At 39.6% G+C, this 144,179-nt stretch overlaps 1 protein-coding gene across 4 annotated transcripts; it reads right to left on the reverse strand.

Moving 5' to 3' along the window:
• Positions 1 to 20,191: 20,191 nt before the first annotated feature.
• PIK3R1 (phosphoinositide-3-kinase regulatory subunit 1) lies at positions 20,192 to 80,792 on the reverse strand. Of its 4 annotated transcripts, XM_042028206.1 has the most exons (16): positions 80,621 to 80,792; positions 75,340 to 76,094; positions 47,071 to 47,163; positions 45,641 to 45,715; positions 42,644 to 42,775; positions 41,568 to 41,769; positions 41,302 to 41,381; positions 31,182 to 31,284; positions 30,395 to 30,493; positions 30,088 to 30,268; positions 29,505 to 29,630; positions 28,365 to 28,507; positions 27,915 to 28,091; positions 27,748 to 27,816; positions 25,255 to 25,425; positions 20,192 to 24,818 (listed from the first exon to the last, which is right to left on the reverse strand). In XM_042028206.1, exons 2-16 carry the CDS (start codon positions 75,671 to 75,673, stop codon positions 24,629 to 24,631), a joined length of 2,175 nt encoding a protein of 724 aa, XP_041884140.1. In that variant the 5' UTR covers positions 75,674 to 76,094; positions 80,621 to 80,792; the 3' UTR covers positions 20,192 to 24,628. The 4 variants fall into 4 exon arrangements, with proteins under 4 accessions (XP_041884140.1, XP_041884142.1, XP_041884141.1 ...); XM_042028208.1 differs by lacking the exons at positions 41,302 to 41,381; positions 41,568 to 41,769; positions 42,644 to 42,775; ... (2 more) ...; positions 75,340 to 76,094; positions 80,621 to 80,792 and adding an exon at positions 34,866 to 35,175; XM_042028207.1 differs by lacking the exons at positions 41,302 to 41,381; positions 41,568 to 41,769; positions 42,644 to 42,775; ... (2 more) ...; positions 75,340 to 76,094; positions 80,621 to 80,792 and adding an exon at positions 32,684 to 33,017.
• Between the last annotated feature and the right edge of the window lie 63,387 nt (positions 80,793 to 144,179).

Here is a 144,179-nt window from a genome sequence, read left to right on the forward strand (position 1 = left end):
GGCGGTACATGGGCAGAGTTGGGGTACAGGAACCAACAGGGAGAACCTGAGGGAGTGGCCAGGACTAGGGGCAGGGGAAAAGGCGGGGAACAATGTGAAATAAGAAAAGCAGTGGGTAAATAGACCACCACGTTCTGTGAGTTAATGGAAGAATAATCTATGAATATCATTACCTAAGGAGCATGCAGCTAAATCTCCTTCTCTGGTTCTTCCCTTAACCTTGTATTTCCTAAAATGGTATGCTTGACCTTTTAGATCTTTTAAATTTGATAGCAGCATCTTTTAAAAACAGACAGGCAATTGTGACCTTGTCAATGTCAAATAATTTTATCTACCGTTAGATGCCAGTTCTTCTCATTTAACTGATTTACATTTGGGACTGCAGCTCTCCCTGAGCTAGGTGGCTGTTAATGGGGCCTATTGCAGTTGTTGGTGATGCAATGAGCTATAAATGCAACCTTTTATTTTAGCTTCTACTATCCAAGTGAAACCAGTTACTGGAAAAGCTGTTTGGTCAAATGGGTGACAAAGCCCTTCAACTGAGCAACGTATCCCACTCTATGTTTGAAACTTTGCTACAGGCATTGCAGTCAGAGAATGAAGGTGGGGACTAAAAAGCCACAAGTTCAAGACTTTGGAGATGGATAGCTGCTACTTTAATGGAGCAGCGGAACAAGAAGCAAAGTTTTTGTTCTGGGGCAAGTTTCCTAGATGTACTGAATCAAAGCATTTGGCTAAGAAGGAGAGGTACATGAGAAGGAGACATTTAATTTCTTGGAGTTCATGAAATTCCCCAGTATCACAATTTTGTGGCTGGTCTAGGTTCTATCTCACAGTTGCTACCCACATGACAGGACAAATGCATGTTTCTCTGAGTTATTGCTCTTTTACATCTCTGTGTGTAACACCTACCAGGTTGCATGGGACTTCTTCAAACTCTGCTCTACAGCTCTAACTAATGGTTGTGAAATCAGTATTTGAAGTGGTGCTGTGATGTAGGAATGAGCCATAACAGATCCCCTGACAATGATGAAACTCATGGACCTGGGCAGTTACAGTGTTCAGGGATGTGCCAGATAATGACCTAAACCTCAACTGAGGGCAAAACTAGCTTCTTTCTGAGCAGCATTTTATCTTCAGCAGAGCAAGCAAAGGCTAATGAAACACCTGTATGCTGCAAACAGGATTGGAAGACTGAAATCCCTGATAAGTTTTGGGAGAACATTTGAACTCTGAACATCTAACTCTTGACACAGTATCTCTGCTCTCAAAGGAGGGTTATCTTATCTAAAAGAAGTGCTAATTTGCACTGAGTTGTATTTCTAAGCAATCTAAACAGGAAGAGGGTATTTCAGAACTGGGATGTCTGGTGTGTGTGGACTCCCTGTACTTACGAATGCTTACTGTTTCGCTTAATGTTTGACCTTCCAGTTCTGACTGTCTGCTGCTGGAAATCTGAGCAGTTTGATCTGTGAACGCTCATCTTTCCCCTAAACTGCAAATTAAGACATTGATAACATCACAGCAAAGGAGAAAAGGTGAGCAGGATCACCTGCATGCAGAGTATCCTATATGGCATAGACAGGTCTTCTGGCAACTAACTCCATCTCAGAGATTTCTAACTCTTTTGGTTCTTTTTAGAAGCAGCCCAGATTCTGTCACATTGCAGTCTGGTGAAACTACATAAAGGAGATTTGCTGAATTAGTGACAGTGTTTATACTACAGTAGATAAATTAGATCATAATCTTACAAATCTACATCTGATTTTTACAAATATGTACATGTATTCAAAAGAGAGTTCATTGCACTTAGTTAACCATATGCATAAACTAAGACCTGAATATTAACTGGTGAATGTATTTCATCCTGTTCTACATTCCCGCACATTTATACCATCAAGAAAGCAAAAAACTCGCTGTCATGGGATACTCCTGAAGATTATTGAAAACAAATTAGTATAGAAAGACTTAGCTTTAAAGTATATATGTCTTTCTAAGTAAATCAAACATGATCTTTCTGACTTTGGATTAGTTCAATCTTAGCAGATTTCATCTTCCTCATTTACAAGTTTCACACTCCAGAAGACTCAAAATCATTCTGTTGCTTCAAACAGCTTTGGGGGTGTCCCAGTTCTGCTGGGCCCAGTACAATTTAGAAGTTATGCCATAAGGCATCCCTTCCCTTCAGTCCTATGCCTAGTGCAGGGTAAGAGGCTTCTTAGGAATATCAGGTATCCTCTGAAGGAGCACTTAAGAGGCATGAAGTCTTGAGGAACTTGAAATAAAAGAGTACAGATCAGAAATGGCACTGAGCTACCCAATGATTATTCCTGTCTACAGGAACTAGGCCTTTCAGATCTGCTACAGCTACAAAATAAAGCAATCCAGCCTACAAGTTGGCAGGGTGTGTTAAAGAGAAAATTGGAAAGTGGGCAAAAAGCTAAGTATAGTCATGCAAAAATGTACATAGAAAAACCTTCAACATTTCTGGAGGCTTTGCTGCTCCTAATCTGCAAACCTAAATCACGTCCTCAGTGAGCTTGTTCTCTCAATAGCCATCTCAGTCCTTTGGATTATTTCTTCACTGGATGAGGACCAGAGAGGAAAAGCAATAGGTGGAGGCAGGCTGGTGATATAGGAGAGAACAATACTTACACTATTGGCTTTATTGAGAGGATAATTTAAGGATTAATGCTTACTGCTTATTGCTTTTGAGGCCATTTCTGAAGCTGAAGAAGAAGGGAAGAGTTATTATTTTAATTATTATTCTGCTAAACATTGTAGGGGAGCATTTAACAATCTCCAAACTGCCCATGAGGTGTTGGTTCTCTTCAGATTTTCAGGAGATTAGGCAGGCTATCTGGTGTCTGTCTGTTGTTTTAGAGTTCCAAGGGATAGGGAAATTGAACAGTAATGAACAGTACTATCACAGTTCTTTTCCATAAAAAAATAAAGAAGATCTTGCATTAAAAAGTTGTTAAAAGTGTCTCTGAGTCCTTAATTTCTGCGTAGAAATGTGCTGTCATTCCCGCGGGGTCAAAGTGGAGTCTGGATGGGGGAAGAGAAAGCCAAGAATACAAAACAATCTTGTCTGCACTGTTGTAGAGTAATGGTCTACAGTTAGAAATTATTTTAAGCATTTCAGCTTGATGTTTTAGTGAGGATCAGTATACCCAAGGCCTAATGAGGCCTGTAGAACAGATTGGTCATAATAGAGAAGAAGCTTTCATCATCTCTTTTTTTAATCCACATTATTCTAGATATAATGGGAAACAACCTCAAGGAGTTACAGCTTTGAAGTGTCTAATAAAGACAAGTTTTTCTTTCTTTGAGACAAAATGTCAAGTGGAAGCATCTGTATTGTGGATGATAATTTCTGAGTGCAGTGAGTGAGCACAGAGCTGACGAATATGTAGCAGAGGGTTTCTGAAAACTAGCTGTGGTTTTGAGTCACCAATTGTACATTAAACCTGTATGTGGCCTGACATTATTTGCAGCTCTTAGCAGAGATGTAACAGAGAAATATATTGCAGTTAGTGTTTCCTCTTTTAGGGCTTGCCAACTGCTTTGTAATTCCCACTGGTGACAAAAGTCTTTGAATCCCAAGAAGTTAAAAGGATCAGTAGGTGCTCAGCATCTCTTCTCTGAGAGGACTGAGTCAACAGACTCACTGCAAATCAGACCCCAGGGCCGTGCTGGTAGGGAAGTGTGAACCTGCTGGTGGGCAGAATATGAAAGGTCTATAATCTCCCTGATCAACATCACTTCAGGTAGGCTCAGATGCAGCCCTGAGACAATGCAGCAGTTTGGCTCTGTGTAATAGAGAGCTGGACTTGGCTGGACAGGGAGTGTCTGACTGAAGTCCCATCTGCCCATGGTGATCCTATGCATGCCAGCTACAAAACAACAGTTTTCCACAGTTTTCTGCGCTGCAGCATTAAAAAGTGTGTCACACTTCATTGGTTGTCCAAGGACATGATTTCAGTTCAGGACTAGAAATCGCACTGGGTAGAGCAAAGAGCAAGTAGCTTTTGCACCACACCTATATGACAGCTATGATAACATTCACAAACCTTCAGGATTTGGCCTGATTATTTTATTGGGCAGAAAAATCAGTCTGCAACATAAGGGTATCCTTTAATTTTGAACTCTGTTCCTGCTTCCTCCAAGATCTTGTTTCAGCATGCTAAAAAGCATAATTTTTCATTCATATTAGCTCAAGCAATGCAACTCATGCAGTTCAAAGACTGTGTTATGTTAAGCTACAGGCTAATATGGTCAAAAACTTGTTAGCTGCTCATATTTGGCTGGGGGGGGGTAGTGTAGGCTACTATGCATTGTACACCTTCAAACTTTGCTTTGCTCTTAATGTAGTATAAATAAAGCCAAGAAACCATAGGGGTATAAATGCATTCCAGGAGACTTAAGCCTCACTGATATGCATGCATGCAGATAGATATAGTTTCACTGTATAATTTCTCTAGCAGCTTTTCCAGTGGCATTCAAAACAGTGATATGAGAACTGACACAAAAGCTACAGGATATAAGAGAGGTACTAAAATATTTGCACGTTACATCTGTATACTGTACTGGGCTTTTCAATCACCCTAAGTTAACATAGCTGCACCTTTTCTACTCCTAAAGAAAGACCCATGATCAAAGATACCTTTTCCTTATTGCAGACTTGTGATGAATGACATTCATCTGACTGAATAGTCAAGTTAAATCAGATAGTTGTGTTTTCCTTGAATAAGTTTATACAAGATACACATTTTCCTATTGGTCCTAAACATGGCAGGTTGACGGAAGTAAATTTGTGCAGGGGTTTGCTTCCTGCTTTCTGATTTCAAAGCCAGACTGAGAATCAAGCCTCAGTTTTCAAAGGACTTAGGATCATAAAGACACAGAATTGTTGGGGTTGGAAGGGATCCTAAAAATTATCCTGTTGCAGTTCCCCTGCCATGGTCAGAGATAGTTTTCAGTAGATCAGGTTGCTCAAAGCCCCATCCAGACTGGCTTTGAACACCTGTGGGAACGGGGTAATATACATAAAGTTCACTAGTTATCCATTAAACTGAAGCTGTCGTTTGTGAGGCCGAAGAGAAAACCGAGCTCTCTGGCCCCACTCTGCAGCTCCTGCAGCTGCACAGACTGGCTGTGCTGCTCCGGCACTCCCGCCGCTCCCTGCCGTGTCTCCGGCTGCGTCCTTCTCCGGCTCTCCACTCCGTGTCTGGTTTAACTGGGGCTTCCTCCGCACTTGCATGATGTGTTGGGCAATTCAATCCTGTTCGGTGCCCCTGTTTGGGTGCTCACGGAGCATCTGTGCCTGCAATGTGCTACAGCCAAAAGGACAGGCTGTCCTTGCTCTCAGCTGGCCAGCCCTCGTGCCCGGGGAGAGCGCGTTCCCTCAGCCTCCCTGCTGCAAGGAGGCTCGGGAGGGAGGGCGCAGCGCTGCTGGTGAGAAGCTCCCGCTTGCCGCTTACACCGTACGCGGTGCTCCTGCTGACATGCCGCCTCGGTTTACGGACGCGGGATCGCTGACACGGGGCTTCAAAAAGCCAGGCCCAGCCAGTGCTGGCCCTGCTTGCAAGAACCTGAGTTGCTTGGGTGGTTTCCGGACTCCCCCTGTGAGTGACCATTTGCTGCAAATTCGGTCCCAGCATCGCCTCGTCCCCACCGCAGCCGGGGCCTGGAGCAGCCAGGGAGGGTTTCCTGCTGCGCTGGGGACGTGGCATTGCTTGCCACCCCTGCAGCAAATGGTCACTCTCAAGCACGGAAAGCTGCCACGTCCTCAGTCTCCTTCCCACCCAGTCTCCTTCTCCCCAGCTCAATTTACGCAGTTTATGGGTTAGAGCTGCTCCAAACCGCAGGGGGCTGCGGCCATGGGGCAGGACACGGTGCTCGGCTGCTCTGCACCGGCATCCAGGGCAGGGGCCTGGGAAGGGACAAATAGAAAGGGAAGTTGGGCTGCTCCCCAAATGCAGGGCAGAAACAGCAACACAATTACCATCCATGCGACAGTCATTTCATGGCCCCAAAGCTGTAACCACACTGCTGTTTAGAAAAAGAAAACATAATGGAAGATCAATTCCTGATTTATCACAGAAGGGAGTTAGGTCTACTCCTTAGTTAGAACGGCTTATGTGTGTTTTCCTGACAGAGATATAAAATTAACCTTTATTCCCTTAGTCCTTCCAGCGTAGTGTTCCTGGTGCACCTTCCTCCCTGTCTACCCCCTCCCTCCAGCCAGCCTCCAATAGACTTTTAAAAAACTGCAGGAGGGGCTTTTTACTGCTCTAAGCACCCCTCATTTGTGCTGCAAGTAGCTCCTGGTCAGGGCTGCTTTACATCAGGCCAAGCCGAGATCAGGCTCCTCAGAAGATCAAGCAAAAGCATGGTTTACATTTCCTTGGTGCTGTTAGCTTTCTGAGTACTCTGAGCTGGATCACCTGCCCACTGCAACTATCCTGTTTTTTAAAAATTTGGAGTTGCTAATGCTTTTATTTTCAAAAGGAGAGGACTGCTACAAACCTTAGCCTCACCTGCAGCATAGCCTGACTTTGGCATAAAATACAAGGTGTGGTGTAACCAACAGCTGAACACCAACTGGGACTGGTCCAACGATGAGCGTGGTGATGGTGCCCATCACGTGCACACGGACACCTTGCTCTTGCCCTCTGAAGTCACTGATTCCATGCACAAATCAGGAGAACAATTGCTACGGAGAATTTCATCATCAGAGAAACAAAACAGTGCTGGGGAGAGCCGGGGGCCCATGGGTCAGGGCACAGAGAAGGCTGGAATCTCAACACCTTGTGCATTGTCCCAGTTCCATCCCTGTAAAAGTGGGAAGCAGAGCTGGAAAACTGAGGGCCTGGCAGTGCCCTCCAGTTTTGGACACCTGACCTGCATGGTGTGGCAGGACTGCTCTGGGAAAAGGTTCTCCACTTCTCAAAGGAGTTTTTCTCAAAACTTAACTTACTCCTAGCCTCATTACAGTAATACTTAAATACTTCTGAGGGGGTTTCTGAGGCCCGGGGCACAGTAACCACAGTAATCACTCTCTGATTTCTGATCACATTTCGGGGCACAGTAACCACAGTAATCACTCTCTGATTTCTGATCACATTTTGGGACCATTTGACTGCCATTTTTGCTGGCTCTTTTTTTGTGCTGATCTTTTTACAAAAATATTATTATTTTTTAATTTCTGTGCAGATAAGTAAAAATAATGGTGGCAGAATGCCTAGTGAGGGATGAATTGGAGTATTGGTACTGCTGCAAGCCCATGCCAAGCATAAAACGTGATACTGATTTTTTGCTTCCCAGAGGTTTTTTGACAGCTAATAGTGTTTCTGCAGCAGTGTTTCAGTTTCTGTTTGAGGTAAACTGCAACCATAATACACTATTAAAACTAAGAAAAAGACTTCCTAGTTCAAACTGGAATAACAACCCATGTGTACAGGGCAGTTCCTAAACTATACCCTGCCGTGCACCCTTGCCATGAGAGACTCCTGCAGCAGCCCTTTGTGGTTGGTACCCCTGCACAGTGCCTTGTGCTCATACTCACATGACTTTCTCCTCAACACAGCCTTCGCCACCAGCAAATCTTCTTGGGTGCTTTCTTCGAAAATCAAACACAAAAAATATCCAGAGCATTCCTCCAGTCTCTCCTATTAGTCATAGCTCTAAAATATCTAAGCAGTTTATTTTAAGCCACTCCTTCACCTAATTCCATGTCTCTAATCAAATTATCCTGCTGTTAGCTGTTCTCTCAGTAATCCTCAAAAAACTGTTTTCCAGCTAAGCTGATTTGTAACTAAGTCTATTCCACAAGCCTTAGCACTGGGGCCAGAGCTCTTGGCCCCTCCACCCTGACCCACAGCTTGTAATATTTTGAATGTTTCCTCTTGGAGTTGTTTTCCCTGAATGAGTCAAGGTGATGCCACACTGGTGAACTGCTCTACAAGCAAAGCCCATTTCAGAGGACTTCAAAATCCATTTACAACAGTTCTTGGCTTCCTTCTATACTCCAGAAAAAAGGTGTCAAATGAGATGAGGAAACCCACCGGCTGGGATGCTTTTTTCTTGCCACAGGAATGGCATTGTTGTTTGGTGGAGGAAAACAGAAGTGAAGGAAGATCAGTCTTCTGCTCATTAAAATGGCTAATTGCTAATGGGCTTCTGTCTCTTAGTCAGTTTAAGAAATCAAAAAGCAGCTTGTCCACAATGTAGTGGAGTACTCTCACTGTGATGTTGTTACATACTTGAAATAAGACTTTTCCAATTGAAAACTCGTGTTAGTATCATTAAAGTAGATAAATAGTATCTACTAGGGCTTACAAATAGTTAAGTAGATGTTAGAGTAGGATCTTGAACCGTGGTCTCTTACATCCCCCAGTGAGAGATCTAGCCATTGTGCTATCATATCCTTCCTAATTGACTGCCATTGCTCTGGGCCAGTGAATGTTTAATTATTTCCACAGAGAAGAAAAACTCTCACGAAAGAGATTGGTATTCGTGGAGCCTGGTAATGACGTTGCTTTGCTGAACGTGGTGTGTGGTTGTAACATCACAACGCTCTTCCAGAAGCACCGTGTCCTTGGTCATTTCTCCCAGACACTGAAAGTGGAAGCTCAGCAGTCACAGAGCCTGGCCAAAGTGCTTCTTTTAAGAGGTTTTTTTTCCTTTTTCATGTACGTGTCTAATTTTTCACTTTTCATTGTGTATGGATTGAGTGTTCTTTCATGCCTTTCCTCCCCACCTCAAAGAAGCTGGTGGCAGAAAGCTAAGAGATAAGGCTCTGCTGCAACAGAGAAAAGAAGAAATGTGACTAATTGCAATGACAAGCTTGCACTGGATAATTTAATACACACTCACATGAATTCTGCTTGCCTAATATGCTATGTTAGTCAGTGCAATAGTCAGAGGGCCACAAGAAAAGACAGAACAGAAGGAAAAAGAAAGAATGTGAGGAGGGAAGGATCCGCCCATATTCCAAGGGACGGATGAGTGAATTTTTGGTACACGAATATTTTAGATTAATTATGTCTCCTTCTTCCCAGAGTCATCTAGATGAAAGGAGACAAGCTGCTGAGAGTCATCAAACTTCCCACCAGCAGCCTGGTCTGACAGACAAAGTGTCCTCCCATTTAACTTTTATTAACATAGGGCCAAAAATGAAGTACAATGGCTCTAATGCTACTGGGTAAGACTGAGGAATCAAGGGATAGACAGAATTTAACAGGCCCATATAGCATAGTGGGTCCTCTGACAGAGCTTCATCTAGTGCTTGGAATGAATTCCAGACGTATCTGCATTCCACTGAATGGGAAGAACTGCAATATCTGCCTTGAAAATTATTCAGGATGATACAACTTTGTACTAGCATGACTCTTTATCTAAAAAGCTGGAGGGAAAAATTGGCTTGTCACCATGTTAATCTGAAAGTTGTTACTTTTTTTTCAGTTTTGTCTAAACTAGGAGTTTTTCAGTTTTGTCTCTTTGTTGTTGTGTTTTTGTTTCATTTGGTTTTTTGGTTTTTTTAGGTTTTTTGTACCTGCAGTGTATGGAAATAAAAGGAGATTCTATTTTACTCATACTTGTTCAAGTAATGGAGAATGACAAAAGAGACAAATGGCAGGAGGGAATAAAAATTTAGAAATTCATCAGATGGAAATGCAGTGACTAATCTATGATAATTCAGGGATTAATGGGCTGAATCCAGCATGATCCTAGGGCTTTTGTTTTCTCTCCTTCCACTCCAAGACAAAACCTCCCATTATGGCTAAACATAGGGTAATAATGAAAAAAAATCCTCATATTTATCCTATTTGGTGAGAGTTCTCCAGAATGGAAAGGAGGAGGAAGCCCTGTTTGAAGACTGAAAATTTAAAGGACTAAATTATCAGGAAAATGTTTCTAACCAAGTAAGTGTTATTTTCATGCAATATGAGTTCTGAATGTATGGGCAGGCAAATAGTAAATCTATTATAGTCCACTCCATATTGGATGGCAGCTAATGAACTCTTGGTTTCAACATGTTCGGATAGAGTAGTACCTTAATTCTTCTTCCCCTTTCTGTTAATGGGAAGAACAGCAGCTGGGAGGAACATTTGCTGTGGGCAGAGTGTAGACTGCATTAAGGATCAAACATTTAAGCAGAACATTTCAACAGGGATGCAGAACCCTTTTAGATTTCAGCTGTGAACATGTTCCATCTTGTTTAAAACTGAGACTCTTAGAATGCCTCTGCAAAAGCTGAGAAATATTAGAAATTAAGATTGCATTTACCCTTGAAGCAAAAGGTCATAAGAATGAAATAAGAATATCGCCTTATTTATGTTAACAAATACATGGTGTAATTTTAGTACGTGTAACTATGGTACTGCACACTCCAGAGTTTGAAAGTGAGTCTCACAGACTCTTGTAGAGATGGCATTCTGACAGATTTTTCCAGAACTTTTATTAAATCAGTCATGAGCTCTGGGAGACCTAGGGAGAAAAAAAAAAAAAAAAAGAAAAAAAGGTAGTATTCTAAGTGTGAACCAAAATTCTGGAAAAAAGCCAAAGCATAACCACACCTGACATTTCTGGGTGTAAAACTTTAAATAACTATGTGGAGTTTATCATCACAGGTGGCTCTATAACGGGTCTAAATCCCAAAACCTTAAAAAATTTGGCATCCAGGTCTGAATTATTTCAATATATTTTTATTATATACTTGATTAGTCCCTGTATAATAGCTTCTGTGGTTTATCATTCCTTCAGTTCTACCTGCAGTCTAAAGGTTTTGCTGCCTGGTTGTTGTAGCAGCAGTTCTTCATTCAGTTGTCCTGCTGTATTTGACTGCCACGAATTTGTCTAATCACCCCTCAGTATTCACAGTTTCCCAGACCATAGAATTTCATATATTATTTATATACATATATTTTAAATTAACCACCTGTTAAGTTTGTTTGATGCTCTTGGACCTTGTGTTCTAAGAAGCAGTAACCAAATTTTCTCTGTTTGCTTTCTCTCTGTCTTTCAGAAGTGGTTGTACCTATCACACCTTCTCATCAGTCTCTTTTCTGATCTGAAGCACCCTAGTCTAGCTTGTGTCCTCTTTCAGTGAAGCTATTCCCCACCTTCAACCACATTTGTCATGGTACCTGTACTTTCGTTAGCTTTTTCATCTGCTTTTCTAGATAAACCAGACAACAGCCATATTAGCCAAAGATTTCTGCTGTCTTTGAAACAGCTGTTTACAAACTGAGCCTCTTTGGGATGGGTACTATATAAGGCCTTTCTCACAGGTTCAGGTCTGATGAGGCAACACTGAAGTGTGAAGTTCCACTGCCAGCCTGAGAAAAAAAAGCCAGGTGGGTCTGTACGGGTCTTCAGGCTGATTGTCCTCATGATGCCAGGGTGGCTCTAGCAGTGACATTTACTTATTCACTTGTCCCATGTGCCTGAATAAACACTTACCAAAAAAACCAATGAAAAAGAACGGAACAAAAAGGCCCACCAAAAAACAGAAACAAACAACACCCCTCAAACCCCCAAACAAACAAACAAACCCAAAAAACTCAGCAGCTTTTAGAAGCATCGCAATTTGCAATTTTAGAAGAGGAAATGTACACCTCCCTTTGCCTTTATTACTAACGAAAAAACCACTTCCTCCCCACACCCCACCCCAGCTATCACCACAAAGAAACAGAGACAGGAAATTCTGAACCTTCCTAAATAAGGTGACCGCCAAGAGAGTATCTTCTCACCACCCCCTGAAATTTGCTCTCATATCTGTTTGCCCCATCCTGAAAGGGTGGGACTCCCGATGACCAGGTGAGACAAGCATCTGATCAGACTGTCAATTTTCCCTCTCTCCCTCACTCCACTGGTTTATTTTTCAGACAGGGAGATGAACATGCAGAATAAATTAAAAAGACAAAATCCACCTTGTGTGAAAAATGCATAAACAAAATTTATGGTTCAGATTCAAAGGACAAAGAGACCAAGAAACTTGGTCATCTGTAAGAACAGCAAAGCTCTCTAATTGGGAAAGACAAGTTCTATTTTCCATTGCAAATATTATTCAGGTGCAGTGGGTGCAATCAGTCAGGCACAGAAGGGGAAAAGGTTTCTATGACACTAGTACAAAAGCAGTCCACAGGAACTTGTGGCACCAAAATTAAGTGAGACTGGTAATTTACGTTTTCTCACTTACAAAAGCAGTATCATCAGAGCTAGGTAAATTATTGAAAAAGTTGTCAAATAAATATCCTAATGGATATGATCACCATTTTGCTGGTTGAACAGCATTTGAACAAGTGCTCCTCCAACAATCTGCAAAAAGGATTGTCTGAGTGAAGTTTTAATGTGACTTTTCTTCTACTGAACTTGTTAAAATGAATACTCTTGATGCAATTTTATCACTCACTCATAGTTTTTGCACTTTGATACTGCTCTGTTGTAAATGGTAGAAGACTTTCTCCTTTGCCAGACCATGCATGTCTTCAAGGCTAGGAGGCCTGACCAGTGATTTTGGTTCAGCCACATTTAGAAATTTTGGTAAAAAAACCAGAAAACATTTAAAAATATTTTAGTGTAGCAGGTAGGCAGGGCTAATCACTTTAATTTAACAGCAAAAATAGTGATCTGAATGGCAGCCAGATCTGCCTATAGGGTAGATAATTCTGGGGAGACATTTTGTCTGGGATTAGATGGAATCAGTGAACCTAAAGAGACTTTTTGGCACACACAGCCCCATCATGTAAATTGGTCCATTTCTAGTTCACACCAATTTCTGTTGTGATTGGAGTAGCCTGGAGGGAAGGGGTCTGAAACAAACAGCCAAGGGTCTTTTCTAACTTGGAGTTTCCAATCAGTGTAATAATTTGTTATGCTTTATGGTTAGTCTTTCATGGAGCCATAAAAGATTCTAACACATTCACTGGCCTTTTTTTTTTTTGCTCTGTTCAAATGTTCATGTTTCTGGTCTAAAAGACTAGGCAGTATTAAGCTTTTTCAGTATGAAGGAGCCAAACCAAAACACCTTTGATTTCTGAATGGATAAGGTGCAGTTAAGAAAACACCAGTCCAGTCTGGTTTCTGTGTCATACTCAGATCTGGCTGGGTTTGGCTTCCTGTTCTGTTTTTAAGTTATATATGTACAAAGCAGAAGGTTTGTCATTTCTAAAATTGCATGTGATGGTTTTTCATGGTGGAAAAATCTCCCAGACTTGGATCTTTTGGCCTCCAAAGCCAGACTCACATTGCAGACCAATTAAGCCTTAAAATGTGAATATTGATCTAAAAATACCTCTGACCCAGATATCACTTCTTGAACTGTAATAATCAGTAAAAACCAAAGAACTCAAACTGCCATCATCACCACCTTTATAACTGTACAATTACCCATATCAGCCAAAGCCTGCCTTGTTTTCCTGCAGTAATCATTAAAGCAGGGATGTGAATTAAATCTTCCTTTTTTTTCTGGTGAATGGCAAAATGACCAGGAATTATAATCAGTTTTCTTTATCGAAATTAGTATTTTTATTTATATGGAGTAAAACCACCAATGAATTGAAACTAACTCTATAGCGGGGTGGAAATAGCATAAAGCATTATGAACATCTTCTGTCTGACTTCACCCTTTGCCCACTGAAGACTCTCCTAGATCTCACATGTGTTAAGTGACTACTAGGATGGTCACTGTTGGCTAACAGCCTACATCAGATGGAAAATAAAGTTCTGCTTTTAATTTTGAAACCCTATATAGGCCATTCAGTTAAGAGTTGGACTTGATCCTTGTCGATCCCTTTCAACTCAGAATATTCTGTGATTCTGTAATCAGTGAAAGAGTTCGGCTGAATTCATAACCCTTGTGAGGATTTCATATGAAATAAGTGAGCATTTTTTAATAAGAATTTCCCTTGAAGAATGATTCTTGATTCTAATGATACTAATATGTGCATACTGAGCCTTTCCTTCCTGTCTCTTTCAAGGTCTATGACTAAATTAGTTTCTAGGAAAGGACAGAGAATGACAAAATCCTGTTGCTGAGTGTGTGATTTATATGACACAGGAATATAACCTTGGATTATCAAATGCATCAACACTAACAAATACACCAATAACTTTGAATTGATAAGGGTGTTGGGCTGGACAACTTTATCCTCAATTATCTGCAGAGCAAAATTAAAAAGATAAGTAAATCCAAGGTTTTAGAAGACTATGGGAACGCCTGGTCATATTCTTCTGCCTTCACCCTTCCGCTTGCATTCAAGAAGATCTACCAGGAATTTAATCCACTGAAAATGGGTAGCTCAGGAAAATAATGGAAGATGTCAGCTCAAAGAAGAAAACATACATGTTGAATTGGGCATGGACATGCACCAGTCAAGGGCTACATGTGTGTTACCAGATGGGAGAGCACTTTCTTTGAGTATCTGGGATCAGGCATGTTTCTCACGTGCATCCTGATTTCATATTAGGGCATAAGTCAGCCACCACCTTCCCTCACAGATCTGTTGCCACAGAAAACAACCCAGGTGCATGGGTGGGAGCAGCTTTGGCTGCTGCAGCTGGTTTCCAGGTCAGTGGCCAGAATACTAAAATTTGAGGGCAGTCAAAAAGACCACAGCCCTTGTTTTTTGACTGGAGATACATATGTCAGATCTGATGTAGAAATCATAAATATGTACAGTAGGGATGGGATCGCTTAAGCTCTACAAGTGTCTGTTCTGGAAAACCCCTACAGCAATGTGTTTCACTTGGGCAGCCTAGTTACTTCTTTACTGAGGCATTGATGTGGATTTCTTTGGCTTCTCCAAAGGCTTTTCATCAATTTTATACCAATTTCAAAGGATGCTTGAATTTCAGAAATTTGGGGAGTGTGGCATTTTGAAAGGAAGACTATTCATTGGCACAGCATGGCGAAGAAGCTGAACACATTTTCCATTTGTTAGCTTGTCTTCAGGCCTGAGGTCACATTACTGGGTGTATTCCACTGAGAAGTGTCAGGGAGCCTTAGGTCATGGATCATCCAACAGAGACCTGCTGAAGGGAGCATGTGCATACACATAGGTATAGTGAAAGTGAGGCAGTAAAACTTGTTCATTTAATTGCCAGAGCTAACCACCTTCCCCAGTAAAAGGAGCTCTCTTCAAACATCTTAATAGTGGATGTACTTTTCGGTATGTGACACCTAAAGGATGATTCTTTCCCTTTCCCTTTCCCTTTCCCTTTCCCTTTCCCTTTCCCTTTCCCTTTCCTCTCCCATACTCTGGAAATAGCTGTTTGGAGTCAGGATTACTCAGGAGCTGTCTCACAGCTGTCAGAATGGTACACAGGCAGACTGGGTCCAGACTCTGGCCACGCCCTGCTGGAAGTCCATGTGGCCCAGACAGATAAGAGGCATTTTCTCCACTGGAGGACCATGGACAAGACCTGGCTCATCCGTGCCTGCCAAAATTACAGTGCAAAATTGACAGACCATGACAAGATTTCAGTTTTAGTAACACTGTTATTGGTAATGAAGATCAAGACATTTTGAAATATCAACATCATTTAATTGTGTGTATTTGTACAGGGGTGGCCTTATTTTTTTTTTCCCCCTATAAATCAGTTTGTCCTCTCATTCTGTCTGGAATACTCACAGCCCTGCAAGAGAGTGGTTGCACACATTTATTCACCAACTAGGTCAGTCTGTTTTCACCTAAGAGCAGTATGCTTTTGTCCAGAAACCTAGAGTGCCTACCATGAAGGGATGCAATTCTGTGAACCCACTCTGAGGATTTCACTCACATATCCTGAGGAATCCTTGTGCTCAAGGGTTGTTTGTCAAATCCCTGGCTTCCTTGTTTACATTGCCTGTTATCAGTAGAGCAACAGGCTGTTTGCATAGCAGCTTCTCTTCTTTCATCTCAAGACTTCTGAAGCTTCTCCCCAAAATGTTCCTGCCTTTGACCTGACACTAGATCTGCTCTAGCCATTGAGGCTATTCAAGGCCTGATCTTCCATTTCAGTGGATGGGGAAATTTGCCAGGCAGTCCACAGACTCTTCCCAGTAGAACACTCTGCACTGAGAGGTTTAGTTTAACTGGTGTAGGTATGCATATACTCTTGTACCCAAAAACCACCACAGGACCTGCCACCTTCTTGAATTTTTCATGTAGTAGATGTCTGGGGGATTTCACACAGCTCTGCTGCCCTGAGGTAGAACTCATTCTGACTGGAAGGTAATTTGACTGAAGTACTTCCTATCTTAGTTTTACTGTCACAAAGTAAAGTGGTCTTGGCTATGGACCAGCTGGAAGGAAAGAAAGTAAAATTCCTTAAATTTCCCCCGGATAAGAAAGGAAATATAGATGTGGTGACTAACAAACTGATCTTACTTGGAAAAAACAGCAGCATCTTCTTCACCCATGTCTTTTCAGTTACTGCATGGCTGGAAAGAGACCAAATTATTCCTCAAAAGACAGGTCTGTAGCCTTCACACAGACAGGCTGTTGGAAGGCACTGATAAGCCAGGTCTGAGGCAGTGCCAGGTTTTTCCCTGGAACAGTCAGAGAAGGCAGCAGTATCATGGCATTACTGCTTATCTGGATTCCTCTGTGTGGAGTCCAGCATTACATCTCCAAGGAAGATATGGGCCAGCATCTTTTTGAACCTGTCTGTTACCCTTGCAGTAATTATGAAAAACCCACTTTCTATAAACCAATTGAAATTCCAGACCCAAATTAATTGTCCTTTATCATTATGCTTATGAGCAGGAGACATTGCAGCTGGTACAGGAAAGATTAAAACTGAACTGCCTATCAGCAGGGAAGAGACTGAGTTCATCTAACCTTAGCCACATTAAAGGTGCACATCTAGCATAAGCCATTTGCCTGGGCTCTCCCTCCAGTCAATGGAATGATTCCATAGAGTGATTCACTGCATCCTAAGAATAGTGCCTGAGGTAGGTGGGGTGAATCACTCTGGGGAATTGCCTGGCTCTCTCTGAAGAGAGTTTTGCCAGACACCTTTGATGACAAACCTTTCTTTACGTGCTTAAAATTAGATGAGATTAATCCCTCCTCTAAATGTTCAAACTCACTGTCTTTCTGAAGCAAGGAAGAGCTGCAAATTGCATGAGCATGCAAACAGCTGATGTTAAGTGGCAGCCTTTACCCAAAGCCACTCCATCATGGGGTTTCACAGGAAAGGTGGAAGGCAACTGGATGGTGCAGTCTGGATCCTTGCTCAGAGTCTGCAGTGAGAGTGCAAAGCTGTTCCTCTCGCTTCTGCTCCCTGGTTTGGCTCCAGTCCTGACACCTGCTGATTTGCATTCCTCTCATTTCCACGTCATGCTCTTTGAGGTCTCCACTCCCATTCAGCCTTGTGACAAACAAGCTACTAAGAGTTGCTATACCTTTTAGATAGGTAAAGATTACTCCTCATTACCCTGAGTGCAGTGACAGGCATGAGGGCCCATGAAACCCATCACCTGTATGAACCACTGCCATGGGTACTGGGAAGGCAAGACACACGGTTGGTTCCCTATGGAATTGACTCTAGGCATTGGCTGTCAGTGTGTCTGTTTCACCTAACACCCCAAGGATGACTCTGCTAAAGGACTTCTGCCAGTTACAATTTAAAAAAAATATGATAAAGATGAATCCAGCAATATTTGTTTTATACCAAGCACAAGATTTGTGGGGAAAAAGAGTAAACCATGTAGAAAACAAACATTTATAGAGGATGAAATGCTCTCAGGTATGAATTCATTATCTTTCTTCTCAGGCTACAGTCTTCTAATGTGTTAGGAATACCAGACACACTACAGTGAAATCATCATCTGAATTAACTATATTCATGTCTGGTTTCGTCAATATTTTTTGTTCAAAGATCTAAGAATGGCAGGTTTTAGATCCTTGTGTGTGCTCCCTGTTAAATTTTACTCCTGTCAATATTTGCACATTTAAATCAGTAGCCCTAAATGCCTCCATTTTTAGTATGCAAAGGTAATTTCTTCATAGAGGACAGAATGGCACGAGTGATGTCCTTGCAATGCTGTTCTGGCAGACAACTAGCCCTGGAATACCCATGGATAAAACCCTGCTTTTTCAAAAAAGGGCATTTCTGGTTATCTGATTGCTTGATCAGAGGTCAAAAAGTTCGTCCCTGCAAAGATTATCCAAAGTTTAAATAGTGGCTGATCAATTAATATCTGTTTATCTAGAAGGTCCCAACAGAATTTCTCTTTATCGAGGTCTGTGTATTTGAGGACATAGGTCCTCAAAGGGATTAAAAAATAGAAACACCAGAACCACGCAGTGCTCCCACTGTTCCTGCTTTTTGTTGTACTAGAGGCAATAGGAAAGGCCTGGTGCCTCTTGCACAGCCCACGTCTGTCTGGAAGCATGTCTGACCTTGCTCCCACGCAAGCTGTCCTGCAGGGAAAGAAAAACCACTTATTTTTAGCCTTCCTTCCAGTCAGGGATGCTGGCAAGTCCCTGCTGTCTGCCATTTCCTCAGTTTGCACCCTCTAAATGAGGGAATGGGGCCCCTGTGGTAAATGTTAGGTGTATCCTAATGGCAATCATCTCAAAAGAGTCCCCGTAAGAACAAGAGGGGCTCTTCCCCATGACGGCTGGGAGGGCCATTATGGGCAGTGATAGGTGTCCCAGGGCTTCAGAAGAGTTGCTCTCCTTGCCCCTTCCTGCCCTTCTGTGCCTGGCTGTCCCCACCTGCAGCCCTGGGAGTACCTGTTAGTCTGTGCAGAGCCACGGAAATGGCGACAGAGAGTTTCAAAACTTTCCCTTCCCTTTTTGGCTTCACAGCTCAGTAAAGGGATCTGTGTGAAGTTACTCGCACACAACTTTGCACGAGTCAAGCAACTTCAGGAGAAAAAAACCCCAGCCCACAAGCATTCCCAAGCCTTTGAAAATATCACACCCACTTGCATCTGCACAAAGATAGATTTAAGCAGTTTTTCATATTCCCTATGATTCTATGACCATCAAAGCTTAGCAAGAAAGCAGAGAGGGAAAGTGGGGGAGTATTTGTCTGCAGACAGCAAAAATAGAATGGCATTTTTGCAAACTACTTTTCTAGCCTGCCAAGAGTGATTTGCATACAATGTATGATACTGGCAAGAAATCTGCCGGTCCATAGATTTCTGCAGATTATGATCCATCTTTCTTAATTTCTCTCCAACAGATGATGGTAGATGAGGCATGATTCATCACCTAGCTCACCTTATTTTTCAATGATGACTCTGTGGCTAAGGAAGACTTTGTGGTCCTCAACATCGATTCAGGGGACAGGAGCAAGGTAAACTCGGTGTCAGCATAAAAGAATCAGCCTTCTGAGAAAAACTGCAACAGATGCAAGCGCTGGAGATCTAGCCCCACTTGCTACTAAGCAGGCTAAAAATACAGTAATAGCTCTTAGTCTAAGTTTCTTGTAAGAATCTCTAAGGGCCAGTAACAATGTTGTGGTTGTTAAAATTGTTCAAGTCTGTGCTGAGTACCTCAGTCGAGGGTATTTGTATTTCCACATTAGTGTGAGTAGTATGTAAGCAAATTTTAGAATGCAAACCTTGGACAGAATGGGAAAAGGAATCTCTTCCTTCTTCTAGAGTAGCTGAGTGACTTCCCCAGAGGACTTCTCTTGGGGCAAGATATGAATGGGCTGGAAGAAGTCAGATACCATATACCAATGATGAGGAGAAGCAAACAATGTTCACAATTGGTCTTACTCAATCCCCCCCCATACTTCCTCTCTCTTCGTCAGTCCCATGCTGGCTTTTACAATGAGATGCAGACATGAAGCTGGTAAATGACTTTCAGTTGCAAAGGCTGACAGGCTGGCTTCATGGAAATCAGTGAAAAAACTCACACTCTTTTCAGAAGAACCATAACTTTATCTGCACTGCAAGAGGCAGATCACAGACCATGAGTATTGCACTCCTTTTGCAATAGTATGAGATGAGAAAAACTGTCATTTTAGCACTGTTTGACACGAGATTATTCTGGAGCTACTCAACTACCTCATTCGGTTCAAGACACAAAATGGCTGAAAACTATTTGCTTTCTAGTTCCTCTAATAATAAGAGCATTTGGGTATCATTTTCAAAGAAGGCCACATATAGACAGGAAGAGTTAGCCAAGGATGCTGGTAAATCGACATCGCAGTCCTTATTGCAGCCTCAACAACTGAATTGCAGTTTCAAAACAACCTTTATTCTGCTTGAAGACTTATTACAATTTTTAAAGCAACTCAAAAACAAGACACAGCTCCATCAACTCTACAGCTTAAACAAAATTTTAAGGAGGCATGTTTTCACTGTTGCCTTGTAAAGGCAATTTACAATCTGCTTTACCCTCCACCTCCTCAACAACAATTTTAAAACAGAGTAATCTTAATGTTTTAAAGACATGTAACAGAACAGAGCTTTATTTTCAAAAACAAGAATTAAAAAAAAAAAAATAGCAGCATCTTGGGCAGCTAATGCAGTCTCATCAGGACAAGTGCAATGTAACCTTACCAACTCCTACAGTTTAGTCCCAACTGCAATAACCAGAACATGATTCTGCATAAAATGTTGCACTTTGTAACCTTGTCCCATGGGAGGCATTATGCTTTGAGCTGCCCATTTCTAAAGTGACCCTGAAAAAAACAGTATCAGGATTCACTTTCCCAACTTAATACCATGCATAGCAAAAGCACTGTGTGAAAATCGGCAGAAGTTTTCCCCATTAGAAGCATCTGAATGTTTTCCCAAGCATTATTATTTCATTGCCAATTACAAGACAAAGCCATTTTTTCACTACAGAACAGTTGACACCAAATAGAAAATCTGAAGATTTGGTTTTATAGATTGCTTGACAAGATAACGGAACCATACAGACAAGCTCTTTTTTTTTTTTTTTTTTTTTTTTTTTTTTTAAAAGAAACTATCCAACAACACAGAAACTCAGTTTTCTAACTGTATCTGGAAACATGCTGCACCCACAGAGGTCTAGTGTGCATGTGTGCGTCTTCAAACAAAGTTAATGATATCACTTACTAAATTCAGCAAAATGATCATGTTCTGTGAAAATGCACCAATACTGGGAACTGTTCATACATAAACACAGCAAGTATGCACATGTATGCACAGATACACATCCCCAACCATTCAAATTCATATTTCAACTTAAGTAAATCAGAAGCTCTTAATTTTGCTTGTGAGTTTTGGTTCTCTTTGCTATGTCTCATGCCTTTCAAAGGCCTTGTGAAAGAGATGCTGCAGTGCAGCATAACTCAGGGATTTAAAATAAAACAAAACGTTCCCCAAACCAGAAAAACAAAAGAAAGAAAAAAAAGAAAAGAAAAAGTAACAGAACAAAGCCCATCCATGAATTATATTAGATGAAAAAACTATGCATCAATAGAAATACAGAAAAACACTGTGTTTCTTCATTTATATCCCCATGCTTTTTTTCTGTATATAGTAGTCTGAGATCAAATCAAAAGTGGAGTGAACAATATGGTACATTAAAGACAAACAACTCTGCAGTGAATAGGGCCTTTGGCAGGACTTAGCTCTGTGCATTAGAGAGGGAGAGAAATGCAGAGGCCACACAATATGTAAGTACCAAAGAAAACCCACTCATGCCAATTTGAGGGCATAAATGATCCCTGCAAATTGCACAGACCCTGTGTAGGCAGAACATCCCCTTAAGAAGCCCTAAGCACTCATCCTTACAACATAGTGCTTATTTCTCATTGTTGCTTGTGCAAGAAAAGCAAGTGTCAAATCTGCACACACGCTATTTTTTTTTCTGCCACAGCCACACACAAAGAGAAGTTGCACAGCACACAGGAACGAATTATAGTCCCTACTGGGCTGGGCGTGCTAAGGATATGGCCCACTGACATAGCAGGGGTTTTCTTAATATAAGGAAAATCAGATCCAAGTGCTTTAACTATGACAAAATTTCTTGACAAATGCTACGTGAAACATCAATTCAGGTTACATATATTTTGCCTACAGAGAAAAAAATACGATTTTACTCTTAAAATATTTAACATTCAGAAATTAATATATGTCCGAAGAATATCTTGGATTGCTACAAGTGTTAAACTGCTGTATATTGAACTAATCTGTAACTTCAAGCCCAGTAGTATAACTGGCGTGCTAGAGTAATTGTTGGTGTTTTTCATAGTATAAACCAGTTATTAGTATAACAGATTTACATGGTCCTACAGGCCTGAAGAAAGTGTGGAATGAGGAAGGGAAGGCATGAAGACTAAACTTCTATGCAGGAAAAATATTCAGAATAATTTCTAAGTGATGACTATCATGAAACAATATTTGTTGAATCTTGTTTCCTGATACAAATTCTAGTAAGAAAATACACCTATAGGAAAGTAATGACTACCCACCAAAAAAACAAAAATAAAAACAAACAAACAAACAAACAAAAAAATCACAAAATCAAAATAAAATCAAAAGCCTTACAGCCTCAGAACTGAAATAACAATGTAAAAATGAAAAGATAATATAAAGATTATTGGAGACTGACAAATTTCTTCTTATTATTTCCAATAGTTTGTAAAGCATTGCATACTTTGAAATAAAACACAAGGATCTCTAACCAGAGCTATTATGAGAGAACTCCATGGGTCTCACTCTTTTGACTGTGTGTGCAACTCTCTTTAATAGTAATGGATCTTGTCTTTTGCATCTTGGGGGAAGAATAATTTCATATGTTGACTTAGTCAATCTTTTCCAGTCAAGATTTCTCTGAACTTCATTACTTTATTGATTTGCAATGTGTCAATTTCCTCAGTGGTCAGGACAATAAATAACCATTGAAAATCATTGACAGTGAACTATCCCAGAATTATTAGTAACTCCATTTTAGTGGGATTTACATATTTGGTTCCTTTAACTGAACCATTATTTTGTAAGTCTCTGGTGCCCTGAAATTATGGAAATGTCCACTTTGATACTGCCTCAGCCTACGTATCATAGCCTAATCATTTTCAAAAAAGACATTTTCCAGTCTTAATTAGTACTATATTATATCCAAATATTCTCAGTGGAGGTGGTAGCTTTTTTTTTTCCACAATACTAATAAAAAAACAAACCTAGGCAACAGATTAGAGAAACTCCTTCATGTGAAATGAAAATACCTTTACAGGCTGACAAAAATTCTGTCACAGGAGGTCAAGAAGTCATTTATTTACTGTGAAGGTGGATTCATTCTGAGATCCAAACTATCTACACTCTACACTGCAGTAGCAAAATATCCCCATTTTTTTCTGCAGTCACTATCAAAGAAGGATACACTATTTTTCTTGTCTTCCAAATACAAAGACAATCATGACAGAAGCTCAAAATGCTTCAAGAAGCAAATGTAGCATGGTACCGTATTCTAAAGATATCTCTGAAACAGTATTGTTGGACTCAGTGATATTTTGTAATGTTCATATATTTTTTATTGAATAAAGCAGCTTTGAAGCTTATCAGGCACTGCCCAACAAAATATTTAGTCAAAAAAAAATTATGAAATTTTTAAACTTTGAGCTAGTAGCTCAATATTCTATACAAAGAAAATTGTAAAGTATTTCATAGTTTTAATTCTCAAGCCAACTGTTGCTGGCTCTCTGTACATTAAAACAAAACAAAACAAAACAAAAAAAACCCCAAAAAACAAACCAAACAAGAAAATTATTAACAAAAAATAATCACCAGGAAAAATATCCTTAGGCAAAAGAAATTTTAAAAAAAGAAGACAAAAAACCCAAGAAAAACAAGCTTAATCTGTATATATGCTTGAGAGAAGACTACAGCCTAAAGAAAATTCAGTATTGCATAGCATAGTCTAAGAATTCAGCTTTTAGCAAACAGAAAAGGAAAAAAACGAAGCAGTTTGGTATTGACAGTTTCCATCAATGATAGTTAGTCATCCAGTACTATGTACATTATTATACACTGTATGCCATTGAAAATCCTGTTTTCTTCAGTCTTAAATATATTCTTAAAACAGGATTTTTAATCATCCAAGCAAAACACTTCCTGGCACTTTGCTATTACAATTACTCTGAACAACATACTGTAACTGAAGTCCTTTTAAAGTGTCCCTTAGAAATGAAAGTGCCACTCTGCTACATATCATTCACCAGAAACCAAAATAGAACCACAATGCTGTATGTCTGGATCCACTGAGTACAGCAACACCATTCCAAGTCAGATCGTGACCACAAAATGCCAATAACTGAATGACACAGACCTCTTATACCTTGTGTCTGGATAATCCAATGTTCTAGCTGGTAAAGCTTCAGAAGTGGTCGTAAACAAGCACCATGCTTAAAGGCCTCTATGTCCCTGCAGGGAGATCAGGTTTGGATTTTTCTCTTGTGTTTTTTCTTTTATAATTAAAAAAAAAAAAAAGCACTTCAGATTACAAACATACATTCACAGCATAACACTGTGATCTCTCCCTCTGCAGTTGTGAAGGAAATCTCTAGTCCCATTTGAAGACTGATAGCTTTCATACTGCAAATTCTTGAGTAAAGCTGAAAGGAGCCTTTTCTCTCCAGAGGCCTCAATGTTGCCAAATCATTTATTTTAAAAAACCCCAAACAACCCAGAGTATTAAGATCTTCATCGCCTCTGCTGTGCATATACTGGGTAGGCGAGTGTGACATTGAGAGAGTCATTGTGCTGCACAAGTGACGTGTGTTGGTAATGTAGCACCAGTTCTTTGAGCGAGTTGTACAAGTTATATGGCTCTGCAAATCCATACCCAGTAGGTGTCTTGTTTATCACACAGTGCTTTACTTCGCCATCCACCCTAAAAAAAAACCGAACAACCAGTTTTTAGTTTGTGAGTACAGTAAAATTAAGACAGAAAATAAGGTATTAGCAATAAATCTTAAGATGCTAGTCAGTACATAGAATTCTTCTCTTCTGTGGTGGGATAATGGTAAAAACCTAGGTTTAGTCCAAATTCATGATGTCATGCTATCTTAGGGAGACAGGAGATAGGCAGGACTTAGCAACTGCACAGAAAGGAGTGCACACATTTTGGTTTCTCTTCTGAGTGAGGCTCCTCTGTGGGAGTGGCACAGGTTGGAGCTGTGTAGGAAATGGAGCAGCAACAACAATGGCCTCAGGACTCTGTGACCTGCTTCTAAGCCCAAAGGTCAAAGAGGAATGGTGCATATGCAAGTGTCTATCTGCCCCAAGCTCACATGTTGGTTATATCATTCACAAATTAGGGTACATACACAACAGAGCAGGCGTAGCAGCCTTGTTTGCTGCTCTCTCGAACAAGGAATGTTCCATCTCGTTTTCCCCGCAGCAGGTTTTCAGCTTGGCTTCTATTGATATTTCCCACATTCCATGTTCTCTCATCATGATGGGGCAAGTCCTCATCATCTTCTACCATAGAGTATTGGCTGTTGAAAAGAAAAAATGTGTTTATGAAGCACAGAACAAAATCCACCAATTAAGTAGTCTTTATTCCATATTACATATTTCCCTGGTAAAATTAGGGATTTAAACCAAGTAATACTGCACCATTTAAATGACTGGATAAAAGTAAAATATAAGCCCTGTTTCTTGTTTCTTTGAAGAACACTCACGTAAATTTTAGGAAGAATATAAAAAGATGATGTGTTATTTTTCAGAATATGCTCTGAGCACTTCAGTACTTCTGCCATTGCTCACTGTTTTGGTAAACAGCAAGTCCAACAAAATCAGTACCCTCTGAGTCAGCTTCATTTCCAAAGATCAGAACACTTGGTCAGCAGTGAAAAATCATGCAATGTATCAAGTACAGCTGCTGCTTGGAGAACCTCCCAGCAGTTGCACAGGGAGATATTAATTATTTATAGGGGAGATGGCTTTGTGAAAAGGTGCAGTAGTACAATAGTGCAGTAGTGCTTTCTCTCTCTGTCTGTCTCTCTCTCTCCCCTTATAAGCAGATTATGAGAATAGCATGCAATATATGCTTCTCTGTTAAATCAGCCACCAACTATAAAGCTGATTCAGAATTACAAAGAACCATCTGAGCTAAAGCCCATCATGAAAAAAGAAGGATCTAGTTCAGCTGTGTGGACATCACTTCGGAATTCTGCAGCTCCAGAGCTCCCCACTCCCACAACAGCCTCCACTGGTTGGCCCTGCCTGTCCTGCTCAGCTTGCAATCAGTCTGTGTTACGCTAATGCACTTATTCTCTCTGCAACAGGCTTTTAATTAGTTTTCCTTGGTATAAGAAAAGATGACTTCTCACTCATCCATGGTTCTGTCTGAATATTCTCAAAGAAGTCTACAGAAATCAGCAATCTCATACAGAATTCAATTTTTCATAAAGAAAAAGGGTTCTTTTGTTTCAGATAACACTCTCTCTGGGTCCCTTATCCCATCACTCTTTTGACCTGCATGACATTCACATACATTCAGTAGTGGCTCTGTTTTCAACCAGCATCTAGAGAAAGCAATTCTTGTTTTTCATCCTGCTTATTATATTGGGGGATTTTTTTCTGCAATACAACTTCAGAAAAAAAACCATATTCTAAAAGTTTAATTTTTCAGCAGTTACTAGACTTGCTGGCAAAGAGTGTCAGAGTGAGAGAAAATGAAGATTTTCTTTAAACAGTTTCACTTACTATTTTGATGCTACACTAAACCCACAGAGTGGCATTGTTCTTTGTCTACTGTTCAAGCGATAGAAACACTAGTGGGGACAGATGCCTATGTATTTTACAACGTATCATCTTTGAGTTGTGCTAAGACTGAGAGAATAACATGGCTTTAAAAAGTGTATGTCATTTTTATCTTCAGCTTCTACCACAGCGATAAGCACAATTTCCAGGATAACAGTAGGAGACTCAATAAACCAAGCCAAATTAAAATAAATGGGGACAAGGCCAGAACGCAAATCCACTAGAGTCATTGTCTATTCCGCTTTCACTGTATATTCAACCAGGCAGCATAAAAGGCATGCACAAGAAACTACCAGGCAGAAAATGTTGATACAAATACTACTGAGACAATTTTGATTTTTCTATTTGTTCATTTTTCACTGTTACTAAGCTTCAGATACTATTTTGTGTCTTGCTTTTGTTTAAATTTGGTCTATGTTTGCACAACCCAAGCACTTTTTGCCTTTTTTCCCAGGAATGAAATGAAATGTATTCATCAGCCTAGCCCCTGTCAGAACCTGCAGTAAACTGTTTGAAATGACAGAATACTATCCATTTTCCAGAAAAATAAAATAGACTACAAAACCAGAGAAGGATATTCCTCAACATATACAGATTTATAATCTCCAACAGCAATATGACACAATGATGTGGGCACCACTATACTGGATAACATCATGGTACCCACAATTGAGATTTGGAAAACGCCTGCTCATGCCTAGAGATTTTCTGAACAATTTATCCATCCATATGACATCTCTCCAAGATACTAACACCTTATGAACTTAATTTGGCTGGTAAGAAAAAAGACACAGGTTACATTTCAGTGCTTTGCTACAGTAACTTGATTAGGCACTTCCCTAAAAAAAGGAAGAAAGTAGAGGGTGAGAGAACATCCTTTCTAATACTTGTATTATGTAGGCTGTCATGTCTTAACAGTGTGCATTGTTACTGCAGATCTACTGCAGGCTTGAGATTTCCTTTGTGTGGTCCAAGACTTAAATATGCTTTATCTCACTTTTGTATTTAGATGATTTGAAACAGCAGAAATACCTAAATCTTCCAGTACTTACTCTTCTGCATTTTCATTTCCAAGCCATTCATTTAGCTTCTTTTGCCGAACACCTTTTTGAGTCAGCCACCTGGACAATAATTGCAAATAAAATTAATTTTTTGTCATGAAAGTTGGATACCATTAAAAAACCAAACAGCTTAAAATTTGTCAATTCATGATACTCACATCAAGTACTGATCTCTTGTCTTCCTCAGCTGTATGAGGTCTGGCTTAATGCTGTTCATACGCTTGTCTATCTCTCTATATTCAGCTGCTTGTTTCTTTAAGTCTTCTTCTAATCTACGCCTGCTGTCCACAATTTCACTTATCCGAGACTTCAGTTTTTCATAGTTGTGCATGATTCTAGATGGAACAATGTGGTAGGTTACACTCTGATCTCTTATTCATAATTTTATAATCTGTTATTCAGAGGTGGAGATACTTAAGAGAACAGATTATTTCCCTAGATGTAATTATACATTTTTCCAGTTCACATCTACCCTGTTTGAGGCTTCTCTGCTTACAACTGAACAACTTCAAACTTGTCATCTTTCTTCAGTTTTAGGCAGACCTATAGTTGGCATTGTTTGTTTTTTCAAAAATCATACAATTTGATATGCAAAATAAAATACTGACCTTTGTATTTCTTTTTCATTTCCTTCCCGTTTAAATTTTTCAATGTATTCCTTACTGTATCTTTCTTGTGTTTGGCACTGCTCTTCAAATATTTTTATCGTTTCATTAAATGCCTCAATGGCTGTTCTTTTCATTTGAATTTCCTGAAAATAAAATAATCATTATTACAGTTGTTATCAGACAAAGGGGAAGATTTATTGGCTTGTATCACAGAAACACTTCAGTATATTGTAGAATATCCTTTCAATATCCCTTTACCAAAACATATTCTGTCTGCGGAGCCGTATGGCATAGAGACAACAGGCCTGTGCAAAAGGCTACCTGGTAAGATTTCCATGATGAGGTTTATCAAGAAGTAGAACTGCTAAAAATGAACCAGTTACAATCTTTACTTTGTATAAATAAATTGATTATTAGAATCTTACAGCAGTGCACTCTGCCCTTTGTACCAACTTAGGTCCTTAGAGGCACACCTGGCTTTCTGAAATAAAGGTGTCCTGGACAGGTCTCAGGAGGTTATCTAGTTTATCCTCCTGCCTCTACATACCTAGTTGATAGCCAAGTCTTAAGTCATTAGTTCAAGTTGCCAGCAATTCTCCAATTTTCTTCAATTATTTTTAGGCATATTTCCTGCACACTTTAAGAAGCAGTCTTGATTCTGGGTCTGTAAAACTGCACTAATTTACTGGCACTTTAAGGCGTGGCTAATAACTGATTAGGCTGAAAGAAGGACAGAGGCAGCTTTTCATTCCTGCATTGTATCTACACACATCATCTCTTTGTCCTGCATAGGTAAACCAGACCCTTGAAAAACTCACAATAAAATGCAATGCTTCCCTGAAAATATGCCTTGAAAACCATAACTCAGCTTGATGAGGTCAGTATGCAGAAGTGGTGGTAAATCAAGATAGTTATGTACTTGCTTTGGATGGAGCTCTCAGACTTGGGCACAGGGTGGCTTAGTTTACAGGTGGTGGCTGTTCAAACATGAGTAAGCAATTGCACTGTTCTGAGCGAGCACATCAGGGAAATGCAGTGGTGGTGGACGAGAGGAGTAGGAAAATAACAGTATGAATTCACAATAATATTTTCAATATCTACAAAGTCTTCCACTCTCCCTTTAGTTCAAATCCAGCTCACCTGAGATGTTCTTGTGTAGTCTTCATAGAGTCTGTCATATTCTCTGCTTTTTTCTTGGAACTGGGTATTATATTCATGTAATTTCTTTCCCACTGCTTCAATGCTGTCCTCTTTTACAACTTGATCCTGGAATGATGAGCAGAAAGAAAGACATTCTGTAAGGAGACAATTCCATTGCACAGATTTTCCGGATAAAACTGCTTAAAAATGCTTAGATAATTACATGGAAATGTGAATCCTCTTTCACCAATATGGAGATATGCTAAATGCATAATATGCAAATGAGAAATTAATGACAAAAAGGAATTTTGCATTGCAAGTGTTTAGCTTTATACTGAAAATTACATATCTCACCATTGAGTGGGCTACTTACAAAGATGTTTATTTCTTAACAGTGTATCTGCAGTATTTAAAGTTCTAAATATTTACATGCATAGTGTGGAGTTGGCTTTACACAAAAATATCAGGTTTTGTACCCACTTGCTTTTTCAAACATTAACAGAGCTGAAGTTCTTCATGTTCGGAAGTGCTGCAATAATTTCTCTGTATTTAAGTGAAATGCAAAGAAAATAAACTAAATTACCTGCTGGTACTTAGAAACTGGGTAGAGTAATTTTACATCCAGTTTAGGATTATACTGGGCCAGAGATTCATTCCGGTAGTGGTTTATTAGCTCGACCACAGAGTTGAAAGTTAATGGGTCAGAAAAACCGTATTTTCCATCCCGATGAAAAATTTTGATTAATTTGTTATTTCCTCCTTTCCTGCAAATAAAGTATATTGAAAAGTTAGGCATGCTTCAAGTACTATTTCCTAAAGAATACTCTACATTAAGTGCAGGTATTGCATTTTACTATCGAGTATTACAGACCCAACGTAAGTAGTTTTACCTCAGTGTAAGTGTGTAGTCCCCATGCATTTTGGTTGAAGCATCTCGTACCAAAAAGGTACCATCTGCTGTGTCTCGAAGCTTCTCATTTACTTCTTCCCTAAAATGAAAGCAAAAGTAACCAATAATTTCAATTAGTTCTCACACATTTATTCTGCCACGGTAATCTAAATTCAAATTCAAATGTTTTTAATTAAGTGAGTTTTAGAAGCCTACTATGTCTCCATATTAATACAACTATTTAATAGCTTATTTTAAATTGTTAGAGAACAAGTGGGATAAAAAATGGCATACTCTGCACTCTCACTGCTGGACAAAATTATTATTCATGCAAAGGTCTTTCTGCTTGTTCGTACAAGCCTGTACAATTGGAGCAGCCAGTGCTGGTCTAATATACCTATATATAGTGCAGATAAAAATGTTGCTAATACATGGCACTTGTTAGTCTCACTTGCTAACTATTGTGCCTACAGTTGAGGTTCTGAATGAAAGACAAGAAGAAAATGATTTCTTTCTTAGTGCTATCTTTTCATGCTAGCATTTCATATAACTGTGTTAAAGTAACAGAACAATCATTTTGCATACTACATTCTAACTGACTGCCAGTAACTTTTTAGTCATGTTTGGAATTAAACCAACTGTAATATGTTTGTAGTGGAAACTATCCTAAAAACGGCTCTTACAACAGCGAATTTTCTACACTCAAAGCATAATACATATACACAGAATAGCACAGCAAGAATAACATAAAGCCAAACATAGGAAATACATGTCCTGAGGTGATTTACCTTGAGATATCCCCCCAGTACCATTCAGCGTCTTGTAATGACATGTTGTTATTCATGCTATTGTTAGTTACGGTATTAGGTTTCGGTGGCTTAGGAGGCAGTGCTGCAAATGAAAGGAGGGAAGAAAAGTTGTAACTCACTGAAAACATGACCATATATTCCTTGAAATTACACATTATTAAACAATTTTATAAATCTATGAGTGTATTAAAAAAAAGAACTGGTTGCCAAACAGAGTTGTCTACCATTAACAGTCTTTAAAAGACATTACAGGAATCAAGATACTTGAAAATGAAATAGTTCAAAATAAAGTTGTACTGTTTGAAAAAATGATGTTATTTTGCAATAATATATTTTAATTTTAAGCAGAGTATAACACCATACTCAACTCCTGCCCCTGTGAAGAAAGCATTTGAGAAAAAAGAAATCTGAAGTTTGCTTTTACCTCCTTTCACCATCTTCAGGTGAACACAAGTAATAAAACATGCCACTTTTTTTTTAATCCTTCTACGTAATGGTCTTAGAGGAATTTTGCTGTTTTCTTACCTAGAAGCTGAGTAATAAAAGATGCAAGCCCATAGCAGTACAGTATATTTGAAGAAGAATCAGGGTTTTGTAATCCTCAGCATTCTGTGCAATGATTTGCAAAAAAACCACCAAAAAACTAAACCCAACAGTTTAAGAAACCCATCTGTGACCCAAATATCCCTTGTGTTAATCTTAGTATTCTGCAGAATAAATTGTGTTCCAAATGCCAGGACTGATTAAAAACACCCCCCCCTGCTCCCCCCCCCAGCTTTTTCAATGTCAAAGCTGCATATGTATACCAGTGGGTGCCAGAGAAGATACTGCAGCACTGACTTAGTAACGAGGGGGACTACACTGGAATCAGGATTAAAAATCAACTCAGCTCTTTCACTTCTCCAGTAAGTACATCATTCCTGTCCTGTATATTATGACCAGGCTCAAAAGACAATGTTTTAAAGTTGCAAGGAATATCAGGATAGCATAATACTTTCATATGACATGAACAAAATGATGCTATAACAGGCATTCAATTAGTATTGCTAGATTTTAAAAATGTTTTTTCCTAAAACAATCCAAGCAAATGGTTTGTAATCACTGTTTCAGGAAATATGAGTGTTACTACAGCATCTCCTTTTAGGCACAGTGTGGAACAGAGAGAGCAAAAATAGAAATACAAATTTTTAATGATATAATAGCAGGACTAGAACTACATCTGACATAATAAAATAAAAACAGAAACCGGTCAATTCAGTAAAAATTCAATTAAGTAACCAGACAGGTATTTTAATATTTCAAGATTCTAATTACTACAACCATGCACTAATCCAAAATTTTATTCTAATTTATGAAAAAAGGAAAATTATTTGTATCAATAACAAAGTAAAGAAATCCCACATATCCAGTAAGATTTTTTTTAACAGCTAATGTAAAGACCAAAATTAATTAAGTCTTCTATAATAAGACTGCAGTTTTACCTGGTGGATCCATTTCTATGTAAAACATCAAGTCTGTGCCACAATTTATATCTGTCTTAGGATATTCTATATCCAGTTCTTCCATATTCCAAACAGTATTGTACATTTGTATGAGTTTCACTGAGTAAGCTCAGATACAAGAAAGGAGTCAGGCTGTCTTTGTAATGGTGTCTTGGAATTCATTTTAAAACCTATAAGGGGCTGCACTGTAACCTATTACATCATAATCCTCAGCCAATCATGTCAAAATAATGTCACCAAACCACTCCTGCTTCCTCATTTTGTTCTACATTAATCTTAAAACAATTTCAGTTTTGGGAAGAATCTACATTTAGCAGAATTGCAATATAAAGCTGGTATTACACACAAAAGGAGCAACTCTGCTCTCCTTGCCCATGTTCCTGGCTCATTTTCCTGACTTTGCAGCATGGTACAGTCCAATCCTGGCAGGATGACAAAAGGCTGATATGCTGCAGCACGTAGCTCTTACACACACGCGCACAAAACACACGTTCACACACAGGGCAGCTCCCTTCAGAAGCAGGTCGGTCACATCTCAGGTGCATTCTCTGGCTTAAATGCCTCAAGTTTGCCATTCAAAAAAATTTAAAAGGATTCTACCTACTACACATATTAGAGATGCCATTAGAGAAGAGCATGACTCTGTGTGTATATCCATTACACACTCATCTTACACAAACACACAGAGAGACGTATATATACACATAATGAAATATGGATTATGTTTTTAAACTCTACATATTTCTACTATTTTTATGGGCACACAGGTCTGATAGAGTTGAGATTATTATTTAAAACATGCTTACTGCAGAGAGGTCTTCCTCTCATACCATTATGTAATAATACACAATTCAAATCAATCTAGATTAATTAATTTTGAAATTGAAACCCCAAATATTGTAATCTCACATTCAGCAGATTCATTAAAACCATGGAAGAAAGTAAAAACTGAGCAAGATCTTGAACAGTGGTTTTGCTGAACATAAAAAAGGCTCTGAGGATACAATAAGATTCAACCTGCCTTTTCACATAGTTTCTCTACCCTATTCTCATTGATATATTTATCAAGTTAATTGTTTTTAAAAACAAGAGTCCTTCGTCAGTGTCTCTTTTGCCCCTTGACTTTATATCATCAGCAACCTCCAACCATTTAGAAATATTCCATCTTAACTCCCTCCATCACTGACTGTAACTCTCTCTAACCTCTTGGAAGAAACATGGACAGAACAGGCTATTAACTTCAGAGCAGAATGCTCTGTAAAGCAATATGAACACTTTATACTCACTGTAATCTATGGGGAGGAGAAAACCAGAGACCAGAAATATCTACAGCAAAGACTAGCTGTAGCAACTATCTGGGCCTTATAGCATAAGAAATCCTGGAGCAGCTGAAATGTGCTCTACCTCACAAATACTCATTAAAAAAAATTAACACAATTTATATGCTCTCTAAATATTTCACCCCTGCCCTCCACCCTCACCCTGCACTGTCTGTGCCCCTGAGCAGGTTACCTCTTTTAGACAAGCATCGACATACAAGAGCATGTCTGGAGTACCAACATATACAAAAAGATGCATGCTAGTTTGCTTTGTACATTTAGAAACTTCATTTTGAAGTAGACTCTCCCCTTCCTGTTGAGATAGACATGCTCCAAAGATTCTTTCCATTTCCAAAATGAAATAGGATACTTAAAATCACTCCAGACACAAGTCTAACTACTGAACTTAGAGGTTTTGCACACCTGCTACCCAAACAGTTAAGTTGCCAAGGTAATTATTTAAATTAAGTTACAAAGATTTCCTACAAAAACTGCATTGCTGCTTTTAGGTCTCATGTGGGATCAGTAAGTTTTTTTTATTCCATTGAATAAAGACTTTCAGGAAAAATTACTTCCCTAGGGTTTCACTGGTGGCCAAATTTAGGACTGAACAAACTTGTATAATCAGGTTAGTACTCAGCTCAGACTAGCCTAGCCTGCAGGCAAGAAAAGAAAGGAGGCAGATAGGCTATTCCCCATTCTGTATATAACCTAGAGAGGTACTGAAGTACTTGACTTAAATTCATATATCTTAGGACATTTAAAGCTCTACCTGGTAATCAGTTACAGTACAATACTTCCATGAGATGATGAAAAAAACACAGAAACTCAAAATCACTTACTTTGTAAATTACGCATCGCAGATGATCACCCTTTTAATACAGTCGAAAATACGATCCAACATTGGTTTCCTCTTATAAAAATCTTGCTTAAAAATAAACCCTAAAACCTCCATTTACTAGGAGGCTTCTCTGAAGCAATGAAGAAAAAGAGATTGCTCTGCTTTCCAACCAGTGTTCCATAAAAACTCCTAAAAGAGCTGTAACTTGCAGTGAGAAAATCCAAGCCTTCTCTCTCAACTGCTTAAACCTCTGTGCTGTGCAGAAGGTATCCACTTACTCTGGTTCATCATTAAAAAGTGAACCTGACTTCAGTACGGTGAAAAAAAAAAAAAAAGAAACCACCACCCTCAGTAGCTTGCACGTCTCTCTCAGATAAGGATCTCAGTTTCATGATTAACTTGGGTAGGTTCAAATATTTGCTGAGCCAGGGATTTCAGTTGGGGGATGGGAGCAAGATTCAAAGTAAAAGTTGTCATCAGCTAACAAGTGGCCAGTGCGGGACTAACTTTCTCATTTTAGCTAAGTAAACGAGAAGACCATTGTAAGAGGCCTTAAAATAGTCCCTATCACTGGCTGCTGCATGCAGAAGATGAGAAAAGCACCATGAACAACCAAATACGGGAAGTGGCTAACTGCAGAAAGAACAGAGAATAAAAATTTTCCTTGAAAAGAGCTGCATCTCTAGAAGCAGCCCTGTGCAAGAAAAATAGCCTGCTTGCAAGCACAGCATCACCTCCTATATGCTCACGCTGGATCACAAATAAAGGTGCTTTTCAAGACCCTTAGTCTGAGGCTGTAGAGGCTTTTTATCAATTCCCTATAGAACTAAAAATATTAGACAAAACACTGCCTGTATCCAAGGTGGTTTCCAATATATCAGGATTGTTCATTTCTTGGGCAGGCAGGTGGGTAAATGAACACAGAGAGGTAAAATTGTACAGAGAGGTAAAGTTTATTTTCTTTGCCTTAGTGTTTGGTGGAGATCAAACTTGCTAAAGGAACAGAGCAGCGACTGAAGAGTTTGCTTCCCTCTGCCTACAGAAGTTACATTCTTTGCCAGCTAAACTTCTACAAGGAAATAAATTCAAAGTAAAAGGAGAAGCAAACACATTAAGAGAAAGAGAGAAGGGGATTAGTATTTTCCTCCCACTTCTTGCCAACAGTGAGAATTTCTAATAAAAACACTGAGAATTTCTTTGAGATCTGCTTGTTGCTCCTTAAGGCAGTAAAATAGTATTGAAAAGTTTTTTCTTCCTTAATACTTCACATACCAAAATCCTCCTATGCTATGAAACACCACTTGCACCTAATAATGAAATCCCAAATATCTGCAGTACATTTTTGATGTTTTGCAGTTGGTTGATTAGCTTCACCTAGAACAATCCCTTTCTTCCCTAGTTTTAGCCTCTGACTACTTGAACAATGGTCAGTTCTAAATGTAATTTAAAGCAGCAGTCATAAAGGTACAGACTACTTCAAGTGGAGATGGAAACCTGTGTTTCTGAACTAATTCAGCTTCAGTCTGTAGTTGATATACTTCTTAACTGTTAAAATTGCAGAAGGGCTTGAGAACATTTCTTGGTTTATAGGGCCACAATACAGATGTATATAGTCAAAGGAAGAACAACAACCCAAACTTGGTTCACTGAACTTTTTTATCAGTTAAAAAAGCATAGATACCCACACAGAGATAATGAATTCCTCATTATCCTGCAGGAGAGAATCAATTATCTTGTCAAAAAAAGATACTGGCATGCACACGTATTTTCAAATATTGCCCTGTCTTATCTTTTTATTTAAATTTCAAAATCTTGAGTGGTGTCCATTTAATCTGCAGACTACTATTCCTTTCAGTCATATTCACAGTGTTCTTCTATTAACACAACACATTTTTTTCTAAAAAATGATGTCTGAAGCAGGAAGGGAACCGATCAGATTTGACATGCTTGCATGTGTTATACATACAAATACTTGCATATGGACATAACAATCCATAAAAAATGCTCACAACGTCATTTGCATTGTTTCACTTTTACCAAACACTTGCAATAAGGTATTGAGAAACATAAAGCACAGGCTTGTGTCAAAACTTAGACCAGGGATACAGCATTCCAAAGTACGGTGGTTAGCCAAGCGTTGTGCTTTCCGTTAGGTCACGGATAAAGCCTGGCTTGTATTAGCTTAGAAGGGCCGCCCTCTGCTGGGTGAGACACGGATGCACAGGATCTGCTGTGGGCACGGGATCTGCTGTCCATGGACTCGCAGCTTTCTGCACGCTCCAAACCACGCTCGGCGCTGCTGGCAGTCCAGCCAAGACTCTGACATGCTGCAGACAAGTTCTGATAACGGAGAGCGTTCCTACACATTTGTTTATGGCCCCAGGACACTACCGACAGGACTGTAGTCTCAGGCTGCTGCCTACAGCAATCCAAGGTACCTTTGAGTCAAATTCCAGGAGGAACTGGATCAGCCTTCACATTGCCCTGGCTCTAGCTGTTACGCTACCATTCGTGCAAATGTTTTATGTAACTAAAAGCAAAGTGTCTTCACCTTGGTGATGCTGCCAAGACTTTCACCTCATCTCCAACAAGCGAGCAGCTACATACAAGGCAGTCTTATTACCTCACTCATTCTTACCTATGATCCTCTCAGTAATAAAACCTACTTTTTCAGCCTGCAGTATTTCAGAGTCTGAGCCATTATGTTACAAGCCTAGGAAACAGGGATAAACTGGGATGGACAGCCCAGACAAAGCAGCTCAGCTCTAGTTAGTGCACAGGCCATTAGAAGCTTTGATTCATTGATACAAGGCAGCTCTTTCCTTTCCTGTAGCTCTTTTTCTGCTCTTCACCAGCAATGCTACCAGCTCCCCACATCCCCTTGCTCTCTCTCCACATCCCACTTCCTCTTTGCCTTCCTAAGACACACCTTAGTCTCACACACCCAAAGCCCCTTCCCACTCCTCAACACCACCCCAACTCCAGAAAGGACCCCTATCTCCCTAAATTCCCCACCCAAAATCACCTCCCAATTTTCTCTGTGTGGCCTGCCTTTGCAGCTGTGAGTGCTAACTGACCCTGTTGCCCCAAGCACCTACTGCCCCATGGGCAGCTTTGGGATCTGCATCCAGGGCAGACCACCTCCAGGAGACTTTAAGATCCTTGACAACTAACTGAAAAAACTACCCCAGTGCTATAAAACTACCCTATGCCTATAAACACAGCCTAATATAGCCTATTTTCCACTATTTACCTTCACAAGTCTGTATGATGTGTGATATTCTGTGAGACATGAGCAGCACTACTTGCTAAAATCTGTTACAATTAAGATATTTTCTTCTAATAGTACTGTTTTGAATAGCACGTTTAGAGACCTGTACTTTGTTTCTGACTGTACTCTTTAATTTAAAGTCTGTGCAGCTGTACATCAAGCTGGGGTGTTCAGACGGGATGCAAAAAATCACCTACCTTGCCCACCACCACCATCTTTTGTCTCTCATACTGACAAAGCTGACAAATGAGACAAGAATCAGAAAATTGATCTCATTTTTTCCAGCCTTATTTCTCCTGCAACATTACTTTGTCTTCATCTGCTACACAAGAACCTACGATTCTATGAATAGGTATTGTTAACTTCAGTACTTTTGTGTAGGACTAAGCACTGTTCTAATCCACAAACTAGAATCTATAGCTTGCTGATGAACACCATTACAGACAAAAAAACCCAATCCAACCGTTTTGTGGTAAATCAAGTAATGGTCTAGGAGTAACTCTTCTGTTTGTGTTATGGCATCCAAAAATCATCACTCTAGCTAAAAGATGTCCAACTGAAGATGCCTAATTTAAGATACTAATTTAAAATACAATAAGATGTAAGGTCCAGTTCCTTACTTCCTATTGTTTTCAGGTAAGAAGGATAATTAGTGGGTGATGTGGTAAGGAAAAAAACCCGACAGCTGTGCAAAGATCTACTTGCTATTCAGATCAGTTACCTCTAACACTGCATTTACTGTATTTATATACTGCGTAAAATACCACCAGAACTTCATGCACAGCTTGTTTTAGACAGAATGTTCTCATCTTAATAAAAAGAATTAAGAAGGGAGGAAGCCATCACTCCAGCCTGTGAAAAAGAGAAGAAACCTGGCAGCACTGGCTTCCCTGTTGTCACTTAGTCATGACGTTATTTTCAGTAAGTAAAATTCTTTCTGCTTAAAACCTCTCGAATTCTCCACTTGTAAAATTCTGTTAAAGATTGTAATTCTCAAAATGCTTACATAACAAATAAGGTCTATTTATTGGAATCTTCTTTTTATTACAATGTATCTAAACAGTCTTTATGGAAAATCAAGCCACTACAAGCAATAATCTTAAAGATGACAATGCTGAAGAACACAGAGTGTTTTTAATAGTTCTATGAGAACTATAAAAACAGCCCTCTTCAGATGTTCCAGTCACTGAATGATAGTGGTGTGGAAAATGGACTCGTGGCCTAATCCTGCAAACTTACAGAACATTCTATACAGATTCAACTTTTGAAAATGATTCAAACTTTTTACAGGCCTGAGGGCAGACAGACTAGCTAGCCAGAGAGTACAAAGCCTGAAAATTTGTATCTGAGGTTTTTTTCCAGCATATTAGTACATGTGCTACTAAAGTGTTCTACTAAAAAACATTCCACTAGACATGATGGACTTCGAAATGCACAGGGAAGGAGTTCTGTTTTTGTAACAGATCACATGAAAAATCCTAGTAGGACTGTCAAAGTAAACTATTGCATCATGCTATATTAATTAATGCAGAAGTAATATTAAAAACAAACAGATGTTCAATTATAATTATTAATGTAGTGTCAAATCGTATAAATCTGATGGATACAATGGCATTTCTTCAAGCACCCTAATGACATTCTCAAAATGACTAGATTCCTTGTCCTCATTAGTAGTTCTAACACCTTTCACTTTTATACTTTCCTCACATGAAGCAACTCAGGCAGATATGCAACCAAGTGATCTCTTAAATGCAATTTATAAAATACTCGCATTGAAACTGAAGAAACCATTGACTCCACCTTTGTAACCTCCCAACCAGTGCCTCTAGGCATACATATTTACATACTCCAAAGTGTTTGCAAACATTCAACCATAAAAAATGCTATTAGCATTAGACTATTAGAATCTGTTTTGCTTTTTAAGGCTTGTAACATGTGACAAAGAAAATAATTCTTCTACAATTAGCAGCTATTTGCTGATTCTTAGTAAAATAGGACAAATACTGTAAGTTTGCACTCTCCTAGTTGTTACAAAGCACTAGGCAGAAAAATATACAGTGGTTCTGGAAATCCCTGCTTAATACTTTACCAAAATTGAACAAAACTAAATAGCAAGCTGAAAAATGGATGTACACGAAATGTTAGGGAAAGTTTCCTAACTAACAGAGCTGGCAAGATTAGAAAAGCCTTTCAAACAGAGCATTAGGAACAAAAATTTTAGCCATTTTAAATTAATCTTCATTAGCTGATGAAGAGGATTATACAATGTGCCTACCTGAAATACAGAAAATAAAGCACTTTTCTGCTGTGTTCTAGCTCTTCAGATCTTAAGCAACTCTGCAAATCCTACTGCCATGAACTTTATTTTGTGCTTTGACTACAGAGGTGGGAAAGGTACAGGCTGTCCAATGCTCTGTTCACCCTTTCCTTTGTTAGGATAGTCTCTGTTAATAAGCTGTGAAAGGAATTGCTTTCAGCTAACATGTAAAGTTCCCTGCATTAGTAATGTTCTTTCCACATAGTTAGCAAGCCTTGCTTCTACCAAATACCTGATTCAGACCCAGAGATTTTGCATAAATTAGAGGTGGGCTTTACTATTTGTTGACTTAATTAGATGTTAACTTACAGAAGCAATACACGTGGGATCTAACTTTCCTGCATGGGCTCTTAATATTTTTCACATTATTTATTGATATTGGTAAATAAATCTTTTTAGTATCTGGATTAAAAAATACATGTATGTAAATAATGTCTCCATAGGGTATAGCAAATCTAAGAAAATTTACCTGGGAGTAAATCGAGAGTTCAATAAAACCTGGAGAATTAAGCCCCCTACCACTGTATGATATGCATTCTATTGGTTTACAGGTCTCAAAAAACTCACAAATTCCTATTTGCTGTTTACTGAAAGAGAACAAAAATCCTAAGGGCTGTACAAACTATTGGCACTAAAATGACCTCAATGAAAAAAGACTATTGCTCATAAAACAAATACTGCACACCACTATAAAACATACGAGGAACTTCTACTTAGCTCTGTAATTGTACACTTTTGCCTTGCATTAAGTTTGATTCAAATAGAAAAAACAAAAGCATTTACCGTCCTTAAGTTGAATTTTAATATTTAAGAGAACAGATAACTTTTTAGATTAAAAATATTTTTTACCTGGTATGGGCTGTCTCTCATTCCATTCACTTGTGATTAAAACCTCTAGGACTTTTATGTGGTGTTCTGTATTATCAGAGCTGCAAGAAATGGATTAAGCAGTAAGAACTAGGAGAAATACAAAAGTTTACTTTAAAATTAAAAAAAAAAAGGAAAAAAATTACCTCGCATCAGAAATAAGGTCAGAAAATTACTTAATTTATCTTATTTTGTATATAACTAATTCATATTTACAGTAAAAAATATGGTAAAGATGACCCACATACCTTGCTATCTGGAATTTGAAGAGCAGAGGGCTGAAAATTTCAGCCAGAGACCTTGCATTCAAGAGATTTTTGCTGGAGGCTTGACAAACTCTGAGGAAATGTTTGAGCAAATACTGAAGTGTGAGCCAATACTGGGGAGGTATATTTGGAGATCTGATCAGTTTCTTGAGCAACTGAGCATATTCCTCTGAGCTCTGCACTTCTGCAAGCAAACAGATAAACAATTCTTGAAACCAGCACAGGAACATTCAAGTAAAATGAAACTATATGTGACTCCTTCAGAAGCACCAATTTTACAGAAAAAAATAATTCTGTCTTTCATTAGAGCCATACGATTTCTTTCTTCTTTTAAAAGAAATGAAATGCTCAGGGAAGAGTAAAGAGCAAGTATTTAAAAGTCAAATGGAAACAGATATGCATTTTGGTAAAAACCACAATGTGTTCAGAGTGTACTGGTAGAAGTCTGTCTTGTGTTTAGCGTCACACATGATTGGGTAATTCTGAGATGCACTAGATAAGTCTCACAGGTGCTGTTCTAACTTTGAAGGTTACCAGTAACAATATCCTGTCCTGAGATATATAACAGAATACTTGGCCCACGTGCTGAAAGCCTGTAAGCTGTACTTGTTTTAAATGACCACTGTAGATGATGAATCTCACATGCATGTATTTCTCACTTCACAATCTGCAGCCCCAATGTAATACAGCACTCCATGACCTCTAATACATTTACTTTGTCAGCACTGATAAAAAGTTAAAAATTAGCTTTCTGTATACAGGCAAGTCCTTGATTTTTTCCCCCAGTTCTTCTATAGTATTTCTAGTTACTAAAGTGAAGAGAACTGTGTTATCCCTTGTATTTTCCATTATGTTTACCTAAATAAGTAACCAAATAATGCAGAATAATGTCTAGATCTGAATTGAAACAGCTTTCATCGAAAGTGGTGAAGGCTTCTGTGAGGCTGCCAGGTTGTGTAGAATCTTTGCTGTTCTGTGGGTGATAGCTGAACCACCAGATATTCAGAATTCTAACAAAAGCTTTTTCTTTGACATTTGAAATAATGTGATAATCATACCTTGAGCTACAGAAATCATGTCACTGTAAACAGCTGCTGGAATGATGGGATTTGGCAGGTCCAGGATATACCTCTTGAGAGCATCTGATAAAGTATGGACATCAAATGTCTCTAAATCTAATGAAGAGGCATCTAAAGGGAAAGAGAAACATGCTTTTCAGACTTCAGAAACTGGAAAAAATATACAAGCTCATAATAAGCCAAAATTGCTAACTTTCACCTGGTTTATAGGGAACAATTCATAAGAATGTAAGACACCAAGAAACACCTTTGAGATGAAGAACACACAGAGTTCAACACCCTGCTCAGTCCTTTGGCATCTGATGAACCAAATGGTTTCCATAGCTGTGTGTGGCCTTCCATCACATACAGCTCAGGATTGAACTCAGAGTAATGGTAGTGACTTGCTGCATCTTGGCAATGTTATGAGACATCAGAATATTTTTTACAGGTCTCTGTTTTATATGTAAATATTTTGTGTAAGAAGTAAGTACTAATCAAAGGTTTGGTCAAATGCAGCTTCTCTACAAGGAGCTATTTCTATTATGACTGAAAGTTTGATTAACATCTTGGGGATCCAAGTCTGCAAATATTTATGTAACTAAGTCGAAACAAATATACACGTGCAGAACTGTGTGTTTGGTGGTTTATGCAGCTGTTGGGATTTGTCTTGTAAAACTTGATACCCCCTTCCAGGATAGCTATGACTTGGGATAAGGTTTGGGAGTGTCACATAAAGGACTACTTGTTAGTGTCGGAGCAAGGAATATCGGCAGCAAAAATAAAAATGGGAAAATACAGAAATCCTTAGTTAGTAAAAGCAAGATTAGGGTTCATCCTATAACATGAAACTCTGGCACAGTAAAGTCCGAAGTGTATACAAAAAGATCCATATTTTGTACAAGCATTTAGAGGCATTAATGCTGATCAGCCTTCTATCTAGCAAGGTCCCTGGTAAAATAACTACTGAATCTGTTTGTCCAGTTTAAACAAAGGCAACGGGGAAGTAGAGCAATCAGATATATGGTGTGTCTACAAACACCGTGAAATAAAGCAGCCAAGAGGGGGTAGTGAGAAACTTTGTTGCTTCTTCACCTCCTTTGTCTTCCCCAACGAAAAGCTTGCAATATGAGCTCAAATCTTATCGGACACCAAAGAATTTGCATGAGAAAGAAGACATAATGAATGTCTTTGATGATACAAAACTTGCAGTGTGGGAATGAATTCTACAGCAGCAATGGTGTGTCAGAGAATCCAACCATAAATTCTTAAAAAACCAGTTTTTATTAGTTTTGTTGCTCACTGGCTGTTTTTTATTTCATAAACTAAGTTAAATCATGCTTCTTCAGTGTTGACCATTTCTCTAAAGTATGTCCCAAATTACGATAATGAATACATGAGTAATAGTACACTTTGCAACTTTCTGGGTGTAGTATCGTAGACAGACCCGAACTCTTCCATCTGCTGAGCTGGCCAGATGTAAGTCAGCTTTGATTTTGGAGCTAGATAGTATTGTGTTGATGCTAACAGACAGTAACCCAATTAAAAAATGGAGAGCATTCTAACCACTAGCAGAACAGCACACTAATGCAAGTTCACAACTTTGTGACCAAAGCTGACTTTGCCCTCTGCATTAGAATCCTGCTAATTCAAAGAGAGCAGGCAGAGGAAATGAGATCTGTCTGTATCCCTGCACCTGCATACTCCCTGCACCAGCTCTGTCCTGGAAGATCCCAATCCTATCTTAAAGAGACCTCAGAAAGAGACACTTCTACTAAAGAGTAAGGTTCTGTTTCTGTTACTCAAACATAACTACATTTTAAGTAAGAATACATGTAAACCATGAGTTTTTCATCTCAAGAGATAGATGAACCCTTCATAAAAGTATATCTCAGTTTAAAGACTTAAGAAAGGATTCAGATAAATTAAGAGATACAAACATATTGGTGCCACAGAAAATCTGGATTTATCTGGACTGAAAAACATAAATACGATACTAAAAATGTGACTGCTATCATGAGGCTGCTAGCACATGCCTATCTCCTCTCCCTGCTTGTACACATACACTTCACTGCTACCACAATCAGCGCAGGGGAGGATGCTCTTTTGTTTTGAAAAAACAAGGGTTTTTCTGAATATCACCTCAGAGTATCATCTCTTATTCACTTTGTTAATGTTTGCAATTATTAAAAATGAGGAGACTAATTCACTGTGTGAGTTTGCTTTCTTTGTCCCTCTGGCAACAAGGCACGTAACCATTTTCATTTTCTACCCCTTCTATTTTGTGCTCTTTTAAGCAAGTGAAAGCTCACACCACACATTGCACACCAGCTTGCCAAGTCGTGGCCAAACTCTCCTCCTACTCTCATACTGAAACTGTGCTGCCATGGCAATATATTCTGGCGCGAAGTAGAAATTAGGCATACCAAGAAAGAAGAGGAAATATATTTCAGGAAACTTGAAGGGGTACGTGATGTTACTGGTGTAGTTGCATTTTACTGTCTGAGAACTCAGCCTACAATATTGAATCAATTGTCTCTTTCACTTCAGTATCACTCTGCAGCAGGTAGATAATCAGCTGCTATTGCCACCTCACCCACTGGACCAAAAAAATGCACACACAGAACTGTATATAAACAACTGGCCATTTGTTTACAAAATAATAACCTGCAGCCTTTCAGGAATAATTATCTTTACATTGATTCTGAACAAAACACCTTGTTTTTCTCTGTACAGCTAGATTGTCAGTCTTTGAACAAGCAAGAGGACAAGAAGAGATTTAAAAAATTATTCTTAGAAGAAAAACATGCAGTGGAGACATGAAAAAAGACAACTTTAAAAGTGAAAAATACTTTAAGTATGAAGTGTAAAAGTTAGAGAACTTTTTTACTTATATATATCGTTTTAATAGTATATTATTGAGAACCAGCATACATGAGTGGGAGTGGTCTGACCACAAAATCTGTCTAGTGCTTTAAGGAAGAGAACTGTACTTACCACATTCAAAAATTTGTCTTAATTCCACTGTGCTGTTTGAGCCTTGTGCTCCATACAAAGTTGAGCACTCCAGACCTTCAAAACAAAATCAATGGGACGTATTAATATTTTGGTGACTGTTGCTCTGACGCAACATATTTCTGTTTTCTTCAGTAAGTACTGACAGTATAAATTAGCAACATTCTTTTCACACTAAAAATGTGATTGCTTTTTAAGCCTGTAAGACACCCCTTTGTGCATTTAAACTGCTGTGTCTACAGAAAGAGCTGGGCAAGGAAGATCAGAGATGCCAGTAGTCCCACATATTCTGTACTGGCCAACTGTAGAAGGCCAGGACTAGGAAACAGACTCACACTGGTGTCAGAGAAAATATCTGTATATCTTACATAATATGTCTAATAATTCGCCTGAATTATTACAAAAGACATCACTAAATGTTTTCACATGAAAGATACTGTTTACAAGTTTCCTACATCAGTGAAAATAGAGAAGACACAAGGAAAGAGACCATGTGCAGGGATGCAGAGCAGTGACAATTTAACACTATCACTGGTGTCACCCGAAAGCAGCAGTTTGTTATGCAAACTGGTGCTAAATACTGGCCCTTCACGTTGATATCAGCAAGCTCCTACTCTTTCAGAAAAGGCTTACATTCTTCTAAAGTGTCAGAGGACTATATTAGAACCTATGTCCCCAAGGACAGCAGCCTAATTCTGATCAGAATACCACTTTTGCTCTTGTCCCCCAGCTTAAGGCTCCTGAATGAGTAGGACTCATTGAGCTGCTCCTTACCTCACCAGGTCTGTGAAGGCAACATCATAGTAGGTGCCAGGAAGACAGAAATAGGGCAAAAGAAATACGACATTGTAAAAGAAAGAGGAAAGCCTCAATAGGATGGGGAGACATCAGCACAGGAAAGCAGGTGAGGAAAAAAACCACAGAAGAAACTCTGTCTGGCTCACTTTAGAGCAGCAGTAAAGAATTGACTCCTGAAGAATAAAACCAGTTCTTGTAACCTCTTCATATTTCATTCTTTTCTTTTTTCCCCTGCTTTGGGACAAAACATTACTTTTTTCCCTGTGTGCTGTGTATCCAACTCAATGTCATGCTGGCATTTCCATAACCAACTTAAGCTGCTTACTGGTTAGAAAAAACCAAAACAATACCAATACTTCTACCTTACCTTTCAAGAATACTTATATTAGTTACTAAATGCCATTTGAGGTAAGCTTTGGCTTTGCTCCTACAGTCCCAATAGCCTCTAATAAGCAGAAACCAGTGCAACAAACCTTAAAGAAGATTATTTTGGATGTTAAGTAATGTGATGCATTATCAGCTCTAGAAAGAGAACATGCCAGCTCTGGATCTGATTCTGCAGTCTTGATTGACATAAGCAACAAAAAACTTAGGTAGCTCATTCTTCAGCTTACCTTTCTTTTCAATTGTCTCTATGATCTTGACAAGAATCGGTGGAGCAACATCAGGAGGTGCAAACTGCTCTGTAAGGTCTGGAAGTGAAAAAGCTGTAAAAAAAAGAAGAAAACTAAGCCAAGCTGGAGGTGAATCCAATTACTTTTATGAAAATGATGACATGTAATGCATCCAGTTAATTTTTAATTACAGAACAAGCATCCCACTTGTCAGGGCTATATGAGAAAATTCCATACTTAATCAAAAATTTGAATAAAATTTATGACAGCTGCATTTTTCATAGCATTTTCTTTTAGGGACCTCAGTCCTAGATTCACTCTCTATATTGTCTAGGAAAAGAAAACACAATAAAAGTTTGCAGTCCATGGATGTGCAGAAATACAACGCAAGGAAGGAAAGAAAACATCTTTTGGTCAGAGACATTTACATACACTGTGCACCAAGTGAAGGTGCTAAACACATAACCGTCTGTGAGTGCCTGATCCCCCGGGTAAAACAGACTTACAAAGGCCTGAAACAGCAGTAGAAACAAGTATTTCACACTCAAGCTCAGTAACTTCTGTGCATTTCGATTTTCAAGCATCGTACTATTAACAGTATAGTTTACTTGAAGCAAGAATTTTCTTATCTACGTGGACTGGTTAGGAATAAACAGCAGTATAATTGGAAAGGGACACTTTGCAGATTCAAACAAAACTGCACACGAGTTTTATACAAAGTCAGTTTTCATGCAATCTTGTTTCCTTGTGAAGAGAACATACTCTGTAAAGGAATATTCTGGCTCTGTGAGGAAAGATTTATCTCTAAATACACAATTTTTGTCAAAAGAATAATTCAGAAGTTTTAGAGTGGTCCTGTTTAACACTTGGAAACAAGAATGTTTACATACAGATATTAAACCACTGCCAGAAACATCTGGCATAACTTGATGGATTATGATTGATAAACAAAGATTAACCACTGAAGTAAAAATTGCCAGTTGCCTAAGCAATGATGATGTTTGCTCAGTTAAACTCACCATGGTCAAACAGAAAGCAATTCTTAAACACACATACACATAGGTGCCTGCATGGTATATGAATCCATATATGCACATGCACACCCCTTGTTTTCAGAAGACTGAAACAAAATGATGAGGATAACTAAGTAGAAGGAGAAAAAAACACAACAGAAAATTATGAACAGAGAGTTTTTAAAGAAAAACTTTGACATAGCCAAAAAAAATTTAAATATATCAACTGAGAAAGAGAAAGCAGACAATTTTGGCTGGTAATTCACCCTATTTTGGATTACATAACTTCATAAAAATGCAAACCATTTTGCTGCAGTTTAACCCCAGCCAGCAACTAAGTCCCACACAACTGTTCATGCACTCTCCTCTGGTGAGATAGGGTGAGAGTGAGAAGGATAAAAGTGAGAAAATTCGTGGATTGAGGTTTAGATAGTTTAATAGGGAAAGCAAAAGCCATGCACAAAAGCAAAGCAGATCAAGGAATTCATTCACTGCTTCCCATGGGCAGCCAGATGTTCAGCCATCTCCAGGAGAGCAGGGCTTTATCACTGGGTAAGGGTAACTTGGGAAGGCAAACGCCATCACTCTGTACATCTTCCACTTTCTTCTTCTTCCCCCAGCTTTACTGCTGAGCACAGTGCTCTGTGGTACGAAATGTCCCTGTGTCAGTTGTGGTCAGCTGTCCTGGCTGTGTCCCCTCCCAACTTCTTCTGCACCCCCAGTCTCCTCACTGGTAAAGTGGGGTCTGAAGGAGAAAAGGCCTTTACACTGTATAAACCCTTCTCAGCAGTAATTAAAACATCCCTGTGCTATCAGCACTATTTCCACCATAAATCTGAAATGCAGCCCCATGATAGCTACTATGAAGAAAATTACTTCTGCCCTAGCCAAAACCAGCACAAATTTGAAAAACAGTAAAAGAGCAAGGAAGGGACAGAAGTTTGGAAGTGTAGAGAGATGAGAAGCAAAATGAAAGACAATAGTAGTAATGGAAGTGAAGCATACTTGCAAAAAGAAGGAAAATGATGGTACCATAATGATGGAATACTTTCTAATCCATTCATAACTGAGGATATTAGAAAAATATCTGTTAGTCATAACGGTTTAACTTAGGAGGCCCAGAAAATAACCATTCAGGAGTTTCAAAAGAGTTGTCTACGCAGATCTCTGGCCTCCTGATGCTTTTTAATGACTTGAGGAAATTAAGAGCAATTCCCACAGATCCGAAGAGTTCTAATACCCAATCCAGACTCTGAAAGGACAAGTAACATGCCTACATGCTAGTTTCATTTTAAGTCCTGGGCAAAATAAAGAAAAACCTAAAACTAGGCTCATAAAGACAGCAGATAGCACTGTAACTAAGGATTATCTGCATAGCTTTTCAGAGGATAGGTTCTTTCCTTAGTGGCACCTTTGTGAGCTGAAAAATGCAAATGAGTAGACATAATAAACTCCAAAATTCTGCCAGATATTTGACTTAGTATGACACTCCTATTCAAGGCTAAATTCAAAGAAAGCATGCTATATAGATGTATTAATGCAGAACAAGCTACTCAGGGAGCAAATGGACTTTTCAACTCTTTCCATCTTGAAATCACTTTCAGATTCCATTTGGAACATCTCTTTTACATCTGCTTCATCAAACACATGATGGGCTCAAATGGAAAATGCTGCACTCCAAGCAGCCTCTGCTGAGGCATACTGAAATACAGACCAACAGATTTGTGATGTTCAGATCAAATAGTTCTTTTCAACCCCAAACTATGAAACTATCTTATGATGTAGACAAATCTATTGAAAGAATAAATGAAAGATCAGAGTCATATCAAAGGGTATGCCACGAAAATACTCAGATTGTGAGATCCTAATAGACTCAAGAGAATGCAAAGGGTTTAAAATGGGTCCGTTATATGGTAGCAGAGGAAGAACAGGTTTTAACAACAGCGTTTACATATTTTTACCTATGAAAGTAACTTTCTGATCCCTTAGGTAGCTAGTTACACTAAATTTTTCCCTCTTTCATAACAGCAACAGAATTGCATCATCTCTGAACAAAGATGCTCATCTCCTAATTCCAGCTGGAGGCAGCATGCAGCCATAGTCAGCAGTCTAAACTGAAATAGAGGAAAGAGACAAGGATAAATAGAGACAGAGAAGTCAAAACTGACAGACATTTGAACCTTATCAAGTGACAGCTTGGCAGTTCAGGGATGGCCCATCCAGGCTACTGAGCCTGGAAAAGCTACATGTGCTTTTACATATGAAAGCTACACTGCTTTGTTCCATTAACCAAATTGTGCCTTGAAATGATGGCAAGACATACAAATATCTATCAACAAGGTGTATTTAGAAAAATAATTTCAATTTCCAGTGATGTAGACTTTCTACATGATGGATGGAGTCCAAGGAAAGCAAAGAGGAGAACCCAGCATCAGGGGAAGCTGTCAGCTCAGGAAGAAGCCCCTTGCAAGGTGAAGACAAGACAACACAGAAGACAATTTGTCTCCATGGGACATTGGGATTGGGGTGGTGTAGACTTTACCTAAATTACCTAAGCAGAGAGAGCCTCTTCCTGCAACCTTTTTGATGCTCCATGCTTTTCATCTAAACTTTAAGCAGAATTTTAGCTTATAAACTAGGTTTGTATCATAATCTGTTACTTAATATCTTTGTTGTAGAGTATTCATCAATCAATAATATTCTTACTTAAAGTGAAAGGCTTTTGGAAGCTATGCATTTCCCTTTATATTTACACAAAATCTGTAATATATCTACAAAATGTGTATGCAAAGAAAACATCACATTGCTTAAAAGGAAAAGTTTCTAAAACTTCTCTGCTACCCTAAAATATACATTTTAGGAGTTCAGAGGATTTCTGATGTCTCTTCCTCCCTTAATCCCATTCTTTTCCGAAACTGGAAACTTACATAGCCAAAGACATTGCTGAACTTTTAGATGACATGAGACTTCAAATGAACGACAATCTATTCCATAAATATGTAGTCTGTAAAATACTTGTGTATTTGACTGAAAAATCAGGTGTAAGAGTTCACCTCTCTTTTAATACTATGCACACTGGTCAGTACAAGCTCTACAGCATAGACAGCTTTACAGACATAAACAACAGAGAGACACACTGGCAGGTACAAAACCTGCAGTTATCAGCGACACAGCAGTTACAGAAGAAAACATCTAAGCCACACAGTTACAATGCTCAGCAACACAGAAAAACATTCATTCCATCAGCATGTTGAAGATAACATGAACAAATTAAAATCACTTAACCTCCCACCTGTTCTAGGATTTCCTACTCATTGAGTCACCTCCAATATAATTAACGCGTAATATCATAATGACTTCTGCTTCAAATTTCCCAACTTTTGCACAAAATAGAAAATTATGTTCATTTAAAGGTGAAAGGCGTCACAAGACATACATAGTCAGAAAAAAGCCCCAAAAAACTTAACAGTACTCAGAGAACTGAAGCCACTTTATTACATTTATACAGAGGACAGCTCAATTTGGCAACAGTGCACTTCAGTTTTAAAATGCTCAGAGGAAATCTCAGAAGCTAAACTGAAGAAAATTACACCTAATTTCTGGGGGGAAAGAAGAATTTAAAAATGAAAAAAAAACCCAATTACTTCAAGAACCAGAATACAAATTATAATTAAAGAAGCTCCAGTTCTAGATTAGGTGTTCCAGGAGAAAACCCAGCATGCATATTAAGATTTACAGAGAGAAAGGAAAACTTTTTAGATAGGTCAGTTTTAGTAAAAGACAACTTAGAAGAAACACTCACATGCAACCTGCATTTAGTACCTGATTTCAAAAGAATCTTTTTCTTCGAAGAATGCTGTAGGACAGCAAAGATGTTTGGAGAACCAAATCCACTTTAAAGGATCTGAGCAACTTTGTATATCCCTTTGCTAAAATTCCGCATGAGTTTTTCATTTAAAGCAATATTTTCCCCCAAATTCCTCTGTTTTGTTCTCTCTTTTTTTTTTTTTTTTCCAATTCCAGGGTCTCCAAAATATAATGGTTCTCAAAATGGTCCTCTATTTAGGTCTAGCAGTGGGTCTCCAGATAGTGAGGAAGCTTCTGATGACACTTGATAAAAGTTGGATTTTCCACTAGCTCTACTTTTACCTTGTCACAGTGAGAACCAATGAGATGAACCACAAATCAAGGGTTCTCTCCAATCTGCAAACTCTTCCTTCTCCCTGTTACAGGCAGAACTGAACATCTCTAAGACAATGGCAATGTGTGGGAGATGAGAGCATACCTTACATTCAAGGGTTGCCAGCACAGCTACAAAGTGGAAGATGAAACCCGCACATAGCTGCACCTTTTGGAAGGGTTCTCAGTAAAAATACATAGAGTTAGTACCTGGCAATGACAAGTGGAAATTTAAAGCAGCAATTTGGCTTCAGATGCTTCTGAGACATATCTTTCATTACTGCTAGAAGAAGAATGAAATTGAAAAACATATATAATGCAGCCCCTTAGAAGGTACAGTACATACCATGAAAGGGAATTTAATTTTTAAACATTTACAGGAACTATATACTAAGTCTACTTGAATTTAACTTTGAGTTAAGATTACTCCATGAATGTTCTTATTTTTCCAGGAACGGCATTAAAGTTTGTGCACACATTTTTCTTTTGATGAAAACAAATTCTACTATTTGAGAGCTCAGGTCTTAAGATGATCATAATACTTACGGTACATGCAGATATACTCTTTATGCATGCAGTTCTATCTACTAACATAATGATTTTCTATAGATTTACAGGCATCTTTGTTTGAAAGTCATACAACAACTCCAGACATGAAAGGTTTTACCAGTACTTAAGTCAGCTACATTAAACATAAGCATATTAATTAATGCAAAAGAAGAAATGCAAAGGTAAGGATCATGGTCAAGCAACTTGACAGAACTTGTGATAATGGTCCAACAAGATTAGCCAACAAACTGTGAAGAAATGATGGCTGCTCAAGCACCTAAAATACTTCCACCAGTGGCACCTTCAGTATAATGCATTACCAGCTGTGGACAGCGGACGGTTTCCTACAAAGTTCAATACCCATGCTTGCTATTGAAAATTCTGGGAAACACAGGAGCTTACTTTCTTGATTGAAATACTATTATTTCAGCAGTTATGCACTCTACTAGGTACAGGAAATGGAATTCAAACAATGTTCCACTATTATCACCTATCTTCCTTGAAACAGAATCCAAATTTAAATAAGGATCCATAATGGCTGAATTTAACCGCTTAACAGCATACAATGTTGAATTCCAGTGAAGATGCATTGGAAATGAGGGCAACTTGGCAGTTCTGCAGGTCCTTTCAGGCAGTGGTATGTATTGAGCAGTCCCATGTACTCCTCCAGGGTGCTGGCTGCTAGTGACCCCCATATCAGAGACAGCAGAGCTTGGGGAGATTGTGCTGGGAACACACCAAAAGCCATCCCTGAGGAAACACAGGTCAAGAACCTGGAAAAGTGGAAAGCAGTAGGAGGTACTGCCACACAGATGATGGCAAAACCTGAAGCTTCTCATGGCCTTGTGGTGCCAGATGGTACAGATGCTGAGCCTTAGCCACTGCAGCCCTCTCAGCACCTGCTGTTATCAGCAGGGAAAGAAAAGGCCACATGAGCCTCACAACACATCAGAGTGAAAGGAGCCTTACTGACACAAAACTCTTAGTGAGAGGGAATTCTGTGATCCACGGTATGTTTCTCAACAGTCTTAAAAAGTAGCGAGCTTCTGCAAAAAGTTTTAGTACAACAGTATGAAAGATTAAAAAAACCCTGAACTCTAAACTCTGTGGAGAAATTTTCCATAGAAATCTGTGCTTTGGTTTCAGTATCAGACCAACACAGAAGATAAGTCTGGTCTTACAATTAAATACCAAAGAACAACTCACTCTGAGATTTGAAGACCGCAACCTTGCCTTGACATTTGCATTTTCAGATAACCTAATGGTATTTACCACAAGAACAATGTTCATAACTGCCCAACTGCCATTAGCAAAAGGTTTTCACTGGGCAAAGATGAAAGACAAAAAGGTGAGAGTGAAGACAAAGTCAATGTCACTGTGTGTCTCAGATAAATCAAGGATAGCAATAGGTAGTAAATTCAGCTGCAACTGTTGATAGAGAATACCTCTCTTTAGCCCCTACTGAGATGATTTGGTTTGGCTACAGTTAAATGCTACTGGAGGCTGAAAGCACCATTTAAAGTCAGGAGGAAGACCTGTTCAGGGCTCAACCACCTTCTCCAGTACTGGTTTAATTAGAAAGATTTTAAAGCACAACACCGTTCATGGAAAAATATGAAAGAGATTTAAGCTTCTGTGAATTTGACTTACTATTACAAGTGGCTTGATAAGTCTGTCAACTATTACTTGTCTCTTACTTTTGTGAGATGTCATCAGTCAGGCAAATTGCAGACTCAGAATACCACAGAAGCCTTGGCAGTAGAGAAGACTACATTAAGGACAACTGAAGACAGGTGAAAAGTATTGCAGCACTAGAAAAAGAAATGGTCATGCCCACCAACACTATGAGCCTTTGGGTTCAGAAGAAGTTCATTTAAGTGAAGGCAGAAAAATGTCTGAGACACAGGATTTATTGTGATATGAATGGCCCCAGAGTTATGAAAAAGAATACAGAAACTATGTCTGCCAGTGACTTTAAACGACTGGGGTACAACTGGAAAGTTGAATGAAAATACCACCATTTTATAATCCTTGAATATTATGTACCCATCACAGTCTGCTTCTTCCACTGGTCAGAAGGTGCTGGGCATGAACAGGAGGACAAAGTGGTAACTGGATTTAGATGTTCTCTGTTAAGAGAACATTGAAGATCTTAGCCAGGAAATACATATCTGTACTGAGAAAATGATTTATTTCATCTGCTGTCATTCCTCTTTTTACTTTGTCTTCAATGGAGAAACATCTGAATAAAGCAGAACAGAATAAAGCCTTCCTAGGGCATCTCAATGACAACATTTAACCCTCACCGCTAAACAGTATTCTGACAATACACTTTCAGACTTCAAATATCTTTGTAAAGCATTCATACTTCTACTGTGATCCTACATCAGTAAAACTGAGTGACAACAACTTATCCGAGGGGCTTATTCCAAAAGGATGACAACAGCAGTTCTCATGAGCGTGATCTTCTGACTCATCAGTCCCAGTTTACTGCTCAAAACAAAGCCAACACCTACAGATTCCTCTGTGTAAGGTAGGTACTAACAACATAGCCTATACTGTTGAAAAAGGGCAACTCAAACCAACTTTTACAGAAAAATGTACAAAACGTGTCATAATATTGTGGCACTTAACAGAATAAGGCAATCATTTTTTCAGAAGGACGAACACATGTATATTAAAATTGGGCCATTTATAGTCCATCCCACTAAATCTAAGAGGGTCAGAATAAAAACTGAATGTTACTTCATTTTATCCTAGCTACGTATAGTGTGCCAAAAAGACATAGTTACCTGCATAAATCAATGCTGTAACTGAGATCAATAAAATACTTTGCCTAGATACTTCCCAGGGTTATCAGCTCACATGAAAGCAATGCTCTGGCTGATAAAGTATCATGTGCACGGTGACTATGCAGGGCATTTTGGGGGGCCAGGAGAACTAATTCCTCTCTTCATCCAACTTCATGAAGTTGTGCCAGCTGCATTCTCAGGGCTAAAAAGAACAAGGGGCAACTATGTGAAAAGGGGTGAAACAAGCCCTGGTAAATACAGATTAGTACAAGAAAATAATCCACGAGGAATAGATGGCAGGACTAGGCAGAAAAAAGCTCTGATTTGATCTAGAAAGTCTTACTTCATAAGATATCCATTCTCTGAAAGACATACAGGATCTTTGTAACCTTCTCTGTCACAAAAATGAATACTTGTCCTAGAGCTGCTGCACTAATCAACTAAGAATTCCTGTAACACAAAGCAAAATGAAAGCAGGGAGAGAAAGAACAAAGAGATTGTGTCTGGCTTGAGGAAAGTTTAGTTGCAGAGATAAGCAGAAAAACAAAACCACAAAGCAACATAGTATGGAGAACTGTATTCCTTTATAACAGTTTAATACTTTTAATAGTCTCTGATAATAATGTTTCACACTTATTAATTAATAATATTTCATAAAGCCCTATTTCTATCATCAATTGAAAGAGAAGTGATAATGTCTGTACGGGGAAGGAATTCTGTACATAATATTCTATCAGATTAAACCTCAGTAACTTTATGAATTATGAGCTGTCAGACATTTTTCTCATCTGCTATAGAACATACTTCTTAGAAATAGAAGCCATAATTAAGATAACAGATGTTCTTTGTTGGCTTCATCTGAAGCATGGATAATTTTTAAAAAGCAGCCTGTAGTTAAGACAGTATTCTGCTTCCCTCTATGGGTGAGCTTTTGCAATACTCCTTCTCCAAACAGAATTGAATTTAAAGTTTGAAATGGCTGCAACTATTTACAACTATCATTAACACAATTAGAAAACATGAGCAGTACTGTTCTGAGGAAAAAAATATTAACTAAGTAAAATATTCTGGCATGCAATACACTGCATTATAATGCCATAAATAATGCATAAATAGTTTTGCAAAAGAAACTCCCACCCACAAAAATCAAGGAAGAGATGGGAAAACCACCTGCTCATTCAACTCTTCTTTCAAGGATCTGTGAGATAAACAGAAAATAATAAAATAAGAAATAAGCAAGAATGTAGTAAAAGATATCGTTCTGCTTCTAAGTAGAAGGGGCACTCGAGAAGCTGAGGAGAACAGAGTGTGGGTCAGGATAGACATTGCTGGAGCTGAAACCCAAGCAGGCTGGCACTGGGACTTTGACACTGCTGGCTTCCACGAGAGGCGCATCTCACCTCCCTCACGTGGTCTGGAGCATTGGCACAGCTTGAGGCTTCCCATGCTTTTCTCAGGCGTGGCAGACTGGCAAGTAATTCTTTCTCACCCTTCACTCTCAGGGATCACCCCAAGCCCCGTGTGACATGCAGAACTACAGCAGTAATAGTGTTCTCACATTCCCTACAAGCATCACTTTAAATGGAAGGACAGGTTAATATCTCTAAATAGAACAAGCCAGCATGGGCTTCAGAGCATGATTCCAAGGACAGAGAAAAAAATATTTTAATAAGCCAACACCTGTTTTTCATGTCTTGTTGACATCTGCAGCTTCCCTGCCAGCAGTTTACAGTCAGAGAGGTATCAGCAGATGAGAGGTAAATTGTGATGCAGGTACCAAATTACTGCATCACCACATGCAAGGAGATGATGACAGAGATGACAGAAAGGAAGGAACGGGACAGGGTCAACCAAGCAGCTGGACCAATAAAGTGCAAAACTGCCTTTTTCATGAAGTGAGGCTTGTTGCATTTCCTCCTCCTCCTTCAAGATTGCTGTTCCAGGACTAGAAACGAGCTGAGATCTGCAAGAATTTGAGTAACTTGGCCTGCTCAGTTGTCCTCAGAGACACTAACTGACAATTTCAGCTTCTGGCAGTGGTTTGACATGAAACCATACATGCTATCAAGAAGGGAAATATGTAACACTGAATGTTCAAGTGTAGTGTGGATAGTGCTGGCGTGAGGACAAACAGTGCATTCCACTGGCAGCTGCTTCTTGTGGCTTACTTATTGAGTTCCTGGTGCTTCAGTGTTATTATTGCCGTTAAACATCCAAATTTTGTAGTGGTACATAGAAGTCCTTGTTAGACAAAATTTTGATGGTTCTCTAAACAAAACCTCCCTTACTGGTACTATGATTAACTAAGCACTCCCTTAGAACTATTGCCAGCTGCCTTTCCACAAACTACCTCATCTTTCCCAAGGATATTTATGCCATGATTTCTATTAACTTCTGCACTCTAGACTTTTTTTTAATAAAGCGACAGTGAAACTTTAGTAAAAATAAAATTTATTCTAAAGTCACTAGAGGTAAATTAATGCAATTACATGGTACTTTTGCTACAGTCACTCTATAAGGAATCAGCAGCAAAGATCCCTCTGTTGCCTGCTATACTACTACAGAGACACATTAACAAAACTGCATTGTAAGAGCATCAAGACCACCCCCAAGGTCAAGCACTCAAGACCACAAAGAACTAAGGCTGCATGTGCAATTTCAGTTCATGCTTTGGTCTCTTTTCATAGAATGATACAGAATTTTTCCCAAGAAATTACACTGCCCATTTCAGTGCACAAAGACCAGAGCTCTCAAAGGATAAAACTCATCTGAAGAACTGAGTAATTTAGTATCTGGAATATTATCTAGATTTTACAAGGACACATGGTCATGCAGTAGGCTTATATTCTCCTGTTTATTTTCCTCTTCAAACCTGAATTTTCTATCATCTCATCTCAACATGGCTTCCCATGTAGAAGTATTTTGGTCCACAATATGTTCTTGAGTTCCTCCAAGCAAGTGGGAGAGGAAATACATATCTGGTTTTTCCTGGAAATGTTTGACACATAGGACAGAGGCAGTTGCCTATCTTTCAAGGGAAAAATGCTGAGGTCCATCTCAGGAGGCACTTCAAAATTTTGGCTCTGGGCAGCCAGTGGAAAGTCATTGCGAGATGATTTCAATGACCTCTATCAGATAAAACTTCACAGATCGAGCAAGTTCATGTGCTGGCACCATTTTTATTTGAAAAGTAGTAACATGTATTTTCTTCTGAGTAGTCTGGTGCTATCCTACGAAGACTACTAACCTCAATTCCCTTTGCACCACGGATGGTGAGAAATGGTGCACCAGCAGCATCTGCTCTTTGTAACCAAGACAGGACTGTGGATGAACCATCACTATGAGATACCAGGGTTGCTGGAATACTGTTGAGAATGACTTGTCCCATCTCTAAAGGATCTTTGTTCCTTATTGCTATTTCCTTTTTTTTTGGTAACATAAAGTTTCTTACGCAAGGCCATCACTGGTTTGTGATAGTATCTCTGCTTGAGGAGCACATTTAAAGCATTCTCTTTTTATTCAATAATCGTAATACATAAAAATTCAGGGCAGTATGTTGTTTTGCTCTGAAAGAATGCTTTATTTTGCTACCTTTTTGCTGTAGAGAAACTAATGGGGGAAGAAAGCCAACAAATCCCTGTCAAACTATTCACAGGCAAGAAATCTAGAAGAAAAGAATAGGCTCTTTACAACTGCAAGAAAAAGATAATGTGTATTACTATGCTTGAGAAGTCAAGTTGTTTAGATCTGGAAGATTTACATAAAAAGAACTGGCAGAAGCTGCTGACAGATAAAAGTCAACACTGCTCCTTCATCTTTTGGGAATTATGGGAAACATTTGTAAGTACACAGAAAGTTAAAAATAATGAGTGTATAGCAGTCACCCAGAAAAAAAAATGCAAACAATGGTAACAGCTCTCCAGCACCATGACTTTTATTCAAAAAACTAATGCGTTTCAAATCAAATCAAACATTTCTCCTCCTCTAGAAAAAAAAGAAAAAAGCAAAAGCTTAGAGCTGTAGCTGTAGCAACAGAATACAGCAATGCTGAAAGGCAGTCTTGCAAGAAAGTAAAACTGGGTTAATCCTTACAGCTATTAAACCATGGGGTGATTTGACATAGATACAGAAACAACATTATTAGGAAAATCCTGGACTGAATCTACAGAGAGTTAATCCCACTACCCTCGTTCTCCAGATGAAGAAGAAAACTCTAAGTCTGTATGCAGTAAGACTTTTTGACCCATATCATACTCCTGTCGAGATTTCTCTGAATAGCAATATGAGTTTTATTTTCTTATTCCAGTATATGTCACACTATCAAGATTCTGAATAAAAAGGATGTCATGCAATATCAAGTACATGTACTTATTACATGAACTTAAAGATCTCTCTTGCATCAATCATTGTTTGCTCACTCTCCACTGCTGAAGTAGCTTTAATTCAGACCTTAGCACTTAAGGTGACAAATGAATTTCATGAGCCTTTATAAAGCTGTCAGGGTACCAACTGGTTAACTAACTGGCAAAAGACCTCCATTTGTGTACTGACCAGTACAGTGTGTTATGAAATTCATATAGTGCAAAATCTGTTTATAGGAAGTGCTTAAGAAAATTGAAAATAACAACAAAGATGGTGCTCATGAAAAACTGGCTATGTTTTTATATCACCATCTGCAAGCCAAAGATTAACTGAAGTCAGGGTAAGAAGGTATGGAACAGGATTTCAGTCTGCAATGGGAGCATTCATTTGCAAAGAGACCAAAAGCAAGAGACAAAGCCTCTCTAAGAAAATCCAAACACTTCAATTTTAAGAAATCCTTTTGTAACCTTACAGTGTTAAGAGTGCCTTGTGGTCTAAAACAAAGAAAAAGATCTCTCTCTTGAAAACGAGCGGTGTGTTGTAAAGGAGTGAGACTGAGTAGAATAGGATTAAATAACTGAAAGAAGTATTTTGTAAGTGATCTTGGAAGGCGTAAGCTGCAGTACAGCAAAACTAGAAAAAAACATAAATCTGGTTAAGAACTGACAACATGCTCCCTATGATCTTTACCTCAGGTGGTTCAAATAAAAGCAGGTCTTTCATGGAATAAATGAGGGAGGCAGAAGCTCTTTTTAGGTCCCCTACAAAGACCCAAGACATGAGCAGGAAGCACTCCGATCCACTGCTTCCATTCCTTACTTCTGCTACCCGGCAGCTGCCCTACACTGACCTACTCCAGCACAGCGGAATGTGCTGTAGACATTCTCCAACTTCCTTGTAGAAAATTAATGGGTAACAGGATCAATGCCATCTCTGAACTTGGAGGACTACTAAGTGTATACATGACAATGACAAGAAATACTAATGTCTTGAATATTTAAGTGCTGCTGGTGTACAGACCTTCTAGAGGTCACACACCCAAAAAACCCAAACCAGTTTTTCCACCATCCTGCTCCTGCCAAGAAAGTTAACTGGTCTTCTAACCCATCCATATCTGAAAATATAGTGGCACTATCTATCTATACATCTATCTCAATTTCCACATACGTACAGAGCTTAGAGCAACAATCACTCAAGTTGACTTGGAATGTTGCTTATAAGAGTAATAAAGGAGTAAAAATACATTCCTGACTTGCACAAGATGTGATCAAACATGTAAAAGGGCCTTCTAGCTATGACTCACTAAGAAATGGGTGGAGGATTGAGAGGCTGAAAGGCTGCTGGTTGGCTGGAGTAAGCCTTCTTCCACACTGGCCAGCAAGGACTGAGAATTGGCTATTTTGTCAAAATACCAAGTATATCATGGTTGTTTTCCTGCTATCCTATGGGGTACGGGGTGGTGGGGGGGAGTGAGAGTGAGAGAGGGGGGAAAGAAGACAAGTCTTACATTTATGGTTTTTTGTTATTATGCTCCAGAGGAATCCGTTGGTCACCTTGCTAGAAGAAAGAACTAGTTACCTTTATTTGGCCCTAGCAGAAGGGAACACCTTCTCCTCATTTCATTTTATCTTTTCAAATGTATTTATTTATTTATTTATTTATTTAAATGTTGGCCATGTCAAAAGGAAAAAGGGTATCTCACTTGACTCCCAGATGGAAAATCGTTCCAAAAAAACCCAGTTCCCTGTTGAGAGCAGGAGGAAGAGGAATACATTAATTTTAAACTGACCTGATTTTTTAAACAGGCATATGACTCCTTGTTTTTAGCATAGTTCACATGAATTGCCTGCATGAAGCTGGAAAAACTCATATCCTAATTAGTTCAGATGTGGCAACTTCAGAGAACTTTACTGAGGATTTTACAAGATAAAGGTACTCAAAAATGGCAGACGCAGCAGACAGCTGGTGCAACTCGCCTAAGCTCTGCTGTGCTACCACAAGGTACCTACTTATTGCAGGACCTGCTACCTCCCAAAGAATTCTAGTCTTTCATGGTGAATGTGCCACCAGTAGCATCTAAAATAACTTAGACATATCAGTATGAGCAATCATCTAAACTGTGGCCTTATTTTAAGGGAAATTCCCTTTTATTTTTATTTTTTGGTGGTTTGGGTTTTTTTAAATAGCATATTTCTTGACGTCTCAGGGGAGTCAGCTCTTCTGCTTCTCTTTTTCTTGCTTCACTACATAGTCTGCTTTTCACCTGCCAGCTTCCCACATTTCAAACCTTGCTCTCAAACGGAAAAATCTTAGGAGACAGAGCAAGGTGGCTGGTTATTCTATAATGGCATTCAGCTAGGAGTGAACAGTGCAAAGGACCAAGTGAATATGCTAACCTGTGTTGCCTGCGGTGGAGAAGGAAGACATCGATAAAGTGCAAGGTGTGAACTTCTCTAGATACACATACTCAAATTGTTTGGCTGCTGCTTCCAAAACCTTGCAGGATAGTTTTGTTCTAAACTTGTATCTATAAAGACTGCGTTGGGCTTTTGTTTCGTTGTTGGGTTGGGTTTTTTTTCCCCCTGGACAGCTACAAATTACCTATCACAAAATTACATGCAGAAATTTAACATGTACTGGGTGGGAATCAATAGTGTAGTCTTGCATCATGCTAATAAAGACAAGAAGAAAGTTTCAGAGCCTATTATAGTGTCCACTTATGTCACAGTCTGACAGTGCTCTGTAAACATCCAAAACAAGCTGCTTTTCTTTTTTTTTTAAATTTGAGTCAGAATATAAGCATGGATTAAAGATTTCTGACAAGCTGCAAACAGGTAACCAAATAACACTTAGCATGATAGAAAACACAGTATTTTTCAGAACAAGAGAATTTCATGCTTTTACTTTTGCATGACTATCAACTTGAGCCCAACAGAAAAATTGGATCCATATTCAAGTCCATTTTTTCCTGCTGGCTTTATAGCTTCCCCATGCTTTCTGCACATTACACATTCCCTCTCTGTTGCTTTCAGCATTTGGACTCTCTCCTTCAGGCATTCTGTAATCCTGCCAGCCAAAGAGCTTTGCTTTTAGTAAGTAGATCTGCCAACTTAAACACCAGTCTCCTAAGGCAATCAAATAATGAAACACACATGTATGTACTTGCACATAATCTGTCAAATACCTCTCCAGCCCACTAGAAATGATTTTTGCAATTCGGGGTTTTCACAGGAGCATGCATTCATACATAGCTTTCAAAGATCAAATGCCATAGTTCTCCAGAGTTCTGTGTCTTGTTTGTACATTCTAACCCAATGATCCTGCAATTTCTGTGTTAGCATCTAAAGATATGAAAAATGAAAAACTTAAAAACACAAAGGTTTTGCAGAAAACTTCATATGGAGTCAGTATACCCTTCAATTTCTCCAATTTGGCAGACAGGTCTAGTGCAAGACAGCACAGATTCCTCCATGGAAGAACACTCTTTCCATGTTTCTAGTGTGTCTGGAAAGTTAATGAATAACCATTCCAGGTGTCAAGAGTATTTTTCATACCTCCCCCATTGCTCATCTATCATCCACACTGATGTCTTAACTTCCACTTTCTAAACCAATGTTTCCTGAAAGAGGAATCTAATGTATAATGCTAGCAACAGAGTAATCCAGGAAAAACTTTGAACTTGTCATAGTAGGATGAAATTACACAGCCACACCTCTTGATTAAGGTTGCAGTTTACTACATGGCAAAATGAACATGGGAACAAAAGCATCTTTCAAGGAAGCAAGTTGTTGATTAGTATTAGAAAAACTATAATCAAGTTTCACGAATGGTAATTTACTATGTAATGTCATCATTTGCAAAAATTCCTGTATTGTGAATCACAACTATGATACAGCAAAAAACCTCTCAAAACTAATAGAGATGCACCATAAAAACCTAAAGCAAGGGGTGCTTTAAACACACGGGTCACTGAAACGTTCTATTGCAAGACATGCTTTACATGTACAACAAAGTACTGAGAACTTGAAACTCTGGATTTGCAGAATCATGAAACAAGTAAGCTAACACTAAATTATGTTACTGTATTTGTTGAATCTGTGCATTCACATTCCAGTAATTCCTTCGATTTGATGCTTATATTTGGATTCCAGCTGGTGCAGGAAGATTTGTTCTGCAAGGAATTGTTTTGGACGTCCAGTACACAGTAACTGAAGCGAGCCATGGAGTGAGCAAATAGTACTCACTCCTTGGGACAAAAAGACTTACAAAGTCAAACTTAATACATTCTCGGTCCCTGGTTTTAGTTACCGCAATGAAATGTAACTGCTAGAGTTCTAATATTTTAAGAGTTGTTAAGAGTTACTCCCCAGATTCAGCATTTTGAAGTGATATCCACATCACCCTTCTATGACAAAGAGATTAATTTTAAACTATCTTAGAGCAGTAGGTTTGTTGGTTTGTTCATTTTCTGTCTGTTTTGTTTACCTCATTCCTTACAGGACCATGATAGCACCTTTGCTTTCAACAGTATCCAAAGGTGACTTAGTATTTGTCATTATGAAGTTCTATGAAACACTTATTAGTCATATCATATCATTGGAAAGAGCAGAAGTGTCAATGAAAAAACATGTTTCCAGAGAGAAGTCTGAAGGCTGTGAAGAACAGGTGGCTTAAGACCACAAACTGATCAAAGTGAATGAAGCAATTTAAATTTAGTGAAAATCTAAAAAAAAAACATTTAAAAAACCAAAGCAAGAATAAGTGGGAAAAAGGTCAGACAACTATATCACTAAAAAATTGTATCAGATGGCATACACTAAAATAAGTTGTACTCATATGTACAAACACAAGTTTGAGATGCAGTTTTGAAACCTTAACAGTGTTCTCCTACTGTAGTGTGCAGTTCATTGTCTATATGCACATGCATCAAGGTGATAAAACTCTGTATTTATTCTAAAAATAATAATTTGTTACAATAACAGAATATACAAATAAAACTGTCATCATACCACTTCCTCAATTATAAAAACCCCTCATTACTGTCACATTAGTTACCCAAACAGGCAGCCCTAAGGAAAAAATAAGCCGTGCCAAAGTATCTAGCAGCCTAGAGCAAATTTTTAACATGTATCAGTGAAGAGTTCTAAATATACTGGAAAAAAATAATTTCATGAAAATAATCTCTATACTGTCATTACCAAATACAATTAGATATATGTAGTTTCCCAAATGAAAACATTTTACTACTAATTTCACATTTCTTATCATTTTATGGACATTAAAGAGATAAAAAGTTAAGTAATCTACATTAAATATGTACTAAAGGAAGCAGTTTGGACTAATTAGTAACAGGCTTTAAATTTATCTAGAAGTTATGAGCTTGAAACAGGAATTACAGGGTGAAATTACATGCCCTGCATTAGCCCAGGACCTCAGAAGAGATGCTCACAACAGTTTCCCTTACGTGTATTCAAAATTCATGAAAGGACAGTCAGACTCTGTTCTTTACATCAGCATTTATGGTGTAGTATTTAATGTACATTCATTTTCTATGCAATCTGGTATATTAGAATCCCTTCCAAAAAGAGCTAAGATTTGTGCTCCAAATGCTGAAGATATTGGGAATTTTGCCTGACAAAACTAAGAGTAAAAACCGTGGGATTTTTCCCAATGCCGCTAAACCCTGACTATAGGTCTGATCCTGTTCCTTCTGAAGTCAAGCTGGGTTTTGTCACCAATTTAAGGGAAAGTAGAATAGTAACCTGCAGCTTCCTGTATGAACAAGTCCTTCAAGTAAAGAAAAATACCCCCAACCATGTATAATATTTTCAAGAACATCAGTACTTTAAAATAATTTTATCTTTAGTTTGCATCCAAAAGGATTTTGAACAAGGCATTTTAATACTCTATTTAGAAGAGAGCAGCTCACATTAACAAGCACAGGCATGTTCCCTCCAAACTACTAGACAATTTACCACTGTATTTGATTGACTGTTTAGTTCAAACAGACATTGAGAAGAAAAAATAAAAACCGCACACAAAACCCCCCCAACAAAACAACCAGCCTCATCTAATTGGCATGTTCTTACTGTGTCATAATAAAACTCTACATATTTGTCTTAGAGGAAACATCTGGAGAAAAAGCATAACAGTTGGTAACTGTCTTCCCCTTTTTTACTAAACTGTACATGCAACTCAAAGTCCTGCATCCTAAATCACTCTGGAAGGCACCAACAGCCCACTAGCTTTTTCAGTGAAAGTTTTAGTATCAAAAATAGAAGAGACTTTAAGCTTCCTACAAGCAAGATTTTATTCTAGTTGCTCTGTAGTAAACATTGTTCAACCAATGGTTTAATATTATCCCCAAAAACTATCCTGGTAATAATGGGATTGTGAAAATCTCTCATTTCATGTAGAGGGCTATAGTTTACACAGGCTATCAGAAAGGTTTTAGAGTTGTCAGCACTAAGTTTTATCCAAGAGGAAGTCAGAAAAACATGCAAGCCGTGGGGAATGCATGCTAATCTTTCAACCAACAGTAATGAATTATAAATACAGCAAAGAGAATTCAAACATTCATCACTCTGTGCCCTAAAAACCCCTCACTCAATGAACAGAAGTCCTTTATTTTCTGTTATTTCAGAAGAAATTTTTGCTACTTGCTGTTTAGATTGTGTTCCTTAAAATTCTATCCATTGATACAGATTACAAGGATGACTTCAAAAATTATGCTCAGAACTGGCTTGCACTGGAGCAAAAGGCCTCCCTAAATCTTTTTCTTCCTAAGAAAATTGCTTATCTAGGCTAGGCTACTAACTAGCTACCCTCTTCTGGCTTCAGAACAATTGAGTAGATTTGGACTGGCCAGAATATATTCTAAATTGTACTTAAACAGCTGTACAGATTTTACTTCAAAGTACCTAAAATAAGCTGTCACAGAAGACCCATGTATCAGCAGAGACTGGAAGGCCAAGGGAACACATCACACCTCACTGCACTCCATGGTGTCCTTGCACCTCACAGCTCTTTGCAGACCACATCAGGGCAGATGCCTCTCAAGCATGTGCCAGTCAACTAGGAGCAAAGCAGCAAGTGATGGGGGGTTTTGCCATGGTCTCTATTGCTCCTTACCTGTGCCAAGCAGCTGTGTCTTGGCAAGCAGACAATTCAAGAATAAGGCCATAAACACAACAGACATTTTCTTGTCTCCAACCAAGCACAGCACATGAAAAATTGCAGTGAAATTTACATGAAAAAATAGCACTAGAGGACTGGAATCTGTGATCACAGGATTGAACACCATGTGCAAATAGGAAAAAGACTGAAATTTTTTCCCTTAACTGCTTATTTCTGGAATGTTCCTGGATAGAAAGATAATGAAACCAGACACAGCTGTGCAGCCTTATCTACCATGATGCATAATTAGCGGTTTCTTTCATTAATTCCCTAATTTAAGTGCTTTCATCTACCTCCAGCAAAAAAGAGCTGAGGAAGAGGACTTGGAAATAAAAAGACAACCTAAAAAACTAAGAGCCTTCTCTTTGCGAGGGACTGCTGGAGAAGCCGTAACATGCTTTGAAACACGGATTTACAGTGTATCATTCAAAAGTTTCTTTGCCAAGACTAGTTCTCCAGGCTTATCTGCTATCTACCAATGTTATCCAAGCAGGATGAAGAGACATTGGAAGAAACAGGTGATAGCACTTAAGTTTTCTCTCCTAACCTCAACAAATACATTTCACTGTTATATCTGTAAACAAGACATACAAACCTGGTGCAGCCATGCCTCCTGCAAGGTTGTTGTGGTAACTCTATCCTAGCAAAAACCAGCATAGAAGTGCATTCCCTCTCAGACTACAGCTCTCAAGTTGCCTGACTGACCCTTCCTTCCCAGGTAGCAGGAGGCTACAGAACTGGAGTGTTCAAACACGCTGCATCCAACAAATGCAACTCCACAGGGGAGAAAGAGCAAGGTAGAGACAACCTGAACTATACCATAGTTTGGCTTTTGGCCATTACCTTTTACATCTTTAAGTGTGCATGTGCTTTACAAGGAAGTATTAAAATGCTCAAGGAAAGCAGAGTTAACTTTGATTTCCCAAAACATAGACACTAATAAAGAAACAACAACAACAACAAATACTGAAAATAATACAATAGCTGCTCAAAATATTCTGGAACCTGAATGGACCCGAAGTAACTGCCATTCCTGCAACAGATCTCCATTCTGCAGGAGCATCTTCCCATCCCAGATGCCATCAAGTGATTTGCCAGCACAGGTGGAACCTGGCATGTTCAGACCTACTGAAGGCAGATCTCACTTCTTGCCCTCAACATCCACAATCTCCAGTGAAGAAATTATCTCAGATATTGACCTCTGGGAAATGTTCTAACATAGCAAATGATGAACATACACAAACAAAGTGGATTGTATGAGAAAATTGTCTCACAGCTAACTGAATTGTTAAAGACCTTTTTCATCATTCATGTCATAGTTTACATAGTAGTTTTGAAGCACAAGATAGTCTCAAAAGATATTTTTAAAGTGTAGAAACCATATGCAATTACATCTTACCCTGGCTCAGGGCAGTAGTGTGTTTTTGAAACTCTGCCTTGAGGATCTTATTACCTGAAAAGCTCTCAGCTTAAATATAATTTTTTAGTGCTGTCTTACATGCAAACTATTTTATAAAGTGGGTCAACATGTGAAAATAAAGAACAAGATTTGGGTGCTATTCTTGTGGACTGCTGCATACAGCATTTACAAAAGACTGAACAAAAAGCAGTCAAGTTAGCACAAAACGTTACACGCGCTAACATTTTACAAAACTATTTCAGGCAATGTCCAAAGATGCAAGCATTTCTACAACACAGTGGAAAAAAGAAAACAAACAAAAACCAAAACCTGCCCCCAAAATCTACAAAACTGCCTTCTATTAACGAAAACATCCCAAAATAGAATTGCATTTTAGACATGTACTTTGCTGAAAGCATGAACAAAAGTTAGCAACTCTTAATCAGATTAACTACTGGTTTTTTAAGCCAAAAATTTTCTCTAAGTTCTCCCAAGTACTTAGATTCTCACCAAAGTATTCTCAGGACTTAATATCCTTCTCCAGTTAAAATAAGCATGTCTTTAATATCATGTAATTCCCTTTGTCATTCTTAGCTATGAAAATAAAGAAGTTCTTTGTATTCTAGCCTTCAGATTGATTTCATGGATGTTCATCATGGCGAGGAGCTTTGGAGTAAGACGCAGATGTGAAACAGTGCACTGCCAGCTGCAGTTCCAGACCTGTGTTCTTTCACACAAGAGAATCTGGATGCATATATGGCATCACACAACTATTTAAGTGGGCACAGCTATTTGCTCTGGGCGCTGAATGATCCATTCTTGGCAAACACTTAGTACCATGTATTGCTGAAACACACAAACTGATGTTATCATATACAAGCCTACGTAAGAACTATTTGCTAACCAGTGAAGGTTTTTTTCAGATGTTCCTGGATCACAGGTACAGGACCAAACCAAGATGATTCCAGTGAGAGGTGCAGGCTAATTCACCTTTGCCATGTTTTACATCTGCCCCAGGAACTTTCATGTCAGCACAAGGTATTAGCAGACTAAATCAGTATAACGGAAGGCTGAAGACACGTAAGCGAAGTCACTCAACGTGTGCCACTGTTGTAATCATAGAAAGGCATATTAAAATCAGTATGATACGAAACAGACAAATATTTGCTACAACATCAAAATAAGAATGTCTTAGTCTTTCAGCTTCTTAATGCAAAATGTGTAACAGAAGGCACTATTTTTATTAGATTCATTAGATTGAGACAGCTGGGGGAAAAAGATTCATCTCAGCCACACAAGCCTTTTCGGTCTAAGGTCACCTCTGAGGATTAAAAGAGGGTTTTGTGTGCCCCAAGTGATATATTTTTCACAGGAATATCTATTGTTCAATTAAAGTATTATTTTAAGAAGCTCTCTCTCTCTCACTTTAATTATTATCCTGTGAGGATTAAAACACAACATGGAAGATGCTGGATTTAAAGGTCCTTCCTCCCTCTTGCTTCCTTCCTCCTGTACCAGCAGGTGGGGCCAGGCATCAACCATGAACTTGCCCAGGCCCTACTCTATCCACATGCAGTTTGTACTCGTACTTGCAAAGCCTATCCCTGTGCTTCCTGGGTGCTTAAAAAGGCTTTTTAAGTTACTATCAACCCTGATGTTATCACTGAGAAAAAAATGCTCTGTCTCACTTCAGTGCAGCTTGCAAAAATCTTTGCAATCATCAGTGATGAAGCAGGTGGCAAGAACTCTGTTTTCAGATGCATGCACTTCTCGGGCAGCTAGGAATTTGCCTAGAAATGTGATCACAAGTAGCCAGCAAGGCTTCATGGCAGGAACTTGCCCCATTTCTCAGTGCAAGTCAAAATCAACTGACATGAAAATTCATGACTGCAAGGCAGTTTTGACAACTGCAGCAGGGCAAAGGCTTATATTCAAACTGGCTCTAAAAAGAAAGAATTCAAGGGCTCTGGTGTGAATGGTAAATATATTTACCATTTCTATTTGTCACGAGATAGTGACTCATCACTTCATCCCATAATTTCCTTTTTCCATTTGCCTAAATCAGGCAAGATGACTGTTTTCCTCCCAATGGAGGCTCCAGGTTCACTGCATTTCACTCACTCTTATGTCCCTCAATACACAAATGTAAATAATTTCCACAAATAGATTGCTCCACTGGATTTACAGCAAAATTAGAGAAACAAATCCTACAACACATTCAGTTAAACCATGCACAAACAGTTTTATGCCCTCTGTCAGTTCGGATCTCTGTCAGATATTGCATAACCTGGTCGGTGAAAGGAAAGAGTTTCCAAACGTTCCATGTCATTATCTTTGTGCAACTTGCTGATCTGTATCTGTTCTAGAAGAGTGGAGAAAAGTTTGGGTTTTTTCTTTAAAAAAATAAATCTGTTTTATAGTTTCACCACAAGAAGGAAGAGCTTCAGATTATTCTTAGGCTCAAAATCAGCTGAAATAGTACAAAGTGTCAACATAAACAACCCTTTTCAGTTACAGGAAGTTGAAGGAAGCGCCAAAACATCAAAACTGACAAATTATTCATGTAAACTTCTGGTCTGCCCCTCTGCAATCTGATCTTCATTTCAAAGTGAGAATTTAGCATTCCAAGTTAAATCTGAAATTATTTCAGTCCATCAATCAAAGCTTTATGCTCCAAAGTCTGCTTAAGGTCAGCCTTCACAAACCAGGTAGAGAAATGATACTGTATGAATCAACTCTAAATATATGCAGCCGTATCAGACGAGCTGAATCAACGTTTGCAAAACGTATCTGGACTTCGTACATCTTATGCATTTTTAATTCGCAAAGAATTGAGGAAAACTGGGATAAGCGAGAGGAACGAGCCTGATGTAGCTTCAATTAAAAAAAAAAAATCGTTTCAAGGGAAGAAACCCCAGTCATGTAAAATCTTTACTGCTTCACATAAACTTCAGATGTTTAATGGGGGGAGTAAGAAAATCCTATGTTGCGTGTCCACGGTTGCAAGCACCTCAATCCTCCCAGCAGCAGCCAGGCACCCTTGCCTGGTGGGGAAAAAAATCTGGCAGGTTGGGTGACTTGGAACCTCACAACAGTGAGAGGAATTAGATCTGCCTTGGCATAGCTCTGACATGCATCAGGCTCAAGACTGGAAGGTGCTAGAGTCTTCTCAGGCTTTGTTTCTCCTTTACTTTCATATTCTTTCAGATGCAATTAAAAAAAAAATCCCCACAAAATCAGACTAAATCTAGTTTTTTATTGAAAAAGGTAAGAGGAAGACAGGCAAAACATAACAGTCCTAAAATTTCAGCCAAGGAATGCCAATTCTTGTCTTAACCAATAGTTCTAGAAACTTAAATAAGTCATGAATAAAATAAAAATACGGGGAAAGTTTTGACTTAAAGTGTTTTAATGGAATTAGAGACCACCATCAAGGGTTTTTTTTTTGTTTTCAGACTGGCTTTTAATATTTAGGAAGCTCCCTGTTTATAAGAAAGACTGACTGCATAAGACATGGGCCTGATGAGCAGCTCTGCCCATGTCACCAGCCTCATTGACTACGAAGTCTGTTCAGATGTCTACAATTATTTGTGTATGAGTAACACACCATTGTGAATATTGGCAGCATTTTGCTTAAATATAGCAAATTAGATCTAATACGAAACAATCCAGACACTGATGAGAAAGTGATCAAGCTTAATAAAGCCAGGGGAAAAAAACATTCAGAGAGAATAATTAAGTATTAAAGAGTATTGAAATTATTAAAAAGTGTTTCCTTAAAAAAATAAACCTAGGTATAGGTCAAAATTAAAGGAACTCCTTAGATTATGCTTATGTATTCTTGGAAATCTCAAGTTTCTGATACTCTTATTCAAAATATACACAACAGGGGTAAATACAGAACTGACTCTTTACAGAATTAAAAAAGTATACAGATTTCAAATAACTGAGGTAGGTTTAAGAAGTCTTAAGTTAGAGTTCCCCATTAATTTGTCATTTTAATCCACAGTACTTTTAATTCATCAAGTAGTGAAAATGTAAGCTTGGCTGCATTTGGTCAGGCAAGTTTCACATTACACATTAATTTATTTTAAATGCACTCTAAGGGTGTAGAGAGAAGTATCATCCTGGGAAGAATCTTTTGGCCTACTGCCCATTACACTGGCTGCTGGACAATATTAACTGTGCTATTCCCTGACCCAAATAACATACACAAAAATAGTGAAGCTACCTGGAAGTGAAGCATATCTTGCTGCATTGTTCTTTATCTGAACTGCATTCCTGTCCTCACCTCTGGTTTTATCACAAGTTTTGTAGCTTTCTGCTAACTTAAAAATTTCACCTTTTGATTTTTATAATACTCTTTCAGTACAACATTTCCAAATTTGTTTCTAAGATTCAAAGCACTCTGTGCCTTAGATCTTTTCAGATCTGTAGAGAGACTACTTACAATTACTTTTCCTAATTTCTTTTAGGAAAGCATACTTTATTTCAATAGTAATTAAGCCTGAAATTCAAATTTCTATTCAGGAGGGTCTGATCCCTGATCTTAGGGCATTATGGAGGTACCTAGCCTCTTATATGAAGCTTAAAATCTTTAATTCGAAAGCAGCTATGGGAACTCCATTTTTTTATTTTTTATCAGAAGAAAACATGGTTGGATTGCAAGCTGACTCTTAAGCATTTTGAAGCGCAGCAGGATTATGTATGGAGACTTTGAGAAGAAGATTCCCAGTTAAATCAGAACATTTTCTTTCCAGTTTCCAGTTCCCAGAGTTCCATGGTATTAAAAATAAACACATTGCATGTAAATACTGCTTTGTCTCAAGGCAATAAACCTTACATAGAAGGCTACATATAAGCAGAGCCCTCCCAAATCTGCAGCAGAATTTCCCAGAGTAACTCCCAGCAGCCAAAACTGCCATAAATGTCTGCTACAAACACAGTCCTGGGGCAGGCTCGGAAACAGCAAGATTAACCCAGGACTTCCCAGCGCAGGGCTGTGGCCAGCTCACAGCATGGAGCTGTGAACGGAAGGATCAAGCAAGCATGACTACAGAAACCAAGGAAGTTACAAAGCGCTACTTTTAAATCAATAAACAGCAAAGCCTGGAACGCTGGTTGCTTCACCACAGCATGCACACGTAAAGAATGGGATTTTCTTTCCATTCTCTGCTGCTCATAATGATCTGTCAGCGTTGAGGTGTCTATCCAAAAGCCATGTTTATCTGCAGTTACATAGGATGATAACAACTGTCTCCACAGGTGGGTTAAGAAAAGAGTCAGTGTTACCTGAGCAGCACACATTAATATCCAATACAAGGAACGATCAAACATATAATAGTTTTTCTTTTCAAAGGAAATACCCCATTTTCAGAACTACTCTAATGAAAGAGAAAACATGAGACTCTAATGACTAGCAGTTAAGAGTTCAGAGACAGGGACAGTATAACTTCAAATGCCACTACACCCTCATCTGCCCCCACCTTCATCCTAACAATGATTTACATCTAGGCACTGCAGACTTGCAAGCAATGCTTGCTACAGCGCTTCAGAACACTGCTATATAAACCAGTTCAGATTCACTCTTTATTCCCCACCAACCTAGAAATGCTTCTGCCAGGTCAACTTGGTTGCCACATACATTTTTCTATATTTCTGCTCTTATCTTCGCTCGTTATCAGCACAGCTGAATATAAACTTACAATATGCACAGAAGGATGGAAGTTGATAAACTGATACCACAAATTTGCAAGTGATGCTACAAACATTTCTGTGTAGGCAGTGTGATGATACTATTCATTATTATGGTGTCACTGTGAAAACCATGATCACATACTACAACTCTTATTTCCTACAGCTAGAAACCCAGAGAATTTACGAAGTATTAGAAGTTGAAGAAATACATGCCACTCTAGACTTCTCCAATAGGCTGTAAAGTTTATTCTAAAATGTACTTGGCTTATTGATCTGTAAAACCCAACTACCTGAACATCAGTACGTAAAGGAGAGAAAGTCACTTGGAAGGAGGGGTTTTTTGTTTTAGTTTTTTACCCCAAAGCTTTTCCAATTTTAAAACAGAAGACTTGTTTCTTCTTTTAACAGAAGAGTTCTGATAAAATTCTGAGTTCTGCCTAACATACTGTTGCAAATATAGGTTAGAAAGCGACTTAGGAAGATATTTCCTTTGTTTAACCTTTTTTATATAAGGCTATTTTTTTCTACTGCATGCCATACTCCCTAAAAGTGATAAATCTGAATTTCTCTTTATTATAATCTCATTGTTCATTTTAAAATATTCGTTCTTACCTTTAATGCCACAGGTAACCCCCATAACCACAATATATTTTTTGCTGCTAGCAAGAGATGGTAAGTGGTAAGAACTTAGTTTTATTTAGAATGCATACTATTGGACTCACCAAGAACTTTCTTAATAGTGAGTGTGATGAACCACAAAAGCAAACACTTCCATCAGTTTCTCAGAGACCTAAAATAAATGTTAAGTGGCTCATTTTTCATTTAAGTTTCTACAGTGGAGAATTACAAGCATTACTTTCCAACCTGTGAGACATACCTCACAGTAAGTCATTGGTCCCTGTGCCTGAGACAAGCCACATGAAACTACAAAGTGTATAAGCTAAATATTACGATGTACAAACAATTCTTAACTGACTGAAATGAGCTGTAAACTAAAAAAGCTGACCAGCAGGTGCTATATACACGAATGTACAGTCAGACAAGACTGTGAAACATAAATACCTGAAACCATGGGGGATACACACACCTTCTGAATACTGACCTTGTTGCTCACTCTCTGATTCAGCTTTTGCAGGACTTGGTGCTACTGGAAGAGGCCGAGGAGGACGAGGCTTTGGAGTGGGGGGAGATATTTTTTTTCTTCCAATGTACTCTACGTAAGTTCCTGGGAAATCCCCCCTCTCCCCTGTGGTTTCATTAAAGCCATTCAACCAACCAATTTCCTCAGGCTTTGCTTCTTCCCCTTCACTGAATCCAAGAGCTAGTAAGGAACCTTTATTCACAGTTAATATATCTCCTAAGTGCAAGTCAATGTCTTCTTCTCGCTCTTTTTTGTAGTCATATAAAGCTCTGTATTGATATCCCTCAGCACTCATCTTGGCAAATGATTTAACATTCAAAAGTGTTATTAAACAGTATAAAAATGCAACTGTCCAGTTATAGTTTTATGCACCGAGAAATTCAAGATGTATTAAATGGGATGAAGAAAATATCTCTTAAGCAATAAAATCCACCAGAGAATGTAAAAACACCAAAGTTTGGCTTTTCACTGCTGATGTTTTTACCAATGTATTTATTCTGAGTCACTGTCTGTTGCAGAAGTTAAGTGTTCCACTTCTTCTGTGTCTAGCAATATTCTTCCAATTAGTTCTTTTCCTGGGCTTGCCTGCACTTCTGCATCTCCATACGCAACTTCAGCCGACTCCTTAGCCAGTCACGCTTTCTTCAGATGTATTTGCCACAGGCTGCTCATGTACCTTAAGTATTCTGCCACCAAACTCTGCACACATGCTTTTCCTGGAAAGAGAAGAGAAATCTGATTAAATCATCTCACACATTCTCTTGATGATTTTGAACTTGGGATTCTACCTATGAATTAAGCTTTCTGCAACCCTGGCAAAGACTGTGTCCCACATAAGAATCCTATGTAACAATAAAATCAAGCAAGAGCACAAAAAAATATCTCCAGATAATGTTTGCATTTTTATAAAGGATATATGTCAAATTACTTGAACCAAATTTGTACCCCTGCAGTACGAGGCATGCTTCCTTCTCTGTGACTTACGGCTGCTGAAGAGTCTCAGGGTGAGTATCTAACCTGGCAGCAAGATTTTATATATTACCCCCCTGAAGCCAGACAGCCACACCTCTTCTCCACAAAAGGTCTGACAAGACAGAGGAGGAGCTTACTGTAATTAGAACTGACCCCTGGGGAATTCAGTCTCCTCCTGGTTATGACAAGGGTGAGGATGGGCAACAATCCCCATCCCAAAGCCTGCATTTCAAAAAACCTTTTGGAGGAACGTGTCTTTTCATCATCTGTAAAAGAAACAAAGACTCCAGAGTGCTTTTACTTGATGACTACCATATTTCCCTTTTTTTTCTTTTTTGAGGAGGGGCTTTACCACTCCCCTATCTTCCAGATGTTTTTTAATGTGTTTATGGTATAATACTAGAAAAACAATTAGCAACTGAAATAGGCACACCCAGACCACCTAAGCAGCCTTAGCAGGAGTAAAGTATCAGGGTGTATGCTTAAATTACGTTAAAGGCAAGAGAACACAGGCCTGAACTTTTGGCTCAAGGTTGCCCAACTATAAAGTAACAGGAAAAACATGACTAAAAACCTAATCTATTTAGAGAACAATTGCTTAAAGACATATAGAACAGTGAAAGCTTTCTAAACATTATTTCAACTGTTACTCATTTTCATCTACTTAAAAAGACAAGCCAAATCATAATTTGAAATACTATACTGGAAACCAAAAAGTGCTAACTACTCAAAGTTGCACTGAAACTCCTGAACTACATCTGAATAAAAGACCCAGGAGAGCTGTGTAATACCAGCAGGCAAAATACTGACTGTGTACTATGTACTCAATGTATAGAAAGCTCTTTTTCTTGTGAAACACTCCCTTTTCACATTGTAAGAGACACCAGTAGACAGGGCTGGAATAGGGAACATCTGACAGCTCTTTTCCACACTATTTTTTCTAATGTCTCAGTCATCAAGTCCTTTGAAATATGACTAACTGAAGCTAAGAAGTGTTTATAAGAATGCATATGGACTTTCTGTGCCAGTGAATGGACCTGATCCCTAACCTGTATGTGGCTCCTCTTCTGTCCATCAGGTCCCTGCAACATGTTGCACAACCTCTCTCGTGACAGAACACAGAAGAAAATCTTGTTAAGTTCTTGAAGAACTTCCTTATCATCCCTTGCAACCAGTTTTTGTTAAATGAAAGAATTATCTGAGCCTGAATTAGACTTCCTATTTCAAAAAGCTTGCATGCAAGTATTTAAAAACTTGCAAATCTATCTACGTGTATTAGGCACCCAGCTCCCACCAAAGTTTTAATTAGAAATTTCTGCAGCCACTTCTGAAAAACCAAACTATGCTGCTTACCTGATGCTACCAAACATCACAGACTTTGCAATTAACATTAATAGTTTCACTGATATTTCATTTTGCCTCTTCTACCAGAGAAAAGTACAGACAAAAGCTGGGGAAAAAATACAAGTATCAGTGTATCAACCAAATAGCAGAGAAGCCTTTACAAAAGCATGGATCTCTCCTGTTTCATGTAGCAAGAGAAAAAAAATGCATTTACACACTTTAGATCCAAATGTTGGGTTAATATAAATGTTTCCAATCAAAATCAACTATGCACACAGTAAAGCGTGCTAGAAAATTACCAGTTTGACTACTTTAAATACTCTGAAATATTTATTTTCTTTTAAAGAAACGTTCAGCAAGTGCTCTGTTACAACTACTTATTTAACTCCTACTGCCTAGGGGCATTTTGGCAGTCAACAAAGTCTTCTAAACACTGCATAATTCAACTGACTTGACCTATTCCTCTGATTTTTTATTATCAAATGTATCATAGAAACTTTATGACCATATATTTAAAATGAGTACTTGTGTGTCTTACGCATCTTCTGAAAATACAGAACTGGAAATGTTGCAGTAACATAAAAACTTATGACAATTTTAAAGCATATTTTAAAAACTCAAAACATGCATCAGACTAGAAAAACTCAATGATGTTATGGTAGCAAAGTTTCCCTAGATCCAGTTTCCCTGGGGCTCAGAGCTGCAGTGCCTGTTCATACTCACTTATCAGCACCACCCTCAGTACAGAGTCCCCGGCATCTAACCTCCTGACTGATCTATGGTTCATGTACCTGGAGACACTCCTGTGAGTCAGCCATTCTGAACTTCTTGGATTCATGCCTTTTTCTATGGTTACTATGTGTCGGGTTTAGGGATGAACTAAGTCTCAGAGTTCGAGAACCTTGCAGATAGACCTAACCCTGGGACAAATACCAATTTTCACACCTGCTCAGTAACACCGTGGTGTATCCAAAAGCCCACTTAGACTGTTGTGCTAAGATCCTGTATTAAAAAATTCCCTTTACTCCAAGTGAAGTTACACAGCCTCTACACTCAGGCATTTTGACTTAAACTGACTTAAGCTGGCTAGTACTAAAATAAATAGTTCGGACACCATCTTAAACAGATTAAAACAACCAAATGAAACACTTCAGGGGAGAAACTGTTCAATTTGAGATGACGTATTACTGGATTTCCATTTGGCTGGTCAAATGGAAAAGGAGGAAGAAGTATTATAAGAGAATCAATGTTCATTTGTTTTTTATTTACTGTCTAAGAGCTTGATCCCACTGAAAGATTCCTGAGTTCAGGCAGAATTCCGGTCTCTCAGCAGAATGGTTTATGTTGGGCATTTTGGTGGTGATAAAATTTAAAATTCAACATAAAAACTCAAGACATTCCTACAAATATAGGTGGAAAAGGAAGGGGACATGAAATCTTCCCCTGCACGCTCCCCTTAAAAATGACATCTGGCTCCCACTTCACTGATACCCAAGTGTTTCCTTCCACACAAGCTATCATTCCTTTGGTGCCGGAGAATACCAACTTCTACACTGCATATGCACACACACTGATACCAGAGGGGTGTGCATGTGTAACCGGTACAGCATCCCTAATACAAGATGCAAAGATTTTCCTCACCCTTATATTAACAAATTTAATAACCATAACTCCTTGTACTGCAATATCTCTAAACTAATTCCAAAAATCCCTAGAGAAACAGTGACTAACACAAGCTTCTCTTCCACTGCAGGATGAGTTTGACTAACATGCTCAGGGAGACATTGAAATAATGAGAATTGAGGGGTAAGCAAGGAAATTTGCTTGGAGACCGACTCTTCTCCCCACTAGGTGTCTATACACCTGTGACTCAAACTGCAGCTTTCTCTGAAGTACGCTCTCCAAGTGGAGACGACCAAGTTAAGTCTCACATCAGAACAGTATTTTCTTTAAGAAAGTGAGGTCCGTGATGTATCACGAAGTAATACCTTTATACCGCTTCCAAACTGAAATAATTATTTTGAATCTGTGGAGATTCTATCACAAGACTTTGAACGAATCCAAATACATACACATTGAATAAGTACTGTGAACACTGTACAGCACATCTATTCTGAAACATCTCAAAGATCTTATAAAGACTGCAAATTATGGACGAAGGCAGGTGAGCATCAAGACCACTTCAGCAGAATAATTAAATTAATAATGATAATTTAAAAACTTAGTAGAGCAGTACAGTCTGAACTTCCATCCCATTTAAGAGGCAGGCAGGTTAACCACTCCGGAGCCCTGCATCAACTGCAGTCCCCGCCACAGAGCAGCCGCTCGCCAGGGGTCGGTGCTCGGCGGGGTTGCAGCCCCTCCACCGCTGGGGCAGGGCTGCGCCGAGCCGGCGCTCCCCGGCGGCGCGGGGACGATGGTGGAGCTCCGGGCACAGGCGGGCAAGACGCCGCCCGCTCCCGCCCCAGCTGTCCCTACGGACCCCCCTTCCTCTGCCCCGGAGGCGTTATCCCGGCGCGGGCACCAGCCCGGCTCCCCACGCCACCCGGGCCGGAGCTCCCGGCAGCCGCGCAGCGGCCGCGGCGCGCCACTCGCCCTGCCCGTCCAGGAAGCGCCGGGCCGAGCCGCCCCCGGCCGCGGGGGAAGAGACTGCACCGTCCCCGGGGCTCGGCCCCGGCCGCAGCGGACGGCCCGCCCGGGCCTGCCGCGCCGGAGGGCTCGGCGGCGCCACAGCCGGCCCCGCACGGGGGAAAAAGTTGCACGGGGCGGCGCTGCCGCTCGGACTGTCACCCCGCAAGGGCGGCCGGTGCCCGGGTTCCGGGCGGCCGGGAGGCCCCGCACCGCCCCATCCCGCCCCGCTCCTCTGCCCCAGCAGCCGCCCGAGGGGCAGCACCAGCTGCAGCGGATGCAGCGGGACTCGCTTTACCTCAGCGGCAGCAGCGGGAGCAGCAGCTGCAGCAGGAGCGGCGGGGCCGTCACCACATCCCTCCCGCCGCTGGACAGCAGCTGTCGCCGCGACGCCCCGCTCTCCGCCGTGCGCCCGTCCCGCCACGCTCCCAGACCCGCTGCCCCGACCGCGCTCGCCGCCTCAGCGCCTCGGCAGTGCCGTGCCCGCCGCCGGCTCTGCCCCCGCCCCGCCCCCGGCGCCTCCGCCAACCCGCTGTGGCACCGCCCAGCCGCGCCCGCTGACTGACGGCGGCACAGCCCGCCCCCGCCCCGCCGGGCACTCGGCGCAGCCCGGTCGGGGGCCCGGGCGCCGCTGGGCTCTCCGCAGCTCCCCCCCGCGGCCAGGGGCCTTTGGGTCGCCGTCCTCTGGCGCGGCGCCCACCGGGCCCTGCGAGCCTCGGGCGCCGCCTCGGCCCGGGGAAGCCAGTCCGGGCCGGGGAGCGGCAGCGAGCGGAACACGTGCTTCTGCCTAGTTCCTCGTTGGGGACTTTTCTCCTCTCTTTTCCTTCTCCGCCCCCCGTATTGATGTGCGGTGTCACGTTGGTGGAGTGTGTCCAGAGCAAAACCAGGCACCGTGGGCCGTGGGTGCCCGGCTGTGTGCGGAGCAGGGCCGTGCAGTACAGCCAGCTGTCCCCCCTCCATTGACTGCTTGGGGCTCCCGCTGCAGGACTGCTCGCCCGGGGCCGCCTGGCAGCGGCGGGCAGTGGCCACACTCCTCCCCACGGCCCTGCCTGCCCAGCGCCATCCACCGGAAGCCGCGGGCCACACGGCCCTCAGCCTCAGCCTGGCTGGAGGTGGCAGCTGTCTGCAGCAAGGGAGACCACCAAGTTGATACCGCTGATAACCAGAGCCCAAGTTTGAAGGGTTCCGTGCAGTGCAGAATAAAATTGCATATTCCCTGCTGCATGGAGCACACCACCTACAGTGGATCTGGCAACACCAGGGTGTGACACAACACCACGAGGTTGCAGCAAGACAGTCATGCTGCAGATGTATCTACTGCGTTGGGTCAGATCTCTGTTTAGATACCAAGTATGCGTACAAGTGTTACCACGACTGTCACTGTGAAAGAAGACAACGTGGTCTAAGCAAAAATAAAACACATGCAGGGTGGCAGGGAAGGAATGCAAGTGCAAGAAGCAAGGTAAAGGTTCACAGAGGCCTGTGGTGTGAACACAAGTACAGGAGTTGACCTGCTTAAGACCAGCCAAAAGAGAGATAGCACAGAACATCCAAAGTGTTTGCTGCAGACAGAGAGCAAGGTTCAGGCCTTGAAATACCATGTAAGAAACTGTACGTCTGGTGAAGTGAGACAGTCTGAACTTTTGTAATCTGCAGAAGAGTATGTATTGTCTGGGCAGAAGGGAAGAGTCCGTCTTGTTTTAATTTGACATTCTGAAACAGTGGATTAGCTTATGATCTGATCATGAACAGCAGAAAGAAAAAGTGGACCAGTTTTACTACAAGCTTCTGCCAAGTACAATAGATCAGGTTTCGGAATGCTTAGACTTCTGGAGGTATCTATGTAGAAAATGTTCCAAACCAAAAATTTTTATTATTCTGAGTATGGGGTAAATGTGGGAATCAATTATTAGTTACAATTCCTTTAGAAGATGCTCTTCACTGGCCTCTTATTCTTTGCAGAGGATTTTACTTGTTTCCCCATTGTGTTCCTAATTTTTGAACTTCCAAGAGTCACTAGAAAGATGTTTTCTGGCACCCATTAATGGGTTTTGCCTTGATTCATTAAGATCCGCTTTGCTTCATGACTGCAGATGGGAGAAGATGACAGTTCCTAAGGCCTTAAGGTTCCAGCATGGATCTGACCCCACAGGGGTGTGAAAGAGCACTGCAAGGCTGCATCCTTGAAGTTCCAGAACCCATACCCTGGAAGATGATAAAAATGCCTTCAGTAGTCTATCTGGCAACCTAAAGACACAGAATGACTTTTAAAATTAACACTCCTGTTGGAATAGAGACTGCTGTTTACACACAAACAAAAGCATTGCTATAATTTAAATAGTGAACAGTAAAATTTTTGAGGGAAATTGCAGCTCTTGTCTCATACAGTTTTTTTGGGGGGGTTTGTGTGATTGAAAATGCAGGCAGAAGCAGAATTAAGAAAGAATGTTCCATTTCTTCTGTCCAGACTGCTGTCTCTGGCATTTGCTATTGCTGAAGGCAAAAACAGCATGGATTTTGGAGGGGATTAGACAGACTGGCTGGTTGGAATGCCAGTCCTGGGCACTGGTCTAACAATGGGTATTTAGGGGAACTAAAAACCTCTCAAGTAGTGTTTCCCAGCTAGTGAGACTAGACTTGTCCCACAGGTGAAATGCAGGGCAAGAGTCGATGTCTGTGTTCCCTCCCTGCTGGCATGATATCTGTCAGTGGAAGGAAAAGCCTCCAGGGGAAATTCCAGTACCTCCTTCTTGCTTCCCCTCTGCAGTAGCTGGGCATCTGGATCTCTGCTTTCTTTACAAGTTTTCTTCTCTGAACTCGACTTCTTGATTCTACCTTGGGCATCTCACCTGCTGTTTTCTCTGTCCATCAAGGAAAGAAAGGGACCCAAAAGAGGGAAAGTAGGCAATAGCAGCACATAACTGTAATGCTGCCCTTGCTGGCTTTGCTGTCATGCCTATTGTGACTTCAGTCTTGAGGTCACTCCAGCTTTTTCACACCTTTTTCCTCACAGATCCCAGCAGTATCCCAATGTCTCCAGGAATAATTTCCTATGTCTAATCTTGGTAGGTGAAAGTTATACAATTAGGTTTGCTCTAGGAATGTTGCAAAGCAGTACCGCAGGAGACAAAAAGGAGAATGCACAAGCTGAAAACCGTGTTCCTTCTTCCATCAGGTACTTCTCAGGGGGTCTTAAGGACTGCATAAAGCTTTTGCATATCAAGTTTACAGTGGGGTTTAATGCATGTAGATGTGTTTGATTAGTTCTAGGTTTGTTGAAAAGGATATTCTTGTCCAATTGAAAGGTTAAGTTTTTGAGGCAGCATGTAAACAGGAGGGATTTTCAAGGCAACAGTGAGTGGAAAGCAGAAGACAGAAGGATAAAATATGGGTAAGAGGGCAGGATTATCAAGGTACAAGCCATACATCCATGTTTTTGCTAAGACAACTGTAGTTTCCATCTGTCAGGAGACCTTTTGAGCGTTTCTGCCAGAAGCTGCTTAGGAGAATGCAATAAAAAAATGAGCAGGTCTTTTTTTCAGTACTAGTAGCAGTTGAATGATTTGAGCCTTTGCATCTTATGTCTGGGTAAGCTTTCTGTGGTAAAGGTCATGCAGCACTGGAGAGGATCTACCCTGGAAGTTCCCTTTCCTCTAGGAAAAAAGTTCAGCTAGATCTTAAACAGGAAATTTTAAAGTATGGAAACTGAGAGGAAAAAATGCACTCATCAGAGGGTTTGTGGAGCAAGCAGGGCTTCCAGAGTGTAGGATCTCTTCCACTTCAACTGACAAACTCCATATTTCTTCCTTTACTGGCATATTTTAAGCAAGATGATTTCCTTCTGTTTCTTATAGGATGTCAAGGCAAATCCATTTGTGAAGTAAGATACCTAGATTAATGGACAGTGTTAAGTTCACGGTTGGACTCAATGATCTCAAAGGAGTTTTCCAATCTAAATAATTCCATGATTTTATCAGTGCTGAATCTGATCTCCTGGGATAGCATAGACAAAGGTGGAAGAGACTGTGCAGGGGAGTTTTATTGCAATAATTTTTAGGTGTGATGAATGCTAATAACACTGTAATTTGCTAAGTTCAGAAGAGAGTCCTGTGATTTGTGACATAATATCATACCATTCTGCAGCAGTGGGGTTTTCAGCCAGCTGAGTTGAGGGAAGAAATTGGATGAGAATCAATGCATACATCCTTTTTTACTCCCAAAGATGAAAATTATTTAATACAGTGTAGTTATACTGTTCTACTAGCACACATTGCTAAATGACTCATGTAAAATTCCCAAAGGAATGGGAAGTCAGGAAAACAACAGGAAAAAAATATCCATAGTTATTGTAGACATGAATTAAATGCCAAATAAATACAATGGATCACAAGAAGGACAAGCATCAAAGACTATGAATGGTGATGTTTTCCTGTCATAGCCGGGACAAAGAAACATTGCTGTTCAGAAATGTAGCTTTAAGTGTGTTTCAAAAGTCAAAACAGTAGTATGAAAAGCAAGTTCCTTCACTGCTTAAAAGCTTTCTAGCATGTAAAGGAAAAGAATGAGCTAAAAATAAGACAGAGAAATTCAGGGAAGCAAGAAGCAAAACTTGCTATCTCATTAAGAATCAGAGAAGTAAGCCTGACAACTTTCATTTTAAAACTGGAAGAAAGCTGATTAGCAGCATGCCAGTCATGCTGGGCATCACAACGTGATTTGGTTTAAATTTATTTCAGTTCTGTGGGAAGGATAGAATGGTTTCTATCTGGCCAAAACTTTGACATCAGCAATAAATGTTGATATCTCAGCCAGTCAGACAAATCTGCCTTCACAGACATTTACAGTTTATGTTCATGTCACAGTTGACATCTAAGGCTGTTTTCCTTTCTTCAAGATACAAAGCACCTGAGGAGGTGGTGGAATCTCCATCATTAAATGTTTTTAGGAAGATAGTCAAACATCTGCCTGGCAGAGACACCGGTTGTCCTGACTCAGCCAGAGAGATGGAATGGGTGGCCGCTGGAGGCCTTCTGTGGTTCTGTAAGTGAACGTATATACGAATTATCAGAAGGAGGCACAAACCCTGAGAAGTTATACTTTCTCTTAAATGAATTTTCCTATGAGAATCGAAGTGGACAAAAATCGCTCCCCTGCTCTCATCTGATATCTGAAAGCCAGATGACTGTAGTTGTAAAAAAACATAGGGCCTTTCTTCTGCAATATGATCTGATAGCGAGGAGTTTCTTCAGTCGGTTTTGGATCACATTTATGGAACACAAAAGTAGTGGAAAATAATATTTTTGTGTGATGATCACATCTGGAAAATACTTCATGTTCATGAAAAGTCTTCAAAATATTTTGCTTGAAAAACCCCCCAAACTACTTTCAGTTATCTGGAAGTTGACTTTTAATTTAATTTTTTTCTTTAGTCTCATAATTTTGACTAACTGTATGAAAATATACATTTTGTCAAGAATCTTTTAAAAATCCATAATAATTAAGAAATAAAAATATACAATGTTTTTCCATGTCTGAAGCACAGCATAATTGATAAAATAATGTTATAAATACAATATCTGCAAATGCAACATCTGTGTTTATCTTTCAACCATGTAAAATTACATAAACAAGGATTCTGCTTTTTATGAAATCTATGAGTAATTCCTCCTCTGCTCTTTCAGTGCTTGTATGCTAAATGATAGAAAAGTCAGGTTTGACAGCCGTGTAAAACTCATGTCTTCTGTGCAGACAAGTGATGTAGAGTGAACAGAAATTTTAGAAATTTTCTCAGGCACTGTATCATTTGTGCACCAACATCTACACCAACATTTCAGCTCTGTCTGAATAAGACTGCTAGGAATAATAAAACCTCCATGTGTAATAATGTATCTAAATATTATCCAGGGCCATTTGTGGCTGTGTTTTCTATTAAGACTGTTTTCTTAAAGATGCTGTGTGTAGTTTTTGGTGTTTTGACTGATCACAAGGAAATTTTCATTATGCAGAAATGGACTCAGAAATAGATTAAGTCTAATTTAGGTTGATACCATTTAGTCATTTTGTATCAGTTTTTACAGATTAAGAGTTGTGTAGTTTCTTCCAATAACATCAAGGTGGAAGATGTCACATATTGTTACCAATTGTCTGATGTATCCTGGGCCCTTAAATCAATTCTTCATAGGAGTCACTCATCACAGTACATCTCAGCATGGATATTTGATAGGTAGTACACTCCCTTCTCTTGCAAAGTGGATGAGATGCAAGACCAAGCATCAGAAAGCTTGCCAATTTAGATATGTTTTTGGAGAGCCTGTGAAACTCACTGCAATATGTGCATGAATAATCCAGATTCTGCCAGGCAGGAACATGTGCTGTTGCTCCTACATTAAATGCATCTACAGTGACATCTCCAGCAATTACAGCACTAGGAAGCAAATAGAAAATTAGGGCTCATCCTGTGAAGCTAGTAGGAGTTCAGGGCCAGAAGAAAAGTGTATCTAGTATCTTCTTGCTGCCTAGACTAGGAAAGTAGGTAGATGGCTTCTTGTTTTGTTTTGTTTTGTTTTTTAAGTTGCAGCAATAAATAAGTTATAATCCTTGGTGTTTAAACGGATGGGTCAGAGCTATCATCTTTTTAGTTTTGAGAGAAATTTGCAATGTGATTAATTAGATGTATAAACACATTCTACTGGTACCTAAGGGTGCAGCCCCAAAATTTCAACCTTTTTATTGCAAATATTGTAACACAACATGACAGCTGTCTTTTGAGTAAGCTCAAAATGATAATACAGGTGCTGTGAACTGCACCTTAGAAAGTCTGGCTTCCTTTAATCTCAGTTGAGAATGCTGTGAACATTTGCCTTTCACTTTTCCGTAGGAAAATGCCTGGCAGCAAATTGCCTTTTTTGTTCCTACCTACTCCTCTTCCCGGGAAGGGAGGAACAGCAAACAGAAGATTTTCAGTCCCACCTTTCAGCTATAGGACAGGATGATTCATCATACATCTCCTCAGTGCACATGCATACCAACCAACACATATGCACATGTAACTGATCATTATTTGTGCCTGTCATGTGAGTAGGGCATTTGTGTCATTTTATGGCAACAACAAAGTTGCTGTACTAAAAAATGTATGTCTTACTGTAAAAATGTTACAAAGCTCTTAAATGAATGTCACTGTAAAATAAGCGGTTATAAGAACAATTAGTATTTGGAACCTTCTTCTGTTTACGTGATCTAAATTTGAAGCTAGCCATGCTTGAAGCAAATTGCAAAGAATGGACTGAATAGCCCCCAGTGGTCCTTTCCAACCTAAATTATTCTGCAAGTCAGTGATTTTATGAAATTTTAATTTCTTTCATTTTGACTTGGAATGTAGTAGACAATATATTATATGTAACATTTCTTGGAGAATATTTATTTTGTATGTACTACTAGGAAACCTTTTTAATGAGATAAAAATAGGATTTGACAATTGCATGTGAGCTAATATATTTCAATATAAACTGAATAGGTGTTTAAATCATACTTTCTTTGAAAAAAAATAGGGAATAGGGTTTTTTTGAAAGGTTCGTATCAAGGCAAATACATCAGGAATTTACTAAACTGAAAAACCCAACCAGAGAAGCCCTCAGTTAGTAGCAGAAAAAGAAAATGCTATCCTTGGTGTTCAGTTGTCATTTTCATACTATCAGCAAGCTTCAGAATAACAGAATTATTTAATGTTTTTACATGCAGCAAAAGTGGTGAAACCTCCCCCTGTTCTGACTTTATCTGTTAAGCCACAAAGAAAAGGGGGGGTGCCTGGGAGGAGGGACAGCAAACCACAATTTTAAAGTAAGGTTTTGGGGTCTAAGAAAAGGAATGGAAATTCAAAGATAAGGATGGTAGTGTCTACCCATTACCCACCAATTTGTACATTGTTGTTGCATGTTTCATATGAGAATAAGTATTTCACTTCTCTATGACTTTGGAAACAGAATGCATTTTGGAAAAGGTGCACCTCTCAATAACCTCTACAAGACAGGAAAATGAACCTTGAATAGAGCCATCTAGTCTCTAGCAGTATTTGTTACTAGTGTAGGGGTTGGGTTTGATCTGTTGGTTGGTTTTGAACAAGCCCAGGTTTAGATGGCAAGCAAAAATCAGTGTCTGGTGCAAAGATACCGTAGTCCCCCTTAAATCATGATGAAAGTGTTTTTTGTTGTCAGTCTCACCTTCCTTGTTTGAGTTGCCAGCTGCCTGAAGCAGAAACTATGTTACAAAGGGCAATTTATTCCTGCAACTTTCTGCTGAAAAGACCTCCCTAGGTGTGATGCAACTGTGCTCATGGTAGGGTCACCAGCCTCTTAAGAGACAGGACTGCTTTCTGGCCTGTTTTCTTAAACACAGCTTTCTAAAGTAAAGCAATTTTGGGAACTTGCAGTTCATCAGCTGTGTCATATTGTAAGTTAGATCTCAGAGGGATCTTGTGATAGCCTTGAAGATGTAAGAACTAGCTGAAGTCAGTACAGAAGTGGATTGAGACAGTATCCAACATAAAAAGTGATACAGAAAATAAACTCCTGACATTTGTGAGTCCTTCTAGAGAGTAAGTCTTAAGCAGAAAATGCTAATAGCTTGAGTTTTGGAAAAACAATGCAAAATGTACAGACTGTGGGAACAGAGCGATATGGTGAGGTGCACCATAGGAAACATCATGGTTAAAAGCAGGACAGAAGAATTGCTGCTACAGCAAAACATTTTCTTGGAAGCTGATGAGAGGAAGTGCTATTAAAACAGTGTGACATGTTCTGAAACTGTGGCTATTATTGTATGAGACTGAACTGAATTACTGACAAGGCCTGGACTGTGGGAAGAAAATCTCCTGTCTCAGATTGAGCTGCAGCACCTGACAACTACAGTCTGCGGTTTTTCTGGAAGGCCAGGAAGTAGAAAATGGTGGTTCAAGGAGGGCCAGTATCTCTGCAAGGTTGCCTTCTCACAGTGCTCACTCAGCACAGATGCCTTAATATATTCACAACTAAAGCTGAAACTCCAGTCTGGATGAGCCTGTGGTATACCTTGCTCAAATTTTGTGCCCTAGTGTGGCCACAACTGTCTCTCAAGACGGAAAGCAAATGGGAGAAGCTGGAGAGCAAGACTGTGGCTCATACAGGTAAGAGGAAGATTGAGATACAGGGGCAAGTGTGATACATTCACCTGTGAAAAAAGTTGTAAGCAGTTGTCCTTGGAGAGCATTTCTTCTTTGAGTAGAGAGAGACAGAGGGAGGTCTGAATGAGTAGTGTGCATAGTGTTTCATGTACTGCTCTGCAGTTTTACACTTAGGAGAGCTGGGGGAGTATGGGGCCTATTGAATTCAGCATCAAATATCTCATTTTCAAATCACTGAAAGTTTCCCCTGTGTATTTTTTCTCTGTGTGTGTGCACATGTGTGGTTCCTAATGGTTTACAAAATGTTGCAGAGAATGCTAGACTAGCATTCCAGTGATGGAGTAGGGAGCTGAAAAAACTTATTCAAAAGAAAAGTCAAGGAGCTTATAGTCTAGAGATAGTCTTTTCTGCGAGCTGGGAGTACTCCTTTATTTCAAGCTGGAGAGTATAATGTATTCTGAATTTTTAAAAGAGCATTTCAGTTCTCTGTTTTCATACAATGCAACTGTGATTTGCTTCCACTACTTGTAGTGGAAACCCGGACAGGCTGAATAGATGCCTAGTCTATGTATCAGAGTCCCACACATTAATGTAAAAACTAAAATGGGGATAAAGTAATTCCACTCAGCCTGGTGACCTTGTTTTCCACAAAGTGCTAATTTCATATTATATGGCCACTCCATGGAATCTTAGTGAGCCTTGGCAAGAAGGGAAGGCAATTTTTGAAGGTAGGCTGCTATAGAATTCCCTTTCAATGGGAGTATAAATTCTGAAGTCTCAGTATTTCTTGAAGAGTTCACTCTTTTTCCATGAAGACAGGAAGATGTTCAGTTTGTTGCCCTGGCTGTCTCTGTCAAAGGACATCTTGTTAAGCCAGCTTATGCTAGTGATGAGGCCAGTGTGTTTACAGAAAAAGAAAAAACTTTTCTTTCACAGTTTCCAAGTAAGTTGAAAGACACCTCTACAGAAGCTTTGCTCAGGGGTGTCTTCACAGAAATATACGTGATCCATTGCTCTCAATTTTTGTTGGCTTATATCCTGTGGTTAGATGTATGAGTAGGATCCAAGCCCCAGCTATTCTTATCTTTGAACAGGCATTGCAAAAAGAGGCCCGTTCTGAAGAGCTGTATGATGAGAGTTAGGTAAAGGGCTTAGGTCAACCAGTGCCTCCCTCTGTGCTCAGTACTGTTGCAATGCTGCTTCTCTTTGTGGCTTCGTTCTCCATGAAAACCTCTGTTGACTTGAGCACTTTGACATTGATTCAGCGTTGCTGTGTGGCAGGGCAGAGAAGCATGGTTGGCAGGGCAGAGAACCTCAGGGTTGTTGCTAGGACTGGACAGTCAGGCTTAGGATCAAGCTCAGGACTTCCAGAATGAAAAGCCAGAGTCCAGTGCTTTCCCTGCAGTCAGATTCCAGCTAGTGGCAGTTACTTCTGCTCCATAATGCATCAAGAAATACACAGATCCAATGGAGAAGAGTAGTGCAATTCTGAGAAACCTGCAGGATCCTGCAGAGCCTGGTCTTTGGCCAGTGAGTTCACATTTTGCATATAAACTTATCCTGCACCTGGTCTATTGCAGTACAGTAAGTATGCAAATTTCTTCTTCCCATATGTGCTCACGGAACTTAGGCCTCAGTTAGCAGGTCTACAGCTTTACCAATTCAACAGTCCTGATGTCTCACCAGTCTTTATTTTTTCTATGATCTGAGCAGAAAGCTTAAAGCTCTGTGCTTGCAGTCCATCATGTCCAAATCACCTGGCTACAGTTTATGTCCTAGGGCCTTCTCATCTGCAGAAGAGGTGAACAAGATCCTGGTGGGGTACTGTGATGGATCACTAATTTAGTCCAGTAGGACTGTGTTTAATGTATAAAAAAGAAGAAAGAACATTCTCTGACTTTTATGTTCCAAGACAATTTTAAATTCATTGATCTAAACCCTTAAGAGGCATGTGCAGCCCTCTGTCATACCAGAAAATTGCTGTCTGATTCTTTATTTACATATGTCCACTACCTTGTGTGATAATTCTGGTTGGAATACATTACACTGAGCATTCCTTATAATTTCAGGACTTACTTTACCTGTGTGGAAAATTTACTTTACTCCATAGAAAACTATTGTCGTATCTTGTCCCACAAAGGAAGCAAACCACATAGTTCCATGTCCTTGTGTTGAGTCCTGTTAAAGCCTACTTGTAGATCCTCACCTTAGATCAACCAGCACATATTTATTTAAGCCATTAGTTTACTTATGTATTTGAGTTTACTGATAGTAAAACAATGCAGATAGGTATTTTTAAAGGATTCACTTTCTGGAATGTTATGAATTAAAGTGTTAAATATTCTTGGCATAGTTGTTCACCTAGTCAATAGGCAATATTTCATTAGATTTTGTTATTAAATTACCACACAGATTTATTAAATAATCACAAATGCATGTAAACATATTCTGTATCTACAAATAAAAGTACTCTCCACTATAGGAGGTAAGAAAAAAGAGACTTAGTTATAAGCACTACATACCACAGAAAAAGTATCCTAAACACTGATCCATTTTTATATTACTATGTAGGAAAAAGAAGTCTTCAGCAAATCTTTTTTGTATTGGGAGTTATTCCTATGAAGAATTATTCCCCAAATCTCCCCGCTAAGTCCTAACATTGTTTCTGGCAGAATCCACTTTATATGCTTAAGTGCTAAAATTTACAGTGCATTTTCTCATTTGTTTATAAGCCATGCTCAAATAAGCAATTAACTAAAATATTTGCTCTTGTAAATGGAGTGTAACAATAGTTAATAATTTATATTTTTCTGATTCCAGTGTGCAAGAATGTGAAAATGAATGACTAATTTGTTGTTGATATGGGAAGGAATTTTAATCTTTTATGAGAATGTCTTGGCTGTTGGTATGCTTATCTCTGAGAAAGAGAGCTGGAATTCTTCAGTGGGCAGTCTGTGAATATTATTGAGGCAGTGTTGAAAGTAAAAATAATTGAACAAGGATCTAGTAACAATTTCCTCCTCTGTATCTATATCAAGAATTTTCTAAGCAAATTTTTAGTTCATATGAAACAGAGTACTATTTCAGACCTAAACCATTAATTTATTAATTGAACATTAATTTTTTCTCTTGTAGGACACAAAGGTCCATTGTTGCAAACAAGCTAAAAGAGCAATTTGGCTCATTTTTAATAAACATTCTCGAAAAGGTGATTTAATGACCAATATGAGCATCATTGCTACTTTAATTGGGTTTTCAGAGGAGTTGGTTGTCTTTTTGTATTCTGGGGCCATTTCCCTGTGTCCTACTGTTAGGTTCATGCTTCCATTTAAAGTTCATCAGTGTGATTGAAAACCAGACCTGGTGATTGCAGGGACAAATCAGTGCTCTGCCCTCACCACCAGCACTGCCTGGTGCAATGCCCAAAGTATATTTTTATGCAGCCTCCCTTTTCATCAGTGTAGCTGGTAGGCAGAATAAAGAATGAAGCCCTGGTCAGCTCCAGCAGTCTCAACTCTGTTTGTCAGGTGTGTAGTCCAGAAACACCCTCCCACATGTGTACTTCCAAAAAATAATCAGAAGTTATTGATACTGCATCTACTACCTATCTCAGTGCATCACAGCATACAGAGGATAATTAATTTAAAGCACTGCCCCTCAAAGTCTTTTGGTGCTACTGTTGATGATATAGTGGTCAGCAAAGAAATGCAGGGAATAGCAAACCCCAAGAAAGATGACATGACTTGCCCCTTGCATGCTCGCCCATACTACCTACATTATTTTCACACTCTTGCCATTTTCATGATCTTCTCCTGTACAAGCCACTCTTTTGTTCAGATAACCCATGGACAATGGGTTTAGCAGCACAAAGTGGAGAAAAGTGGACATTATTGTCTAGGCAGAAAGAGTGACTTAAGACCTGTTTCTCAGCATCTTTCTGTGGTGTGTGCTCTAGCTGCTGTGTCCCTGCTCTTCTCTTTCACCTCACTGATTACCACATCCCCAAGACACTCATTTTACCTTACAATTCCTGCTCCAAGAAGAGGATGTCTTTCTTTGCGCTTACATAGCACCTAGGATTATGAAGCTTCTGTCTACTCAAACCTTGTTAATGATATTGTAGCATGAATAAGTGATTGCTAGCCACTGCACTTGATGCCGTGAAGATTTTTTGCCTTTTCTTTTATACCCCTCTTATACCTTTTTTACAACTTCTGTATTCTTAGTGCTTTTTGCCTACATTCTTGGACTTGTTTGTCAAGCTAAGAGACTAAACATTTTAGAAGCTTCGTAGCTAGGGATCAGTGTGCCCCATACCCCAAGGTCCTCTCCAGAACACATTCTGTAAACTAAGATAGAACCATCCAGGGGAAGGTTCCTTGGGGAGGGGGGGCTCACTCGAGCCTCTCATTGGGGAATATTTGATAGATATGCTAATTAGTAAAACCTGTAATGTGATACCAGATCTTTTGGGGTGTGCATTGTGGTGTGCATTTAGGTGCATTTGACCTGGACGTGTGCACCTAAAGATCCTTAAAATAAATACCAAGGTAAAATCCCTTTTCCCCTTCTAACCATGTTTGAGTCTTGATTTTAAGACCAAGAAAAGGCGTCACACTAACTCCAGTAGCTGAGGCAGATTTCCATTCTTTTCATATATTTGCATACCTCATATAGTGACAAAATCCAGATCTGTAGATCCCCAGATATAGTGGGGATATATATATCCCCAGATATACTCATGAAAAGTAATTTTTTGGTCCTTCTCATTACAGTTATCTTCTTTTGTTAAGGTGCGGCAAGACCAGGAATAGGGGGGAGTATGATGGACCCACCACTGGCCAAGGCCAAGCCAGTCAAAGGTGGTTGTAACATCTCTGTGATATCATACTTAAGAACTAAAAAAGAAGTCATCATGTCATGCAGATGTAATTGGGCTCGGGGGAGAGCAGAGTGACAATATGTGAGAGGAACAGGAGGTGCTCCAGGCACCAGAGCTGAGGTTCCCCTGCAGCCCCTGGAGCAGACCATGGTGAGGCAGCTGTGTCCCTGCAGCCCATGGAGGTCCCTGGGGATGCAGAGATCCATCTGCAACCCCTGGAGCAGACCCACGCTGGAGCAGGTGGATGCCTGCGAGGAGGTTGTGAGACTGTGGGAAGCTCATGCTGGAACAGGCTCCTGGCAGGACCTGTGGATAGAGGAGCCCATGCAGGAGCAGGTTTGCTGGTAGGGACTGTGGCCCTGTGGGCCATGAACACTGGAGCAGGCAGTTCTTGAAGGACTGCACACTCATGAAGACCTGCAGCCCATGGGAATGACTCACACTGGAGAAGTTTATGGAGAACCGTCTCCTGTGCAGGGACCCTACGCAAAAGCAGGGGAAGGACTCCTTTCCCTGAGAAGCATCAGAAACAACCTGTGATGAACTGATCATAACCCCCATTCTCCATCTCCCTGCACCACTGGAGGGGAGGAGGCAGATCCCAGGGAGGAGGAAGGTGCTGGGGAAAGGTGTTTTTAAAATTTATTCTCATTATTCTGCTGTGATTTTGATTGGTAATAAATTCAGTTGATTTCCCAAAGTCGAGCCTGTTTTGCCTGTGACAGTAATGTGTTTGTGATCTCTCCCTGTTCTTATCTCATGAGCCTTTTGTTATATTTTCCCTCCTGTGTCCAGTTGTGAAGAGGAGTGATAGAGTGGCACCTGACATCCAGTGAGGTTCAATCCGTCACACATGATCTTGTCAGCTCTCTATGACTGACTTTGTTTTCTCTTTGGAAAAAAATACAACTGGAAATTAAAACCATTTTAGTAAGAAAACGATCAAATTTTAACATTTGCAGTGACATAGATTTTTATTCTTCCCTTCCTTGTTTTTTGGAGGAAAGTCTGTTCTTCCTTTTTTCTTGCAGTCTAACATGACTACGTCTATAATGGTTCAGCTTTAAATTTAGTGTTTCCCTTTACTGATTTCACAGAATTTTACTTCTTTTACAGAAATGTAGAAAAATGTTTTGTACCTTTTTCAAACAATGCACTTTCAATTATGTTAGATTGTAGTGAAAGTGGGGATGGAAATGCTGCATTATATTTGTAGTTGATACTCTTCATGCCAAAATTGTTCCACATAGTTATTCTCAAGTGCCTTGAGTAATAACATTGTAAGTGGTTCTCCCACTCTTATATGAAGGGTAGCATTTACCTTACTGTAGACATCCCCACTAAACACTTTTCTTGATATGTCACATTTAGATGCACTTCTGACAAGTCACATACCTTTGTGCTTACAGTAGGCACCTTTCTCTCTTTTTGTTTTCAGGAGTCTTATTCCAACAACTTTCTAGATCGGTGCAAAAAAGCCCTGGGCAGTCCAGTTGTTCTTTCTTTTTCATGCACCAGAAAATGCATCAGACCATGTAGAGTATATGTGCTTTTTATATTTGTAAACTAACATACAATTAACAATGTGTATGAACATTGCTGCTGCCCTGTTGATTTTACACTGCAGAGGAGATACTATTATTGGCTTCAGACTCAAATGTCATCTGGGTTTGGAGTCTTCCAGATTATGATTTCATCTCTGTAAATGCTACTTTTCATAAGTCTGTTTATATGCACTGTAAACTGAAATATTCAGCCTGAAATAGTTTCAGACATAAAATGCTAAACATTTTATGGTTGAGTTATGCCTGCTTCCACTCTTTTAAAAACTCTGATAGTGAAATCACATCACTGTATTTTAGATTGGATGCCTAACATTTCCTTGTTTGTGCACTTCCTTTCTCTAGACAAGCCACCATATTCAGCTGAGCAGGGCTTAGTACTCCAAAAGGTACTCTATTTTTGGAAAATAACCCAAATGAAGTAATGCCTTTTTTATTCTTCCCACGACAGGCTTATCATTGGGAAATCTGTTAGTTTGAATCATTTGCCCCCTTTAATTTGCTAGCTACTTTTAAAGATCATGCAATTTATTCAAATTCCAGGATAAATGCTGTTATAAGATGGTACAGAATAGGGGTTGGTGATCTTTTGTATGTCTCAGTGAGCAAAATAGGTGACAGGAAACAGTTCTGCCTGCTTAGATATTCATCCAAGTCCTACTATAAGGACTGGAAGGACACCCATTGACTTCACTGGGAACTGGATGAGTCTCTAAGCGTCAATAAAATCAAAGAATTCTCACAGTGAATCGGCCTATCTGGCACGCATTAAAATAAACGATTGTAAATTTTGAAAATGACTCTTCTTGCAGCATAGGCCAATTGGTCAGCTGCAAATCTGGCACAGCTGTGCAGCATGTGTCCTGGGCAGTCCACAGGAACATGATGTTCTTTTTTGCTCCTGAGAGCTTTGGAGAATGAAAGAAAGGACTCAACCCATTGCTGAAGACTAAATGCTGAAATAATGGAGCTAAATAAAGAAATCAACAAAAGGCTTACAAAGGTAACATTTCTTTTGGGAGAAAATAAATTAACAAAACACCCAAAAGATGAAACATTTTTAAAGCAAGTGTACGGCTTAATTGGGTGTTCTGGAAAGAAAAGAACAAAATTCAGAGAATTCTCTGGCAGAAGCTAATGGAATTTGACCTTTATATCAATGCGCTGTAGAAATCAGGCAAAATTCCTGAAAAAAAAATATTAAGCATGTAATTTTCATCCTTTAACCATCTGTGGGGGGAATGAAACTCATCCAAAGAGGAGAAGCTACTGATCCCTAGGCATCCAAACTGCTTTGAAGAAATGCTGCTGCTCTATCTTCAAATAGAAGGATGATTTTGCAGCACAGTCTCCTAGATGATGTTTAAAGCCTTGTGCAGTAGGCATGAACTCTAGAGAGAACAGGTAGATAGATACAGAGAGAACAGATAGATTTTCAACTGCACATAAAGACAGAAGAGCAAAAAATTACAGTCAAATATTGTGGTGTATGTAATGTGCAAATAAAGCACAGCACATGCACACTTAGGCTTGAAAGCAGCCACTGAAAAACTGGTTTTGATTGCCATGATTCCCCACAAAGGAAGCTTCTCATGCTTAGAAAGCTGGACCCATGTCTTTAATGGAAAAGGAGCTTCACCACAATAAAAGAAATGTGAGGTTCAGTATCTGTACCATGCTGTTAAACAGTAATACCAAGAGACCTTAAGTCTAGCATTCTTACAGCTCAGCATTCTGCAATTACATAGTAAAAGCTACTTTGGACTTCCTTATTTCATGTCTAAGGGGGTAGTCTGCACTGGTAAAACAAGATATCACAGAATATATGATTAGTAACTAAATATCCCCGTGACCTAGATAGCTGCTTCTCTCCAAGAAAAATGAATTCCTAAAGAGTCTCTGTGCAGTTGTCAAAAGGACTTGAGAATTTTTTTTTTTTTTAAAGTATTAAAAAGTCACTGTTTAAAAAAATGCAATTTTAAATTAGCATTTTAATTTTGGGAGCTTTAGAACTCCGAAGTTTCATCTGTGTTTTGTTTTGCTTTTTGCTTCCAGCTGTTGCATGTGATCTGGAGTTCTCCTCCTCCTCTGCTTCCCTGCTGGCTCTGAATGATTTGTGACCGCATTCCACAAAGACCCAGTGTGACAAGAGCAGAAGAATACATTAAAAGACATTTTTAAGGGTAATTTTAAAACACTCATCAATTCAACTTTTTTTTTTCAGTGATAGAACCTGACCACTGGTAGTTCAATTTGACTCATTGATGCTAATGGTCCAGTTCCGCCTCTGTTTCTATGGAAATGGATGCCAGCCTGAAGAGCAGGGAATGATTTTAAAAATATACTTCATAGAAGCTGTGACCTATCTGGTGTCCTTTATCACTAAGATCCGACTTAGAAAGGTTTCTGGTAGCAAAACAAAAGCACTGCTGAATAGTTTCTAGTACTGCTAGTTGAGGACCAAATATACCAAAATACATTTTTCAAGTATATACAGAAGAAAATCCCAGGTCAACCGGCTTCTTGATCCTGATTCGTTACTGTCTTGCAACAAATGCAATAATTCAGGAGATCAGAAAGAATGTATCAAATGGTATGAAAAGCAGGATGGGTGAATAAAGCATTATCAAAATGGGACAAGATTGCTTCATTGTTCTTTGTAAAGAACCAGGCAAGGTGTGAAGGAAAGAAGGGAGAAAAACTGGCAAATTTAAAATATCTGCTCTTAGAAGGAACAGAGACATTGTTGGGCACCTTGGCTCTCCATAGAGGTTTTACAAGTAAGCTCTAATCCAACATTTCTCTTTGAAAGTTGTCGGTTTGCAGGAACATTTCCTTAGGTTGTATAGGTTGGTGTTGTGTTGAGGTTTTTTTTCTGATTCATGGGTAAAATTCGGGTTGGTTCAATAGATAGCAGTATTTACAATTGAGAGCAAATATGTTTCTAAACATATAGGGAAAAAATAAAAGCCTTTTCTTTTTTGCAGCAAAAGACTGGAAGACTTCATTGGAAATATCCTATCCATGTCTCTGATCTGCATATACATGTGCACACATGATCTTGGTCTCATATAAAACAGCAAGGGAGGATAACATGGAATGAGTACTTACACAGAGTAATATGACAAATTCAAGTCACTTCCACTTTTTAAATTAACTTCTCTGACACAATGTGTGAAGGAGGAACACATTTCCTGGCATGTATGCTATTTCAGCAGATTTTGGAAAACTGCCACATGCTTGTTTTCATGGCTCTTTGATGGGTTCTCCCATTGGTTATCACCTGTGTTTAGGTTATTTGAGTCAGATGTACTCTAGCATACAGCATGTGTATTTTAATGTCTGTAGCTTATTTTAATGTCTGTAGCTGAGCATACTGTAGTGTCTCAGTAGTGTAGCTCCTGATAGATTTAACATACTGAGCATTCTGTATAGTGTATGACCCATGGATTCCATATGTGCTTCTCATCATCTGAGGTCTTGCCCTTCATGCCTCCCTCATTGTGTACTTTGTCCATCCACTCCATTGATCAAGTAGCAGTGTGCTTCATTGAAAACAGTGCTGACCAGCTTGCACCCGGTTTTAGCAGCTGACTTAACACTGATCGTAACACAAAGAAATCCTTTTGACAATTTGTCACAACAACTTTCTCTGAATAGGACCTTTGTCCTGTGACAGTTACCACCTGGAAGAATGATGTACCATTATGTGGCAAGTTTGGATTTTCAGATTCACTGGATAGACTAGAGAGAAAAATTTTTCCTCGTTGAATTTTTTAATGCTTTCTGAAGTGGAGTAAGAAAAAGAAACTTGGTGGGGATTTTTTGCCAAAATGCTATGGGGGTAGTAGGTCCTATCATAGGGTACAGACCCTGAAGTGTTCTCACTTCTCTCAGTGAACTGCTAGGATGTACTACAAGAATCCCTGATCATAGTACTATGGAGAAAACTGAAGTCACAGGACATGAAAATTAGCATATATCAGATCAATCAAATTTGGCAATGCTGAGAGTAGAAAGGATTCAGCTGAAAACCAACAGCATACTCACATTTTGTTTAAAAATTTTATTAGTTGAAAAAACAATTTTCTGTTGAAATGAAGTTTGCACAAAAAAACCCCCTCTCAACCAGTCATATCTGAAAGGCCAATACTCTGCTGATGGCAAAGTATTTGGTTGTTACTTTTGTACAGATGGCTGCATAACATTCACAGAAGGAATGATTCTAGAAGCCAGTTTTTCAAATGTCATCTTCTACATATGTAAGTGCAAATGGGTGCCTGCATATCACTTGTGCATGCAAATGATAGACCTAGCATTAGCACATCAAGCACAGATCATCTTTGGGCATTATACTACAGATGGACAGTTACAGTGTGAATCACATTTATTCAAAGAAAGGCAAGCTGAAAATCCCTTTAGAAAGGTGGTCCCTTGGTTTCTCTACTCCCAGCAACATACAGTTGCTGAGATAAGCAGTTACTCCTACACAATTTTGTGAAGAGAATTTTTTCATGCTCTGAGTGTGCTCTTATTCACCCTATTTTCCAAAGGTCTGATACCATTTTGTGAGGCTGTGCACTGCAGAAAGGAAGAGTATTTTAAAAATTCATACTGGCTTGGGCTGTCAATAATTACACACTTACCTCTGCACAAAATTTGGCAGAAAGAAAATATGCTGGATCAATATTAGGAGACTGGATTATTTAAAAATATTTTGTGATATCCTCATCTTTAATCTGTCACGTCATTAATGATTCATCTTTGGCTGAAGAGCTAAGGCACATTATTTATACTTCTGATTAAATTCAGCCATGTGAAAGGGGTTTTTTTTCAGTCTATTTATTTGTGAGAATAGATTTTTACCAGAAGAGATAAGACTAAGAAATTTTGGGTCAGGCTCTCATCAAATCTAAGCTGATGCCATTGGCTTCTATACCAATTATTTAGTCATAGACTGAAAATAAACAGCCTCATTGAGACTCACAGTAATTTGGAATAGTGTAAAACTGCTAATAGTATGCTATGTATAGATGTGCTAACACAAATGTGATAGCTGGACATGCATCATATATCACATTGAAAGTTTTATCACTGCTTCACTGAATGCTAGAGAAGTAGTGAGGTTTCACTCTTACTGGGAGCAGGAGCAGTTCTTCAAATAGTATCACTTTAAATGTGCAACATGCAATAAATTACCTTTTGTCTGAAGGATTTAATTAGTATTTATATTTCAAAGGAAAACATCACAAAAAATTTCCTTATTTAAACACAATTCTTTCTTTGCCTTCTTCCTGAAGGAAAGGGAGGCAGAAAATAAAATTTTCAGGTTTTGTAGATATTTATTGTTAGCTTTGCTTCAGTATTCTTGGTATTTCTTAAGGAACTCAGTTAACTCTTCCTTATTAGCTCATTTTTCAGGTATTTGACGTCAATAATGTTAACACAGGTGAAATAAATTTCATGGAAAATACTGTATTTCTGAAAAACAAACAGTTTAGCAAGTTCTTTGTTGGTCTGGTTGTATGACAAGGGGGGCTTATCATGACATGCTTGGTTTTATTATTAGAGGTAAACCTTTTCGTATGTGGTGAGCCACTTGACTGTCACAGTACTGCATTTTGGATAGTGAGCCATAAACATATTTGTGGGCTTACAGATGTACAAAAAATCAAGGACTTACATGATCACCCATGAAGAAGAATTGAGAGCAACTTTTGTTTGGATTCTGTAGGGAGCACAGTTCAGATGAGTGTTAGCTTTCTGACTGAAGGCAACACAATTTTTGACTGGTTTTAGATTTTTGCATTTGTGTAGCTAACTAAAGGCTTCAAAAAAGGCTTTCAGAAGTCATGGTGCTTTTTTTTTTTTTTTGCATAATGATCAACTTACAGCAATTAAGCAACATAAGGTGCAGAAGACACTGGAGGAAATCCACATCTTTTGAGTCCAGGGAAAAGGACCAGAAGACTCAAAATAGTGGACAGTGAGTGAAGTTTTTTCCTAGAGGTGGTAACACACCAAGAACAAAGCAAGATGTCAAGCTGGATGTAGCAATAGCTACGTAAAATTAATATTTCCTTCCCCTTCTCTCCATAAATAGATTCATAAAAAAGAACCTTGTGACTTCTTCCCCTTGGAACTTAAACTGGTTTTTCTGTCTGTCAGTTTCTGTAGCTACTTGTAAGGTGAATATGACATGAACTTTGCTAAGAAAAGTGCAAAGAAATGGAGAAACTGGGTCACGTCTTCAGTAATGAATAATTTTGAATGGGAAAGGAGTGGACCAAAGAAGCATGGCAGGACAATTAGTGTGAAGATATGAGACTCACATTTTACTACACAGTAATCTCCAAAGACAGGAATTTGTAGTGGAGTCCATCATGTAATTCAGTTCTTAGACAGCATCTCAGAAGAGCATTTCTTTCTGCTCTTCTCCCTCAAATCCCACCATGCCTTTTATTGAACATGGAAGACAGGCATCTGTCACGAACAATGAAAGCATGTTTCTTCTATGTTGAAGCAAAATTTTGGACTATGTAATCTCTTGAGATCCCTTTCCTATCTCCTTTTCATTGATTATAGTATTGGAGGCAACTTCCCTGTGATCATATAGTTTTCTTTAACGAAAAAGCAAAAGTACAATTAATTAAGATTAAAGTACTATCTAATTTTCTGTCAGAAATTCACTAGTCAGGAAGTAAAATGCAGGTGGAAAGAAAACGGTCCCTGTCTCTTCTTGGATCAATGTCATTGAATTGCCAACAAGTTAATCCCTTGATGTGGAGATGCACTTTTTTCTTTCCTCAGTGCAAATCCTAGTTCAGGATTTGTACTCCCTTGCCAGTAATAGGCGTCTGATGGATTGATATTTGATATGTTTGCAGCTAAGTAAATTTAAGACCAGTTTTTACTAATAACATGGAACTGTGCAGCAGATCTGAATTCCATGCTGGGCATAAAATTTTCAAGACAGGAGACTCATTTCACTTCATTTAGTGCACCTTTTACTTACGAATTATAGGCATCCTCCTGTCAAGTATCTACAAAATTGGAACTGTATCCAAGAACTGACAGCTATTCAGAATGGACAACAAACTAACATGAATTCACTTTGAAGTCACCAAATGCCAGGAGAAGTTATCATAAATCCTGCTAAATTTTCTGGATGCTTAATACATGTGATAAACAAAAACCAGACAGCAGTCTGAAGGCAGACATGATCTTAAAAAGCAAAATGTACTCCTCTTCTTTCCAGTGCTGTTGCTCCATATCGTGGTTATAGGGACACTGAAATCTCTGTTGCATTTCAATAGTCTGTCCACATACTGTGTGCCAGCTTTCTAACAGAGAGTTCTTGAAATGGCAGGTATCCTAGATCAATAGTTAACCATCCAGATTTCTTGAACTCAAGTTCTTTTACTCACAGGTGGTTATTAAAGGCTTAAGGACAGTTTCAGAATGAAACATTTGTAGTTAGATAGGGAAGAATGATATTTTGAGATAAATAGCTCCAGAAGAATGGTAGGTATGAGTCTATAGATTGTTATTTTAAACATCACTGCTCTTCAAATATGATAAAGAAAATAATGCTGTGGCCTGAGAATTTGAGCTAAGCAAAAAGAGTAGCAGTTACATTTTCTTCATCGGATAAGGAATTTTACCATTGTACTCCTTTGACTGTATACTGAGAAATAAATGCAGGTATGGAAATTTTACAGTTGTCTCAGAGAAAAACTCGGGCATGGAAATGTGGCAGAAGGGAGATTGTTGATAACTTTTTTCTTACTTTTATATTTCAAATAGCTCTAGAAGGTACAAGAAAAATGACATGTTTTGTCCTTGAACCGCTAGGTGGATTTCTGCATGCAGGTGAGAGAGGCAACAGCCAGAATGTTTAGGTTTAACTGGGATTGGGCTCACTCCATACTACAGGCGGCCACAAATGCCACTTCTTAATTTTATTAGCACTCACTTTTGCTACCTGACTTTTGTGACTTGTATCTTTCCAATTCAGACTCTACTTTGAACAACTGCTTGGTCCTTTCTCTCATATACATTTTTCTGCATTATGCCTCTAACTGCAAAGCGAACAGTTCTCTTCTGTACTTGACACTGTATCCTTTTTCAGAGGGTAACACCACATATTCAGTGCCGTGACTTCATAGCCTCTCTAGTCAGTCCAAAACAGCAGTCCTCTTAATGCTTTTCTGTACTCCTGGAGCTCTTTGGATCTTGTTCCTGGGAGTGGAATGCAGACTAATATAATTCCAGAGTACATGAGGTTTATAAATAAATTAAAGTACTCTCATCTGAAACACTTAGAAGGGTATTTGTGAACATTAACTTTAGGCATGCACAGATATATACCCTTTCTTATCATCTCTTGTTGACTTTAAACAGTTCATCCACCCACTGGTATACATGTGTAAAACATTTTCTCTGCTCACAGCATGCATTGCTCTGCATTTTAGCAAACACCATTTGGAAACCCCTTGGCAGGCACATAAGCAAGAAGATTCCTACGGTATGCTTCAACTTCTCCAAAGAATTTTACAAACTTTCAGGTAAGGAGTCATATGTAACTTTCCCTGCCCTATGTCCAGTTTTAAGAGTATTTCAGTAAAAGAGAACTAAAAGAAATTCACTTATCCAATCCCAGTCAAGCATGTACAATTAAAATCTATGCAGATCTTTCAACCAAGGAACAAGAACTGTCATTTAGAGAGTGCTATATACCTCATCTTCTAATTGCTATCCCACAACTACTTCAGTCTTATAAGCTAGTTTATGGCTTTGGAAATGAGAAAAAAAAAAGAGGTCAAATTGCAGATACAATAATCACTGAGTGATAAACAGATGTTTTTAATCAACTAGTGTTGGACAAAGAGACAGCCTCCCTTCCTCTCATAGAAGACTTTTTTTGGTACCAAATTTGTGCCAAGGCTGGGTTTTTTGTTTGGTTGCATTTTGCCTGTCCTGAGTCAGAAATGTCAAATGATCAGTATATTCAACTTGATTTGACTTTCTAAATATGATTATAGTTTCTATTGTATCACATCTTTGTGATCCTGTTGCAGAGCAATAGGTAAGGCAGAACGAAGCCTCTGGACCAGGGAGACTGGTGAACTGTACGTGTGCCCCACTGTGTAGGTTGCATGCCAGGCAGTTTTCAGGGCATAGCAAAGAATGTAAATCCCATGAATGTTCACTCAGGGTTTGTGCATAGAGAGCTGGATCTTTATAAGGAGTAGATGTTGGCTCTGATCGGAATTGTTCAACACATCTTACCCCATCTTCAAAGAGAATGTTTTTCAGCCACAATGGAAGGACTCTTAATCTCAGCTTCCATTGCAGAGCACTGTACATCTCAGTCCACTGCTGGCTGTATTTCTGCCTCAGATTTATTGCTGCTTCTTAAGTAGATACTTCTCTGTTTAGATTTTTTTTTCATTTGGCTTTGATTCCATTATCCGGAATTTCCATTTTCAGTCTGTAGGAAAAGGCTGCTACAAAACATGTTCAGTTTTCAGAACACATTGAATGTTGAGCTTGTCAGATGGAAGAATGAGACTTCAGTAGTTTCAATAGATGCTATAAATACTACTTATAAAATAAGCTGCTCTTATTTAAAATGTTTGTTTGAAAAATGCCTATGATTTACTGGCACTAAAAAATAAAATTAATGTAGATTCACAATTTCAAACCAAAATGGACTTTTGCCTGTTCCTTTCTGCAACAGGGTAACTGTAAGTTTATGGAGTTTTATTCATTACAGAAACATATGACAAAACAAGATGTACTAAGCAACCAACTAGAATTTGGCTTTTTAAGTGCTGACTCTAAGTGAGTTTGGAAACATCCCCAGTGAAAAAATTATGGCCAGAGGCCAGAAGCACAGCTCATCAAGAGAGGTGGGAATCAGACTGTAGAATGAAATAAGATAAAACACATCAAATTTCTTGTGGAACGAAGTCTTAAGCCCCAGAGGGCTGCTTCTATCACCTTGTTAATTTCGGTGTTGTTACAATGTTTCATTATAATTTGGATCTTTTTTTCATAAACAGAAAATAGTAAATACTAAATGCTTATTATAAAATCCAATTGTTACAGTAGAAATCTGCAGAAGCACAATGAAATCCAGATAAAGTATCTTGCTTTAGTTGAATTAGCATGTTTTAACACAACATAAGTCAGTGAGGAAGTTTCACATCTTATGTCACAGTACTAGGAATCATTTTTGTCTTATGTACTCTAAAAGCCAGAAGATACAAATGTGACCTCCTATTTAACATACCTCTTTTTTTTCTGGATCAGACTACTTGGAAATCTTTGCTTCAGTGAATAGTAAGCTCCAAAAGAAGTTATTTCACTTCATTTAATAAATTGATTTCTCCTTCAGCTGAAATAACTTTTGAAAGTCAATCCTCTAGGCTTTTGAAAGGTCTTCCATCACTGAACTCTTACTGGTATCACTAACAGAAAAGCAAACTGATGCAGAAGGCAAGATGTTCCCTTGGTAGTACTAAGCCTGTTGGTATTGGTGGTACCTTGGCCTCCCAAATGCACTGATTTTTGTAGCAGCGTAGTTGCCCTATATGGCATCAGCTATCAGAAATTATTGCTCCCAGAACAGTTACGATGTTCTACAGCAAATACCTCTTTGTAGTTATGGATGCTTCCAGTGGCTGGAATCCTGTTTGTAAAAGGCAAGATGACCCTAATTATCTGCAAAGTGTGATACATTCATCCTCCCTCTGCAAATTAATCTGAATGGTGTATAGAAAACATATAATTGCCATTATTGGGAAAAAAAGAGTTGGCAATGAGAACCTGACTTCTCATTTCTAGGTAAAGCTCATAAATTCAGCTGAAGATATTGGAATTGGAGAATTCAGGGTGCACTTGGCAGCCACTGAAGTCATTGGCAGATATCCCATTGTTGTTGGAGAGTGTACAAAAAGACACCATCTAGTATACTTTGTATTGTATTTAACTTTCCCAAATGAATGAGTAACAATGAATGGCTTGAGTCCCTGGCTTAGTCAGTTCTGAGGTAATGTCCAAAATTAGCTTGATCTTCCTGCCTATCAATTAAAGAACACCTACATCAAATTTAGTCACCATGAACAACTTGGGGACTGAATCTACAGGACCTACATGGCTAAGGGGATGAATCTGGCTTTGCATCTTGAGGAAAAACATGGATTGCAGATACTTATATAAATTCTCATAATTGCTGAGAGTGTGAAGTATTTCCAGCTCTGGGCTCCTGGGCCTAAGTTATCTAAACTGGGAGTTGCAGCAAACTTTGCATATGTAGCTAAGGCACAGAGCCTATGCTAAGTAGGTTATTACACCTCCACCTTTTTACAACTGACTTCAATATTTGCACATCTTCTTTCTCCTGACTGATATCAAAAGAGACGCCCCTTTTAAACTTCATGGACATAATTGAATCCATCTGGCAGCATGACTGTTGACACAAGGCAAATCCACATCAATTATTCTGTCCCTGGACAGAGGCAATGCTAATTAAGCAATGTGAAGTCCAGATATAGAGGCCTTACCTAGTTTCTTTGTAAGTGCCACATTTACCCTAGTGCAGACACTGGTCTCTGTGCATTCTTGGGTGTTTTGAGCTGTAACTGTAAGTGCCTTGAGCTGAAATATTTTTAGTTTTATTAATACTCAGATTCAAAGTTCTTTGAAACACTTTTAGATCTTTTAATAGAACCATCAGCCAAAGATGTTCATTGCCTAAAAAAGAAGAGGGTCTTAAGTTTTCAAAGCTCAGAGATACATTCACCAAGAGAGGACCTAGTTTAAACTTTTCTATTCATATTGTTTTCACCTGCTTTACTCACTATCTCTTATTAAAGTGGTATTTTGACAACTATAATTTACCCAAGTACAAGAAATTTTTAAAGGTAGCCATAAGAAATTATACTTGAAACTTCCAAATTCTTTGGGTGTATTTTTTTCATGCTATGACATTTTAAATTGGTCTTAAATCATAAAATAAGGCCAGCATCAAAATACAATTTGCTTCTCATACTTCTACACCAACACTGATCTTTCTGTTCCTTCTTCCAAATATTTCACTCATTTTCATTTCTGTTGAAAAGGTTAATAAACCTTTAGTAACTCCATACTGTCAGCCTTTTACCATTCCTTGTCATTTTTAATGCAGAATTGCAGAAACAGCATGAATGATGCATCACATCAGCCAGTCATAGCATTATAATCTCTTGGTTATTTATTAATACAATTCATCAGCTACTTAAATTCCTTAGCTTTCTTTTCATTGTAGTAACAGTAGCTAAACAGGATTTTGAGTCTTGTTTTGGTGAAAAACCTTTGGAGTTTTTTCTGGGAAAGAAATACATCTTCACTTCTCGATGTATCCAAAAACTGGATTTCAAAAGTGCCCTGAGGAATGGAATGAAGTTCATTGGTCATTAGTAATGCTTAGCATTCATTTTATCAGGGAGCAGGATGACAACTTGAGAGTTGTTCAGGCAGAAATAGATGGAATACAAAGTGTTCTTCCTCACTTCATGTCACATATAAATTATTAACAATCCTAAAAATTTCTCTCCCCCTCAGTCACCTCCTGTTAATGCATGAAGAGTCATATTTTTTCTAATGCTTTCATTTTTTATGCAGTCCACAGTAAGGGACTTTACTGACAAAATGGAGGTGTTGTGCCAGCAAAATTGCAATTTCAATAAAGTTCCTTGATTTGAAAAATTACCCAAGTTCTCCAATCTCTTCTATATTGTTGATTCCAGTAACCAACTCAGCATGCAATTCAGGAAGTAAAAAACATGCCCTAATCATGAACTTTCATCTAAATCATAAGCTACTCTGTCCTGCTCTCTTCTCCTTCTGCCCACATCCTCAAAATAAACCTGAATGGGAAAGACATATTACTATTTCTCCACCATCAGCAGATACTTGTGATAAGCACTGGTAGCATGCGCATCGTTACCCCTTGACATCCTGTATGGGACAAGTGTTAATGTAGTACTGGCTATCAGTTACTTCAGTCCTCCAAGTGACAGATCCATGCAGCTGAGCAGATAGATACCTGCTGTAGGGTAAGACTTTTTAAGCTGGCAGTGTACCCAGTGGCACTTGCAAAACGGACTGTAAAAACCATTTGCCATTGCACTGTCAATGCTTCTGTCCTGAACTAGCAAATGTCTTCCATGCTCAGTTCAGTGATATGTTAAGGTCAGTATCGTACCTGACCTGGAATTTTCCCTACTGCTGTTGAGGTGATGATGCTATTTGCATGCAGTGTAGTTAAGCAGACAGCTTGAAATGGGACTTAGAAATGCAGGAAGCAGTCTTCACGTAATTCAAGAATACAAATTACAAAAAGCACCTTCATCAGGGGCTTGGACGAGCAGGATGAAAACCTGTAAAGAGCCTGAACTGCAGCTGGAAATAGCCTCAGGTGTACCCACCAAAGCTAAGGCAATTCTGGATTGAATCATTCCTTCTAAAATCTGGTTTTCTATTTGGCAGCATACTACTCAGAACCTAAAGCAATACTCCCCAAGAAGTTTTGGTGTTCTGCTATGATCGTGGTTCACACTGCACTGCTGCTCAGCACAGAAGGAAACTCCCTGTGTGCCAGCTATGATGATATCTGCAGCAACACTTCTTGTTTTGTGGGTTTCCTATCAACAGCTAGCAGTTGCCCACTGGCCCCAGAACACACCTCACCAGTACTCAGCCACATGCCACCACATGAATACTGCTGCTTACCTCAGCAGCAACGGCAGCTGGTTTCCCAATCCAGCTGCAATCAAATGGTTTGCTGATCAGCTGTTATAATCATAAATATGGCAGTTACGGCTGACAGACACTGCAGATGCTGTTCCTTTTTTCCTGTGCCACAGGGCAAGGTGATTTTTTTCCCTCCAAACAGTGTGGATTACCACGTCTCCATCCTGCTTTCGTTATTTCATGCTGCTTCCTTCTTCCCCTGTTTACCTTTGCTCTTGTTCCATACCAAACAGAGTTATTCCTTTATCCTTTTTTTCAGCAGTTCTTGTTCCTTGAAAAATTACTGTAGTATTGAATATATCTTTCTCAGTTTGTCCTGTAAAGGTAGACAATTAGTTTCCTGAACAATCTGATCTTTAAATAAGAAGCCCTTAATGCCTTTGAAGTCCAGCATGGAGATCAGGTTTTCTTGCCTGACTAAAATTTGTCTGTCATTTTTGGTTTCACATAAAGTGTGTGAATCTTTCTCTACTACTCTTCTGTCCAGGAGCACAATTTGCAGACAGAAAACTATAGTTTGTCTGCTATCGGCTGAGGGCTCTAAACCAGGCCCCAGATAATTCACAGCCTTTCCTTGTTTCCCAGCAAGATAACAAAACCTTTTGGTTCTTACTTTTTATCTTTTATATATGTCCCCCAGTTTGGTTTGTAAATAGGCATGGATCTTGTTTCATGTGTCTACAGAAGCATGTGCACACGACTTGAGATGGCCACTGAAATTTTTGCTCACGTCTTTGCTTAGCAACAGGTAATTTAAAGCCAGAAAACCAGCCTGAGTTTCAAAGGGAGTGAGTAAGGAGGACCTGTATTTGTGAAGCGGGTGCAGACTATATATGTGAGGTGTTTTGTCTTTCATAAGCTTGCATGCGAATTCCAGGCAGAATTGCAAAAAAATCATATTCCCAACAAAATTATAATCTATTTTACAGGTATAGTTGCAGATATTTTCTACAACTGTGTCTGTACCAACATAGCTAGGGACAATTTTCAATACATGCCTCTGTCTACCTGTTTTAATCCCATGTCAAGACAAAACACTGACTTTTCTGAAGACAGCTCCTTTTCTTTTCTCTTCCAGTTCTTACATCATACTTCATGCTGTGCTTCTGATGGGTGCCAAACTGGCATTTATCGCATTTATCAAAGTGTTCCCTTGTAATTTACTTGGTGGCAAGGCATGGTTGAACGACAAGCCTAATATACCTATCCTCCAGCTGTGTACAGAGTCAGCTCAAGCAGGCTGCCAAGATGCTGGATGTATTACAACCATCATGCTACAGAGTTTATCAGACTCCTGTTTGCAATGACAGCATGATGTGACTTGCTACAGATCTGTGCTATACACTAAATAAAAGCAAGTTGCTGCTAATCAATCAGATTCTCTCAGGGAATTACAATCTCTGCAAGCTCCTTCATCTGCTCTTCTTAGGAAATCCATTTGGATCCATTCTCTCTGAAGAAACTGCCCCCAGAACTCAGCCGACAAAGCAATCTAGTTACAACCCACTAACACCTTTGGTCTTCGGTGAAAATAAAGTTTGCTTCTTTGAAGAGCTGTAGAATCTCCTCTGTAACAAACTAGTCTTGAAGATATGATTGCTATACAATACCTCCCCTATTTTTTTAATCACATCTGTGATATCTAGTTTGGGAAGACTAAAATTTCAGAGTAATAATCTGAAACCTGTAACATCCCATGTATTTTCCTATCCACATGGAAAAATAATTCTCTGTGGTTTTTGCCACTAAGTTCTTAGAAGGACACAGCAAGATAGGAATACTGTTTAAACATGTTTTTTATTTAGGAATAATATGAAACAATAAAAAAAAAAATCTGTAGAAACCCTTCATTACAGTTTGAGATCAAACCTTACCCTTTGAATTTCACTAGGTACTCCGTTCCTCTTTTTCTCCTTTGCTGCTGCTGCAGGCTGCTTCCTAGGAGGCTAATGAGCTGTGGGTGACCATGCCCTTTGCTGGCTGACCTTTGTCTCTCCAGCCTTTAGCCCCAAAACCTTTCACCCTGGTTGTGACCTGGCTATAGACCTTGCCACATGTAGTTAACTCATCATCCCTATCCTGTATTTGAAATCCCATTATTAGATAACAGCATGAAAACCAGCACCCCCAACAAATGAACTATAGATTCGCTTTTAGTCAATACCTGTATTTTTATAGGCAAGAGTTTGATTATTCATGCAGTGAGAACATGCAAAGGTTGCAGTTGCAGCTGAGAAATCAGTTAATGAGTTGTAATAATATATTAGTGGGAAAGGTTCCTGTTGCTTGTGCTTCGGTAGACATTGTCATGAGACATTATGGTATACTTCCTAAGTCGCATATGGTAACCATAATGTACTGGAAGAGAGCTGTATCTATTTTGGTCATCCTTTGTGCTTGACAGCTCTCAAGGTGACACCAAATTTTTCTTCTGATCTTGTAGATTCCTATGGAGCTGCTTCTCTCTGTTGATCTAAGACATGTGAGAAGAGTCTCTCTGGAAGCAGTATTGTCAGACAGCATATGGAAGTTGGACTCAATGTAGCTCAGCTTTACCCCATGGAATCAGATTCTCTAAGGGATTATCGAAAAACCTTAAGTATCTGAGTTGCAGGTGTTTGAGCTCTGTATGCATGTTGTGAATACATATAGCCAGCCAGCTTCCTTCACAGAGAGTGAAGGCTGACACATTCCTTCAAAATACAATCTCTAGAATAACACATAGTCTAGAAAATATCTCAAGTCAATATTGTCAGAAAACAGAAGTGATACATGTGGTGCACCCTCTGATGAAGCATACGCTTGAGCAAATCTTACTGCCTTTGAGAGGTCATCTGTGACAAATAATAGGTATGCACATAAGGCCTTCAAAATATTTCAGAGCAGGAAGGAGTTTGAATAAAAATAAGGTCAAGTTTTCAGCCAAAATGTGCATCATACAAAAAAACTGCAAACCTGACAGCAATTCATGTTTGCTATTTCACATGTGTTGAGGTGTGTTGGAAAATATAAATCAAATGCGGTGAGATTGCTGTTATAAGGTAAGGATGTCTAGAAAACTCGCATTAGTGTGGAAAAACAGCACACACCATTGTCAGTCACTGACAACCTGTGGATAACCAGAAATAGTTTATCAGAATCCCAAGGGGGCCTCAGCCTTTTATTAATGCTAGTCAGTTCAAATCACGGTCCCATACAGCACAGTGCACAGTAGTCAACTTCAGCTACATCTTAATTAGTTAGGCATCTCTTCATATTTTTTAGCATTGCTTGAAAAATGCATGTGTAAAACTAGCTGCTCTAACAAACCAAATTCACTGTATGTGAATCTTCCATTCTTAGAAAATATAAAAACTTCTTCACAGCAGGAAGGGAGGTTAGTACTTTGAAGAAGCAGCAGAATTAGTTTGGAATATTAGTGAGGAGAAAGAGCATTGTCTGGGAAAGATCAAGCAAGCAGCTGCAATATGAAGGATGTGACTCAGAACTCGAGCTCAGTAAGAACTGTGACCTAAAGGACGTGACAGGTAACAGGATCTAATAGGTTATCTACAATGAAAGTGAATTCACCCAAAACAAAACCAGTGTAATCTGAGATAATAATGGGAATAATGCCTGATATCATGTAACAAATTTTACTAGAACTGCTCAGAAATGTCTAAATGGATCTGCTTTTTCTGTTAAAAAATGTGAACTAAATAGCATGAAATCATTTCACAGGAAAATACTAACCTGAGAATCTGGAGACAGACCGGGAACACTTCCTGTAAGGAGAGCTGCCAAGATTGACTGCCAGAAAAATTTCTATTAGAGTTTTGCCAGTCTTCTCAGCTGTATGCTTGACATATACCTCAGGTTTGTGACCTAAGATTTAATGGGTTGGCCCCCCTGGAAGCTCCTATCCAGTGTGTTGCCCTAGAAACCAGCAGTCCAGGAGAGTTTGCAGCTTTACTAAGTCCAGTGGAGTAGCTCTTAAGAGATGTGGTTACTACTGTTGTTGTCAGGAATTTGATTTGAAATATCTGAAATGAAATCTCATTTCAAAATGAAATGTGGTAGGAATTTTCTCTTCCCAAAAAAGTGTTGAAACTTCTGAAGACATTTTGGGACAACATGCAATATCATTCTCTTCCAATTTTGTAATACCTAATGGAGAAGAAATTCTTACTTTTCTCAGCTCTAGCACCTTTGTAACAGAATGACAGTCTCTTACTCATGTACTCCAGCAAAGAAATGGAGTTGTATCAAAAGATAACTTGGCAGGGTTATCAACTCAGGCTATGCTTGACTTCACATAGCTTGCCTTATAGTGTTGTATTTCCGCTTTTCACTTGTTTTTTCTTAATATGCATTAGTCATATCAGATTAAAAGCCCTCCTGAAAAGTGAATGCATAGCCATTCTCTAGCAGTTAGCAAACACAAGAGAAGACAAAGGCACCAGAGTGAGGAAAATATGAATTATTCAGAGTACATATAGGCCAGAAAGGGAAGTTGCTTTTGAAAGGACGGTTTCTCAAGATGAGACTTTCTGTCCATTACCAGCTGGTACATTTTTTAAGTTCTAAGCAAAACTTTGTTTCCTAGATTTGCTGAAGTAAACTTAGAGAGGAAAAGGCAAGGAGATTTTGAACTGTTCTGGATGGGAAGAGGAAAGGGATAAATATTATTACCAAATTAGTCATAAAAAACCAAGAAGAGTATGTAGATACAGAACCTTTAAATAAAGAACAAAAGCAGGTGAAATGCTAAGTAAACATATTTACAACTAGAACTCCCTCACTAAAAGATGTAATATAATCAGTTATAATATCCTATTTTGACTAGGATAGGAGAAACTTTTGAAAACTTTGAAATTGTATTTCTGTGTGGTGAAACCATACAATCCGTATCGTAACATGCTATGTGCTGATGTTGTGGTTTAACAGATTACTCATGAATGCATGAAGATTCCTGCTACATTAATGTAAAGCTCTTTGCCTTTTTCATGTTCATTGAGGATTGAAAGTCTTGGATAGATACCCCTCTTACTAACATTCAGGCTTTGTCATACAGATTGTTAGCAATACAAATGTTGCAAAGGGGAGGCACTCCAACAGCTGTGCACTTGCCTGCTACATCTGGACCCCAATCTGAAAAAGATAGTGTGGGACTGATTCACCTGATTTCCACTTGTCCAAACATAAAGAAAAACACAGTGGAACATAGATGTCCTATGCATTGCTTTATCCACGTGTATTTCTCATGAGGAAAATAAAATGTAGTTAGACTTATGGTTGGAAAAGGAAACAGAGGTATATTTCTGCTGTCTCTGATACATTGAAGGGTCTTTCAAAGAAACTGTGAGCGTTTATCCAAACAAGATTATTATTGTTTCACATTAAGAGAGTAATTCAGATGCTCCTCTCTTTCATATTATCACTAGTAATGTTAAGAATTAAAGCATGAAGTTGCCAGCAATATAAATGTTTGCAATCTTGATTACTTTCATACTCTCACTGTCTAGGATAATAGATTTGCTCTATATTCCGTCTGAAAGAATTTTTCTGCTCTGTGTCACTCAGTTATGGTATTGGAAACAGAAATGTGTTGCCCAACTTTTTGATGGAGGACTACATCAATATTCTGGTATCCTGTACTCTCAGTTGGAAGTAGAATAAAAAGGCTGGAGCTATTACCGTTTCTAATCTCTTGTTGTTTTCAGCTTTGAGAAAACAAATCCAGTATCGGTGTACACAGATGAAATAACATTCACAGCCTAATAAATACTTTTGCTTGCAGTTGTAGTCAACTACAGCGCTACTGTAGCACAGTGCAAATATAGGCTCTGTGTCATATCATTGGCTTTCAAGACACGAGTATAGGATTCCTCATAGTGTTAAAGCCTTTCACGGTAAATGTCTGTGCTATAAATTTTGATGTACCTCCCAGCTGAATGGATGCTTTGAATGGAGACAGACTGGCTGGAGCTAAAGTAGCTTGGTTTGATTTACCTCTTCTTTATTATTCAGTTCTATCGAGAATTTGGAGGAGTGATATCAAGGCATGTTGATTGACTTCAGTTTGTAGATTGAAATAACGTGAGTGCTATTTAACCTTGTCCAATACCATACAACCTTATAATGATATTATTAGGATGAAGTAATGTGTAGATTTTTAAGACAGACAATGAAACCTGATGTTTGCAAATAAATCCATCAACAGATAAGTTTTTCCTAATAATCATTCAGTGTGTATTTTTTGTGCAAACCCTTATGTTGCTTCCAAAGTTAGAGAAGTATTTGTGAAGAGTCCCTGTGTGAGCCATTTCTTAAGCACTATTTATATTTAGTTTGATTCCTAATGTTCGGTTTGCATATGTTGGCCATATTCACGCCGTGCATCTCATCTGCTGCTTTTTCTAGAGCTAAAACTGTTCCTGCTCTCCAGCACTTGCAGAGTATTCCTCCTTGCTACAGGTTTTCAGTTGCAGTTGTAGTGGGAGTGAGATAGCTACTAGTGTGCCTAGAATGAGTGATGTAAAAGAATTGATCCATTTGCTAAGTCCTGTTATGACACTCTATAGGCTTCTTCATAAATATCTATGTACTTCTCATACTTCTTTTCAGATGGAACTGTAGATATTTGTGGAGTCAAGTAATTTCCTCACCAGTGCTTTCTAGCTTCCTCACTAAAACGCAAAGTATAATTTCTCTTTTTTTCTGGAATCAAGCAATGATATCAGGGTTACTTTTCCAGCTAATTATTAATGAGATTCATTAACAGTTTTCAAGTCATTAATCCTGTGTAAAGCTCCTGTGTTCTGCTGCAAATGATAGGTGACAGCTTAAAGTACCATGCAATAAAAAGGGCAAGTACTGGTGGGAAAAAAACAAAAAGACAGATGTGCAACTGTCCTGGGAAAGATCAGGGGGTCTTAAAATTGAGTAAGTCCTTGCCAGCAATATTTCAGAGGGTGGTGTGATAGCTATGTGTGAATCTCTAGGGGCCTTCTGAATGGGAATGCCTGTCAACTGTGGCAGCTATAAGTTACAGTCCTCCAAGCATATGTTTGGACCTCTGCATATTTGTCATGCAGTCTGGTGGCCCGAGGTTAAGCCAGAATTAGGATATTTATATCCTGAACATTATTGTCACTAACCCACACCAGAGTTAGACACAGTTGAGCTGTATTTGGCCATTGCACTAGTTTCCGCACACTCGAGGGAAATTTCCAAAAAGAAGAGGAGAAGGGTTGAGTGGTATCAGCTGTTACCATGCAGCAAAGTGACAATTAAACACTATTTAGTTCTGGTTAGTGCCTATGTGTGCAGAAACCTGACCAGCTCTCACAGACATAGCTGCTGTTACTGTGCACCATGCCATGCTGTTCTTGCTCAGGCAAAACTGTCAGCAGCCGAGGGTGGAGCGTGATCCTGTGCTCTAAAGCCTCACTTTTTGATCTCCATATCCTAGAAATTAACTAGTGTAAACAAGATGAAATATAGAATCCCTGCAGCCTTTTATCAAAATAGAACTCTATAAATGAATCTCAGTTTATTCTTTTCCATCCCTGTCGATTTTCTCAGACCAACCCTTCCCACAGACCGACAAAAATGCTTAGCATTTAACTGAAGAGCTATATCAGGCTCCAGCTGATTTTGAAATAGTTGCAACCCTTAAGCATCCAGGTCTTTCAGAGACTATGAAAATCCAAAGAGTGCGTGCAAAACAGACCCTGCAGAGTGAAGTTGCAACAGGAGATTTAGTCTGTCTTGCATTTCCCAAGCATTCATACTTGGGTTTTTATTCCAAATGAAGAAGACAGATGTGAAAAAGGAGAAGTCTACATACAACTGGAAGGTTATGGAGTAAAACCACATATAGCCCACTGAGCTATCAAAAGAGTGTGGTTCCCATTCATTAGTTGTAATGGATGGGAATTCCCTTTGAAGTTCTAGTACTACAAGTTCTAAATTATTTGCTGTAAGTGTCTGGCTCTCTGTTTTGAATCCTGTATTTAATGCCAGGTAGAATATTCTTACGATGGTACCCAGGAAAAGAAAAAAAAAGGTGAAATTGTGCCTCTTCTGTAAAAGAGACACATGTGAAAACCATGCAGCCAAGTTCAGCATTCACCAGACAGCCCAGGACAGAGTGGAGAACATGAAGAGGAGAGACCTTACAGATGCAGCTCCACAGATGTAACACCAAAAACTATGCTCCTGACCACATCCTTTGAAGTGGTTTCTAAACCAAATCAGTTTGAAGGAGCCTGGGAACATCTTTCATCATCTGTCTCCTTGCTGCCCTTCCTTGATTAGTGTCAATGAGCTTGAGAGTGAGGGCTGAAAAAGGCTTGCCTGTGCGGCACTCCTTGTTCTGTCCCTCAGGCAGGATTCAGGGAAACACATGCAATGAATTGTCTTTACTTCTAAGTATTTTTCATATGAGACTAATACAACCACCTGTCCGTTTAGCTATATACAACACATGAAACATATGTGTTGCAACTGACATAGTTATTGTATTGGCAAAGTGCCAGTACCCAGTATAATTTAAATATCCTGGACTCAGTGCTAATCAGTAGCTTGTCTCTGAGAAGACTGTGCTGATATTTCTAATCAGTTCTTGCTACAAAAATCTAAGGTGGCCCTGTTCTATGAAGTAGAGTGTGAATATAATTTACTTAACATTTCTGTTTTCCATGGTTTTATGAATTATATTTCAGAATTAATAGTAATTATTCAGGAAGGATGTTGTTCTCATTTATTTGTGTGCTTCTGAACAACTTGAAATGTATCTTTGGATTACCAAACCATGGAGAGGTAGAAGACAAAAGCTAAACTGTGACTCTGTCATAGTATGACTCTTTGGATTTTGTTGGACCATTCTGCTTGTTTTATAAACTCTGTTTTCTTCAATGCCATGATTTTTAATCTCATAAATAATTATTCTGTATCAGTAGCTGAGGTGGTTTCCTAAAGCCCAGTCAGTTGCCCATCATATGCATGACAACTTTACTGCTGTTAGGAGGAAAAGCCTGGCATCATATTGAGCTGCTACGTACATCATTTCTAGTTCCACATTACATTCCACAGCAGTGTCAGTGTTCTACTTAGTGGGTATTTTTGCATACATGTCTTTCTAAATCTGGCACTACAAGTTTCAGAGGCAATTGTTACTGTACTTTCAAAATTTTAGTCTAAATGTCAGAAGTTCCTCAATATAGGATAAAATATTCTCAAGTCAATGATAATTACACACCATTTTGACAGTTCTCACAGTTTAATGTATCTCTTAAGGAGCTAATGACTACATCATAATCTCATCTTTCACTAAAAAAATACATACATAAATAAATACCTCTCCACAAACTGGCCTATTGAACAAAACAGGAAAGAGGAACACGGCAAATTCAAACATCTTTAGGTAAATAAGCAGCCCTCAACATGCATTTTTATTTAAATCTCATTGTTTTTACCAACACCTTCAGCTTTTTGTGATCAGGATTTTTTTTCCTTTTTTTTCCTTTTTTTCCTTCTTTTTTGATCACTCAAGGTTGGCAACAGAATCACAGAACCACAGAATCATTTAGGTTGTAAAAGACCTCTGAGATTATCAAGTCCCACCTTTAAAGACACCATCCTCTTAACTAGACCATGGCACCAAGTGCCGTTTCAAACTAGTTCTTTCTTGATCACCTGCAGGGATGGTGACTCCATCATTTGGATGGAAGTCTATTCCAATGCTTAACAACCCTTTCCATGAAGAAATTCTTACTGATGTCCAGCCTGAACCTCCCCTGGTGCAGCTTCAGGTGATGTCCTCTTGTCCTGGCACTGGTTGCCTGGGAGAAGAGACTGATGCTCCCCAGCTACAGTTTCCATTCAAGCAGTTGTAGAGAATGATAAGGTCACTCCTGAGCCTCCTTTTCTCCAGGCTCGTTCAGCCCCTTCTCCTAAGATTTGTACTCCATACCCTTCAACAACTTCACCACCTCAATGTCCTTGCAGTGAGGGCCCAGATCTGGACACAGTACTCAAGGTATGCCCTCACCAGTGCAAACATATGATGCTGTTCCATGAGAAGAAACTTCAAAGCCACTCCAGCTCTCTAGTTTTAGGAGTGAAAAAAAACATAATCGGTCATCCAGCAGTAAGATTTAAATGCCCACATCACTTGCACATAACCATATTTCTGGAACTGTTTTTGTTTTACTGCCTAAGGTTCATCATTTTTATTTTATATTTGATGAAGAGACAGAAGGTGATAAGTACAGTTGGATTTTGGTCAGTAAATATAGAGGGATACATACCATTTCTGCAACAGAAGATATCATACGTACTTAAAGGAAGAAGAGTTTTCAGTTCAAAGACAAATGCAAAAGTTTCAATATATAAATTTCATTTCCTATTTACAAAATACATTTGTGTTTGCTGTACTCTTATATGCCTAATGTCAGGTACTACCATCTTCCTTGGAATGGGGTTTTTCATTTAAAGTAAGATTGTTTAACTGTGGGCGATTCTGAAACCTAGACAAATACTACAGTCATTCTCCTTTGGCAAAGTGACCTCTCAGTGCTGTGCTTTTAAAAATGCAATTGTAGAGGTTGTGTTCCTTGGTGTGGAAGAAGTAATACACCCAAATTTTCTCTGCATTACAGTTAAGAATTTTGCAAAACTTACACCCATGGCAATTCTATTAAGTTTTTAGCAAATCTCATGTCAGTCATCAGAAAGAACAGAATAAGGATGAAGGATCAATGGTAAGGGAAAACCAAAGTTTTGTGAATTTGCTGTAAGGTTTTTTTCACATTTAGGGAGTTAAACTGTAAGGGATCATTCTGAAAATCTTTTAATTAATTGTTAGTTTAAATTCAATATTTTTCAGAATGTCCTTTATATTTTTGGTGCTAACTCAGATGTAAAAAGATCCAAAGGAATGATAAGCAGCTAGTAATACAAATTATGTAATCTGCAATAGACTTTTTATTGGCACAACTCTTCAGGATTTTCTGTGCGTGGAAAAGCCACAGAGTACTTTTCAGAACACAGTAAATCAGTCCAAGCTAAAATTTCTTAGCATCTCATGCCATCAGAAATGCTGCGATAAAACTACTCATTTTTAGAAGAAAAATATTTTTTTTGTACTTGGATTATGAAGAATTTGACCCTGTAGTGACTCATAACAAAAAGATTCCTCGAAAATTACTTGTGAGAAATAAAAGCTTAGTATGAAGTTGAGTAAAGAAGAGCTATAGGCTTGCAATGTGATGCAGTCAGAAATAAATACAAACACAGTACCAGTGGGTATTGGAAGTACCTCCACCAGAAATGGAATACTGTTACAGTCAGACCCGTCTACTTGTCACTTGTGTTGGAGTACTACATCCAGGTCTGGGGCCCTGTGGGATGATGGCCAAAGATCCAGCAAGGGCCTGGGCTTCCTACCTATGGCCTCCACTGTGTACCTGTTGCATTATCTTTGCAGATGGAGAGCTGCATAGCGCACATCAAGAAAGGATGAGTTGGCTGAAGGAGAAGGTCCTGTGGAGATAGGATGGGCAATGGCTCTGATGAACAGCACAAAATGCAACAAAGTCATTTGACTGGAACTTTGAAGGGCACTGTAGCTGAAAATGTAACTTTTAGAATCATAGAGTCATAGAACACCTGAGGCTGGAAAAGACCTCCGAGATCATCCAGACCCACCTTTGACTGATCATCACCATGCCAACTAAACCATAACACTAAGTGGCATGTCTAGCTGTTTCTTGAGTAATTCCAGGGATGGTGACTCCAGCACTTCCATGGACAGTTTATTCAAGTGCTTGACAATCCACTCAGTGAAGAAATTCTTCCTGATGTCCAACCTGAACTTTTCATGGTGCAGCTTGAGGCCATTTTCTCTTGTCCTGATTAAGGGTCATTTTCATATTAAAACACACATTCTGCATATACTAATAAGTATAATGAAGTACCCGCTACCATGCATAGGACCATATTACTCAAACTGTCTGCTTAGATCATGCTATATGTAACAGAGAAGGAGAGGATAAGATTGGGTTGCATGTAAGGAAGGTAGGAATCTCACCTAAGTTAGAAGAAAGACCCAAAATTGCCTTGCAGGCAGCTGAATGGGCTACCTTCCTCTCTCTCCTCCCAAGGAGAAACACCTTCTTGATAAGCTTCTGAGCAGGATGGTTGTGGCTACACCCAGGTGTCCTGGGGTGATGTTATGAAGCCTCTTTATTCCTTAACTGTCCGCTCAATGCCCAAGGATGCTGTTTATTTAAGATGGACCCGGGGGGCGGGGCCACAGGGCCTGGGGGTGGGGCAGTTGCTGGTTCAACAGCCGGGCCCAAGGCTCGGGACTTCAAGGTTGTGGCGGGGCTTGGGAGGGAGTGCGTGGGGAGCGCTGGGCTGTTTTTTCAGTTTCTGTTGTGTTCCAGCTAGCTGGAAAAAAGGTTCTGTTGGTTTTTCTTGTTTTTTTTCCTTTCCCTTGCCTCACTACCTGCCTTCCCTCCTTGCTGGTCCGGGGAGCCTGTGGGTGGCCCCAGCGGGCCTGCGGGGTGGCCCCAACTGGTCCAAGCCTGGGTGTCTGATCCCTCTCCGGGAATTTGTTGTATTTTAAGTGATTTTTTTTTCCCTGTTCTGCCCTGTTTGTTTTGTTTGTGTGTTAATTGCCCAAATTCCCTGTTTGTTTGTTTTGTTTGTGTGTTAATAAACAGTTTGGTTTCTTTTTCCCACTTTCACTCCTTGTGACCCATTTGTCTTATTGACGGAGGACAAGGGGAGTCCCTTTCCTCCTGAAGTTTTGTCTCCAAAATCGAGACATAAATTTGGCGCCCTTTCCTCCTGAAATTTTGTCTCCAAAATCGAGACATAAATTTGGCGCCTCATTTTCAGGGGCACGTGAAAGTGGAAAAAAAACCCAAACATTTTGGTTTGAAGCATTTGGTATTGAGGTACAGCAGTAAGACCATGCTGTTTGATTTAATAATTTTTCTGTGGAATCTAGCCATAAGTACATGTCCACAGCTATGGGCAGTTGGGCCCCTGGCTTACACTTTTTATAAGTCAGGAATTAGAATCAGGACTGCCATTTTGATATGCCTGGTGTTAGTGATCTCTCAAAGTTTGACAGAAGTAATGGAAACCATTGAGAATGTGTATGTCACGTTGTTTTTCCATTCTGACCTTGGTAGTTTCCTTTTGGAATGTATTAGCAATTACACCCAGTTTGTTAGGGGAGAAGCAGGGGATGATAATTCCCAGCCCTTCATCTCCTTCTTCCCCTTCAGATCTGGCACGTCACCTTTTGAAAGTGTCCAGTTTCCCCTGGATGTCAAAGATACCATTTTCTTACTACATTATCTAGCAGGGTTTCTCTATGTGGTCTCCAGCTTGTCTAAAACAAGGGTTGAGATTTCCAGAGGGGTTGCCCAGACGCCTGCCCCAGTTGCGGAAAATCCTAAGTGGTGCGAGGTATGGGAGGACATAGGCCAGACCCTGAAGCAGTTTTCTGACCTGGTAGCCTGGAACTTCCCCCTGAACAAATTCAGAATCCAGCTTAGGTGGGGAAGTATCTGAAGGAAAACTGCAATAACAACACTGACGAAAAGGAAAAGCTCATTGTCATGTGCTGGGTCCTGGCTAATGCTAATTGCACACTGCTGGATACTGTAGGGCAGAAGATACAGCCAGAGGGGCAGGAGAATAAGCCAGCAGACACCCCAATCGCTGCAGCTAAAGCAGATGGGGAGCCTAAACCAATAACAATTGCCCCTGTCCAGAGAAAGAAACACAAAGCCAAATCCGTTCACCCAGTGGATGATGATGGGCAGCCAAGACCTTCACAGCCAGCAGAGGAATTGGAACCCGAAGTCATTACTGAGCCCCCGTCCACAGAAAGCCTTTGTATCCTGACAAAGGATTACACCCGATGGCCTGATGAAATTATATTAAGTTGGATGGTCCAAATCTGGGACCCTGCAGGCGATGGTACAATTCTGGATGGCACTGAAGCAAGGCATTTGGGATCCCTGTCACGTGATTTAAGTATTGGCCAAGGGATGACAAGGGGGCCTGAAGCTCTCAGCCTCTGGTCACAGCTTTTAAGAAGTGTGAAGGAAAGATACCTGTGCTGAGAAGATCTCCAGCTGCAGCTAAACCCCTAAAAAAACATGGAACAAGGGATTCAATGCCTGAGAGAACTGGCAGTGATAGAGATCATATTCTCAGATGACCAAGCAATTAGGAGCCCTGACATGGTAAAATGCACACCGGTGGTGTGGCTGAAACTTGCTCAACACACGCCACCAGAATACGCCCCTGCTTTGGCAATGATGACATGGAATGACGGGGATGAGACAGTGAGTTCTATGGTGAGGAGGCTCTGAGCATATGCAGACACTCTGCACGGCCCAACACAAGCAAGAATTGCAGCTGTGGAAAAGAGTCTGTCAGAGACCATACAGAGGATGGAAGATAGGATGGACAAGACTCATCAGAAACTCAGGAAGGAGCTGAAAGAGGGCCTTCTCCAAATCACATCAGTGCAGACCAGAGGCCCTGTCACCAGAAGCAGATGTCCCATGGCTAGGGAGAGAGGGTACATGCCAAGAGCTGAACTGTGGTTCTTCCTGTGTGACAGTGGGGAAGATTTAGTGGCGGGGGGGGGGGGGTCCCGGGTGCAGGAGAGCCAGCCGGAGTCACGATATGAACACCGATACGATTTGAGCATCATGCTCCCTTTTTATTGTTTATCTTCACCAAGCTATACTTTTTCAAAGTTCACGCCCCTTTCCCATGAGAAAGCCTCTAAGCAGCGGGGGAGCTGACCAGTGTATACCTTTTCCCAAGGCTGTTCAAGGCTGCTGGCTAGCAGGTGCCTTGCAAGCCTATCTTCAGCCTGGGGCCCCATCAGGGGTACTTCTGCAACAGCCCTGGGATGCCCAAGCTCTCCTGGGGTATCCTATGCCCCCACTCCACAAGGAATTCCTCTACAGGAAGACATGAGGAGGTGGGATGGAAAACCGACTTCTGTCCTGGCAGCATGGGTGCGTGAAATGAAGGATGGTAATGCTGAGAGAGGGAGTTCCACCAGAAGGGAAGTAGCTAGAGTTTTGAAGGATAACCAGGACTAGAGGGGCCCCGCCTCTAGCCAGGTAGAGGCCAGGGAAAATTGCATCTTTTGGACAGTGTGGGTTCGATGGCCTGGCACATCAGAACCACAAAAATGCAAAGCCTTGGTTGACATGGGCGCACAGTGCACCTTGATTCCATCGAGATACGTGGGGGCAGAACCGGTTTCTATTCCTGGAGTGACGGGGGATCGCAGCAGTTGACCCTGCCTGAAGCCGATGTTGGCCTAACTGGACAAGAGTGGAAGAAACATCCTATTGTGACTGACCCAGGGGCCCCGTGTATTCTAGGCATAGACTTTGTCCAGAGTGGGTATTTAAAAGACCTGGAGGGACTCAGGTGGGCCTTTGGAATAGCTGCTGTGGAGGCAGAGGGCATTCGGCAGTTGAACACTCTGCCTGGACTGACCGAGAATCCTTCTCCAGTTGGGCTCCTGAAGGGAGAAGAGCAGCGAGTGCCAATTGCCGCCTCGACAGTGCATCACTGGCAGTATCGGACAAATAGAGATGCTGTGATTCCCATCCACACAATTGAACAGCTGAGGCCAACAGCTCAGGGGCTCTGGGGTTCGGCGGGGCTCGGGAGGGAGTGCGTGGGGAGTGCTGTGCTGCTCTTTGGGTTTCTTTTGTGTTCCGGCTAGCAGGGAAAAGGTAATGTTGGTTTGTCTTGGTTTTTTCTTTTCCCTTCCCCTTGCCTCACTGCCTCCCTTCAGTTCTTGCTGGTCTGGGGAGCCTGCGGGTGGCCCTGGCTGGTCCCAGCCCAAGTGTCTGTTCCCTCTCCAGGAATCTGTTGTATTTTGAGGGGTTTTTTTTCCCCTGTTCTATCCTGTATTGTTTGTGTGTTAATAATCAGTTTGGGTTTTTTCCACTTCTACTTGCTGTAACACACTTGTCTTACTGGCGGAGGAAAAGGGGAGGCCCTTTTCCCTTTGGAGGAGACATTCATTCCGGAGTGTTTCCTCCTGAAGTTTTGTCTCCAAAACCGAGACACCAGTTTAGCACAGTAGTATTAGAGCTCTATTGCAGCTAGTGTATTCAGCAATGACAGGGCTGAATCTGTATGTCTGTTGCTTCAATAAACCACACTATTTGTGAACCTGTGAATGCAAAGTTCTTACTGATTGTGACTGGACTCAAAGTGTTGGACTGGTTAATGGCACCATTTGTGAATCTGTGATACCACAAGTTCTTATTGAACATGATGAGACTTCTAGTGCCAAATGGGTTATAATCAGAGACTAAGCCTAGCCACACCCGGCCTCTCTGATCTCTGAGGACCAGGTGGAATGCAACGGGGTTTATTTCCTGGTAAAATTGCCTAATCTTAATGCAACAGGGCCTCAACATACAAAGGAAATGGACTCGTTGAAGTAAGTCCAGAGGAGAGCATGAAGATAATCAGAAGGATGGAGACCTCTCCTGTGAAGACTGAGGGATTGGGGTTTATTCAGACTGGAAAAGACAAGACTTCGGGGACACATTTCAGCAGCCTTTTTAAAGGAGGTCTACAAGAAAGCTGAAGAGGGAAATTTTAAAAGGGAGTGTAGTGAGAGGATAAGGGTTAATGGCAGGTTTAGATTAGATATTAGGAAGAACTTCTTCATTGTGAGAATGGCAAGAAGAAATTCTTCATTGTGAGAATGTCAAGGCACTGGAGCAAGTTGTCGAGAGAAGTTGTGAACGCCCCATCCCTGGAAGTGTTCAAGGCCAGGTTGGATGGGGCTTTGAACAACTTTGTCTGATAGAAGGTATTCCTGCCCAAGGCAGGGGGGTTGGAACTAGGTAGTCTTTGTCCCTTCCAGCTGACATCTTCCTGTAATTCTATGATGAAACATCTTTTGTACAATTAATTTCAAACTTGGATGCTGTATTTAGGAAAGGTTAGTTTGGACTATAATGGGAGAGGAATGGAGGGGAAAGACGGGATTATAGGTTGCAAGACACTAGAAGAGACTGGTTTGATTTTCATTGTAAAACACAAACTATGAAAGAATATTATCATTTTCTAGAGCAAGGAGGAAGAAGAGTTATATATAACAGCAGATTGTGCTGGCAGAAACCCAAGCATACCCATGGCGCACAGCTGTTAAATTAAAGAGTCTTTTTAAACAGAACAAAGGAGCAAATCACCTCAAACTGGTACAGACTACTGTGCATGCCGTTAGAGAAGTTTGGGCTTTACCACTTAGGAGGTCATTTCCAGCATGGCTTGCTATGAAGGTTAAACAGGGAAATGGGAGTGATTTGGATTCTTTTTTCAGTGAAATCTGTTTCTTTTGGGAAATTCTAAATTACCAAACAAAAAGTTTCTCACTCTGGTTTGGAATTTCTTCTTACTTGAAACTTTCAACTCCTTTTTTTCTTCTCCCTCCTCAAGATTTCATTCTTCCCCTTGACGAGGGATAAACATTTTTTGCATGAAAGGAGAACTCTTTCTTTTAAGGCTTTGTTGGCAGCTATACTTACACATTGCCTGGCTGTACTGAGAGGCAGTGATTTACACCTCTATTCCATTTGCTTTTCAAGATTTTAATTCTGTTTCCCACCAAATACCTCACTTCTTTGTGAATCCTCTGTAACAGTAAATACACTTTCTCTGCTTTATTCTGATTCCAAGCCAAAATACATGGAAGAATCAGATCTCTCTGTTATCAGGATTTGATCAGTGATGATAGGATATTCAATACTCAGACTTCAAAAAATATTTAAAATCAGAAGCACAGTACCTGATAGACCTCACAGATTTGGAAATCTGTCCATGTAAAAGCATGATAGAATGACTACATGCATAGAAACTTTACTACACATGGGAACACTGTCCATCAGTAAAGTAGAAGTAATGCTGAAAGTTTTAACACTAAAAGCCTTTTTTGGGGATGCAGAAAGTGTGGTTTAGTTCAGGTGATCTGACTCTTTTTTTCTTTCTTGTTTTAAAAGAAATTTTAATCCATTTTAATTTGAGAGACTAAAGAGCTCTTCAAGTACTGCTAAGTGGGGTAGCCTGCATGACAGATCCAATCCAGATTTCAGAAGTGCTGGAGATGTCTGCAGTCCAAACATTTGAGCTGGCATATAGCTGCTGACACTAGAAGCCCTAGATTTCTGCATTTTGGCTCTGAGTTAAGAGACTCTAGGCCCTGAAATTCCTGGTTGCAAGGAAGCTCTGCTGGCCATCCAGCTTCCCTGCAGGGCCACTCCCCCTGCACATGCTGGATCCTGTCAGAGACAGCCCATGTCTTCAGGATCTGATCGGATGTGCTGACAGGAGGTTCTTTGAAAATCTGAATTGTTTGAAAATCCTATCTCTGAAATATATCCAGTTATATTTCTGTGAAATGTTTTGGATAGGGACCATTCCTGACCACAGTTCATAAGAAAGTTCTCCACCTAACTGGAGAATGGAAAGACATCAGGTCATCCTGAGGTACAGCCTCAAACAATAACATGTTACACGAGCTGCATAAACTGCAGTTTGCTTCCCTTCCTCTCTATATTCATTCCATCCATCCATTCCACTGCCAACAAAAAATCCAAAGAGATCTTCTTCTGCCCTCATCAGAACTCCAGCTTTTCTTGTTGTAAAATACTTTCATGTGCATTACTAGGAGAAGTACATAGGGGAAGTTCTGATTTGCAGCCCTTTCTGGCATGTAGAGGTAATGTACTGAAAATGTGCTTAGTTGCCTAGTTGAGTTGGAGCTAAAGAAACTGAAATAACATCACCAATAGCTCTGTTAGATATCTTTTGTGGTAAAACATTGCTACCTTCTAAGTGTACATTAAGACAGCCAGCAACAATTAGTTGAGCAGAAACAAGCAGTAAAATCAGACTGGGAGATGAGATACACTTAGAATTGCCTACCCTCTTCTTTTTCCAGATTTGGATTAATTTTTAGCTGTTAGTTTTTTATATTTTCCTACCCTTCAATTCTTTCTCCCATTTCAGCATGGGAAAAAATGTTGCAATATCTCAAAAACTCCTATGGAATGGAAGGATAAATGGAGAGCAGATATAATACAAATAATATTGTCCTTTCCTCTTCCTTTAGTTTGTCTTTCCCTGAGTTTCTTCTCAGTCTCATGAATAGAGCTAGACTTATTACAGTGTTAAGTGTCAGAGTTCACTGACTCAGACAGAAAGTGTACATCCTCCTGCTACACGATGGAAATATCCTTTAAATATAGTTTCTCAACTAAATATCTGTGATTACAGCACATGTAGAGCTTGAAAAGCGTAAAAAGGAATGAAAATCTGGCAGCACGTCTAAATATGTTGCTCTGTTCAGTGCCAGAATGGCAAATTGTAAAAGCCATCTCACCACATCCTGCATGTTTTTTGTTATAGCTGAAGTCTTTTGGTTAACGTAAATGACTGTGCAGCTATTGAAACTGGTGTACAGGAAACAAAAAATTAATTCATGATCTGAAAGAAGAGAAAGCTACTGCATTTTTTTCCTCTGACTAAACTGAAAGTTGTTGTTGTATTTACAATATGCAGCATTCTGGAGAGAGAAGGAGGTTTGTGTGGGACTGGCCTCCCAGAAAGATCAAGCAGCAATGGCAACAACAACAACTTCGTTGTTTAGTGGTTTTCAGATGCACATTCAAAGCCCTTACAGGAAGAGTACGTAAAAAACCTTTAAAGAAACACAGTCAAATACTAAATATAAAGCAGAAGTGAATATGTGGTTTAAAATAGACTAGGAAATGTTCCAAAGAGACACCGTTCAAGGCTCTTGAATGATGTTACGGAAGATACCTGCAAGTTAGGGCTGAGAGTGGTCTAGCCAGTAGTACAAACACTGTAAGAGTAATTCTAAGAAAGATTTTTAGAAACTTTTTTTTGTTTCGAATTTTGCATGACACGAAGTACTTCTGTACAGTGCTAGAGTATGATGTATTTGCTAATTAAATGCTCTTCCCAAAACTCATAATAGCCACATTGGCTACATTTACATTATTACATAAACAGGGGCCAGGCAGCAAACAAGAGTGTTGGATTCCAGAGAGTTGAGGCAGATTGACTACTGATTTGCTCTACTCTTTGCTCTACTTGACTGACCTTGTTTAAGATTAAGTTACCCTTGGTTCTAGGAACAAGTATCTTCAGGGAACATTCTCACCAAACCACAATGTCGGTGTTGCATCAGAGTTCACTCCTTCTGCAGTACGCAATCCTCCAAAGCAAACCTTTCAGGCTTTGCATCCCCTTACATTCTTCCATACCTCCTTTCTACACTCTGGGGCATGCAGCCATTGCCCTGAGTTTCAGCCTCTAAAAACCCACTCTGGCATAGCACATTCTTTACATGACCTCACACAGTCCCAGGCCCTCTTTCCAGAAACCTTGTTCACTGGGCCTCTTGTGTTTAGTTGCACTGAGGTACCATCTGAGCCAGGTGAAGGTCTGCAAAGCACAGCATCCACTGGAAACATTTCCACACAATTCCTTTGGTTAAGAATATAAAAGCAGGAATATAAGTACATGCAAAGCAATCAGGGAGTGATATTTCTTGTGCCCTAATACTTTGTCCTCAGGGATTTTCTGAGGTTGAGATTGTTTGTTTCTGTTTAATAGTTCCTACAACATGAAAACTTGCCCATGATTACAAGAAACTGAGCATGAAATTTATTTGCCCAAATATGTATAAATTACACTTCAGTTCTATTTATACCCTTTCTAGGATTTGGGAAAGATTAAAAGAAAAAAAGAGAAGTGACTTTTTAACTGGTTGGTCAATGATAAGGCTGGAGATTTTATTTTGAAGATATTTTCCACTGACAGGAAGGCCACAGTTTTTTTATTTTGTTGACCTAAAAAATGTATTTCTTAAGTAGCCATTTGAGTTTAGCAGCAAAGGCTTTAGGAAGATAACCAAACTGACATGAGACTTGGACACTGAGAGGGACACAGAACATCTGACCATAGGACCAGGATTCAGAGGTTTCATATGCAGCCTTATGCTTTTTTTTGCTATTTTTTCTTTTAGCAAGGATTCTTGAGGGATTTTAAAAAGAATATCTTATCTTAACTGTATTAGATAGCTTATGAAATGTACTAATTTTTAAGGTTTTTTGTTGTTGGTTTTATTTATTTTTTTTTTTAATTTGTAGAAACTGTCATTGCTTTCTTGCTTTAAATGTTAACACTGGCAAGAATGTTTCAATCAAGTTGAAGCCTGTTTATCATCTTTCTTGGCACTGCCTAAATCAAGGCAATGCAATAAACTATCTGGAGAAATGCTGTTCTTAGTATTACTCTTGGATGCAGATGAAAAAGTTGAACTTACGAAAATATTTTGTGTTGATGGGTATAATCTTTGTCTAATCTAGCTATCTTAACAGATCAAGTCAATACTTAGGAAAAAAATATATAGGTATATATATATTCTTTTTTTTTTTTTTAAGGGCAAAAAGAATACATTACAGCAGTTCAGAAATAAAACAAGAACAAAAAAATTCCTGCTTCATTTTGGTTTGTCTTTCACAATCATTTTCCTGTTTCAGTCTGGATAATGCTTTCTGTCTTTGTGGCACACCCAGTCCAGGTAGACTGTGTATATATTTCCCTATTTATAGCTCTGAAAGCACACACACTTAAATATTCTGTAAGTTATTATAACTCAAACAGAAGCTGTGGGTGAATATTGAAATTTTTGACTGTACCTTTATAAACTGTCTTATGCTGACAGTGTAACTATATGATGATCCCTTCTGGTTTTAAAATTCCTGACTAAATATGGATTTCTAGCAGACTATTCATAGGTGCACTTGAAGAAAAAAAGGTGTATTCTGCACACTTTTCCAGTGAAATACAGCTACCCTCAGAAGGTAAATTAAATCAGCTTAAAACAAACTGTAACCCCACAGAGTGGAACATTCCCACAGTTCAGTGCTGGTTACAAAATCAGTTTGACGCTCTTTGGGACTGATGCAAGAAATGGATGAAGAGATTTCTTTGAACCACGGGAAAGGTTTTGTTTGCATTATTTTTCCTTGCTGGATCCAGGTTTAGACCGGTTCTCATTTTATCTGTGCCCTGTTCCCCACCTTGACATGAGTACACACAAAGCGGGGGCTTCAAAGCTGACAGCACTGGGCTAACTCTGTTCTCGTTAAAAGCGTTGGCAAAACTCCCAGTGGCTTCAACAGCAACAGGATTAGGCCAACTGTGAGTGCTTTGAAAAACTCACCCAAGGCAATACATCTAGCATTAATTCACAAAAAAAGAAAACCAAGCAGAAAAAGGAATGAAGAAAGGGAAAAGAAGAATCATCGTTAAGTTGCTCAAAGGCCTTTAACAGAAAAATGACCCTGGTTACATGTTGTGGTGTAGAGTCTCTGTGGCTGGTACATGAGAGTTTGTGTTAGGACTATGCAGAGGGTGAGGATCCCTGTCCTGGCCACTATGTTCAGAAATTGCTGGTAATCCTGCTGTTTAAATGGTGCAAGAGCAAGGAGAGCTTCTGATTCACCCAGCTGCAGAACTGCACTGGATCGGGCCAGCACATGCGTCATCCTTTCCTCTGCAAAGCATGGGCTGCTCCAACCTACAGTCTCTTGGGGCACTTTGCTGTCATTTATTTGACATATCTGCATCCACTTGTTCTCAACTCATCTGACATGCCTTGTAGTGCCTAAGGGGGAGCCTACAAGAAAGCCAGAGAGGATCTTTTTTTACACAAGCATGTAGTGATAGGACAGGGGAGAATAGCTTCAAACTGAAGGTGGGTAGGTTTAGATTACGTATTAGGAAGAAATTCTTCACTGGGAGGTGGAGTGTGAGACACTTGAACAGGTTGCCCAGAGAAGTTTGGATGCCCCATGTTTTGAAGTGTTCAAGGCCAGATTGGATGGAGCTCTGAGCAAGCAGGTCTAGTGGGAAGGTATGCCCATGGTGGGTGGGTTGGAAGTAGATCGTCTTTAAGGTCCTTTCCAACTCAAATGATTCTATGATTTACATAATCTTCTTTACCACCCTTTTACCTGTGCCTGTCTTTGAATTACCTCCCCTATGTTGGTGCTCTTCTGGCACAGAGATAAATTAGATAGCTGTTTACCTACCATAATGGAAGGCACATAGGAAACCATTCAAATAGCTTCTGACATTTCAGTTTCAGGTCATTTGCACTTCATGTATGAGTTGGAATCCCCCTCATTTTATTTCATGCATACCAAAACACAGAATTATAAAATAAAAATTGTAAATAAGTTGCTTTGTGATTTGGTGTGGGGGGTTTTTTGTTTGGTTTGGTTTGGTTTGGTTTGATTTTGGGGGGTTTTTGGGAGGGGTTTTCTTTGGGTTTTTTTGTGTGGGTTTTTTCTTCTGTTTGCTGTTTGTTTGTGGATTGGGTTTTGGGGGGGGTGGGGGGGAGAGGGTTGGGGTTTTTTTTCTTTGTTTTCTTTTCATTAGAGGCATGAACCTTGGAAAAATGGGACCAAAAAATGCAGTGGCAAAATAATTTGGGTATGAATCCAGTAGGACTGGATTTTTGTCATCGTTGCACTGAATACCAGAACCTCCACCTGAACTTCTTTTTCCTTTCACCCTTAATATCGCAGCAGGCTTTGCCATCCTCTGTGCTGCCACAAAGTGAGTAATGCTCAAAGCATTGACAACTTTTTCATGAACGGTGACTTTGGAAGTTGTCCAGACTCTTCTCGACTCTCACAAATGGTCATGATTTCTCACCTTCACAAAGTGACTTTCCTCTCACAGATGCTGGTATAGATAGGTGGTATTTTCCCCTTCACTGTTCATGAACTCCTCAAGCTGCCCTGGAAAAGCAAAAAGGCTTTAAATAGACCTACAATGTACCATTATCATTGTGCAAGGATTTGTCCTTATTTTCAGAGGAGGAGAGCATTCATACCTCCTGCTGACATCTTAGAGGAAAAAAAGAATTTTATGTAACAAAGACGTTAGTATGTATCTTGTCTCAGATACCTAATTGTAATTTTTATTTCAACCAATGTTATTATGTTAATCCCAACAAATTTTATTTGCAAATTCTTCCATTCACCTTTTATGGTATGAGCTGGATCCAGGGTTTGAAATAGTAAAATAGAAGATTCTGGCATCCCTTTTTAGCCACCAAGACCTTCAGGTTTGCATTGCTATAGATTCAAAGCCTTATACTACTCTTCTGGCCTCGTATCAGCATCATTCTTGCAAGATTTCATGACCACAAGTTGAAGTAATGTACATTTTCAATGTGAAAGAAAATTCCTGATGCATGTTAAGCACAAACACACCGATAGAGTGTTTGGAAGAATACCATTAATTTATCTGAAAATGACCTAGGAGTTTCCTGCTCACACAAAAACTACAACTAGTGTTTTTGCCAAAGAAATGCTCCTAGCTAGAATTTTGTATCTAGATCTGGGGAATTAATTGATTTGCAGGGCTCACTGGCAGATCTACAAGAATTCATTTCGCATCAACCTGGAATGAGGTGTACAGCCAAATGAAAAGTAGGAAAAATAATAATTTTTGATTGACAACAAGTTTTAGGTTTTGGGAGGGATTACTTGTTTCCTTGTTCATTCTTTCATAAAAGTGAAGTTGATTTCCAAATGCTGTGAACTAAAAATAAAATCTCAAAACTAAAATGCTGACATTTTTCCAATTTTGAGACTTTTTTCCTTAAGCAGCTTACAAAAAAAAAAAAAGAAGGACAAAAATGAATCACTGTTATTCAGGAAAAATATTTTGGCCAAAAAAGTTTTATTAAACTCTGCATCCAATATCTTCCCACAGTGCTTCTCCACTTTTTAATACACAATGGGAACATGCTGAAATGCTAAACTTAGTGCAAATTCAGTAAAACTATGCAAAAGAACAAGTCAGCACAGAAGACAATAGGAACTATGATGTTTAGTTTTTAGTTAAAGCTATTAAACTAGGTGATAGCTGTGTCCACATCAACCATGCAGAATTGCATTTTTTTTTCCTTTCTTTTAGTAAACCCTGGGATGCTTCTAATACATCTGCTTCTCCTTATGTTCAAACGTTAATTGTGATCTTGGAGTGGGAAAAAGTAAATGTTGTTAGAACAGCAAATCATACATGATACAAAACAAATGCATTGTCATTTTTGTATTTCCTTGATATTCACACATTTGTTATTTTTATATTTTCTTGATATCCACAGCTCATAATTTGTATTAGTGATTAATTTAAAAAGTAAAAGATGATCTTATTCCCTAAGTAAGTTAGATGGCATTATTCCATCAATGATCATGACCTACTTGTTAAACCAAAGGAGCCTGAGATTTTAATGGCAGCTATCACACAAATATGCAAACAACAAATATCTGTAGGCTAACACAACAAGTACAAAAACAAAGAAGAATGCTGAAGAAAGAACTAGTTTGGGGAAGTTTTCATTTGTTCACAGACAAGCCACATGTGAAATACAAAGATAGTGTGTGAGGTGCTGCAGCGTGATGGTCACTTTTATGACAGCCCATGCATAGACACTATGAGTACAGAGACAGGGTGTTTTGGCAAGTGGTTCCTTAATTTGTAGGAATGCTAACATCAATGACAAGTTTTCCATTACCTTCACTGGTGTTCAGACTAGGCCTTAAGGTAGTAGCAGAAGCAGCTAGCAAATTTAACTTTTACTGTCAACCCTACTTTGAAACAGAGGCTCATATCTAGCCATTGCTATGCCATGGCTTGTTACAATGACAGTCAGAGTGCTTTCTGTATGCTGCACTTTTGCTTTCTGCAGTCTTTAATGAAGATCAGAGCATCCCACATGGTGGAATAAGACAGACTCTGCAAATCTGATGCTGGCAGTAGCCTGAAATAATTGCAGTAGCAAGAGCCTTGCTGGAAACCAGCAGCACAGTGTGCTACTGAGCACAGAAGTGATACCTGAACAGTAGGATAAATGGTGTGGACTGGAACGGCTGTTGCAGCTGGGAGAGACCACTGGTGAGTATAAGAAAAGGCCAATGCATCAGAACTTGGTTTGTTTAATGATTTGGAAAAAATTCACAGGCCTGAAGAGTGGATGGAGTTTATTGTGACTTTGTTAAGTTTGGGTTTCCAAGGTACTGTTGATCATTTATTGGGGTAAAGCGTTTCTTTTGAATGAAATGTAAATTTCCATTCAGAGATGTGAGTGAAATTAGGTGGTATTTTCTGCTGTTGCATTTGAATTGTAAAAGTAAAAGGTACGTAATCTTGGCAAAGACTAAGATGCACTGGACTCACTCATCTGGCATTTCCTATGAGATCTAAAGCTGACTTTTGGTTCTCCAGACATTCTAGAGTATGTCAATCCAGGAAAAACATATTTGAAATGGATCTTACATTCCGTTTCCAGATCTGAACTTGGTTTTTTGCCAAAGTGGTTTGAAGCAGTCTCTTAGCCAGTACATATCTCAGGCCTTCACTTCTGAGCACAAAACATGTAATCAGAAACCCCTGAACTGACCTAGAGATAACATTCCACCCTGGGACACTGGCAGATAAAAATGGGTGAGTTTGGATTTTCCTGATTCCGTACAAACAGCAAAAAAGCTGAAGCTTAAAATTTTTGAGCTCAGATTGAAGTACATGGATTAAAGAGCAAGACTGATATCACGAAATAGACTATTGTTTTAATGATAGCTTAAAAAATACCCCAAACAGTCTGGAGGTCTGTGCCTTCCCTGCAGTTATGGAGTGATCCCAGGAACATCCAAAAGAACAGTGTGATCTCCGCATTCATGTGTGTCCTGCGTCCAAAACATTTTGTTTTCTTGCAGGCAACAGGAATTGTGTGCAAGCACCTAAAACAGTAGCTGCAGTGTACTAGGTCACTAGATGAGCTTAGGTACTACTTTGTGAGCAGTCTTTGCCCATACTTCAGGTGGTGATTCTGATCGAATGTCTGGAGAGAATATATGGGATGCATGATGTCCCTGAAATGCCCTTCACAGTACAGTGTAGCTGTATCTTTTGATCTTATATTTTTATACAACTACTTTGTATTTGCTAACTTCAGGCAAGATTTTGGCCCTAAAAATGCACATAGTAATTTTCTCTGCTGTCAGAACAAGTTCAGACACATGTGTTACAAGTGATTTTAAAACAATGCATTCATTTCATAAAGCACTTGAATGACTACCTGGCACATGTTTAAACTCTGTCTGATAACTGTAGTATTTATTTTGATAATTTCCTGCTTCAAAGTCTGGCACTCTGATGAAGTCCTGACCACTTCATAAAAAGCAAATGATGGCATTAATGTTGCCAGCAGGAGGGTGTAAGCCACAACCATTTGAAAAAAAAAATGACATGGCTCTTTTTAGCTGAGCCCCTCCCTGGGAGTTGATTGCTATGGAAAAGAGAGGTAAGAATTAGATGCTTTTACAAATGTCAATGTTCTTAGAAGGTTCAAGTAACAAGAGGTGCTGAAAAGTATGGCAGCCAAATCCTCATCTTCTAACACTAATCTTGTCACTTCTGTGGCATTCTTGGCCTCTTCTAACCCAGCGTCTGGGAATTTGAGACTTAATCTTTGGTCTACCACATGCTGGTGCAGAATATAGCTGCTGCAAAATGAGACCAACCTACAAATGGGGGAAAGATCTATTTAAAAATGAAAAATCCCAGCCCCCTCATTCTTCCTCAGCATAGGCATTTTTAGAACCAAATTTCAGTCTCATACTGACCACTTAATACTTTGTAAGCTGTGTTGCTCACTCCAGACAGGCAGGAATGTTTTGCTGTTTGTCTTTAAAGCATCATGCCATCATGCATGCCTCTGCTGGGAGCATCTACTCATTCAGCACCACTGTGCAGTTCACATTTTCATTCTTCTTTTCAGGAAAACTCTGTCTGGGTTTGTTTAAATAGTATACCATAAGGGGAGTGAAACAGTATGATAATTAACTTTCCATCAGAGAAAGCAAGACTCAAATTTGCTTAGTTTTGTAAGAACACAGTTCATGGCCTGAATAGGTGGTGACCTGGTAGCCCTTGTCAACAGTATCATCTTCCTGTCTGGTCTGGATTGCTGAGAATTTAGATGGGGTAGAGATTCCAAATACTCACAGAACCACAGAATCACAGAACATGCTGAGTTAGAAGGGACCCGCAAGGATTACCAAGTCCAAGTCCTGGCCCTTCACAGGACCATCCCCAAGAGTCACACCTGTGCCTGAGAGCATTGTCCAAATGCTTCTTGAACTCTGTCAGGCTTGGTGCTCTGACCACTTCCCTGGGGAGCCTCTTCCAGTGCCCAGCCACCCTTTGGGTGAAGAATCTTTTCCCGATATCCAACCTGAATCTCCCTGACAGAAATTCAGGCCATTCCTTCAGGTCCTGTCACTGCTCACTGGAGATAAGAGATCAGTGTTTGCTCCTTCCCTTCCCCTCACAAGGAGGTTGGTTGGTGATTGCCCAGCCCTCTAATTTGTCAAGGTCTCTCTGCAGCGCTTCTCTGCCCTCGAGGGAGTCAACAGCTCCTCCCAGTTTTGCATCATCTGGGAACTTCATATAGCTCCCAATCAGGCACCCAAGTCACCTATGAAGATGTTGAAGAGCACAGGGCCAAGGATGGAGCCCTAGGGAACCCCTCCAGTGACAGTTCCCCAGTCTGATGCCACCCCATTCACTGTAACCCTTTGTGCCTCACCCATGAGGCTGTTGCTCACCCAACATATTATGTGTTTATCCAGCTGTGAGCTGGACATTTTGCTCAGCAGGACACTGTGAAAGACAGTATTGAAAGTTTTATTGAAATCCAAAAAGAGCACATCAACTGGCTTCCCTTGGGCTACCTTGTCATAAAAGGAATTCAGGTTTGATAAGAAGGAATGTCCGCTCATGAAGCTGTGCTGGCCATGACCAAAGGCTGTGTTGTCTTTCAGGTGTTTTTCGGTACCTCTCAGAATAACCTTCTGCATTACTTTACCAGGCACTGAAGTGAGACTGACAGGCCTGTAGTTCCCAGGGTCATCCTTCTTGCATGCCCTTCATTCACAGGTTGTGCAGTTGGTGGTGGGACTGTGCTCAGGGCAATGGAGTTACTGCCACTGACTCTTAGGTCCCTTAGCTTATGGGGGCCTGTAGTGCTCCAAGGAACTACCTGCTTCTTCTCAGCTACTGCTCTTGTAAGGTATGAGGAGGTGGCTGTACCAGCTTAACAGTAGCTTTACATGCCATAATGTCTGACACATTTGCACTGTTGCTGGGTAACGGTTTGAGACTTCATATCTTTTTTATTATTAATGACTTGTATCATACACTCAGCACAAGATATCTTCCTCAAGCTTTTAGTGTGACTCTTGGAGGGAAAGTCCAGGAACATGCCTTTTGCAGCTTGCTCGGAAATAAAGCTAGTAGCCTTTAATATCAAAACCCAGTCTGCTGGGAGGCTGAAATACTAGCACAGAAATATTATAAAGCAACAAGGTTCACGTCAGCTCTGCTCTTCCACCCCTGCTTGCTCCTGATGGCTCTGCTCTAAGATGGCTCTGTTTACAACATTCTTTTCTACAATAGCTGACCCTTTGACTCCCTTTCATCCACCCCACTGAGGTTAGGAGACAGGATGCAACAGTGAATCTTTCCAGGGACACATCCCTTTAGCTTCACTCTTGCTTTTCTCCCAGTCTTGAAGACTTACAACTTCCCCACACAGTGTTATGAACAGCTATTTCCTCTCCCCAAATTGCCGCTCTTCTTTGCTTGTAAGGAGCAGCCCCTACCTAGATGCTAGAGGTCTAAACAGCTACAGATAGGAGTCAAGAATTGGCACCTTGGTGTACAAGGTGCTCATGTTTTCATCTCAGGTTCAGAGTGAGCTTGTCTCTTCAAAATAATTCTTACAAGTGAAAGTGAGGGACAAGGGCTTGCTGCCTCTCATCTGGCAGAATGCTTTTGGAGCATTTGGGCTTCCTCTCCATCAGAATGACCTAATTCTACATACATCCATATTGATCTGATCTGCGTCATCATCTGTTCAGCGTTCATTAATGCAATTGGGTGCAGAAAGCTTTCAGGGGAAAGAGATGAAGAGAGAGAATAATATATGCTGTACTCTTAGAGTGGGAGTGAAATTAGATTATTTTTGTGCTATTCAGTTGAAACCTACTCAGTGACATTTTAGAAAGGTTGCGTGCAAAGGCCCTCCCTCTCTCCCCCTCCACTCTCTGCTCCCCTTCTTCTCTTTCTCTTTCTCCTGCTCCTTGTTGTTGTCATTGTCTTCCTCCTCCTCCTCCTTCTCTGCACAAGGCGATGGTGGTGACAGTGTGCAGTGAAAGGTACCTCCCCATGCAGCCTCTGCCTCTGGCAGACAGCAAAACCCCCGCTGCGACCAGGCACCTTGGCATTCTGCTTGGCATGGCAGTACCGGCAAGCAGGTTCTCCCACTGAGGGCATAGGTCCGTGCGCAAGTGAAAGATAGCACGAGTGCTGAATTAATTTCACAGATTCCACACTGCTTTGGGCATAAGGTGGTCCACAGAGGAGGAGCAACTTTCTTGTAGATCCCCCCAGGCTCTTGAGAGGATGTATTTTCTCACCTCCTGCTTTAGGAGGAAAAAAGCTTGTCTCTTCTTGTTATATTTCTCATTAGAATAAGAACTGCTGAAATTGTTCATGTTAGAGCAGATATGCGGGTGCAGAGCAGTTCTTGATGAGATGAAAAGTTAATGAGTTTGCTTTGAGCTAGAGGCACCAACAATCATGTACTCCCAACTGGTATGGACACCATACACTTCTCAGTTGAAGACTGAGCACATAAGAAATGCATGACATGAAAGCTCTATGGGTGTTAGCTGAGAACATACATTTTATGTACCAAATAACACTATCATGTATTTTTAAAACTTCTAGGGGAAAGCAAAAAGAATTGTGCTCCGAGATTTGGTGCAGAGTGTTATTGTATGCTGGTTTCCATTTGATTTTTTTCAGGTTCCTTTTTTATTCTCCAGAAAGCCAAGGTCTCTGACCATTGCTGCTTCCATTGTATGACCACTGAACTACAGCTGAACACAGCAGTAGGATACTTAACAGATAGAAAATACATTGAAATTAGGGAGATGCAAACTATTTACAATATTTGGTTTGACCACAATACAGCAATTATTTTGTTGTGTGATATTAATATAATCATGGAGATAAACTTAGTTGATCACATTGCTTCTAATTGCAAGAGGAACATATAGCAAAGAGGGTGCAAGAGCACAGTTAGCATAAAGGAGACTTTTGTAAAACAGACCTGGAAAAAACCTGAGGGAAACTGTTGTTCACTTCCAAGATGCTGTCTGTGCAATTCGCAGACATATTGAAAGAAAAGCAAAAACGAAACAGAGAACAAAGATTTTTGAGTGCCCTGTCATAGCTACCGTTTGGTGTATATGTCAAAAAAGTAAGCACTCTGATGTGTATTCCTTTCCCTCTCTCAGGAATTTGCTTTTCATGGTTAGTGACTCCAGTCTACTGTTGCCATGAGGGATTCCTGACCCCTCAGTCACATTGATTCCCTCCCCATTTGGGCATACAATTATTAATAGGAAAAAGAACTTTTCCAGAACAGAAGAAAAAAAGAAAGGAAAGTTTTATCATAACAGCTTTTAGAAAATGGAAGGTAAGAAATGTCTTGCACAGACCTAATGTGTTTCTGTATTAATATACTCCAGCAGTCCTGAATACTTCCATGACATGTAGAAATGTACTAAGATAAATTCTGTTGCCTAAGCTGCTCTCTTTGACATTGTGGCTTTTCAGTTAACAAAACAGCAAAAATGCCTGTTGTGGGGGAGAGAGGAAAGTACTTTGTAGGTGCTGTGATCAATTCACCAGTGCAGCTGACATGAATGTGCCGTAAGTCCTACTTGATCTTCTTAATACAATGTAATCCTTAATTATCTATTTTGACATCTAATGAGCACACAACACATGCGTGAACTCCCAAGGCATGTATCTGTCTTGCCTTGCTAATCCCGTTATCCTGGCTCTTCCTCTGCTAACTCTACTGCTGTGAGTGACTCACAGATATGGTGTCTCTCCTTGCTGCTGTATCTCTGACATGTAATCATAACTACTCTCCATCATGAGGGAGGTCTGGAAACAATAAAATCTTCCACCTGTTGAAATATGTTGAAGTCTGTGCATGTTTTTATTCCAGGGTATAGTTTGTCAGTCTGGTGCTGAGCTCAAAAGGCCACTGCAGACCTTTTAATGATATTGATGTTCTTGCTGTGAAGAGGCAAGTGAGCAGTGCTCTATTTGACACAGCACGAAGCTATAGCATTAGAGTGGGGGAAAGGACAGATGGTACTTACTCATGAGCAATCAGGCACAGATTTTTCCTTGGAGAGAGAAAAACAATCCTTTCCTTAACACCTGATGTTGCCAGGCTCTTCTACCTGAACAGCAGCAGGGCTTTAGGCCTGCTAACTGTTCCTCAGTAACAGATTGATGGAGTGGTCCTACACTTCCTGAAGCACAGAAGGAGACTCAGGGATTTATCTTTCCTAGATAACTTATTCTTTGAGGGGTGAGCCTTAGTAAAAATTAAAGTCTATAAGAACCAGGGAATTAAGCATGTTGTGGAAGTTAAGATGCAGTGATTCCAACTAAAATCCCTGCATTATTAATGTCTACTTCGCTGACAACATCACCGTGTAACTTGCTGCATTCCCACTAGACTGAATACTAGGATGAATTTAATGGCACTGACATCAGCGGGGTCCAGAGTAGCTTTCAGGATTCAGCTGGGATAATTCAGAAGGGCACCTAACCTCTTTGCAAGTCAGTATAGCTCTTAAATACCTGTGTAATCAACCCTTTCTCTGGTTCCATCAGATAAGCAAACTTTGGTGAGAGCAGCAGGTAAATAAGTCTTGGTAAGAGCAATAAACATCCTGCTTTTGACACCATCAGAGCCCTCCATTTCAGCAATGGCAGATGGAAATTCAGAATTTGTGAATTTGGGTTGCTTCAGCACAAATCTAAGTCTGAATCCTTTGGTGTGAATAGAATCTATGTCACCCAGCAGAACAGCAATGAGCCAAAGTGTGGTATCACCAGGGGAATACAATGAGGGACAGGCTTGTGACAGCAGTGACTGCCAGAGCACATCTACTGTCTCATGGAATTTAGTGTCATTGGTGATGTTGTACCTGCTATGGGAGCACACTCTGGAAAGGAGGGGGCACATCAATCTTCACTAAAGTGTCCACACTCAGCAGCACTTCATGACTACAAGAGATGCTTGCAGTCTACCTAGTGCAATGGACACTTTGCAAGATGAGAGAAAAACGCCAATACAGTTATCAAAAGCAGTTCTGGACACAAGGTGTTTTCTGCACTTGACCTAAGGTGCTGAAGTGACTACGGGTCTCTTGTTGCAGTTATTATGTCTAAAGCTGTTTTGAAAATATCCACACTGTGTGGTGTAGACAGGCACCTAAATATTAGTGTCTCCATTGTCTGAAATACAGGTGAGAATGGTGGTCCTTCCACAGCACTGCTATGTTTGCGCACAACTTAGTACTGAGGTGCTATTAATTTAGAACACCGAAATGTTCCTAGTCTAGTAGTGGGAAGCTATCTTGAACCCTATGGAAGTCTTCACTTACTGTTTGATGAATGCAGAATTTACAGTTTTCTGGTAAAGTCATATCTTGTAGAGATTTTATGAGGTTATAAAAAGGTCAGCGTGAATTTGTGACAATACTCCCTATCAGGTTTATTCAGCTTCTTAAGCACAGCTTACAACCAACCTAGATTTCTAACTCCTCAGCTGAGCATGGCTTTGACATCCCTTTGACACTCAACCTTTCCAATTCCTGAGACTTTCTTGAAGCCAAGGGCTAAGAGAGAGACCACTCTGCTGGGCAGCTCTGAGTTCCTGGGTGCTGTCTAGACGACAGATGGGATCTATGCAAATCACAGGGAGATACAAGCTAAGATGAGTCATCTAACAGCTAAAAGGCAGAGAGCAGCAGGGGAGAGATTGTCTTCATGCACTGCCTAGTCTCTACAGCTGATGTTGTGGGTGAACCTAATCCATTTTGGGGACAAGGCAGTCAGGTTAATTCACACTTCCTCCCTGCTGTGGGTTAACTAATCTCTTTGACTTCAGATTGAACGGGGAAAGAAATGTTCGTGCTCACTGTTGCAGCTGAGTGGTGATAGTCAGCAACATAGGGTTCAAGCAGCAGTCCACATCCAGCCAGTTCTGATAAAGCTTCAAGGGCTGTGCCTGTCCCAGAGCAAAAGTGACTACTGCAGTGCAAATCTCAGTAACTACATCTCCACAAGAATGGCTGGATGTACTCTGGAGTTTATACAGTTGCTGTAAGAATTATCTAGAATA

This window comes from Corvus kubaryi, unplaced genomic scaffold, assembly GCF_017639235.1.
Source record: "Corvus kubaryi isolate FWS band 111438036 unplaced genomic scaffold, C.kubaryi_AGA036_p1.0 37308, whole genome shotgun sequence".
NCBI lineage: Eukaryota > Metazoa > Chordata > Aves > Passeriformes > Corvidae > Corvus > Corvus kubaryi.

Coding starts and splice junctions, on each gene's coding strand:
- PIK3R1 (XM_042028206.1), bottom strand. CDS start 75,673: ATGAGTGCTGAGGGATATCAATACAGAGCTTTATATGACTACAAAAAA. Junction 42,776..45,640: donor AAGACAAATTTTTGAATGTG/GTAAGTACAGTT, acceptor CTTTCCCTTTAG/ATGCCTCTTCATTAGATTTA. Junction 28,508..29,504: donor ACTACACAAGAACATCTCAG/GTGAGCTGGATT, acceptor TTTTATTTTCAG/GAAATTCAAATGAAAAGAAC.